Source organism: Stegastes partitus, unplaced genomic scaffold (assembly GCF_000690725.1).
Source record: "Stegastes partitus isolate 25-593 unplaced genomic scaffold, Stegastes_partitus-1.0.2 Scaffold3631, whole genome shotgun sequence".
Taxonomy (NCBI): Eukaryota; Metazoa; Chordata; class Actinopteri; family Pomacentridae; genus Stegastes; species Stegastes partitus.
Window position 1 is genome coordinate 66,485 of NW_007581362.1, and position 144,179 is coordinate 210,663.

General features: G+C 41.1%; 1 protein-coding gene across 2 annotated transcripts; it reads left to right on the forward strand.

The window, feature by feature from the left end:
- Positions 1-39,910: 39,910 nt before the first annotated feature.
- Positions 39,911-107,354, forward strand: fbxw7 (F-box and WD repeat domain containing 7). 2 transcript variants are annotated; one of them, XM_008306217.1, is made up of 11 exons: positions 39,911-40,338; positions 83,444-83,526; positions 85,202-85,343; positions 89,134-89,268; positions 91,676-91,799; positions 91,992-92,128; positions 92,782-92,895; positions 98,445-98,626; positions 100,489-100,714; positions 101,839-102,049; positions 104,924-107,354. In XM_008306217.1, exons 1-11 carry the CDS (start codon positions 40,111-40,113, stop codon positions 105,190-105,192), a joined length of 1,851 nt encoding a protein of 616 aa, XP_008304439.1. In that variant the 5' UTR covers positions 39,911-40,110; the 3' UTR covers positions 105,193-107,354. The 2 variants fall into 2 exon arrangements, with proteins under 2 accessions (XP_008304439.1, XP_008304440.1); XM_008306218.1 differs by lacking the exon at positions 39,911-40,338 and adding an exon at positions 78,570-78,964.
- The last annotated feature ends 36,825 nt before the right edge of the window (positions 107,355-144,179 follow it).

The window sequence follows — 144,179 nt, forward strand, 5'->3', positions numbered from 1 at the left end:
CACTTGTGTGACCTACTAAGATTGCTGTTACATTGTTGTCTTCATTTAGACATGAAGCGGACACATTCGGTTTTCATCAGGTTAAGGGATAAGAGTACAGCTCTTTAAAGGGGCTTAATTCACATGGTTTACAATACAGCCTCAGCTGTGGCTAAAGTAATTATAATTTTACTGCAGTTAGCTGTGGTGTGAAATTGACCAAAGGTCACATTTATAAATCCTTGCAGAGAAGGCCTACTTTTCAATTGTTCACTAGGATCCTTGCTTTTTTTTTTTGTAAACCCGTGTTTGTTAGAAACACTTGCTTGCTGCCTGCTGAATGCTGATGTGAAGCGAATTATATCAACACAAGGTATCCCTTTCATTTTTGTTTTACTACTTTGCTTCTTAGATTAGGAATAAAATACTGTATGTATGTAGTTTTAAAAAAAAAGTATTGTAACATCAAATTAGCATATTTAGGAACCAAACTGATGCATTGTTGATAGCGTTAGATTTTACATTTATTGTATATTTGGGGTTTTAAATTCACTTGCACTGATGTGTTGTGATCCAGCAGAGGACATCTATTAGTAGAACAAGTTGTGAATCCTAACAGAAATAATACAGAGGGAAGGTCAGCTTTACGGTTTGAAAATCTCATCTGAGCCTGGAAGCAAAATGTTGGAAGCAACGTCTACAAAAGCTTGAATTGATTTTCTGTTGCTGGAGAAACATTTATCATCTCCAAACTGACAGTCGCTCCAAACATGCATGATCTTACTCTGTTATTAGTTTTGGCTCCTTTCATTAGTTTCTGTTTTGTGGTGCCTGCATGACTAAAATGTGAATGAAATTGCTGCAGGAAAAGTTGCTGAGACTTTCTGCTGGAAATTGTGTCATGAATGTGATGGTCAGATCTCAGCTGCTTGGTGTAGAAAGCTCCTGGACTTGAAGGAAGAAGCTGTTGAGAAGGTGGGGTCGGAGAGGAAATGAGGCTACATTCCAGCAGTGATTTATGAAGTGTCTTCCATTCTCTTTGTACTGCTGGCTAGTTTGCAGCTGCTCCAGACGTTTCACTGACTTTGGTAGAGCTGGACTCATCTCAGCATATATCCTGAAAGTATGTCATAATCTGACATATGAACATAGTTGATGAATTGTGGCCAAGTGAATGTTGCAAATTTAAAGATTCCCCTGTGGGTCGGGAGATTTTTCCTTCACTGACAATGCCTTCCCCTTTTGCTTTTCACGAATACATCATCTGCGGTTTTCATTCACCGAAAACAGCAGAACTTGGAACCAAATCTAAATGCTGACAAACCGTCGAATGATTCATGTCTTGAGCTCGGGTCCAATGTAACGAGACGAGACCTGTTTTATTAATAATCTGTAAGAGACTCCAGCACTGCTGTGTGAGAACGCGTCAAGCAGACGAGACTCAAAGTTCACACCTGCAACAGGAATTAAAAACATTCTTGTAACACCTGTCAGGGTTGTACGCACCGTATAACGTCTACAATATGCAGTGTCCTCAGCAAATGAAATCAGAATCGCAGGGGACGGGATTTCTTCTATTTTGTGAGCTAAGATTTGACTAGCTTTTCAAAAATATGAAACATTCATCTGACGATCTCTAATTTTAGAAGTTAACAGGCGGTTTAACCATTATTATTATTTCACAATGAAGTCAAAACAAAATGATGGCTGCTGTAACATCAGCTCCTTAATGAGTTGAAGTGCTGTTGGCAAAGTCTCAAACTGTACCATTCTGTTGTCACTTAAGTTCTGTTTCAGACAAGTGTTGCATAATATCGAGTCAGACTTTTAAAAAAAAAAAAAAAAAACAGGTAAAGTTCCAGCAGTTCTGGTATTAACTGCAATTAAGTTTGTGTAACTTAAGTAACCAACAATATTCTGTTGCAACTCCAAGTCATTCTGGTTATGTAACCTTTTGCTGTTTATTTGCTAATTTGTTATGTAATAATAACAAAGTTATGTTTTATGTAAAAGAATGAGGAGGAAAGCAATACTGACTGACTGAAGATGGAATCATGGCATTAGGAAGCTGAAAGAGAGGCTGATTACATCCTACTTTCTTTAACTTTATGCAAACACAAATGCAACTACACGCTGAAATGCTTTCATCCGTCATTATTGTCTTTTGTTCAAAGATAACATTTTTCGAAATAGGACAGTGATTTTGTTCACTTAAAACTGTTGCATAACGCTGTGCCTCTCTCTCATATTTTGACCAGAGTTACTCAAAGTGAACCAGGGCCAGGAAACACGGCAGTTGCATTCCTCCATGTGGACTCATTTTATTTGGCACAACCAGACACAGCTGACCCAGACTGAAGTTGCAAACATCCGTAACCTCTGTGCTTACTTCATTCAGAGGCCTCTGAGAAACATTAAAACTTTTCCTAGAAAGCTCTCTGTTATCCCCCAGACATTGGAGTTCAAAGTTGGCTTATTTTGTTTCTGAACACAGGAGTTAACGAGCAGGCGGCTTGCTGTGTATGCAAAACAAGTGGCAGACCTTTGTGTCTGAATTAAAGAGTTTTATTTTTTTAGAAAGCAAGCTCACCGGTATGGCTGAGCTTTAGCACAAATAAGTGCACCTCTGGCTGAGTGCTAATTCACCTTTTTATGATTATGTTTTTGGCATTTTGCTTCTTATCAGATGGAAACAGAAGAGATACAGATGTGAAACATGCTGAGAGAGAACAGGTTATGAAAACATAAAAAAAAGTTAAATTGGGGATGCTACAGCCACATGGCACACATCCCAACATATCCACACCACGAGGCCTCTGCAGCACCTCGGAGGCAGCATTCAAAGCACTCAAAGCTTCAGTTTTGGTACTTTTTGACGAGCCAGCAGAGCACAGTTGTATTTGTCATGTCTTTATATACCCATGAGCTAGAAACTCTTGGAGATGTATTTTCTCCCTTACTCAAGATTTTATGTCTGACAAATGCAGTGTGTGATGGTGTTGTGTATTGATGTTGCTATAGTTGTTGCTTTCTTCCTGAACTGCTTCTCAGGAGTTGGTATCTGGGCCATATTGGTCATATTTTCATAGATAAATGGATCCATTAAAAATGATTAAAATATGTTTATTTTTTTTTACTGACTTTATTGTGACATCTGAGTCTGCTAGTCTTGCAGAGTTAATCTCCGATCCACTCAAATCGCTTTGTTGAATTTATGAACTTCTTTCTTTTGAGTCAGGGCCTTCAGTATTTCGCTGAAGTAACTTGTGAAAAATACAGTGAGGCAAAGTCAGATTATTTCACTGATTTCCGGTGTTGGACTCTACAGATAACTCCAATTAGCATCAGGGCAGTTCTTTATCGGTACATCCCTAGAACATATTTATTCATGATATGCTTCATAATATACAATATATCATAAGATTGTATGATTATTGTCTACATGTTGTAGTGTTCCTAATTGAATTCCTTTTTTGTTTACATATAGTGTCTGAAATGGCTTTATGTTGAACATTTCAGTTGCTGTGCTGATTTTTGAGTTACAGTTTGCTCTGACTTTTTAAACTCTCTGAAGATGATTTGTCTTCAGCTGTCTCCAGCCTCTCTCAACATCTGGATTCATCCAACAGTAGCTTTATGCAACATCATTTCACAATAAATCAGTTTCGTCTCTGCAACTTCAGCGCTGCACTTTATTACACATAAAGCATATTACAATCCTGAATTGTGAAGCTTGTCCGTCCACTTTATTTCTGTCTCACAGTTATCAAATGTCAAACAGCTGGAAAGCCTGTCTGGGCATCTGTTCATTTCCCAGAACTCAATGTCCATATCCAGTTTTGTTTACATCAGCTATCCCTCTCTCTCTCTACACACGCCAGTTCCTTGGCGCTGCTGGGGAGCCGGGTGGGTCTAATTATGTTTTTCTGTGTATTCTTAGAAAGTGAGAGCTCCGCCTCTCTGATTTAAACACCTTTCTGTGTTTTGAGCTTTTGTCAAGAGATGTTATACGCCAGGGTGCAGAACAATGCTAATCACTATTGGGCAGTTTGCGTGGTGTTGATGGGTGGTGGTGGTTGAGAGTTTCAACAGTTGGACATGTGCAGCGGGTTGGAGTGTTCACAGGGACTCTTAGACACGGGTGCAAGTAGCTCTGCTGGTATAGGCTCCCTCATTCGCTGTCGGAAACTGATCTTATCCAGTGGTGACAGGTGTTAGTCAAGCTTAAAACAACATTTTGCTAAGAAAAAAAATCATTATGTGATGAGTGTATTTTAATGTGCTCTTATTTAGTTCAGATTGTAAACACCAAAAATAGGAAGTCTGATTTATTTTTTTGCATTGGCCTCCTTTTTCTTTTCATTGCTGCATTTTGATTGGTCTGATGTCAAGTGGCTGAAGGTATGACGTTGTTAGACACTGCTTCCATCCCATCTGTGTTTGTAGTACTCCTTATGACGTGGTTCAAATCATGATGTAATGCATTTTACATTTAGATCCCAAGAAAAAAAGAGTTTCTTCTTGCAATGTGACCTTTTTTTTTATTCACTTGGACCCATGAAAGACAGAAATCTAAATGTATCTCGACCCCCAGCTTTGCAGAAGTTTGAATGATCACTGTTTTTCCGCTCTGAGCGCACTGGACACGCTCCTGCACACTCAAATAACAAATAATGCTGTTAGTAAGCTAGTAAGCAAGGCTAACCAGCTTGCAGAGCAGAATGCAAACTGACCTGTGATTCTTATGTTGAATGTTTTTGGTTTAAGACTGCTGATAACCAATGCTATACTGGCTTTTAGGAAAAGAGCGGATAAAGCCCTCCTCTATTGGTTTTTGCAGACTTTAGGGTTATTTTATTGCTGATGTCAGTTGTCAGTACTTCTCTTACAGCTTGTCTACACAGAAGGCGTTTAAGCTGCTTTTTAAAAAATCATCTGTCTCACAAGATTCTGACAGACCAGATATGCTCCTGCTTTAATTAATCCGTCCCGACTACACAGGCTCACATTTTACCAACACTGTATGGAACCTGAGGAATGCTTCTTTAAGTCTGTTTTCTGTCTAGCCATGGTGGTTCCAGGGTGCCAAACTGCAGGTGACCTACACTCAGCACTGTGCCTGAACACAACCTGTATTCATGCAGATGGAGGACTGAAGCAACACTTTGCTAACTTTATCTACACGGTCTGTGCAGACATTGTGAGTAATGCTGGTTCTCAGGTGCCGGTAATAGGAAACACCCAGCCACTTCCCCCTCAAATATGTCCAAAGATGGATTTATCCTGTTTTGAAAAGTGGGAAAAAAAATATGTTATATAGGATCACAACAGTTTCGATTCACTTTCACACAACTGAGGAGAATTATCTTTTCAGTTTGACTCTAAAGTTGCAAAGATATAGCGGCCAGTCTTAGGTTTTGGTTGCCAGCAGCGCCCCCCTGTTCATTTCCCATCAGATGAGACAGAGGAAGAACTGACGCATCTGTGTGACGGTGACTCACTGTTACATGCCGATGCAGGTGTTGTATATTGTGCCAGGTTGTTGAATTGTTCTGTTGTAGTCTTTTTTTTTTTTGGAAACCTTTTGAAGAGTCTACGTGTTTCTGTCCACGGTTTGGAGGACAGACTGTGAAATCCCATCATTCTTATCTCACTGCTCTGGCCCTCCTGCTTTCTCCTCTCGTATTCCAGACAGCCCTATGGTTTGTTAACTCTTTGATAACCCCTGAGATTGTTGTACTGACAGTTCTTTCTCTCCATTGTCCACAGAAAGAATCAACCCTCGGAGTAGGACCTGTGGTGGAGAAGACCAATTGTGGCCTGAACAAAGACAGACAGAGAGAACTGTAAGTAAACACTGCAGTTGTGTGAACTTGTCAGAGGTCAGGGAGGTAGCTCGTGCTCAATGAAGTGCTTATCGCTCAGGCATACACACGAGGATAGTGAGCTTTGGGGTTGTTTTTGAAGGAGTGAGTGTACACATACGCAGTTTGCACATATCAAAGGAACAATCTGTTTTGCTCTCAGTGTATTTGAATCTTGGTTTGCATTTTCTGATCAAAATATACAGCACACGGCTGCAGATGTGCAACAGTTATAATTGGGTTCCTTTCTCTGTTTGTTGCTTTTATTCTTCAGATTGTGCTCTGTGTAGTATCTCTTCTTCCACTGCAATAATTGTGTTGTCAGGCTGTTAAACCTACAAGACAAAAGTGGGCAAAACAAACAAGGATATTATGGAAAGTATGATGCAAATATTTCCTTGGGTAGTGTTTTTGTGCAGATATATACACCATTTTGCAGTTTTACCCACTTGAAAGCACATTCACAAACATTATAAACAGGCTCAAGTTTATGCCATCTTAGTGTTTGTTGTTTGTTGGCGTTGTCAACAGCTGATAGGATGTAAGCTTGAGCTCAGTTGTTTCCTAGCAACACGTTTCCCATGTAAGTGTCTGTTATCAAGTGAATTCATTCCCAGTCCGCCGCGGCATCAGCCCCCATAAATAAGTTCTCAACCTATAGGAAACGCTGTCTGGGTTGAAAATGCAAAGGACGTTCAAGTGCAACATTAGAAACGGGCACATCAAGAATAAGTGTTTTGCACCAGTGTAATGTCACAAAGGCTGTTGTACAATCTTGTTTTTTGTGTGTTAAGAATGACAATGGAGTGCTTTTATCGATGATGATGATCTCTTCTTTTTGTCTCGCCTCTGATGTAGTAAAAGATAATATAATGTATGTTTGTCACAAACTGTAATATACAAGTTATTTTCTTTATCAATTACACGTCAGGTTATTTCCTTGATTCCTCATATGGTTTGCTAAATGTAGAAATGTTGTATTGTGTAGATCTGAAGCTTTTTCTACGAGAGTGAGAAAATTGTCAGAGCCCCAGTTTTCATCTTTAAATTGCTTGTTTTGTCCGACCACCAGTCCACAGTTAAAACATATTCAGTCTGAAGTAATTTAAAACTGGAAAAAGAAAAAGTTGGATTGGCATCAGACTAACTGAATAATTGTTTCAGCTCTACATGCAGCTTCATAAAACCCTGACATCTCAGACTCATTATTGCCTCCCTGTCTCGTCTTCACTTTCTGGTCCCTTTTGTTTTATGACAGAACGTGGAAACTTGCCAGACCAAAAGTAATAGACCTGAGAAAAGACGTACCGTAACAAAAGCCTCGTTTGTGTGACGTCTGTCTGCTCGATCTACTTTAGCTCCATTTTTGAGGTTGTGCAAACTATGCGCTATCTCGTGGAATGAGGAAGAAAAGAAAAACAATGCCACAGACGTGAAGAAGGGCAAGAAAATGATTGTCCTGGTGTGCGTACGGAAGACCCCACCCTGTGTTTCATTGTCAGCATCTCGGGGCAGGATGCAGACCTTTCACACTTGAGCACGAGACACAGTGGAAGTTGTTGGAAGTCGTTATGAACAGACAGGAGGTAAATTCACAAGGTGTGCGTTGGCCATATGGATAAAGGCGTGTGTGAAAGCAGGGAAGCGCAAAGGCATTGTGAATAGGTGTACACTTAGTTATGTGATTTATAGCTTTATGTCGTCGGTTCTGACATTTCTGTGAAGCATTCTAACTTTAGGAAACACTGTATGGTATATTCACAAACTTATCAAATACGTCTTGTTGCATATAAGGCATGCTTATTGATTAGTACTGAAATTTTGGCTCGTTAATCAAAAACATTGTAGCAGAATGCATGCAGCTAATGTGTTTTCTGTATATTCAGTGTTCAGCGCTGTAAGGGGGACTCTTCCTTAAAGCCAAGAGTGTGGTGCAAGTCGTGAATTATTCATCTTAGGCACGCGCCGGTGAATTAAAGGTAAAGTGATAGCACATAGCGGTGCCTTGCTTGGCTCGCTGCTGCATTTTTAAAGTGTGGACTGGCACTCAAATGTCAAAATGTTAACATTGTCTTCCCCCTAAAACTGTTACTCTGGTCTCAGGGACCGGATAAAGGACATTTGATATGGAGTTTGAATAATTCAGGATGCTGGTTTGGGATTGAATTTTCAAATGCAACTTTCCTATTTGTACCCCGGTGCTATCTCCTTTTGTTCCAGACATGAATACTTAAGGCGATGTCTGAGAAAACTGATCATATATGGAGAAGGAAAAGTGGACAAGAAGCACTTATTGCTGTGCTTGCTGTGTAGCTCCGCCACCTGCCTCTCAGTGCATTTCAGAGGACACAAGCCATCATCACTGAAGTTATTACCTCAGTGATGGCTATTATCTGGCTTTTTTGTACAATTATCTGTGTATAGCTGCTATAATCTGGCAAGATATTACCTCTTTGGTGAATTTGTCTGTTAAATGGAGGGTTGTTCAGGAAATAGGACACTGAAATGGCCGTTATTTCTACAGAAGAAGAAACACTGTCCTACGAAAGCAGTTCACTTTGATTCTTGAGTCACTGAATTGCATGTGTTCCAGCTTGTGTCCTTCCTTGGAAGAGAGTTTGCCTTTTAGATTGAATGTATTGAATAAAAGCGAGATAGCTTCCAGCTAAAAGGTGACAGTATATTGCGGATTTCCTGTAGGAAAAAGTGCTCTGCTGCCATTTTCTGAAAAGGTCCTTTAAATTTGAATTTGAAACTGCTTCCTAAGCAGACTGTTGAAAAGGACTGAGATTTAGCTATCCTCTGTGTCACTCCCTAATCAGTCCCACACCTCTCACCCACTCATTCTCTGTAAATAATTCAGAACAGCCTTTTGCCTGCTCCGGAGAAGAGCATACACACAATTGATAATGGAGGACAGCTAGGGACAGTAAAAGTTGCTGCTGGTGCACATTTTTGCAAGTCCAGAAAGTTTAAACAGCTTTGATGGCATTTTAAATCTGGATATATTTTGTTAGCTATTAATTTTATGTTTATCTGTGGGCATTCACACGACTCCAAAATGAAACACAACTCAAATAAAACAAACTGTAGCAGGTGGAAAACTGCAAGTGATTGAGGTGCCATATGTGTTTTCTCAGACTATTCACACTAAAATAAAAAAAAAGTTATTCTCCAAGTCACATGAATGGGTCAGCATTTTAAAATTTGGTGTGGCCTACTGCCAGCAGGTCAGCGGTGACAGCAGTCAGTCTTAATTTCTTCTGGCAACCAAGTCCTGTTTGGTTATGTATGGGACCTGTGTGTTAGTTTTTATTCTCTTTGCATTGTGATGAGGTTGAACCAAAGATTTTTAGTGACACTCATCTGACTTTTCCTTTAAATTATAATACTGCTGTATATGTGATATTGCAATCAAATCAACTCTCTTGTGTTTTTATCCCAAAGCTCTGAGGCTGCCATGTTTTGTGTTGTTAAATTGTGTGTGTAACAAGAACCAGCGGGTGTTGATGCGAGCGTTTGTGTTCACTTTCGCAGGGTGTGGTTAATACTTTCTTAGTCATTCATGCTTTGGAGACCCCGCTGAAAACAGGAAGTCCAACTTTGTCCCTGTGTTGGGGAGACAGGAAGTTGTAACTTTACTGGTCTTGTTTACTTTGGCCTGATGCCCAGAGAGGAGCTCTGATGATGGTCAAATCTATTTTTGATATCAAATTTGTGTTTATTAGGCATGTATCATTGCTCTGTTTAATAGTGTTAAGAGTCACAGCTCATCACGTCCCCGCTTTGCCTAATGAGAGTCAACCTCACTGACAGCATGCTAATACGTACACCAGAATGCTTTCCATAGTCTTAAGCACTGAGAAATAATCCTCAGGTTCTTACTCGGTGGCAGATGTTGTTCTGCTTGAGTTTCCCATCTTTGCCCACTAGAGTGCAGCCTACTCAGAGAAAAAAGGCCCATCTGCATGCTCAGTGGTGTGTTGTGGACATGTTGAGCCTTCTTTTTCAAATGACAAACATTATATAATTATATATTTGTGTAATCACTTTACCTAGAAAATATACATATATATATAACATAAACATTGAGCATCGACATCAAGGTGTGGGCTTTGACTTGATCTGTGTTGTTCCTTTCAGCGTGTCAACATTTGGGTGCTGCAGGATAATTGAGGACATAATTTGCAAACCCACTTAAATGTGTCAACCACTAATTGGTTCGAAAAGATTAACAACATTAGCAACCTGTTAATCATCACATACTTGCCACTTGATTACCCCCTGAAATATTTTGTCAGCATGTCCAAATAAGCTTGCTCTTTCAAAATGCATTTTTTGTCCTTTTTTAAGATTGAAAGTTAACAGATTGGTCAGAGTGGGCTGCTTTCTTTGAGAGCTATTATGATGACATTGATAACGTTAATGATTTTCTTGTTGGTGTTCGGGAAGTTTCTAAGTGCTGACTTTGTCCACTAGACACTGGTCACAATAGTCCACCTTAATGTATCATTAGTGGCTGCACTGGTCCTCAATGAAGAGCATGCTATAGATTTAATGGGCAGACAGCAGTCACAGTAGACTCCACCTTGGCAGTGCTACACGACTTTAAAATGTTATATCAACGATGTAGAAGAAGGTGAGTCATTTTAGTTTTGCTGAAAGGAAAAAGAAAGTAATGGGCTTTTAAGAGACTGAGCATTACATAGCGTGCAGTGTTATTTTGTGACAAAAATGTACTTTTTTTTCCCTTTCAGTTTCAGTCTTTCTGTCTCTATTCTTTCCTTCTTTGAATTAAAGGGGACAAGCACTGATATTGTATCAGCTTATGCCCTGACTAAGTATTATTAAAATCGGAGAGTGGGATTTGTGCTTCCCATGCAGTCTGGGAAGTGGTTCAGGAGTCATTTTCCATGGCCGAGAACCCATAAATGTTATCTTTCACTGATGAAGAATAATGGCATGAGGTTTCTCAGCAGCACAGATAAGGATGAAGCCCATGAGTTGGAGTTTTAGGAAATAGACTTATTATCAGGGTGGTGCTGCAGCGTTTTTATTTAAACTACAACATTTCTGTCAAAGTGGTGGCAGTGTTCACACACAGCCAGCCGACACATTGATGATGAAGGATTTTAATGAATCTACATTTGTCTTGACTGAGGGAAAATACTCAATGTTTTCATGTGGGAATACCAATTATACTGTCAGTTATTTTAAAGCTTTTACAGAAGATAATATGTAGTATAGTCTGTGGATGTGCATTTACCCAAGTGCTGCACTTAAATACAGATTTGAGGGACTTTAAGTTAGATATACTGGAGTATTTGTTGAAGCATGTTTACTCGAGTACATTTCAGAGGGAAGTATTGCACTTTTTACACCGCTCTTGTTAAGTCACTTTACAAATTCAGACTTTTAAGAACAAAACATATAAAAGGCTTAGAACAGACAGTGTTTTGTTAAAGATTAGACAGTCAATACAGTTAATGTATATTTGATTTATGAAAAAACAATTCATGGGCCATTAGACTTTTTATTTTTTTTTACTGCAAATGACAACATTAAGTTACTATTGCAGCAATAAAATCTTAATTTTAATTCAAGATTTTTACACAACATTCTTGTGGTATTCTTGCATGTTTTTACTTAAGTAACATTCCAAAGGTAAATCCTGTCTTGCAGTCGAGTAATATACTTCTACTTAAAACATACAATCAAAGCTAATGATAATGTTAACCACATTGGCGACACAACGGGTTAACTTTAAGGATTTTCCCGTTGCTGTGGTGGCATTTCCATCAATAAGAAAAGTAATTCACTCGGTCTTCAGCTCTTCAGATCCTGGGAAGTCTCTTGTGTTCACAGCAGAACATTTGATGTGCTTTTCTGGTGCCTCAGACATTTTAGAGTTTGCAGAAGCAGCTCTAGAAGTAAACAAACCTGGTGGCCTGCAGGGCAGCTGCTCATTTTGAATGGCTCACCCTGACAAGCGGTGGGCAGTGAGGGGGCAGGATTATACGAAGTCTGAGCTAGACGAATATTGGTTCTTTAGCTGATATGTGGCAGCTCAGTAAAATTTCTCACTGGCTTGTAAAGCTGAGAGGCTATTTAGTTGTGGGAGGTCTTGAGGAAGGGCAGAAGTAAATGTCTTCATATCTTAACAGCTTCTGCTTCCCACCTCCAAGTTTATAACAACCACAAAACACAATAAAAATGGATTTCTCACCGTGTGGGACCTTTTAAGTAAAGGATCTGAGTACCCCCTCCCCTACTGGTGCTGTTGGTTCTGTGTAGCTCTAAGTAAACCATGTTATATATCAAGTCTGCCTGAGGCTTGAGATTACCTTACTTTTCTCACTTTGTACAGGGTTGGCCCTCCATTCTGTCAAATTTTCAGAGACTGTCTGTAGTGCTGCTACCACAGACCTCTGACACAGTGAGACCCATGGTCGTCCCCTGGTTGATCTCTGTAATTGAGGTTCACCGTGGGAGGGAAGCAAACAAATGAAAAAAGAATGATTAAATGCATGAGTCACGTAGTTTTTAGCATTACGGGAAAGTGGTGTATTGATGGCACAATTTTATCCACAGTGGAAGATAAGACAACAGTGACACAGCTTTTTGTGTCCGCATTATGTTGCCATCCACGGGATAGGCAGAGCGGGTTTTTGGTTCTAGTTAAATCTGAAGTGCAGAAGGCTGCAATGGCCTTCAGGCTACTGCTTTGTTTTATACCAGCTAATAAAATGTGTGGCTGATGGATATCACCAAACCTATTTTATGCTCCTATTTATTTATTTTTTAATAATTTTTTTAAAGGTTTTTTGAGGGGATTTTTTCGTCTTTATTATACAGGACAGTAAAGAGAGACGGGGAAACATGGGGAGGAGAGTGGGGGAAGAACATGTAGCAAATGTGCTGCTGGCTGGACTCAAACCGTGGCCGCTGCATTGGGGACTATAGCCCCTGTACATGGGTCGCTGTCGTATCCAGTTGAGCTACCGGGGCACCCTTTTATGCTCCTATTTTTAAGTTGTTTTATTTGTGCATTACAAGACTTTATAGCTGTCAGAAAATCTGTTATTTGTTTAAAATCTGTTTATTAACCAGGAAAGTTCTAATGGCATTAAACTGACCCTTCGTATTTGACCTCTTGTAAACAAATCAACAGATTTTTTTTACAATCTCTGGTTTTTCCACACACATAAAACAAAGAACAGATTGTTGTGGAGCACAGTGTTGATTACTTGAGCTTTCGCTTAGTCAATGCGCTGCTCAACATAATTTGTGTGGGCACACAGCACGGAGTTTATGTGGCAATTAATCTACTCATTTATTCACAGGACAAATAATACAGTGGAATTCGTGCCATGTCATATGCCAAGCTCGCTGGTCTGCTGATGTTTCATTTTGATGCTCCCTATAGCTGCAGCGTGTAAGCCCTGTGTTGTTATGTCTTCCTCTGAGACCCTGTGCTATGGTGCAGTGAGTCTCGGCTTTATGGATCAATACCGAAGCAGTGAGCTGACACAGTGAAAAGCAATATTCATAAATAATGAACAGGGCACCCTTTCACCCTGCCCTGTCTTTCAGTCCCAGGAAAAAAAAAAAAGAAAGAACAGAACTGTGAACATGATGCTGATTTTTTTTTTCTTGTCACATTATGATTTAAAACATTTTATCATGTGCTGCCATAATGGTAGTCACTGCATGTGTTAAGGGATAGAAGGAATGAAAAAAATGTTGTCCTGTCTCCTTGTTCCAGGTCGACGGTGTTATACCTTTCTTTATGGATTTTCTTCTGATGATTGTAGACAGAGCTTTTTGTGTTCGCTGTGTTTCATTCCGCTCCTGATGTGCTGTTTGTTCCGAGTAGAAGGCAACCTAGTGTTACAGGAAATCTCCGTTGCAATTGAATCACAGTGAGCGGCCCCCTTTGGTATCACTCCCATCAACGGCACAAAGATGTGCCAGTGAACGAGCACGGAGAGCAGCTTTAAGTGCTTCATCATTACTCTTTCCACCACCTTTTTATGTTGGGCGCAACTGGCAGTTGGTCGCAGCTGCACACCAAAGCATGACGCACTTCACCCAAATAAATGGATGGAGCATTAACGGTCTGTGTCACTTTTGCAATATTTATCTGTAAAGAGACTAATGGCAGTCGATTGTAGAGTGGAACTCATTGCACCATTAAGTTCAAGTCAGCATGGTGAATACTGAACAGGGCGGGCAGTTCAGGTGCGGACGCTGCATGCACTTTCAGCTGCTACACACTTTGATTTACCTCTTAAAGCTGTATTTAAACAGAAATCTACACTGATTGTAGAAGTGCTGTCGTTTTATTTACAATAAAATTTGTAAATACAAAAAGGTTGAGTGGACATTACCCACAAATTTCCTGTGGGTTACCTAAAAGATAAAGAAGCATCAATACTGAATGAGAGCAACGTCTGTGCTATCGAAAGCGCTGGACTCCTCGAGGACTGGTTCCTACAAATATCGACAAGCCAAGCATATTTTTTGCTGGCTACCTGCACAGTGGTTTCATTACATTCATTGATATAATCAGGATTTATGTTCAATGCAAAATTAAAGAAGCTACAGCAGAATCTGAAGCCAAATTATTTCAATATATTAAGCAGCAGTTCATAAATTCAATTCCAATTACATCTCAAGATATCTTGAGCTGTGCTCTAATTCTCTACTTCTAGTGAATGTTTGCTTTTAATTAGAAAGTTGAAACTACACTCGTGACTTGACATTCTGACCCTTAACAATCCGAAAACTTTGCTATCCGACAGGTTTTTAGGAAAAGCGAATGGAACCCATTAAAAATAGCCTTAACATACCGACTGCCTTGGATTCCAACTCTGACATGACATTTTTTGTCACAAATAACAATACCAGCGTATTATATGACTTAACAATCCGACAGATTTACTTACCTTTGATGTCAACCAACACAAGTGCACTGGTCAATTCGGTGTGAAACCCAGCGATGCAGTGTTCCAACAATACACTAGTGATTATAACAACTACAAACAATGAATATTAACAACAAACGGCCCTTCAAGCATCAAGCCCTCCTTGTATCTCGACCTCCGTCTTGACAATCCGACAGCCTTGCTATCTAACATAAAAGAAGGTTTTACATTTAGTGTTGCATTATCAAGTCACGACTGTATTTTGTAAACCTACTCATCAGACTCCTAACTTTCTACCAGCAAGTGATAGTTTAACATAAACCATATGACCCACCTCTACCGTGCCTCTCTATTGTTTGTTGCTTGGATGAGGTCATGGTTAGACGGTGGTTGGTTCTTTAGGGCTAGACGCACTCCACTCGGACACAGACAACTGAGCACCGAAGCAACACACCCGTCAACGTCCTCAAAAGTCAGTAGAGACTTTCAGCATAGTTTTTGTCTTGTGATTATTGTGGTACAAACATTTACCAGCCAGATTTCGGAGCTTTACTAGTCAAATAGTGTATATGCACCTGCATATGACACTTGGCTGGTGTTAATTTCAGACTTTGCTGCCACATCAAGACACACAACCACACATGTCCAGTTTGTATGTTGCGAGCTACTGCTAATGTTAATACAGTCGGTGCCTTGGCTGTTCATGAACAAAACTGCAATAACCTGCCAGTTGTCACATTTGCATGAGTAAAGAAAGGTGTTGACACTCCTTCAGGCAATAAATCAATGCTTAATTGTTGCTAGAGCTGAGCAAAAAGGCGAACTTATGAATCATCGTTTTTTAAAATCGATTTAATTGATTTGTTCCTGTATTTGGGATCGTCTTGTTGATGAGAGCGGGCATGTCTGAAGGATGATAATGGTCCTGCTGCTCCACATCCAAATGGCAGATACCAGTGGAGAATTAACTTAGAACAGTGCCTGCATTGATACCTTGAAACTAGAGGATTAAAGCTGTTTCTCAGTGTAGTCGAGGCAAATTCAGGAGTTGTCCAATCCACAATATACAGCAGTAAATGAAGAGGATGAAAAAATGAGGCAACCTGTTGCTTTACCTGCCAACTTTCTGCTACATGCTTTTAAGACCAGTTCTGCTTATTTCAAGATGCATAACATAACACTTAAATTTCTGAAGACATCCCTTTTCAAATGTTACTTTATATAGACATAGATTTACTTAATGATTTTATCAACAAACTCCCAACTAGAAAGCACGAAAGCAGTATGAAATTGAAACAGGGCTGCTGCTACCCATTATTTCCTCAATTGATCATTTATTTTTCCTTGAATGAAAATAATAAAGTCACAATAGTTTATGAACGTAAACTGTGCAAACAAATATGTAGTTAATTATTGGGTAAGATGAAGAAAAGCAGAAAATATTCTCATTTTACCTGAAAAAATGACTCAGTTATCAGTGAGCTGTCAGTTCATTTTGTGTCACTTAACTCATTGTTTTAAAACAATCAAAATATTATAGAATTGCTGTGTTTTAAGGACCTGTAGTACATATAGAATTGCCACGACCATTGAAATTCCACTATGCTAGATACTGAAATCAACCCAAAAAAGAAATTATTTAAATGTCTTTTAGCATAAACTGCTGCACACGCAACGTGCTAACACACACGCGTGACGTTAATGTTTTGACAGACTGAATGGTAATGTTGGTCGTTTTCAGCAGCACCCGGCTCACATGATGAGCTACACGAGCCGGAACAAGACAGGCTTCTAGAGCGCAACTTTTGTTTGTTTTTTTTAAAGAGTGTGAGAGTTAAGATTTCTTGTGGTCCCATTTGTGCTAGTGCATGATAATCATAAGGCTAATTGTGCCTGTTTGTCTTACTGGTTCAGCCAGCCTCTCAACAACGATCTGTCATGGTGCTGATGTTGGGGTGTACTCTGCTTGTTGAAAAGTCAGCAAATAGAAAACTCCACTCACACAAAACAGCTCATGTAGATAAAATCACTCTGTTTAAACGTGGACAAATCCGACATGAGAGTGTTTTCGAACAAATTTTTTGTCACACATCTGTCTGAGTGCACTGTAGCTGGCTTGTGTGGACCTTAACCTCCCTGTGAGACATTTAGGGAACATTGACAAGATCATGTGCTGGTGTGAGCAACCAGTAAAGTTAGTAGCACCAGTGCTACGAGTGGAAACGTTAGCTTGGAGCTCTGCAAGATATTGAGGACTGCCTGTTTAGATTCAGATGTCAATCTTTGAGCTATTTAGGTTTTTTGTTGTATATTTTCCACACATAAGGACAGCAGTATTCAAATTACCCAGTACTAGTACAATCTTGGAGCATCTCTGTAACTGTCAACGTTTCCTCCCTTTTTATTGTCTTTTATTGTCTTTTTATTGTCTACACTGAGTTTGAATAATCATTTAGCTTTGTTATGTTTGTGCTATTATTAGCAAGCTGTTGCCGCTCCTTTAACCAAGGGTTGGGGTTAGTCACTTTATTGGCAGCCTATCTTTGTCTTGCCATTATTATCGCCCCTCCCACTCACTGTCTCTCTCTGGCCCCCGCGGCTACATCAGCTCTGGTAACTATTAGCTTCTGTACTGAATAACCCTGTGCATGGATTCCTTAGGTTAAACATATATGACGAAGTGAGCAGGGAATGTGCAGGCTAACAAAAGCTGGGACAGATGTTGACACACTTGGGAGTTAAAAAGGATGCACTTGCATTGCAGTTTTTTTTTTTTAAAACTCGCACTAATCATAGGCTGTGCGCACCGTATAATACTGTGCTCTATCTCGCAGCTCTATTAAAAGCTTAATAACTGTAAATTACTGCGATAGAGTTTAATAACTGCAGATTTCAGAGGGTTTATTTTCCACTTGCCTTTTCAGTTTTTCTTAATCAGTTAGAGAAACTGTCACACTGAGAGGATTTTCAGCGTTTAAAGTGTCCATTTATTTCACTGATTATTACAGTGATCATCAGCTGCGTCTTGACCGCAGTGACAAGTTATTAGCATAATTATCCTGTCTGCTCGGTTATTGTCTCCTAAATGCTTACCCTGGACCCCTCCCCCGCCGCATCCTGACTGTATCCTGCTTATCAGTCCTTCTGGTGCATACAGAGTGGCTTGGATTTCTTCTAATATTCTGTCCACTGCTTCCTCAATTAATGGAGCAACTCGAAGCTCGAATGTCATATGAGAAAAGCACTTTTATCGGCAAGTTGGAGGAGCTCAGTCTGAGTGGTTTACCGCCGCCGCCACTGCTGCTGCTGCTGGTGGTGGTGTTGGTGGTGGTGGTGGGGTGCACAGTGGTGGCAGCAGCGTTGACGGGGATAGCATCCTCATTGCACAGCAGCCGAAGGCAGTGGAGGGAGTGGAAAGAAACGGATGGAAATTGTGGGAGACAGAAGGGAGTAGTGGCAGCCGCTACACTGCATCCTGTGTATTATTTGCAATCAGAAGAAGGTGTCTTGTGGATGGAAGTGAGTTTGGCAAAAGGAGGGGAGGGGGGGGCTATTGCAGGAGGCGTGTGCTGTTTAGCGATAGAAGTACAGCACAGGGAGTGGAGTAAGTGGGAAGCAATCACGAGGGAAATGGACCGACAAACTGTACTTCTCAACTCAAGCACCCTCACGGCAGATTAAGGTGAGCGTCGGCATCCGTATTATGCTCGCTGTAGACAAAACCAGAGTGATCTCGGACGGAGTACCTGTGGATCAGCACCATGTGGAATACATTACAGCAAAGGCATCAGCTGTGAGGACAACAGAAGGAATTCAGTGAAGACCAGGAAGTGGCTGCGGCTTGCAGCGAGTTTTCTCCACGCATCTTCTTAACCCAGGAACAGCCAGGCTACTAATGAGCAAGTCGATGTGTGGCTGTGGCTGCAGCATCATCTCCTCTCTGATGAAGAGACTGGGCCGCACAGCTTGCTGCTCAGATCTCCTCTCCTGCAGCCATACTTCAGAGCAGCTGCAGCGACTGGCCACCGGCTGTCCACCTCAACCAAAGGTAACAGTGCGTCAGCTCCCCCTGACAGACACAACAACGTCCTCGTGTGTCCTGTTCAGCCTGAATTATGCCATTTGTGTACAATGCACAGTACATATAAGGCCTGACAGCATGTTTTAGAAAGCACTGCTTTCGGAGTGTAGCGTCCGTGTTTATCTGCTTTGGTTGTCTAAAATGATTTTTCAGGTATAGGAGCTGGGCAACCAAGGAGAGCAGCGCAGTAATTGATTCTTTAATGGATCCAGGTGATTTAATGGTCGTCTTGCTGCCTTGACAACAGTGGACTTGCTTTCAGTTTGCACAGTCGTTTAAATGGATGCCTTCAGTCTGCCTGCGGTTTACAGTGATTGCTGCTCTTCCTCAATTGGAGAAAAAGCTTTTTCTAATGCAACAAATAAAAGCCAAACAAGATTGTGTGTACGTCTGAGTGCTCGTGTGCCAGTGTGTGAATGAGAGTGCGACTTTGCTCTAACACAGACTTCTGTCGCATGACTGTGGCTCCAAGGGTTCCCTCTGCTTCGTCGCTTGTTGTGCACATGACTGTTTTGGTAGTAAGCTGGCACTGAATGGGATTTTAAGACCATTCTGGCAGTGGGCCACTCTCACAGCAGAGCAGTGGAGATTGATTCTCTTGGTTTCCAAGAAGATTTATGCTCTCATGAGTAATGATAGAAATCCACAAAGGAAAATGTTGTGGTATTATTGAGCTGTTGCATGGCAACAATTCAAATGAAAAAGAGGTAATGACTGACAGCTTTAGAGGAGGCGTAGTTCTTATGGACAAAACCTTAATGCCGTTTATGTTGAGCAGAAGTCATTCTTTTCTTAAGACGGCATTGTTCTAAAATGAAGCACTTGACTGTGTAAATGAATGTGGAAAAAATGTTGTCCCTCTGTCAAGCAGCTCAAGGATTTAAGTTTCACTTTCTTCCTTTGAGACATCACAGGGCACCAGCTCAAAATAGACTCATCGATTGATAGCTTCTGCATCGGACTGAAAGCACAGATGTTTCAGCAAACACTGTGTATTTATAGGATTACAAGACTTTAAAGGAAACCTGGACACTCCTCCCTAATGTTTCATTTTTTAGCTAAAAAAGAAACAACAAAAAACATAATTGCAAAAGTTAAAACTCTTACTTAGAGCTGCTAGCTTTTCTCTCACATGTTGCAGTCACTCAAGAGGCAGAATGTGCCTTTTAGCTTCCAAACACTTCAATAATCTCCCATTGTTAACACTGGTGAATTTAACTGGGGCCGCTATACATCAGCTGCTCGATCTACAGCCACATCTACCCTGTGCTTTATGAACAACCAATATTTCCCCCACTCTCTACAACTGCTCTGTCAAGGTCACTTTGGTGTGATTTATTGCTGCCACTTGGGGTTGTTAAACTCAGTTTTCTAATTTCTGTCCTCATTCTCAACAAGGTTTGTGTGCGAGGTGTATCCTGTAGCGTGGATGTGCCTCCATCTAATTTACAGCTCAAAGTTGTTGCCACATTTGAGCCCTTCAGGATCTTCACAATCTATCATCAAACACAAAACCTGCTCAGTAGTGTATTTATTAGTTTCCTGAATTATTTGATTTACTTTTTTTCTCCAATTGGTATTACACTTTGTTTGATTTTTAGTTCATTACAGTTGTGAAGACTGTGCAATGGCAAAAAGTGCATCTCATGGCAAAAAGTGCCCCTCTCTTTTGCTGCTGTTGATATTTGAATTTCACTCAAAGAGGCATTTTGCAGTTGAAAAGAACAACTTTCCTGATAAATACCCAAAGTGCAGTGATTTGTAATTGGACCTGAAGTGCATCAGGCCTTGTGAGTGATAACGAACAATTAACATGCATTTGTCAACCTGATGCTACATTTTGGCTTGAGAGAAACCATTTTGCGATAACAAATTGCAGCTAATTTCAAATTGCCTTCCTCCGGCTCAAAAACATTGCAGCTATGATTAGATTGTATCACAGGCTGCCTCTGGGTTTAGTTTCAGTCAGTAGTGATTGAGTGCTGTAGCTGTTGTAACACTCCGTTAAATGCAACTGTTGTAACGTCGCCTCACTGACGTGCGTTTTTCGGTTTACTTCTGCAGCAGCGGGGGATAGGTTTGGATGCCAGCTGTGCGGCGGTACGTGCACTTTGGCTGGCTGCTCTGATGCTGTCTGTAGAAAGTTAAGGCATACTTGTTAAACATCCTCCCAGCGTGCAGAGAACTTTGTCCAAATCCATCCAAGGGAAGACGGCGTACTCCTGCTGAAGTGCCCTGTGTTGAGTCTGTGCACAAGGCTCAAGTAATGTCTGTGTGTGTGCCACAGCTGTGTCTTTATCTGTGAAGTGCCAAGTTGGCATCGCTCACTGAAGAACTCCCTGCCCTCCTCCCCACCAGCAGCTATAGCAGGGACTGTCTGGATGTATGTTGCACTGCCAAACTGCTGGGCACACATTGTACGTCTTATTATTCTAACAGAAGGAAAAAATCTTTTTCCCAGTAAGTAGCATTAAAAGTACATGCTTAAGGGCACAATTAAGGAGATGCTGTCTTACTTGGCATGCCATAAACCTGTTGGCACGAATACAGGCAGGATGTGCTTGCATGCCTGTGTTTCAGAGTGGAGTGTGCAGGCTGGAAAAGCAATATAACACTACAGAGCTAGGGATAGATCTTTGTGAATTTTGTTACCGAGAATGACCTTTTCACATTACGCATAATTATTTGTGTCCAAAATATATTTTGGAGCAGCTTTAATGATCATCATTCTTTTACAATAGGTTCGGAGACTTGAGATGATGGCGCTTCATCCCAGGAAAGGTTGTAACTTGTTTGTGAAATACAAAGTTGCAGCATCATTAAAAGCAAAGAAAAAAAGAGATAAAGAAGATAGTGTGTCTGAATCTAAGCCAAGTATGTTTTTGTGCTCATAATGGCATAAGATTTTATTTTGTGTTTGCTCTTGGAGGCTTTCTATCACCTGGCCACCTTTGTCACGTGTTTGCCTCAAGAGACACAAATTCACACCTGCCCTCCCCACTTTCCCAACGCTATTTTTGTCCGCTTCACAGCTCTCGCAAGGACTAAGAATAGAGACTGATGAATGAATGTTGTGTATACTAAAGGCCATGTGGCGAGACTTCGCACACTGCAACTGTTATTGGAATTACAACTTACTACATGTTGGCTGCACCAAAACACCACTTCAAACACTTTGTAAGCTTTAAGTCGAAGAACGATTTGTTTCTGTATAGAAGCTGCTATTCTAAAATAATTTTCTGCTTGCCATTTAAGTTTTTTTTAAAATAAGAAAGCTAAAACCCCAGGCTAATAAGTGAGAACTTTGCTGCATTTCATCAGTGTCACGTTTTTATTCTGTCAGTCTGTGTCACAGTCGGTTTGCACAGCTTCCAACTGTCTAAACAACAACAAACAAATTTCAAGCTGTGCTAAGGACGCTGATTACAGAATCTTGGTCGTTCCGGTAAAAGGCATGGACAACTTCAGCTATTCATAGCCTTCCTTTTCTGAGCTCAAAGCAATGAACTGGCAGTCCCAAGAGGAGCGGGGAGCGGGGGGCGGGCTCCTCTGCAATCTGAGATAGGTCTAATGCTTCCCACCACAGCACCGGGACTATACAGCAAAGAGGAAGAGAAGCCTTTCAAAGAGACCAGTGACTTCTTCCTCAAGGTCAAAGCAATTGCTATGAACCGGAGTAGATAAAGTATGTGAGCCTCCCCCCAAATATTTCTTCATTTCTTGTGTTGTGCATTGAGGAGATTTAGAACTGCAGTCTGCATAGCTGATTCTTAATTTGTCACAGTTAAGATAAGCTAGAGACCTCATGTGGGCATTAAAAAGGCCTATTGGCACCTTTTAAGCCACATTAAGAAAGATTATGTGCCATTTAACAGACAAAAATACATTTTTTTTTTTTAGACAGTAGGCAAGCAATGTCCTCATGTGCCCGTGAGTAAACTGCCACGTGACTGGTAATGGACGCTGAAATAATGATTTATCCATGAAATGTTAGGCTGAAAAGTCTTTATCAATTTTAACTCCTTCATTGTTCAAAATAACTGTTAAGAGGACATGTTTTTATCTTTGTTATAAAACTTGGGTGACACAAAGTAAGTGTGTGTTCAACAATAGTGATGTTTTAACTGTCTTATGCTCGGGCAAGCAGTCTGGACTTCTTTTTTTTTTTTTTTTGTTGCATGAAATGTGTTGTTTATTTGCCGTTACAGACCTTCACTTCCACCGCTAATGTATGCACAGTTGGTGCTGTTGTATAAAGGCACAACACTCTAGTATTTCTTACAACTTGCCTTCCAGCTGCACATTTATTGGTGGAAGTCATTGATGCTAAAACGGCTCGAGGATGGAGCTGTTTTGCATGCTACCTACTCAACCCACCGCTTGGACTGGACAAATCCACGAGTCACACATCCCACTTACCTTTATTTACATAATCCTTTCCTGCCACACAAATCTCAAGTCAGAATAGCATTTGTGCATTGAGTTGGTTTGCTTTCGAGTAGTTTAAGGCATATAGTCTAAGCCTATGTCTTTCAGAATTTTGTTTCAAATTTCACTGATGTCTATGTCACCAAAGAGACTCAGAATAAAAAGAGAACAGTGCCTGTGAAAATGTTTTTAGCCGCCTGGACTCCACTGGATTGAAAGGACTTGACTGGATGGACATTTGACACTAAGATGCAGACATAACGTCCTCTAAAAAGTCAGCCTTTGTCTAGAAAAACACTGAGGGCTTCAATGGAACCAGTGGTGCTTGTAAGTAAGATGTAAGATGCTCCATGTGCGAAACTAATACACTGTATGCACATCTCTACATTGTCCATGAAGTGATGTGTACAGTGGTTACAGCCTCCTGGGACCTTAGGGAACTCAGGGATGAAAACATGGCATCAGTGCATCCACAGCAATGACGGTGTCAGCTTCTCCATTAGCACGTCTCATCTTCAGTCTGTACCTGCGTATCATTCCCTCAGTCTCACCTCCTGGCCACCCTGCCCTGTGTCTGCATCTCTCATTTCCAGTAGCTAGACTACAGCACACAACAGTACTGAGTGCAACCCCTGGTCAAAATCACTAAAATGTTTAAAATTATTAGCAATGTAGGAGGATGTTTGATTGTAGTGATGCTCATATTAAAAAAAACAGCTGCAGCAAAAGTTGGCTTGCTTTACTTAGATTCCATTCTTTATATTTGAAAAAAATAAAAAAAACTTTTCCACTATTATTTTGAATGACAGATTTTACATGGTTGATACTAATCTTGCACAAATCTGTGGAGAGATGTTCTGCCATCTGAGCAGCTCTTTACCGGAGGGGTTTTGTTTCTCTGTCTTCCACTTTCAAATCCTCAAGTTTTCTGTTCAAGTCAGAGGGCATACTCGGTCAGATGATAGTTTCCACTTTTCTTCTTCACTATAAACTTGTGTGTGATTGTTTGGCTCATTATATATTCCTCTCCTGCAAAGTTTCTTGAGACTGGGATTCATCTTTCAATCAGCACTTGGGAAAGCAAACATGCATTCATAGTGCTGTCTGTAAATGTTGTTTCATCTACTTCTGTAGTCCCTATTATTTGCCAGGTCCAATCCAAACATGTTGGACCTAATGTGTTCCAAGCACACTTACTTTCATTTTACTTTGACCATTGTTGGTGCTGTCGTTATTCAACTTTTCAAGTTTAGTCTTGCAGTTTTGTGCTCTTTCATAAGGAGTGGATTTGCTCTCTGAAGAACTTCTGTAGAAGTTGATTTTATGCGATTTCCCTCACACTGTCTGAGTGATCACTGACACATCAGTTTCCACAGAAAATCCTTGGACCTAGTCACAGGCACATACCCGACTGTTTTCAAAGCAACATTGAACAAATACTGAGTTGAGAATTGCTACTGCGCCTTCTGTTATTTGTAGTGTGGCTCTTCCTGCACCCGTTGACCTTTGTTGTGACTGTGTTGATGCTTTATGTTCAGTTGTGCGCCCCTTTTGTGAAGTGTCACGGTCTAGTTTCTTGTTCAGGAAGTTGTTGCATTTGATACAACCCAGGCCAAAACTGAAATAGCTTAAAATGACGTGTGTACTCACTTTAGCTGCATTGAGACAACAGTTTGGAGAACTGTATTCCACAATGTTTCAATTTAATTGCGTATAAAATTGAATACTTTACACTTAAATAATGCATTTAACGCAAGATGAAACTATTGAATCATTCAACATTCTAGTGAAATTCCTCAGGGATGTACTCTGTTGCATACCGTGCAGTAACATCGTATGTGCAGCATTGTCTGTACGTGTGAGGACACATGGATGGAGAGAAACTGATGTTTTGATGGAGGCAGATTAGCACTGCTGAGAGATTGTCTGCATTGCTGTGTCTGTCACTCATTGTTGAAGGAAGAAGCTGCCTCATTGTAGATAAAGCTCTGGTGCCTATTCTTCAATACATACAATTAAAGAAATGTAGCTTATTTAGTAGGTTTGCCAGCATGAACTGGTAAATTTATTTTCAGATTTAGAGGCTAAACAACACACATTTTTATTTTTCTGAACATTGTTGACTGCATAAATCTTAAAAGCAATTGTTGAACAAGCTTCTGGTACATTTAAGCCATGTCTTGCTTTTGTATTTGACAGATTGGACTTTGTTTATTGGCTTTGTTAGAAGTTGGAACACTAGTAGCTCTCAAGGCTATTCTGCCCATCCATCCACATTTGAGGCAGAGCATCCAGTGCTGTGTGATCTGAAGCCAAACACAATCACTCCCACCTTTTTTTTTTTTTCTTTTTTCCTTGGTTGTGATGCTGAGCTGCAAAAATGCGTCTCCAAGAGCAAATGTTTTTAATGTCCATTATTTTGACTCACAGACAACAATAGAACTTGTGTGGAATGATGTCTCTTGAGCTATTGTTCTATTTTTCTCTTACAAACACAATTTAAGTGAGGACAAAAGAAAACAGTTTCTGCTTTTTGTGTGTGTCTTTGCAGAATGCCAAGCCCTTCTCCTCCTCAGACAGCCTAGCGAAGGTCCAGGAGGTAGCAAGCTGGCTTTTGGAAATGAACCAGGATCTGCTGTCGGGGGGCAGCAGCAGCAGGCGGAGTCGGGGGCCTGGGGGTCCGGCAGTGCGAGGTAACGCCTCCTCCACGGCCCGGGCACCCCAGCAGGCGGCAGAAGAGGGCGACGAGGATGAGCACATGAACCGGGTAGTCGAGGAGGAAGAGCAGCTGCAGAGGGTGAGGCCAACTGACGTGCAAAAAATTGATTTTCCATTTCTGTGAAAGCATATGAAACAGAAAATAGGCGATGGGTGTCGGCAAAAATGTGCTGGTGAAATTTTAAGATCAATGAATCATGTTATGAAGTTATGTAAATAACCTCAAAGTTTGCCTTAGATTCACTCTTTGGTAATCAAGCAGGAACTTCTGTGCAAGTTGAAGTGTAACAGATTGAGTTTCTCAAGAGATCATTTCTCAGAGATGTTGCATTATTTTTCTCTGGCTCTTCGCAGCCTGAGGCGTCGCAGGTTGATGGCGAGAGAGAACAACCATGGGCGCCCAGCGAGTCGGGAGCCAGCAACGGCCCTCGGGGAGTCGAGGACGGCGAGGAAGACGAAGAGGGCCCACCCAACGAAGTGAACGGAGGAGAGAAAGGAGCCAGATGGATGTGGGGGGCAGAACAGAGACGGCTTCGAGGCCAGCCACTGGGTGAAGAGGACGAGGAGGAGGAAGAAGAGGAGGAGAACAACAACAGCAGCAGCCACCAAGAGGAGGAGGAGGCTGAGGAGAGGACAGAGGGTGGGGAGGAGCAGGGACGGGAGGAAGAGGAGAGGGAAGAGGGTGAGGAGGAGGAAGAGGAGGATGAGGACGAGGAAGAGATGGACCAAGACAGTGATGACTTTGAACATTCGGCGGAGAGTGGGAGGGAGGAGGAAGAGGAGGAGGAAGGAGAAGGGGAGGAAGGGCTGCGGTCTCCCTCTCTCAGGAACAATGTGTCTGCCCCCAATAATAACCTGGACTCGGGATGTACACACCAAAGCTCTTCCAACAAGAAGGTAAGCACAGATGTTTGTGTTTAACTGTTTTGTTGTTTTTCTTTTTTCTTTTTTAGCTACTTTCTAGTGAACAAATAGTCCCTGTGTGAGCTGCTGTGTGTGGATTATCCAGAAGGATACTGTTTCTGGAAGCGGTTCAAGGAAGGTGAAGGTTATTTTTCAGCGCTGTGAACCTCACTACAGCTATGTGAGAAAACATGTAATTTAGGCAAACTGACCCTAAAGGTTTCTTCTGCAGTAGAGGGAGCAATTGCAAAGAAGTAAGTAACAGCCACTGTTTAGATTATTCCAACATTGCTGTGTCAAACTCTTCACAGAGCCACTAGCAGTATGTACTTTATATTTAATACAGCAGCTCCCTCTTGTGGCATGAATGCTTTATTGCACTGCACACTCATGCAGTAAACTGGCAGCAGATAATCTCCTGACTGGGACTGTATGTTTGACAAGTCACATGTAAACGGAGGGTATATTAGGATTAAAAGGACAAACCGAGACAGACAGAGGGGGACAAATTTCATCTTCTTACAGTAGCCTATAGAACGGGGAGAGAGGGGCTAAGGCTTTACAAGGGTTGCATCAGCAGAGAATGCAGCTGGTATTGGGTATTTTTACATAGACCTGTTCTGATGACTGTTTGAGGAGGTGGAAAGAGTGAAATGTGTCTGTCAAACTGGCTTTAGAAAAAAATGGAAGTTCCACTAAGTGTTCCAGTTATTTCTGGAGCACAGACCTTGTTGCACAGCAGTAAATATAGTTTTGTTTTCATTCAGCCTGGACCTGATTTAGTTAATCACCTTCCCGCCTGGGCATGTGAATTTTTTTTTTGTTGCTGTTTTTCCTGTTGCGTCTTTTATCATTTCCCATCACTTTTCTGCAAATGTTGATAGTTTGCAGGACTTGTATGTAAAATCCTGCTGAGTGCATCATGTCTGGATAGGAACTTTCTCATTTAAAGCCTCCACAGTGGAACATAGATGTATCTGCTTTTGTATATCAGTACAAAGGCATTCTGAAAGTTATTTCTTTATCCTTTCATGACACATTGTTTTCCTGTTGGGAGTGGCCTCTACTTTGGTCCCCACGCACATATCCTGAGGGTTTATTTAATGGTTTCCTAAGTATGAAAATGATGTGAGTCTCAGCTCAGTTGAACACTCATGGGAGATTATACACTGACATGTTTGATAGTACTCCCCTCCACCACCTCAACAATTCTCAAATGAGAGAATATCTCTAGGAGGAATAACTTCTCTTTCTCGCAGCATAATTTCAGTGATCTGTGGAATCGTTTGCCATCTGCTACATGATACAAGTTTCCTAATGCGTATTAGGATGGTAGCTGATGGTTAAGAAACTTTAACGGCCAATTCATTCAGTCCGTGCCTGCGAGGGTACGCCTGGCGTAATTTTGTCATATATTCAAATCCACAAGGGTTCTCCTGGACCGTCCGGGTGCAGACCAGACTTTGTGATGGCCCGGACTGTCCGCACAAGCGCGCCAACTGTGCATGTGCTAGGAAAACAAGTGGTGCTTAAAAATATGTTTGGTATGCGGGAAGAATGTGCGAGAAGATTCTTGGCCAACCACACCTTTGTAACTCATCTTTAAAAGAGTTGTAATTGAAGTAGTCACTGCTGGATTTTGGAGCTTTGATTGATGCATCGACGGAGCTCAAACACAATAACAAGTCCTGATTCTACAGAAATCCTGTTTTATGTCTACCCACTTTAACACACTTCAGGAATAATCACGGGCACAGTGCTACAGTAAAATCTGTACGAAGCTGCGAAAATTGCACCGTGTGTTTCTCTGTGTTTGATATGATGGACAATACGGCATTCTGCTCAGACCGATGTGGTGCTATTCCAGTATGATCCATCACCCTGCACACAGAAAGCATCCTCAGAATTTTACTGTGCAGACAACAAAAAACATCTTTGGACCAGTGACAAGTATTAAACAACGAAAGTTTATTAACTGTTGCTGAGCATTTGTTGCTCAGGGAAACTTTCCATTGTGACTCCAATCAAACGCTAATACACAGAGGCACAGACTGGAGTTGGTAGATTCTTTTCCTGGTAGCAGTTTAAGTTTCCTGCACCGAGACACTTTATATTGACTTTTTTTTTTCTTTTCATTTGTCATCTATCTGTAGTTATTGTGCCAGAATTGATTAGTCTAGAGCACAATGAATCAAAGCAGTGTTATTTACGCAGAAGCTATTGCCACTTGATGTCAGCTGGTTTTCTTACAACATGTTTGTTTCACTGAAAGGAAGAAATAACAGCTGACAAACCGAGTGGAAACATTGTGAATGAAAAGATAGTTTGAAACGCATGTCACTTATATCTCCAGTTTAGTCACATGCTTTATTCTAGGACTATTTCGTCCTGTAGATTGTGATAAACGAGTGACACACACTCACATTTCGCTCATAGATAACGTACTTCACTTCATATGTACAATATGCAGAAGCTGTTTAGGACCTAGTAAAAGCACATTCATGCCTCACTGATTGATGGTTTACGTGATTGGTAATGATTGCAGCTGGAAATGAGGCAACACTTGATGTTCTAAAACGCACTAAAATGCCTCTGATGTAGCACAGCAGCAGGGATTCAGCATTAATGCTGGTGTCTTGTTTCATTGATGGCTGATGACATGAGTGTTTGTTGAGTATGTGTCAGTGGCCTTCACATCGCCTATATTTAAAAGGTGGAAATGGAGCTCACCAAGAAGTTCTTGAGAAGCTAAGGATGGTGATCATATGTTGCAGTTTGGTTTGAATGCACTGACACACGTTTATCAAGAAAACCAATAAATCAGTGAGCTGGCATCCCTCAGTGGTGATGGGTTACTGAGGTCATATAGGTATATATTTAGTCCACAAAAAGGCAACTTCATCCGGACTCTAATAGTTACCTTTTCCACTGCAGGAACTTGGAGTAGGCGTGATGTAGTTTACAGGGAGGGCACCCTAATTGACCCTCGCACCTTTTACTGTTTGGTGTCAGATTCACGGAACTTACGAGCTGACATAATCATTTTGCGACAGCTCTGTTCATGGTGTCAATTCAGAGCATGTCAACAGCAATGTAGGGAACCAAAATGGCTGCTGCTTGCCGTTTTAGCCTGTAAGACAAGTTTGAGGGAATGAGAAGAACATTTCTAAATCTGAAGGACAGAAATGGAGCTTGTTGTTATCTTCAAGTTTAAGCAATCAGCACTGAGTCCTGCCCAGTAGTTTTTCAATGCATTTCAGAAGCACTAATCCAGATGTAGGTACTTTGTTCTCACCTGAAAACAAAACACCCCTGAAAGACGTACATTGGTTCCTGAGGTCATAACACGTTTTCCCGACCCCACAAGTTCAAGTGAAGTAGGAGTAGCAGGATCAGTTCTGCAGCATTTTTTGTTCAACTAAATTATACTACACATCACTTTAAGATTGTGCACATTTGTGTTCCGTATTAAAATCTGTTGCGGGATCAGTCCTTTAATTTGTCTGGTTATGACTTTGACGTATGCTTTCCTTTCGTTTTCCAAAATAATACAAGATGCAAACACTCCTAGTCTGTGCAATTTCACACTACTTCCCTAAACAACGCTTCACACTGTTGTATCACATCGTATATCCTCGTTAATACACCGGCGGCAGCATAGAGGACACCAGAGATAATAGTCTCATCTCAGCAGACTGTAATGACTAAAGCTATGATGGATTTGTCATCAGCAGTGTATGCTCATGACTGTTCTCAACACTCTTCTTACAGTGGCAAGCTACACATTGAAAAAGTTTTATTATTGCTGTTTGAAGAGCGTACGCCTCTTTAACTAGTACATTTGTTCCCCATATTAACTGACATACCTGTGTCGGTATAGTGTGATGTTATGTGTCAGAGCCTTTGATGCAGATATTTCCTCTGCTCATATTGTCCTAAATATAGCAGTTAGTCTGAATTTGCTCCTCTGTGCCTCTCACCATCTGACACAGCTGTCAGATAGGTTTGTCAGGGTCTTAGTCACTGTGGTGGGCCAGCTGGCTTTGATGTTGAATGTACACATTTTGTTCAGCTGTGGATGCTGTATGCTTGGAATTCAAGAGCGCCGTAGAAAGACTGGCTTGACATTTCTTATCATTTTCAGCGATACATGCAGAACTTAGCACTGTGAAACCTCCGTAAATCATTTATCAGGGTCGGTTTTTCATTGTTACTTTTTTTATATTTGACACACAAAACTCCTCAAACCACAAGATTTAAAAGCAAACAAAGTCAGACAAGCATGAAATAACACGCACAATAATGTAAATGGTAGAGAAAAAACAGATGGAAAATTAATAACATTGAGGAGAGCAAAAAAAAAAAATTACATTTCTAAAAAGTCTGGTTGTAAAACTAATCACCTTAATGTGAAAACAGTCAGTCATTCTGATGCAGAGATGGAATTTGTTTCTGTGCTGAAGGACTATTTCTGTTAAAGTAAATTTGTCTTGCACTGTGAGTTCACTTGAGATAACAAAACTTATTTAACAGGCAAGTAATAATATTGTCGTCGCAAAAAATTATATAGACTTGTAGGATCTACATTTAATAATATAATTTTAATACATTTGTGCGTGAATGAAAGGGTCAGTATGTTGGCACTGAAGCATGGATCCTGGTTGCTTCCAACGAGTCGGAGACAAGTTTTCTTGGTGGTCAGATAATTCACTAAGATATGTGCCTTTTGTCAGCTTCAGTATGTGCGTGTCAGCACTCTTGCAGTGGGATATCAGCACCCATGTTTGGAACAAGAATGTGGGGTTGGGTGATGTATAAATGTGTGGTATGTGTGGCTGAAGTGCACAAACCTAAAGATCTGGGTTGATAAAGCCTTAGGTAGAAGCAGCACTGTTAAAAAGATAAAATACGACGATGTTAAGTACTCTGTTCGTGTCTGGCCATGTCTGCGGAGAGGACAGATTGTGTTCCCAGACTCCAGGTGCTGTAGGCTCAGGTCACCAGAATAAGACGCTTCACCTCCTCTTCTTACTTGACACTCATATCTTTTGATCCCGTGCCAATGGGGGTGATATTCCCAGTCGTGCTCATCAGTTAACCTTCTAAATTCATGAAGGGCTTCATGAATCTATATGTAGGCTGTGCATTAACATCTCTGAAGGCCTAAAGTGCAAACATGATCTGGAGTGGGGTCAAAACTTCATTGAGATTTACATTTTAAGCACATGGCCTTCTGTAACGTATGTGCATTAAAAGGGCATGATGTTTTCACATGCTGAATACGAAATATATGGTGTTGTGTTAACATGAGACTTGTAGCCACTGGGCTGGAGTGGGTGTTCATATCTGTACAACGTGCCACATGGATTAGCGTGCAAAGGCATGTGGAATGTTTAAAGTTGTTTAGGTTAAGTGTTGAAGGTTATAAAAACATATAAAAATGCACATGGAAAATCGTAAATGCCATGTCGTCACTTCTTAAATTCTTTCAGAAAATGTTAAAATGGGAGATTTGATTGAGCTATAAATACAAATGCTGTGATTTAAAGTTTGTCAGGTTTGATATTAGTACACTAATAAAGCATTAAAGCAGAAGATCAGTGGAAAAATGAATGTATTGTTACTACTATTAATAACTACTGCTGTAACTGTTTGGATTTGAAACTATTTTGCCGCTCAGCTTCACGGACAAAAAGGACTGGCGAGCTTGAAACTAACATTTCAAGGTTGTTAGACGACAGACATTGGAACACTACTGTACGCTCCATTTTTCTCTTTTCTGTAACTCAGCATGAATGATGCGCCATGAAAAGTGGTGATTGTTAGGATTTTCAAGTAGCACTTTGTCCAAATGTAGAAGACAAATGGACTTCACAATTCTATTTTAACAACCTGATCAATCTAAAATATGAGCAAACGTTTATGACACAGCAGGGCAGTGAGCATTAAGCACATTTGAAAGTGTTTTTTTCCAAACCAAAGTCCTAAAATTGTTTTAGTATGTGATGAGAACAAACAGGAGCATGTTGTTCCCATTTTAAGCTGCCTGTATGTCCACCTTAGAATTCATTTTAATGTCTCACTAATGACTGAGGAACTATATGATATTGCAGGATTAGATGTCTTGGGATGACTCATCACAGAGACCTTTGGTGACAATCTGCAGAGTTATGAAAAGGCAAAGCAGAGAGAGCAGAGTGCGCTGACATCAACAGTGGAAGAATAAAGCACTGAAATGTCTGCAACAAATGAAGATAGAAATATATAGAAACTGTGATGCGGGGGGTCTGATATGTTCGGTGCGTTGTCATAACCAAAGAGCCAACTTCTCTACGTAATCAGCACCGTGATTCTGAATCTACCTCAGAGCATCATGGAGTAAACTTTTTTTTTTTTTTGTTATAGTTCCTCCCTTTTTCGTCATGTGGTGTCAGATTTTCAGAGTTAACCGTGTCTTTCCGAACACCCACATTAAAATGTCTTTCAGTTTGAAAATAATTACGAAAGGACACATGAAGAGCTGCTCCTTCTGTTGGCTGTGGGTTAGTATCCTTGGAGACACAATGACTTCTACCAGGTTGAAATCAGATTTTTTGTCCTTGTGTTTCTGCTTTTTTCGCTACAGAACTAGGAAAAGACTTCCTGAGCAATATGTCTCTGAGCTTTGAGAACATGAACACGCATTTGACTCACTAATGCTACTATACAGCAGTGTGCATTGTACTGCAGTCTTCTCTGTGTGAGAGTAAAGTTTATGTTTTGTTATTTGGAATGGAAGGACCTATAACTTGTTAGCAAACTTGGACAATTTAAGGTACATTCACTGCTCCACTTCTCTTCCTCACACACATTACGGTTCATTGCTACCAATTAAGTGCTGTGTATTTCCAAAGAAAAGGCAGCCTGCTTATTGTAGGTGGCATCTCCCACACACTGGCCTTGTCACACAGGCAGAGATGAGCCACAAAGGACCAGTGTTCTCATCCTCCCACATGAAAGCAACTACTTTGAGTCACTCCTAATATATATTGATGACAGTTTATTTACACAGAAGCTCTCATTATATACTGATACACCTCCACTGGCTCGCTGCATTGTTTACAGCTCAGTAGTCTCTCTTTGCGTGTCCTCTTTTTTTTTTTGGTCTTACTTTTTATAGCTATAGCTACACAAACGACACTAAAATGATTTTTTTTTTTTTTACTCCATCACCAGCTTCTGATTTTTGTCACAATTGTTTAGTCAGTATGTCTTGGATGGCCAAGTTACGTTTGGTTAATTGAGATCATTTCAAGACATTAAATAACACAACAAAAACCTTCAAGGATGACTCAATAGATTGCAAGGCTTTATTCTGATTGTGGCACTGTGGTCCTTTATGTACCGTTCAGACTGAAAGTCACAGTCAGACATTTTTTGTTTGTGGTTCTTCAGACTCGGTGCTCCAGCACAGTGACACTGAAATCAATGGCGAGTATCAGCTTCATTTAGAAAAAGGTTTGCATTGTCATCATAGAAGGAACCTTTTTATTTTAATCACATAATGACCAAAATTCTAAGGTAATTGGACAGATGTACACTAAGTCAAATACAATCATCACATTTAGTAGTTTGTGGAAAAACCTCTTTGAGCTGTAGTAGTCGTCGGCAGATCCTTGTTAGCTTCCCTGGGGATGCTCTCTGTGCTTCATGCAGCAACCTTCATCGCCTTACGATGACCCCATTATGTGCATAACATGCCCCGACCCACCAGAGAGTCACTAGTGCAGCAACAAATATCTCTCACTGGCTTCCCACTAGCTGCTGCTTGGGTTGATGGGTCACCCAATCAAGCTGCAAGAAGTGTGGCTGCTTTTACATTGCCTGCCGGGCTGTGTTTTTTAAAAATCTATCCTTTCGTTTAAAATGCAACTGTTGTGCTAATTAATGTCAAAATCACAAGATTCAAGTAGTGATCTTGGGTAGGCTCAGGAATGAACCTTTAAAAACATCCCAGGTTTCCAGATGAGTGAGGATCTGCAAATGTGGTAAAAGAGAGAACTGTGCTGTTGTTGCATGTGCGTGCATGTGTCTGAACATTTGAAAAACACACAAAAAGGATTTGCATTTCCATAGAACATAGTTACTGCAAACCTACATGCTGTGTGTACAGTGACACTCCCGGTGTGTGCAGTCGTAAACATGTTTAAGAAGCAGAGTTCATACTTTATAAAGAGCCAGTCATGTTGGAAATCCTTATTGCATTTCTTGCATTATGCAGCAATAACTGATTTAAATATTATTTAACAGATATGGGCATGTTATTCATAATGTTTTTAGAAAAGTCACTTAATAAAAAGTATCCAGTGTGTTTGTACCACAATAGATTTTTTTTTTAGATTTCTTGTGTGCTGTGCAGCGCAGTCGTCCCAGGCTTTGACACCAGATGGAGGCAGTGGTCTGAAGGTTCTAAAATAATTCTTGACCCACAGGTTGTGGTTGCTTTTTGAAGCTTGGCATAAACTGCAACACAAGCTTGACCTGGTAATGACCGGTCGCTATCCTCAACCAGCTACGTGAGCATGTTTTTTAAGTGAACCCTGAAAGGAGGCAGCTTCATGGCTGACAGATGTAGAGACAGTGTCGGCGTGAAAAGACTGAGAATGATGTAAAAAAAAAAATCTATTGAAAACCACTATTTTCTTCCGGGAATGTTATTTTCATCTTATCATATTGTCTATGTGGATGCTTCAAGATAATAAAGCCCCCTCTGCTGTACGCCGGGCGCACCACTTTCCCCTACCCTACGTTTTACAGTTATGAAACGTACACCTCGATATTATTATCCCTTCAGTAAATTAAAAGGCTGCTTGCTCTCTGTCATTAGGGTACAATTGGAATATATTTCATTTCTGTTTCATGTGATTGAATCTATAAAAAGATTTTCTATTCACAAAGTCACCTCATGTTCTCCAGAACTGCAGTGATGGAATATGAAAGCAATTTGAAGCATTTAAGAGGGATTTATGCTCTGTCCAAACTGCACGTGGATGGTCTGGTAGCATTGGACTGTCACTGAGGGGCTGCTATGCAGAAAGTACATCTTAGTAGGATCAATTCATTGCCCTTTTGAAAGGTGGTGTTCAAAAAAAAAAAAACCAAGCTGTTATCCTTGAAGAATCCACGTAAGTAGCTATACGAATACTACACACGCAAGGCCTACAGTTTCTCCCCTTCACAGAGCCTACATGTGCATTTATACCCTGTCATCTGAGTTGCACTGAAAAGCTGCGAGTGATTTGAAAGTGTACTGAGTTACGAGAAGCCAAGCATTCTTGACCTCTGACCCCCAGCAGTCTTGGGATTGCGAACCCAGTGACCAAGCAGTAACATGGGGGCACAGCATTAAACGAAAGCAGACAAAATAATTTGCCCCTCTAATAGCTTCGTTAGTAGACTTTATGGGAATATTATGAGCTAGTGCAGTAGTAATTCTGTGACCGTAAAAAGTGTGTGCTGAATTATTAGATAGGTTTATTGTCAGTGGTTTTACGCTTGCCATTGACCCTTTTGGGCAGTTTATGATCACCGTAAAGCTCTGTGGGGCTGTATGTTTCTGTCTCCCTTTGTAAAGCTCCAAAGATACTCGCAACACTTTTTTTTTTTTGCTTTGTCATCTGAAAACATAACTCTAACCCCCTTTTCACAACACAGGGTCAGAAACACTGTGAGAACTCAAGATCTCACCGAACTTTATCCCAGTTTTTCATTAGAGGAATCTCCTCTGGGTGTTTTTTTTTTTTTTTTTGGTCGTGGGAAAGCAAACAGATATGCAGTTAAAGAGCTTTGAAAGTTTTTGGATGATTTGACAGAAAATAGCCTAATAGTAGCTAAAGAAAATGTTCTATCAAACATTGAGGACGAGCATTGCCGAAAGGTAAATACACTTGCATGACTTGCAATTTGACATGTTACTTTGGGGCGATCATGTTGTAGCAGATTGGAATAGTGTCTCTTTCACATAGCTTGATGGCCTAAGATTAGTCTGAAAGCTCAAGTAACCTGGACAAGGCCTGGGACACAAGCAGCCGCTCAATAGTGCCTCACTTGTTATTTCACACCCTGGGGGACTAATGGTAATCATGGTTTGATCATTTTCTCAAAGGAAAATTGAACCAATTATTTTCATTCATTCAAAAAAAGTGAATAAATGAGACGTGTGTCATGTCAGAATGTAGTGCCTGACTGATACTGGATGTCTGATGCCAATACCAATTTTAAGGGAATAAAAATTTAATATTGATGTATTGGCCAGTTCAATTTGTAAATAGAGCTGTATATATATAACACGTGGGCAAAATTGTTGGTACCCCTCGGTTAGTGAAAGGAAAACCCACAATGGTCACAGAAATAACTTGAATCTGACAAAAGTAATGATAAATAAAAATTCTATGAAAATTAACTGTTGTGGGTTTTTCTTTCATTAACTGAGGGGTACCAACAATTTTGTCCACGTGGATGGATAGATGGATGGATGGATATGATAGTGAAGCCGAAAAGGGAAAATGATGGCATAATTGTTCATTCTTTTTTCAGAACTGTATTTCAAATAATAGTTACCAGCTTCTTGTGAAGACACCATTTGACTCAACACCATTATCTGATCAGCTGTTTATGCATGCTCTGCTACATGTGCTGCAGACAGCGCTGACAGTCTTATAAACAATAGAGTTAGAACTGCTCTGCTGGATAAAGTTTTCGGTTAACATATCCATATTACCCCAAGCATCTTTTTCTGCATTTCTGCCACAAAAAGGTTTTAGTATTAGAAAACATACACACTGATACCGATGCATCTATAACCAGCCAGCACCGGCCTCGTGCTTCACCAGACAGATGTATTGTTCAGCCTCTGTTTCACAATAGTTAGCAGACACCTTTTCAGTGCTGAGAAACACTTTCTTTGTTGTATGACTGTATGGAAATACCGTAATTTGTAGCTCAGTCCCTGTTTCGATTTCAGTCTTTGTTGTTGCTTTTTGAAAGATTGTGCTATATATCCTTTGCCTTGAAGGACAGGGGTGCATGAGGGACCTGACAAATAAAGCTAAATGTAAAGACCTCATGCCAGCAAAGACTGAGTGATCAAGCAGCTGATGTTAGCTGTTTATAGCTGATGATAAGCCCATAGCTGGCATGTTTATTTTGCCCATTTTAAATCTCAGTCCTGTTGTATTTCCGTCCTTTGAATATTTGCTTTTTCTCCCATTTACTTGTATTGAAGCTACATGACAGACATTTTCAAGCCTGCATTTGCTGTTTCACTGCAATATTCAGCGAACTCCTGCTGACCTACAGGTCAGAACTTACCTTTATTCAGCTCTGACTGAACAGATGCTAGATTGACCAATTGAAACAAACGTGGCCGTGTCTGTAAATGGAGAAGTTATTTTGTCAGCATGTTTTATTATTTTCAGTGCATTGTCACACTGCCAGGATGAAAAGTATGGGGTTACCGTTACATGCTGTCTACAGCTTCATGATCAATATTTGTTTAGCATCTGTGAGTCGTGACATCGTGTCACCAACTTTAGTTCAGGCAGTTTGTTGAAAAGGAAAGTAATCTTACCTTACCTTTAGAAACTGCAGTGAAATAGGAACAAAATAAACCCCATTTCATCACGTTTTCAGATTATGAATGCTTGAATAATGATATGAGGATTTGTGTAATTAAAATGCTGCACAAGTTTTTCCTTGTTTGACAATAGTGTCGTGCCTACGTGTTTTGCTTATGAAGAGACGGAAGAGAAAATTTTGTTAAAACTTCTTTAAATGGGTTAAATCCCTGACATAGCAGGCCAAATGCCCAATTAGACAGCTCTCCCTCACTGGCTGCCTCCGCTTTTAGTTCAACTTGCTCAGTTGGCTGAACAGCTGTCAATAAGGCACCAACTTGCTCCAATTGTGCTGAACATACTGTAAAATCTATGGGTGTTGGTCTGCCACCGACATTCAATGGCGTCCAACGGCAGACTGTCGGACTGGTGTGTCGGGGCCCTGATAGATGTTCAGGCGCTGTAATCCTCCTCAAACAATGGTGGATGTGAGAATAGAAGAGAGGTTAAGCCCTCTAGGTCTTTTGTTACCATGTGTTTGGAGATTTAAATGCAAAGTTGTGTTTTGCCACTTGCTCAGTCTGTAGATTCATACATATTCAGCACCAATTGTCAGCTGTTTTCTGCTGCATGTTAATTTTCTTACTTTTTCGGGGAATCAGCATAAACAGCATGTGTGGAGTTTTTCCTCAGCAGCCTGCTGGAGTTCCTTCACATCATCATACCTTTAACATCTCAGACATTAATGTGTCATTTTGTAGCAAGGTTTATTTGAAAAGTACCGACATCTCGCTGCTTCTTCTGTCTTTGTAGCTTCATGTGAAAACACCTCAGTCGGCTTAAAAGTCCATTCCTCTTGATGCTCGACTAGTGAATCCTTGCTTAAGTGCATGTGTCACACATGCTAACATTGGACAACTGTGTGATCGTCTCCTGAAATATCCTCAGACTCTTTGCTGACATAGGCAGAGTTATTGGCATTCCTTAACACCTTGGTTCATGGAAGAGTGAGAGAAGGTTAGCAGGCAACAAATCCCGGCTTCAACACTTAAGTTGACAAATGCGATGCAGACGAGAATATAGTAATCTGCTGTTTTGTTGTATGCTGACAGTTTTCATGGGGGGAAACTTAACTGGGCTCAGTGATGATGTCGGCCACTAAGTTGGGAGGACCAGACGGGGGTCAAAGAATGACCACAATGAGGAAGCCCACCGGACACATGTGCTGCGTCGGACGACTCCTGGTACACATTCCAGCGCTGAGGGGTCATGAGAGTAGACCGCACAGTGCCTGTCTGAGGGGGGAGAGGCTGAGTTGGTCCATCCTCTTTCAGGCCCTGACAGCAGCTGCTCCGCCTGGCTTGGGAGCAACAGTGACCTCACACCCCAGAGATATTTTAAAGGGTGCCACTCAGCAGGGAGATGAGTTCTGAGTAGGTAGGAGCTTGGCGAGTGCAGTTTTATTACATCTGCACAATGGTTGGGAGGTCCAAGGAAGGTGCAAGAGTCGTTTAAGAAAACCTTTTCACTTGCGACATCAGCTTGTCAGTTTTAGCAGATCCTTTTGGGACATGATCCATTAGACAACTTTGTTGTTCGTTTGGTTTTTTTTTGCAATGCTGCGGCATTGCCCTATTCCCCGTTTCTCGTCATCTGGTGCTCGGAAAAAGATGCCAAATGTTGCCTGTGGAAAAGAGAAGACTTTGCGTGTCCCTCTGGAAAACCAGGCGCTTAATCTGGCAGACTCGAAGGACGTCGCCGCGGAATCATTACCCCCTCAGAAAGTTCTCAAGATATTTAGCATCAACATCATTGCTCAGGGTTTACCTTTCTGTCGCAGACGGGTAAGTATTGTGCACATTTAGTTCGTGACAAAATTTGGGTTTGGTTTAACTGTAGATCTGGAAATGTCAAAGGTCATTGTACACGCTCGCCCCCTTTCACCTTGGTTGTCGTTGCTTTGTATGCCTGCTCGTTTATTAAAATGGCAAATCAAATCTTGGCATCTTTCCGCGAATTACATTTTCACTTTCACGTGCTTCTTCACATTTGCAACTGAATTTACCATTTTTTGGATCATTATTAGATTTAGTCAAATTATTATTAAAGTGCTACAAAACCTCTTTTTGGTAATAAATGCAGTTAGCGTTGTTTATAGAACAAGTTGAAATGATCTGAATGCCATCGTTTTAACCATAACCTTTAAAAAAAATGTCATTCTTAAATACATTTTTTTTTAGCATTCATGTTTGCCTGAGTTCAAATGGTGCAGTGCAGACAGACAAAGATAGGGAACGAGAGCAGAAGAGTGACATGCAGCAAAAGTCTGGCTGTTCAGCAATTGAATCGGGGACTCTGACGGCATTTGCGCCCATGTGGTATGTGCTTTAACCTCTCGGCTATTGGATCACCCAATGACTGGTTTTGAATTGCAATACTTGATAGAGTTTTTTTAATTTTCCATTGCTTAAATAGCAGTGATGTGAATAGACCTGAATAAATTAGGATTCTTATGAGACGGCAGGTTCGTCCTTTTGTCTGTTGTTTCCATGCGCTCATGGACAAAGTTCGTGTGCCACGGCTCCACCCATGGCAGACGACGGACACCAACATACAACCTTAAAAAGGCCGTAACCAATGAAGCCTATTTTTAGGTTAAGTTTTTCGATAAAGATATACATGTATTAATTGGACAGGACATAGGATGGAAACACTTCAGTGGGCGTTGCTTGATTTTGGGTTTTGACTGTTTGAATCATGTCGGGTTGTGATACAGCTCACGTTATTTGTTTATGAATGCTTCAACAAATGTTTACTTGGCAGTTCTGCGTTATTAATTGGGAAATATAATTTGCATTAGAATTTGCAGTTCTTTTTGTTCGGTCAGGGAAGTTGAAGGTTGAAGCCGTTCCTAAACATCAGCGCTCTCCGAGTTCGACATTCGTTAAACAAATGCAGGAGCTGTAACGGCAACACTGCTTGCATTGAAAGTCTGCTTTGACTTTCTTGTTGAATTAAATCAGCATAATGTGCTATGTGGCTTAAAGTGAATGGAGTAAGACTACCATATCAAGTAAGCTGCTTCTCAAATGAATCCAGGGCAGTTTTTAAAAGATGTAAGCCTGTGAATGTGTTGTCACTGACTGCACGCACTAACATAAGGAGATTAACGCACCTTCACATGTCGCTTCAACCTTGACATTTTTGTTAGGAAAAAATACTTCTCAGTAAATTGCTAAGCTGAACTGAAAATACAGCTTGATTAATTAGATAAATCAGGTTACTGTACATTTATTTTACACACTACAAAGACTGTAGTCCACATACTCGACAGTCGCTGCAGCCGATTCTAGTTGCAAGAGAACAGAACTATTTTTAGCCTTCTTATCCCCTGCATTTATTTGCTTTTCCATTAGATGTTACAATACATATCCAACACATTTTGGACTAAAGTCCTGAACAACTCTGAGACCTTCAGAGTTGCAACATTACACTTAGACTGCTGTTTCCATTTTAAGACCTCAGGTTGTCTATTCAGTGTTAGAGTACGCATCCGATCGCTCTCTCTGAAGCGTTTCACTTGCATGTATTTCATCGGTCCAACATAGCTTTTAGTAAAGACTGTGCATTTATTATGGCCAACCAAAATTTGACAAGTGCTCAAAATGAAATCTGACAAGTTAATTTAAACATTACACCCAGGCGATGGGACGGCAACTGTTCCAGTGTCACTCTATCAGTTATAGTGCTGCTGACAGTGTTTCCTTAATGTCATCAGACATTTGAAAGACAGGCAGTCAAAAATATCCCCTCCAGTTGTCATACAAAAATGTGGAAATTGCACAATGAGGGGAAAGGTTACAAAATGCTGGACAGGGGAGCGTCGACTAGTCCTTTTCCTCTTCTTGCTTTTTGTTTTGTTATTTTGTTTAAATTTTAATTTTTGCTTGATTTACAGTAGGTTGAAAGGATAAGATGGGGAAGATGACAGAAGAGTTCTTTAATTTACTCAGCAACAGCCTTGAAAATGGTGAAAAGTCATATTGTATCTTAAAAAAAATACAAATGTCTGTGCAGCCTTGCCTTGCAACTAACAGTGAGGGCGTTTTCTACACCTCTGTTCACTGTAAGATGTTATATCATCTGTAACTATCATGTCTGCATGTAGCCTGTAGTTTTATATGTTGCCTTTTTTTTTTTTTAAGCATCAACCATTTTGTCTTCATTCCAGGATTTGTGCTTTCCTATTTGAGGCAGGCATTATGGAAGGCGCTGCCAGTCAGTCAGTCTGTCGGAAGGCTCAGCGTTTAGATGAATTTCATGATTCTGAGATGATTTCCTCTAATGACTTTGGTGAGCTGCTGATTTCTGTAAGGATAACAAGATTATTCCTCTCTGGCAAGATGAAAATTGCTTCCAGCAAGAAAGAGTGGCAGCGCTGCTTGAAGTGGGCTTAGATAGTGTCAATAATATGCACTTTAGTTTGCACCGATAGACAAAGTCATCTGTGCAGGCGCTCGGGCAAACTTTTATTTGACTATGTGTTTAAATGGCGAGAGAGTTGGAAAACATTAGACTGAGGAAAAGAATCTTAGGTTTTGATGCTGTTTACCAAGTCTGTTTTGCTGGGCGGACGAAATAGAAGATCCTACAAGGCCACTTCATGGAGTTGTTGCTCCTGCAGAGCAAAAGCCACGTGGGCTGTGCTGCGCATGTGGCAGCTGTCAGTGAATGGAATAGCTGGAATTTCTCAGGGTCTCTGTGGTGTAGTTCAACTTAAGTTGTCTGAAAGTATGTCTTCAAGGGAAACAAGTTATACAAATGAAACGCGTTTTTCTGCTTTAACCTTCTACCTTCGATTGCTTTTTCTTAGAATTCTTACAGGGGATTTACTGGCTGCTTTATCAGTCCCCTGTTATTTCCTGTTATTTCCACATACTCTGGTTCTAATTAAATGCTCAAAACGAACAAGGGAGCACTCTGCGAGGTTGTTTCTTGTATCTGCAAGTCTTCAGAGAAACTTAAAATGAGATCCTAAAACTTTTCATACTGCGCTGATAAAAATAGTCCTGGTTAAATTTCCAATTAAAAGGTGACCAGGAGAATCTACACTGTATTTCCGGCAGCCAAAATAGGCATCCAGCTGTTACAAGAGATGGCAATCATGATATAGAACATTAACAGCAGGACATTTTAGTTGGGGGTATTACTTTTCTCACCCACCACACCCTGCCCTGCAGGCCTGTTGAGTAAGGCAATCTTGACTTGCCCATAGCAGCTATGTCTGCATCAACAGCTATCAGCAAGATGCATTTGCTGTTTGAGCAGGTGCTGTGGGTGTGTTCAAACTTTCTTTAGCAAGTTCCCTATAGCCTCAGGGTTTCCTGTATGTTGTCCATGGACACACACAGAGGCGCACAACAACTTGAAATGTATTTTTGTTCTCTGCTCTGTCAGCATTTTGTTTGCTTTATTTGTGTCCTTATGCTGTTAGTTTAGTGCTGTGAGCTGAAGTTCTCTGCTAGTTGTCCTGTCCACATGGAGACATTTGTCGTTTTTTTTTTCCTGATTCTCCCACATTTTTTTTATTGCGCTTCTGTGGCAATCATTACTGTAAGGCAGATGGATCTTAAAACAAATGTGAGAACAATTAGAATGTAATTAATTTACTAAATTTTTATGTTCATATTTCTAATGAAATGTGATTTATCCTCCCTAACTGTCGAAAAGCATCAAGAAGCCCTCCGTTTGAAAGAACACTTTTTAACTGTCTATTTCTACGAGCATATGCCCGGATACACTGAGGACATTCACACTCACTTTTGATTCGAGTTGTGTGTCCCTGACTGGTACGTGACAACTAGGGTGACATGATACCTCACCGGATCCTGCTCCTTGGAGGTCAGATGATCTGATAGGGACTCAAGTGTTATTTGTCTTTACTATTCATATTACAAAACTAACATTTTTGCGATACCCAGAACCTTGATCACTAACTTCAGTGTTTTGACCGTGCTTTTAGCAACACAATCACGACGTGTTTGCTGATGGTTTGTCATATTTCATCGTGTATTTATTTATAAGACATGAGCACCCCTGAAAACATGATTTGTGAAACGTCGGGGCGTCTCTACAGTATTGACAGTATGCTATTTTTTGCCGTGCATCATCATGTATCGTGTGTCAGATTAGACTATTATTGATGTATGATTCATATATTGGGATGATTCATCACTAATTCACTTTAATAAAGGTACCAGCATGCTTTCTGTTCTTGCCATCACCATCAAAGCGCAATATCATAAACTTCACTCACTTTGATTCAAAAGACCAGTAAAATAACACACAAACAAAATGTTCTTGATGCCAGCTGATGTAAAGAAGAACAGAAAATCTAACATAATCCATTGTGGTTCTGAAAGCAGCAGCAACTCCTTTTTTTTTTTTGCCTGTTTTCTTATTTGTATTATTAGTGTTATTAGGAATAATGATAAAGAAAAGCTAAATCAAGTGCTTTATTGATGCTGTGTGTATCATATCCAACGACGAAAAAAGTGAAAAAAGTGAAGCCATGATGTAATCCATGAGTTACAAGAGATCATGTTCGCACTCTGAAAATGGGTAACAATATTAAGTAGATAAACAACAAGCGTAAAAAAAAAATGAACTGCTTATAATGAAAAATGGCCACAGCAGGAGCACAAACGGCAAACACCACAGGACGACTAGATATGTACAACAAGCACCTGATTAAAGTACAAAGTCTCTTAACAACACCAGCATAGTGGAAGTGTCTGTGCTCATTATTGTGCACTCTTAAATTTAAGTAACCTGAATTAATCTTTTCAGAGTGTTCGGTATGTGCGCAGTAATTTTATTTTAAACTTTAATATACTACATAAAAGTTGCTACCTGACTTCTTCGCTGTTCAGCTGCTGTCTGTGTCTCACTTTAGATAAGCTGGCTGCCCTGGAGGAGCAGCTGCCTCGACTAATGTTGGTCTCTGTAGATCAGCGCTGTAAAGAAACTAAAGCTCCCCTGACGGCATCCCACAGCTCTACAAACAGCATCAATCGGGCCTTTTACCCGTTTTTCTCCTGTTTGCGGACAGCCAAATGCAGAATATTGTGTTTGACAGGATAAGAAACTAATTAATCTTTTGAAGTTTTTTTATTCTTTACTTTTTCTTTTTCCATTACTGATGCAATGTATTGTAACACGTTGGCAAGTTGGCATGAAGTTGAAGAGAGATCCGTCCCTTAGGTTGGTGTTGCTATTGAAGTGCTTGGCAAAATGTACGCAGATGTGTGCTGTATTTGAGGAATTTCAGAGTTTTCTGTTTGCATCTTCCGGTGCCATCCCTGAAAAACAAAAAAGAAATTATACTGTGCTCATTTCTCTTAACAAGGCGCGTTGTAGAGGCTCTAACAATGATGAGAATTTGATAAATATAAGTCAAGTCATCAGCTTTATGATCAATGAAGTGACTTTTTAAATCAAAAAGCAGATCATTGTCAAGTTCCAGCTTCTCAGTTCAGTTTATTTTTTTGTCTTATGTAACAGTAATCTAAATATATTGGAAAAACAAGACACTTGAAGAGGTCACCTTCTAGAAATTCTGTTTGTTTGAAATTGTGATTTTTCATTATGTTGTGACATTTTAGAGACCAGTGAATATGGATTGAGAAAAATGTGGGAACATGAATCGACAATGAAAAAAGTAATTAGTTTCAGCCTGCGCTGCACATAAAGATGCTGCATGTATGTACTCACTGTGCATTCATGTCATCTCCTGTGAGTTGCGAAGTTCCATGTTCAGTGCGTTTATAGGAAAACAACACAACTGCTACGAAGAAGATGAGTCGTATTTTATTGTTCAGAAGATTTAACTAATGGTTGTGACCTACTGCAGCATTTTCAATTCATCTTGGAAAGAAAGTGATAAACAATATGTGAATTTGCACCATCAATCAAAAGTTTCTTACCAGGAACCAAACAATTACTTTTGCCCTCCATGTTTCTGTGTATATGACATCAACTACTTGGCGAGACATTTCTGCAGACTTTCCAAGAAGTTTTTGCAGCTTGAAGTTATTTAGATTATTTCGACACCACATGAACACCCTCTCTGCTCATTTTTTTAGGTTGTAAAACTTTAGTAGCTTGTTCTACACAGTCTCTGAATGAATCCAAACTCATTGTTTTAAACAAAGACCTCGCATGATTGAAAAACAGCTGATCTTGTCCTCCCAACTCCAAGCCCCTGTGTGTTTCCTGAAGTAAGGACCACACCACCGTGAACTGCAGGACGGTGGATTCCATTGCCCTTGGGCTCCAAATAACACAGAGGGAAGGCATCTGCCATTGGCTATTCTGAGAAGCAGTCCCATTCCAGGGAGCATACAGATCCAGTCGGCTAGCTACCCAGCACTCAGATCAGCCAAACACTTCTGTTTACCCTCGATTTAAAAGCAGTCCCATAACTACGGCAGATAAACAGCTTGTATAGTTTCCCCGACAAAAGCGACTCCACTGTGACTTGATTACATCTGCGTGGGCCTTTTTTAAATGTTAGCTTGTGAAAATGGCATTGATTCAGAAAGTTTTTGCAGCAACCTTCTGCATATCCTGATATTACACATCACATGCTGCTCATGCATATTTTCTGTCATTAATGACTGCGTCGTCACATGTTCGGCGAACTTAAGCCTGATCTAAATACCTCTTGAGTTCAAGCGAGTGGTGTATGGTGTTATACCGTTGTGGCGCTTTACATACAGCACATACTGGATAGCGATGTGCTCCCACCTGCCACAGGGCTGCCTGAAGGCACTGACATTTCCCACGCTGTTCGACAAGAGCCGAGAAAAGATAAACTCTTCTTTTAAAAAAAAAGTGTCACAGCTCCTAAACATTGTCTTTTTAACTGAAGGCGTGAAGTAAAATAAAACCTCCCCAACACTTTCACACAAACAAACACCCACATCTCTTTTTCCAGTTAAATAATTCATCCCAGTTGTGCTGTATGGAGCATATTCTTCTTTCATAATTCAGCATTATTGGACGCTCAAAAGGCTTGAATCTGAATAAGCCACGTGGGTAACCATCTCTGAGGTTCATCTGCGGTGCTTTGTTAGTGTGCTGTTGTAAAACCTGTTTGTCTTTTTTTTAAACTCGTGCACCACATCTCAGCTGCTCCTCTTACAAATTAAGCATTTTAAAATATTTGTGCTCTGAGAATTAAGCTCTCTGTCTTTTCCCCACTGAACAAAAGTCATAATTCAAGGAGTTGGTTCATTGTTCTCACACACTCATTATTAAGTCTGAAAATCTCAGTAGTTTTTGGGGGGATCAAAGGTTTTGAGAAAAGGTCTAAATCAAGAGAATTTAATCATTTTTTGTAAACACGGATTCAAAGTTGTGATCATCATCCTGGCTTTGCTTGTTGCAAAACATTCACAATAGGTTATAAGTGTCTGGATGCTCATGAGAAATTTGATTTGCCTGCTTTGAAACCGTTGAATGCAGCTGAAACAATTTATCGATTAGTCAGTCAACAGAAAAAAACAGTTTCTATTCTCTGTTTTTATCTTTTTCAATGTCAGATTTGCTCATTTTCTCAGTTATATCATTGCAAGCCGAATGTCTTTGGACTGGTAAACAATGAAAACTGCTTGAGGACATGCTCTTAGGGCTCTGGAAAATTGGCTTTGGCATCTTTTGAGCAATTTTAGACAAGGATCTTGTTCAGAAATTATCTGTGAAGTTGCTGATAATGAAAATGATGATTTGGTGTGTCTGTAGTTGTATACAAATTGATTCTCGCATTGAGCGTTTGGTTGTGTGGGCTTTGTGCTTTTATTAGGAGTCTACTAGCTAATGCACACACACAAAATAATGGCAAATGCTATTTCAAAGAAAGCATTCACTGTTTCTCTGCCGTGGAATTGGTATGACATTCTTCTTTTGAAAAGAACCTGTCAAGGTCATTCAGGTTATTCACTTGTACACACACACTCTGTCGAAGCTCTACATCATACTACCTACGTAGAAAAATTCATGCACGTATGTTGGGTGACCTTAGTCGGCAAAGTTTCAACATAAACCCCATACTGATCAATGTGGTCGATGGCTGTAACCATGGTGACCGTGTTTGTTTTGGTGCTCTTTACAATGAGCCCCTCCACCAGATTCAGCTGCGAGTTCGCCACCAGAAATGTAAGCTGTCTGGTTCTCTTTCCCGCTGTCTGAGTATCAGCGTTTCTCATCACTGACCTTCAACAAGCCGCCCCTGTGCCTTTCACAGTGTCCTGCTCGCCGTAATCTGGTCATCAGCGAAGACAGCCTGTGAATGGATACCTGACCGGCTGTAACTGATGCAACCGTCTGCGTGGTTTGTCTAATCTGTGTATGAAGCCTGCTGTCTGAGTCGGTGTGTGGTCTTCCTGATCCGATGTGCTGCGGCGCTGCCTGGACACATGCTGCAGTCCCTGACGTCTTTACACTTCTTTCAAATCGCAGCAAAATGTCGTTGGCTAATTTCAAATTTATGAGCTTTTGGTTTTTTTTCTCATTTTTTGTTAATGCAGGGTAAAAGGTCTCGGGAATGTGAACACTGTTTACCAGTTCATGACATTTGCTTTGTCAGTGAGGCAGTTTCATAAAACCACCAAAACACAGGGATAATGCAACAATGTATTAATTAAAAAAAGACATTAAGTCAAAGCACACTCCAAGGCAGGCCTCGGCTGATGGCAGCTTTGCTCTGCTGAAACACCCTGTACACCCTAAAGCTCTTCACATCGTCTATTTGTATAGACAAAAAACCTTGAGCTTACCTCCTCTCACTATCCGCCTGTAGTTGATGAAGTATCAAGTGCCTCTTTATTAGTTTAGCGACAGGAAGACAGGGTTTTGTAGGTGAGCGTGTGCGTGCGCATACCTTACAAGGTGCCACAGAGGTCTTTTGTTGGGAGGTTTAGAAAAAATTAGAATACTTGCTCAGCAACAAGGGGATTACACCCTCTGACGAACGCATGGCCTCTGACGGGGCAAGACAAACAGACAGCGAAAAAGAGAAGGAATGCAACTTATGATGGGGGCGGGGGGAGCTGTTTTGCTGAAGTCATTTTCTCATGAATAACTACCCAAATTATCTGGTTACATTTTCTCTAAAGTCATTACTTGTGCCAAATTTGTGTGTCGAATATATCTGGAATTGGACTCTTAATCCTTCATTCAATTCAATGTAGCCAAATTTGGAGGTTGGGTGGTTTCGTTGGACAGCAACACTATGTAGCCCTCTATAGAAATGTTCTATGGTCATTGTAACAGCAGAATTCTAACCACTGAAAAGCCAGATGATGAGAAAGTTAATATATCCTCTCAGATGTACAGCAACTCCTTTTGCAGCTATCGGCTAAGGGACCATATTCTGTCCATGTGACCCGATTTATCGTCTGACATTGATTAGCAGCATGTACAGTGTGAGAGATGATGGATGTCTGCCAGGTTTAGGCCCTGACATCCGTATTTATAATTTGCTCGGTATATAAATGACCTTGACTGTGGTGTATTGTACCTCCAGGTATGACAAGTAAGGCCGCGCTCCGACCAAAAATAGCAATCTGTTAAAAACCGCAAGGGGCCATGTTGCTACAGGTACCGGTGAGAAAATGAAACATGATCCAAGGGGTTTAGTTTGATCAGTGCATCAATGAGTTTGAAGGCTTATCACATCCCCAAACACTGCTCAGCAGTTTATAATACTGAGAGGAAGGATTCTACAACTCTTCATGGCGGCAGTCATTTGATCTTGGGTCACTGTGTTCCCGGGGTAAACAGTAGAATTAACACTGTTGACGTTCCAAAGCGATCCGACAGGAATATGCACTTGCGCATATTTGATTGACCAACACAGCTCTCAGTAGCAGAGGAAGTAAATGAAAATGTTGCATTTTTTTGTTTTTCACTCGGTGCTGTTGTTGATCTTGATTTAAGAAGCTTTTTGCTGTGGCAGTCATGCTTTATTAATTCAAGACTTTAATCTTCATCTATTGAAAAGCAGAAAAATACAAATTCTTCATGCCTATGCAGGAACACTGCTCCTCCTTCAAGGACTCTGCTTAATTTCATTAAGAGTACAGAGAAATGGAAATTCAAGCTCCCTTTCAGGTTGCCCTCTGTGGGCACAGAACAGAAGGAGGAAGGCTGTATTCGTGTCAGAATATTGACTCATTGTTCATAAAACATCAACTCTTGCTCGGCCTACCTTCTATCAGTTTCACAATTCTCTCGCTGCAGTCTGTTCTTTCTTTCTTTCATTCAGTTTTTCCTTTCACCGGGGAAGGTGATTCCTGGCCTTATCTCTGAGCAGCAGAACCCACACCGTCACTCCTCACACTAGATGGGCCGCTTATTGCCCCAAATAAATTGAGTCATTCAGTCTTCGTACAGATGGCTTCCCGTGAGAGAGCATTTCTCTAACGCCGATGATTGATTTTGAAACTTCTCGAAAAGGTGTCACTGCAATAAATCTATTTAAAGTTTCTTAAGGGTGGCAGACGAACGCAAGAACTTCACGATTCTTGGTAGCTGCCACGTTGAGTTTTTAAAATGTTGTCAAACATGCTTTAATGCAGCTGTTTAGGTAACATATATATAGCTTTAGTATTTGATTGCAGTATTCAAGTTTGATATACTGTATAGCTGATGGCTACCTTGTACTTCTGGGAGGTTTTGTGCATGGAGGTTCACGGTCATGGTTTACTGCAGGGGTGTCCAATCCTGGTCCTCAAGGGCCACAATCCTGCATGTTTTAGATGTTTCCATCTTCCAACACACCTGATTCAAGTGATCAGGATCGTGATCAGGCTTCTGCAGAGCTTGATGATGAGCTGATCACACCCCTGCTCTAATGTTTCCTCTACATTCATTTAGCAGCGGCGCCCGCCATTCCTAAATTGTGGCTGCCGCTCCTTCAAATTTCTTTTTCTTTTCTTTTAAAAATATATTTTTTTTATTGTTGCAAATACACCACCGCCGCATGTCTCCACCTTCACAGCAGAGTTCTGCACTGGGTCGGTACTCGCGAGTAATAAGCTAAACTACAAATAGCGGTCTGGCTCGGTCCCTGCTCTTTGGCAGGTTAATACGACGTTAATTAGTCGCGAGAGCGCGGAGGGTGACGTCACGTCCAGCACCAGGCTCCAGGTCAGAGTCAGAGGAGGGTCATCTTGGAGAAAAAGGCAGCGACTTACCGGAGGAAAGGTAGATTTATTAGCTTAAGATAACTCAGAATAGATTATACAAATTAAATAGACATTCGCAAAAAATATCGAAACCAGCTAGCGTTATGTAACATACCGATAGTTTAAGTTAATTGAGCCCGGGGCCAACTCAGTGTCACTAACGTGAGTAAAATAACTGGTAGCATTAAGCTAACATGTAGAGCAATGATCAATAATGCCACTTTACTCTGTCCTGATGGGAATGTTCTGAATCAGGCTGTAGGGGATCAGCTTGCATCATGTATGCTGCTGAGCCTTTAATTTCCCTACAACAGAGCCTCAGAGCTCTTCTATAAAAAACAAACAAACAAACAAACAAAAAAATCAGAAAAATTCATTGTTCTGAGCCTGGGTGCAAACTTTGCTACTGATTCTACAGCCCCATCAAGAAATTGTTGTTTATTATTATTATTTTTTTTTTCATTTTGTTTTTTTATTTATTTTGTTTTTACATTCAGCCTTTAAAAAGCCACTTTCAACTGGCCATTTAATAAATAGGTTGCAAACGTAAAATCTGCAGTTAAATGCCATTTGTTTACGTGGCCACGGCTCCGGACAGCCTTCCCCCCACTGCTGAAAAAAAATCCTAGAGGAAACACTGCACTCAATGGAAGTGAGCCATCAATAATTCCACCTGTGCTTTTCCTACTGTGACAAGTCAAAATGTCTGCTGTGGAAAAAGGGTTTTGGCTGAAGAAAGGTCTGTGGTCTAAAGCAAACAGCTCACACACAGCTCCTGTCAGTGCTTCACTGTCATGACATGCAGGATCTGTTTTTGCCACACCGGGTTGCATCTCTGAAGCATGAAATTAACTTGTGATGCATATAAATGCCTGCATTTGATGACAGCTGACCTGAAATTCAAATTAATTATGCATTTCTGGTGGAATTGATTCAGGCTTTTTGTGCATGTATCAAACCCAGGTTGCCTTGTTTTGAACTTTTTCAAAGTTTGTGAAACAGGAGAAAGGGATGTTAGGGTTTTCATCGGCTTATGTGTACTGAATGTTAATATTCACTGTATAGAAAACACAGCAGAAAAACACAAGACGACCTGCTCCACAAGGTATCTGTTTACACAACAGCCATAAAGGAGCAGCAAACTTGTCTTCAATATGCTTGTTAAACATGAAATATATCAACAAAATAAGTCCAAACAGTATTAGAAATGTTGCCTTTGCTTGGAAATGTTCTGCTTCTGAAATGCTTTCGGTGGACGTCTCAGATCGAGATCGAGTCATGGTGCAACCTGAATGCGGCTGTATCTAAGTGACATCAAAAGTAATCCTGGAGTTGCTGATGCTGTGCAGCCATTGAACAAAACTGTGAATAATTTGGCGGCTCAGATTAAGTAGTTTGTTTTTGTAAAGCAGAGCAATAAGCTAAAAAAAAGCAGCGAATCCCTCCTATAAATTCAAATCAGAAGGGCTGAGACGGGCAGCTCAACAGAACTGCCCATCTCAGGCCTGATTTGAATTTATAGTATGTTTGCAATTCTGATATTAATGTCTTAACTTGAGTGTTTCCAGTGCATAGGAATATAAAATGAATTAGCAGAAAGTAAGTAGTAAAATACACAAAAGTAAAGTGAGGAAAAAATGAAAATAATTTCAGTTTCATTTTTGTAGCTGGATGCTGTCTTCTCGCAGCATGTGGACCTCTGTGACTCCTGCGTGGGAGTTGTAGTTTTCACGTTTCGCTTTCAGACTACTCCACAATATCACCGTTCTTGATTGTTTCAGCTCGGGTTTGTTCCTTTTAAGCCAAACACAGAAATTGCTTTTACCTTTCAGCTGTTTGTGAAGTAAAGGCTTTGGTGCTCAGACCATTTCTGTTGATGCTGGTCTCTACAATTGGTGGAGAAACTAGGAAACCAAAATCGATTTCTGCGAACCAGAAGAGAATTGCTTCATCACCTACACAACATTACATCAGACACCCACAACAAACACCTTCATTACAGAACTGTGAATCCCACCCTTTTGTAGTATTTGCAATTCGGCCTCACAAAAAGGCCAAACAGTCCCTTCTTTTTATCAAGCAAACATTTAGGCAGGTTCACAACAACGTTCCATTTTTTATCTCGCGCAAGTTGTTGCAATCAAGCTCTCTGTGGTGCTTGCATAGTTCAGTTTACAGGATAAATCGTCAGGTTTTTAGAGCTAGCTGTCTGAATCCCACTGACTTCACCTGTTTGTGTTGTAGTTCAGCAGCATTGGTTAGTCCTTTGACAATATTATGGAAAGGTTAGTTGTAGAGCCTGACTGATTGCTGACTTTTGGGGCTGATACAAATTTCTTTGATAGTAAAACCTTCATATATAAAATGTTGCAGTTGGAGTCACCGGTGATACCTACTCTGCTACATGTGCTGCTGTGATGTAAACAGTAGAGTCTGAGCATGCTCTGCTGGACAGACTGTGTGCTGACACCATTTCTAAAGTGCTCCAGACAGTCTTGCTGCGTTATGTTCCGTATGAAATACAATACCTGCACATTTTGGATAACATATATGTCGACACAGCCAACCTTTATATATTTGTTGGGCTCTAGTCAGGTAACCCACGCTACACACAAACACACACAGAAACAAATTTCCTCTGTCGTCTACTGGCGGCGTTATCTTGTCATGTAAATACATTTGGCGTCTCTGGTGGTGAAGTTGAGATATCTGTCTCTGAAACCGCAGGCCTCAAAAAAAAATCAGTTGAGTTGAATTGATTTCCGATCCTTGCTGCTCCAAATACTGAAAATGAGTGTCTGAAAGATTCGACTGAAGTGTTTGTTTGCAGAAACGGTAGTCCACGGATCTTATTGTGAACAATTGATAGTGCAAAGCAGTTCCACCGAAGAAATGTTCATAGCAAGATCTTTCGGTAATGACTCGCTAAAGACTGTTTCATTCACTACTGCTGCTTAGACTTTCATGTATCTGCCCAAACATTTTCTTAACAAGAACAGCTTATATTAAATGAAGGGGCTGCACTCAGGGCAAGTCGCCTGTCCACCACAGAGCTGTATCGAATTTAATAAAAACCACCCTGCTGTTTTAGTTAAATGTGACTGTAGCAGTTAGTAACTCATTGAACCCAATTATATTGAAAATCTCATTTTTTTCCCCCCTCCTGTGGCTTCACAATCTGTACAGAATACAGCACTGTCTCTCCCTGAGTGCCTTCTGTAATGTAGTGATGCTGTATACCTGTAAAAAAGAGCCTTTCACTAACTGAACTTTTCTCTCTCTCTCTCTCTCATGTGCCCATCTTCCCTGTTATGGCGTTGCTGTGAACACACAGGTAAGAAATAAATTACTTTTATCACTGTTTCCATATCTTGCTGGTTTCTTAGTTCCATCATTTTCATCATGTACAACAGAAGAGACGATGCACAGTCCCATGGTGCTCGTCACAGTTGCTCTATCCATTTGGTCTGCAACAAGTCAAAATGCTGCCTTGTCACCTCTAGGGGGCAGCATGAACTAAAAGTTAAGGCATATGAGAGCTCAGTGTCATGCTGGACCTTCCCCATGTCAAAACACTGCTAAGAGGTTTCATGCAGCACAGCTACACCTTTATTAGCATCCACTGTATTTCATTTGTCTCGCTTGAGTGCTGATATTAGGTGCACGTTGTGTGTCGTGGTCTGTTGTTGCTGCAGTGTGTAGTGTATCAGCATTGGTCTCAGGGTTCTCTGTGGTGGCTTTAGTTGTGAAAATCAAGAACACATGCCAATCACTTCTCATTTCTAAAGACTGTGTGACTGGCTTTGTCTTCCGCCTCCATCTCTGCATTTTACAGGAATTAATATGCATAAGCAGTTCACGTGTGTCACGCACACACACACACATCCGCTGTCTTTCAAGCACCAACTCTCTCCTCTTCACTCATTTTCCACATGCAGCCACTCCTGGCTAAGAGCTTCAATAAATGCTCAGGTTGTTATGATGACAATGAGTGCACCACTCAATGCTACATTAAGAGTCTAAGGAAGCTCTTACGGTGTTGCACATCTCTGCAGATTTATTGCAATGGTAATTGTGCAAAAAATCCTTGGGAAACATTTGCCCTACAAGGTCAGTGCTAAAGGATAAATTGCTTTTGTTCAACTTTTGGTTTGACTAACAGCTTAAATATTTTATCGCAAAATAAAGTAGGAAATGTCAGCAATCGGTTTAAATATATTGTTCAATTAATACGCTTAAGACCATTTTAAAACCAAAGTTGTTTAATAGCATTCTTGGGGAAAAAACAGAATAAGTTTTTCAAGAGTACGGTAATTATAGAAGTTGTTTCATCAAGCTATAGCAGGTAAAGTTGTTATAACCTGCCATGACTGGCTCATCCAAACACACAGGTGCCATTGGCTGTGCCTTTATTGGACTGCAATGATTTGCAATCCTAATTTCCCTACAGTGGCGTTATTTTCTTTGATTAATGAAATGTTGCTTCACTGTTGTGCTCTCAGACACATAGCTGAGATCTGGGAAATGAAACTGCTCAGCTCTCAGTCTTGGGTGTGCTAGAGTTTGGTGAGGTGCGAGTCACAAGATGCAAAGTGGCTGTCAGTGTTGCAACTGGGCACGGCATGAAGTGGTGCAGGGATAATTGAGGACTTTGTGCAGCATCAGCGGACCCCGACTCTTCCAGTGAAGGGTCAAAAGCTGCATCTCTCTCTCTCTCTCTCTTTTTTTTTTTTTAGGCCTCCAGTCCACTACGTGCCATTAAAAAGGTTGCCAGTAGGTCTTGTCTTTTGTACATGTCCATTCTATTACACAGTGATAAAAGAGCATCTTGTTTTATACTTAAATCAGCATTAAAGACACCCATTTTAATTTCTTTCTCAGATAAGATTCTTTTGCAAACTCAAACGATGTCCCAATGCTAAATCGACATAGAAATACAATCTGTTCATTTAAAAAGTTTCATGACTTTTAGTTTGTCTCGTGATAGGGACCTTAACTGCCAACGTTTCATGCATTTTAGTAAGGGCTCATGATTTGCATTTGTTTATAATCCAGGGGATTTTTAGAGTTTAAATAATAATTTCGATTTAACAAAGTTTTAATGTAATATTCAAAAAGACATTGAAATTCATGACACAAATCTCAGGATCAAATCAGATAGAAATCCAGTTCATGTAGCAAATGCAGAAGCTCACTATTTGGATAAGAAATGGGAGATTTAGTTTTAAAACCAAGAGTTAAGCTTTGGAAATACCCTCCTGCTAAATTTAATGGCCTCTAAAACTTAAGTAAATAAACATTGTGGCTTCTGCTGCACTTCACAGTTTGTCTTTGCACAAAGCTGCCAGCAGAAGCCACGCTGCTCTTGTCTTTTGCCATATCTTGAAGCTTTTTTTTGCCTTTAGCTTTTATATTGAAGTCTCCAGTATACTTAATGTTACCTGCTGCACCCTACAGTATTTATTCCAACAAATTGGACAGCGTTACAATTACAGATAATGTTTTTTTTAGTGCCGCTTTGTGAGAGTGTTGACATTTTTCAGTTCAGTCAGGTGCCTACAAGCATTAATAACATGTTACTGGGCAGCACATCCGTATTCATGTTGAGGTCACATCAGGAAACACGGAAAACACAAACACGAAATGTCCCTGTTGATCTCCCATCTGTTTCTGTCTCACTGTGCATTGGAAGGAAAAAAAAAAAAAAAACAAGCTCCTAATCCAGGTTGACAGTTTTTATCTCCATATGTATTCTTGCTGCTCAGGACAGGTTTGACCTCGCGTTGAATAAAAGCATTGTCACTCGTAGGAAAGAATAAGAATCTCATTTCGGCTTCTCACATTGATTCTTACATTCACCCGACTGCCTGAGTGCATATGTCAAAGTATACACACTTTATCTCGGCGTGAAGGGAAATTATTTTGGTGCTGAGGGATAATAACAGTGGAGCACCATTTGGAAAGAGGCTTCTAGTACTTCAAACCCTCCAGTGTTCTCGAGTGTTATCACCATCTCATATTGCTCAGACATTAGCCAGGAAGCTGGCATTAAGTGCCGGACCAGACAAAAGTGTGCCACCACTCATTTTTTGTGCAAGACATTCAATTTTTGTAATCTGTCTTTGAAATGTTCACCCCGAGTTTCATTGCCTGTAGCATGTATTGGGTTTGTACTGATACCATCACAACACTCCTATCTATGCACTGTGTTATAAACAAGTGAGAAAAGACAAAACACAAGCACTTATGTCGATCAGCAGGTAGCTGTCTGTGTTTTATTTACCTTACAAATTACAGTATTACCAGACCTTTGAGCCTTTGAAGTTTTATTCACCTGCATAGTTTTAAACAATCAATTAATCCTTTTAAACTCGCTTTTAAGCAAAAATACCAAATAGTCGCTTGTTTTCTATTTTCTATTGTGAGGACTGGCTGCCTTCTGTTGTCTCATATTGATAAACTAAATATACTCAGGTTTAAATCGATGGTCCAACAAAATGAGCAATTAAATGACGCTCTGTCGGCTTGTAGAGAATTTTTATGGGCATTTTTCATGTTTTTCTGTTTTTATGGCATGAAAACATAGTCACTGTAGAAAATAGCAGATCATAGTCATTATTTGCAGCTGTAGTTTGAAGCTCTGGGCATTTTATGTAAAAAAAAAAATGTTTTTGGCGAAGATCAAACAGGTTGTGCTTTAGTTTTTATAACCTCAGAAAGTTTTCTCTTCCTTTCAAAGTTTATGTTATGTCTTTGAAGAAACCCTTTGCCATTCCTAGGCTTTTCAAATTAATGAAAACAAATTATACAAGGTCACAACTTGTGACTCTGCCGCGTTTTCTCCCAGTCCCCCAACAGTTTAGCACTGTTTGTTTTGCATGGCCAGGAATTGAATATTTACCCTGATGCAGTTCCCTGCAGAATGTGGATTTTGATTAGCAATTCATGGCCTCCTTAAGGCAGTATAACAAAGCAATCAATATCCTCTCCTCTGATGAGAATAGGGGGGGCACGTTGTAGGGATTAATTTACTAATACAAAATGGAAAATCAATGTTTGGCTCCTCACATAAATACGCACACACAAAAAGATGCAGACATACATGAGCGCAGGCCAGCTGGATCTTCACTGTGTTAGTTGTCTGCTATACTGCGGTGATGGATGACAATGAAGGGGATTCCATGGCTACATTAGATTTTCCAGCCACGTCTAACTGGGCAGCAACATCCGAGGCCTTTCATTTAAACAGAGCTCTGATGTAATTAGCGCAGCCTCATCACTCTGCTTGTTACCCCTCCCACTTGTTTACCATTAGCCCAGTGGAAAAACACTGCCATATTCGGGTAAAGCTCAAGTTCAGCCAAATTAAAATTACTCCTGAATTACAGTAAAGTTAACTTTCAGAGACAGGCATTTCCCACATATTTCTTTCCTGAAATGCTGTCTCTACTTATTTGCTGACTCCTTCCTCTCTAATGGAACATCATGTCATAAAATGTAATGAATCATTACTGCCAGTAAAAATACAGCTCCAGAATGTTTGAAACATATAGCAGCAGCTGCTAACACAACCAAGTCTCTGGCCAAACTGTGTGCTGTACATTGCATTGTGGGTAGTGTAGGTACTCCGTTTTGACCAGCAAGAAGATTGTGTGTAAAGGAAAAGGTTTGCGGTTCTGCAGGATTACCACTGATCCATTTTTGGAACTGTCCTTTGTGGAGTCTGACAATGTTTTAGAAGCGCAGTGCGGAAGTCTGGGAGTACTCTTTTAAAGGTGCCTTGTCCGATTTTGTTGCAACATGCTAAATGCGTTTCCTCCCTTATAAAATATTTGCAAAGGAAGATTTAAAAAAACAAAAACAAAACCTGCATTATTTATGATCATGTTTACTTGCTAGCATTCTTCTCTTTTATTCCTCCTCCTCTTCCTTCCTTGTTAGCAGGGATCTATCTTTAAAATACTGCAGGAATGTTCTATCACTATTTATGTGTACAACTTTAGACATTGCATATATGGAGTCTTTGTGTTGTATATTTACTAATTGGTCTTTCTGTTACCAATGTGTGAATGGCTTGTAGGGTAGCTTAAAAATCTAGATCTTGACCTAATTTCTCGATTGCTTTTAACAGCTTGTACACTGAATTCCAGGTAAAGGAATCAAGATGAATTTTTCAGGAAAATCCAGAAGATGTGACATTTATGTTTGTTCTCATGGTCCTCCCATAGTGACTTTTTCTGTTCTGCTTCAGTTCCAACAGTGTGCCACACTAAACTGATGTTAGCTTCAAAATGGAGCTCGTTACCAGCAGCAAATGCTCAGCTTCCTGCACAACATGCAATCCAGCATAAAGCAATTTGTCTAGCGAGGCCCGTCTAGTCAAATGGGAGCCATCTCCAGATCCATCTCCACACTTTGTTTTAGATCTGTGCCAGTGCTGTAAAATCAAATATAGTTTATAGTCAGGCAACCTCATGTATCAACATGATACCAAGTAATCAGTCTCATGTATGTCACCTCACTGTTTTGGGAGATGTCCAAGATGTTTAGCTTGGGTCTACCTTCTGAAGTCTGAGCCTGAACAGCAAGGTGCTGGCTGCAGTTCACTTAGTGACCACTGGTGCCATTAATAAGAAGGGCTTTCTGAATATTACACTGAGAACTTCTACTTACTCAAGTAATAGTCAGAATTGGCTGAGTGTCCCCTCTAATTTCCATCTACTATCTAGAAGTGTTTGTTCATTAAAATGAACAAAAATTTGGACTCCACGAGTCTATAGATGTGGTCTCTCACACCATCTGCAGCCGAGCATCTCAACACCTGTGACAAAATCCCTATGTCAGAAACATCCAAAAATGGTATTTATAATGAGTTTGCAGCTCGGCCCATCAACCTTACAAGATGGGATCCTGCAAATCCAAGAGAATCTAAAGAAAATCCACCCATACACAATATAGTCCAGTTGCGGAGCTTTTTTGAACATTAGAGCAATGCAAAAAGTCAGATTTGAATTCTTCAACCACAAAAATCTACATTATGAAATCTGCAGGGTAGTCATGCATATGAAACTGAACAAAGTCAGTGAAGATGAAGTTGGATGGGGTTGCTTAAGGCTCACAGTACCCACATGTGCACTTCATGCTTCATCTCCCCCGATCTTCTCAGTGCCTCTCTTACACCTTTGCATGCTACAGTGGATAAGAGAAAGTGCTGATTTGGTCCGACTGGCCTCTTTAATTTGTGATGAGCGTGGGAGAGTGGGACCCCACGGGGCCGCCACAGAGCCTTGTGGCCAGGTTGAACTGCTGCTCCATCTCCCTAGCCAGCTGTAGATCCACCTGCCAAGTCAGCACCAGCTACCAAGTTCACTTTCTACATCTCACCACTACTAAGAGCAGCAGAATTTGCAAGCTTAGAACTGACCCCCCCCCCTTTTTTTTTAATGTCCACAGAAGGGTATGGACATGTCACTTTTTCTTTAGGTACTGTCGATGTTGTCATTTTTGTAAACCAGGGCATATAAATTGATCTTTATTTGAGCTTGAGCTATACTAACACCTTTTGCCAACACACAAATTCAAGTTTTAAAATGTAAGATTTTACTACCCTTAGAGTTGCCAGGCTTTTATCGCATTTTATATAATTTATGGACCCTTAACAAACTGTAAAACAGGAAGCTGTGTCGTAAAACCATTTTTTCAAGGTAAGCACACAAGACATTCAATTTCACAGTATGTGTTTTTATATAGTAGCTGTTACAAAGTAGAATGAATATGATTACCTTCAATATTTATTAAAGAAAAACATCTTGGAAAAAGTGACAGTGTAAGCCCAACACCAATACTGTGCAGAATCAATACCGCCGGTTGCTTTTGTTGTATATCACTGGTGTTCGGATGGAGACAGCAAATCTAGCAGACAAGTTAAAGTGCACAAGAGTCCAGACGGCTATAAATCAGTGGTTTCATTCTGTACTGTGACGAGAACTCGGTTGGGGCCGACACTGCAGAGACTTGAGGGCATATTGAATAATCAAAGGCACTCCTAACCCCAGAAACTTGAATAATCTCAGTCGTATAGGAGGGGATAAAAGACACATAATCAGAATACAAGTATCAGTGAAAACGTACTTGCCAAGATGTAGATGCACACATGGGTGCTGCTGCCCTGTGGCAAATGTCTGCAGCCATCGTATTTTTTAATGTATCTATATTTATTCTATTTATGCAAATGAGGGAACAGCTCTGTCTATTTCCTTAGGGCTGCTTTAGCATAAAAAGTTACTTATAACCCAAATATTGCTATAATATTAAATGTAGACATAATGAAAGCAGGAAAGAAGTCATTTAGGATAGTTTCTTTCACTTAGCACCCATGTGAACTGTGAAACAGTTTGTGCTTGCAGTGATCATTCCTCCTGTTCGTGCTGGAGGTCCTAAACAGATTGTTTCCTACAGCAAGTCTTGTCCTCTTTCTGTGCAAAAATGCTTTCCAAAGTTTATCTGGAGTTAATTTGCACTTTCAGCCGGCTGAGTTAGACAAATTAAGTGAATATCTTCCAAAGTTGCAATCTGTCCTATTACAAATTTCCCCTCTTTGTTACTGTTAATTAAGGACAAATTACACACTTTTAGACAAGGTAAATACAACTATAACTAACTACTATATAAAATAATATAAAATGAATGTAGAAAAAAGTGATTTGAGACACTGAAGGACTCTAGGGTGAGGTTTGGTGCACGAATGTATTAACTGGTAGGGCTCATTTATCTCTGTTTTTAACTCTCATCTTCAAATGTGCTTTGGAAAAGTTGGGCTTTTGGGAAAACTGTTTGACTTTCACCAATTCACTTACTTTCACTTATGATAAAAAAGTGTATTTTGTTGGCAGGTAGAGCGCCGCCTGTATGTTCAGGCTGATGTGACTCTGCAAGCCTGAAAATTTAAACTCGTCAGCTTTCTGTCTCATAGCCACAATGAAGAGGCTGTCCTCACTGGTGCTCCTGACCACATCCTCTTCTCCCTCATCCTCCACAAGCTTTTATCTTCCACTCAGTATTTTTAAAAAAAAATCCATTTTACGATCTTATGATGCATTCCCCCCGTTGTAACGTGATGCACATTTTCTGTCTGTAAGCACAACACAGGAACGAACAGAGATGATCATGGCTATTTCTGAGAGCGGCTGAACGCTTGGTAACAATCCATTTATTGTAAGCACATCCCCCTTGCATAACAATTAAGCAACATCGTCACTGCCTGCATCAGAGACATATGGCACGGCCAATAAAGGAAGTGAAAAGGGAAACTCTGGAGGTTTGGCTGTTTCCTTTAAAGATGATTGTTTCCAGCCTGTGGCCCGATGTTGACGGCATTGTTAGCTGTTAGTCATGCTGCACATGACAAGAAATTGCTGCTACATACTGAGTCCTCTTTTCTGATTTTGTGTCACCTTTGAGGTAAAAATTGACCTTATTCTTTAGAAGTGCAAGCCTTCATTAGCAACCTCTGCTGAATCCAATAATGAATAGCAAGCCCTGCATCCATTGCCAGAATTGGTTGACTCTAATAGAAAACAAGAGCCTTATCCCTGGACGAGGCCAGAGGCAGCACACTGCAGCCTGGAGGCCAGCGAGAGCGAATCCTGTTGCCAGGCAACAGTTAACAGATAGAGGGGGGGCTTGTAGTGGGGTCCTCCACGGCTGCCCACACCCCTGCCTGTCTTTCGTCATCGTCGCGTCAGAATTGGCTCTGCAACTCTCCTGGACTTGAATTGATTTGATTTTTTTCCCCAACCATCAATGTTTTACTGTGCCAGAGTTTACCTGAGATATCTGACTGCAGCTCCCACTGCTCGGCTGTCTGCTCCATCTTCAGTGGGAGTAGAGAAGAATATAATTCCTCTTGATTTTAGCCAAAAAACCCAGATGATCTTGATTCAGAATTTTCTTTTACTATATAAGGACTCTTGAGAATAGAGGAATGTACTCGATGTTGTCTATCTGAATTACTGCGTGCATTTAAATTCCAAAAGAGACTAAGCCACGAGGCGGCAGAAAGACTTCTTTAGTCTCATCTCTCCAACAGTTTAGGGTTTTTTTTTTTCTTCCCTTTTCCTTTTTGTCTTTTTTTTAAGGCCGTCTCTGCAGTCTTGTGTGTTTGGTTGTTGTTGTTGATTCGGGCTGCCTGTCTGTGATGGAGCCTTATTTGTTTCCTGAATGTCTAATCTGCCAAGTTCATGCCTTTGGCTACCCACTGAGAAGGGGTTCCTTGTTCTGTGTCTGCCTGGCAATCCCAGTGACTGCTGCTGTCCCCGGCCTCTTGTGCACATTAACATACAGCTGTCCCACAGGATGTAGTGAGACAGACACCCATGAGCTTCAGAGGGAAGCTGGGCACTCCCTCTCCTCCTCTCCCAGATTCAACTCACAGCCAGCAGCCACAGCAGATGGGCTGTAGAGATTAAACCACGAGGCACATGGCAGCTATTGTGGGCTGCCTATTGTGAAATTTAAAGGTCATCTGTAGGGTCACGGCTGAATTGGTGCGATGAGCCCTGCCTCCCATAAATGAACTATGTTGGTGAAGGTTTTGCTAATGATGGCTTTCTGGCTTGTCAGGGATATTAATCAATAGAGGGCATGCTAAGGGGAAGCAAGAGTCAGCAAACCAGTTACAAGCAGAAGCACTGGGTTAAATGGTCTGCTGCATATACCATATTTTTATTCTCGTTCAATAACATGATAACTAAATGCTGTATTTCACTCACTGCCAGCAGGAGTTCAAAAGCAGAAGGGTGAGCCACACATCTGCAATGAGGGGACACGTCTTCATCATGATAAACACTGGCGCTAAACTTTGCATTACTTATGACACAGTAAATACAGCAAATGCACCAAATCTGCAGCTGTTTGAGCTGCTTTTTACTATTCTGTACCCAACTGTTTTAGAAAATTACTGTGCCTTCTGAAAAAATGGAATCTTAAAGATTTACATCTTTGGAAAAAAAAATATGGGCTTAGTGCCAAAGCAAGATAGGGTAAGTCAGAAATTATTAAGAAATTAGTTTTTTAAAGTAAGAAAAATGAAGAAAAACTATTCTAGTTTTTTCTTTTTTTTTTAAGCCAAATGATGGCCTTATTTTAATTAATGGGACACAAAGCTGAAATAAAATAAAGACGGAAACTAGACACTTCTTAGGAACCAGTTATAAGCAGCTCCGTGACTCGCCTGACATTTGGAATCTTGAATTTCAGGTTGAATTTGACTTAAAGGTCACAAAACATGGAAGAGAAAATAGAAAGTGACTCAAAGTAATGATGCCCTTTGACTTAAACATCCTCTGCTGAGGGTGTTCAGTGTAGCTGAGGGTTCATGATCGGCCAGCGCTAAACACAGCGCCTAATCATTTTTAAATTCCATCAAACATGCATTTCGAGTACTGTGAATACATTAAGTTAAATAATTTTGTCAGCACCCACTCAGATGTCTGTTCTTATGTAGATTTCAAGACTGTGTAAATGGAGAGCTTTGGATAACCAACTCTGGAAGCTGTGCCGGTTGAGTAAACTCCATTTCTCTCTCTTTTTCTCTGCGGTATTGACCCCCAAGTTGTGTGCCACTATATTTGAAATGCGGGCCAACATCCCCTAAAGAAGACGGTGTGGTTTGTTAGCAGAAAACATTAAAGCCACCCATGCTATTTGCGGTGTGAGAGTATGACAGTGTGTGTGGAGGGAAGTCTATTTTTGGGAAGTTGTTCCAACTCTTTCCACTCTTGTGCTCATTTCATTGACTGGGCACTTGGCTAGGTCGGTTCTTTGTTTGGAAAAGTAAAGGAAAAGAAGTGACAGCATGACATGTCAGATGGCTCTATATAATAGAAGAAGTGACAACCATCTAACCACCCCGAGCAGTGGAAGACTGTGTGATGGACTGAGTTGTAATGGCTCGTAAATGTTTAAAGACATGAAAGCTCTCTGATTGTTTCACTAAAACACATTTTAACTCATATTACAGTCAACTGCTGCTCATTCTGATAAACTATACAAGCTTTGGGTTGTGTTTTAACAGCGTGAATAACAAAAATTGAAAAAGTGGATGTTTTAAACATTGGGTATTCATTGAGTGCTTACTGGTTAGCTCCAGGAGTGTGTGTACCATTTAAATAGGAAGACATGTTTTGCTTTTCTCATGCCATCTGCTGCCTCTGTGCCTGCAGTAGCTCTACAGATGCCGGTTAGCTCGCCCTCAGGCTAAATGTTGTTCCAAGGTAGACAGCTCATCAAGATGAATGACACATTTTTGAGAATGAAGTGGAACAATTGACAGCTTGAACCAACAATACACTTCCTGCCACAAGGTTAAAATTTGCATCCTAAAGCGTGTTACAGCTTGACCTCTGTGTTAAACGGACAGATATTTTCAGGTTAATACAACACCCCTGAACTCAAACTGAAAATAATGACAGGATGATTGCTCATTGTTATTTCAGGCAATCTGTAGCCCAGTATGAGCAATTGGCTGAGGGAAATGGTAGGCATATATTTTCAGCCCATTTATTCCTCCCAGAAACAGAACACAATGGTCAAAATAGTAATCAAATTGCGTGTATTGTCAATATTAAAACCAAAATCGCTTTTACAAAATACATGGCTGTTAACGCCAAAAAAACATTTATGTAATGGGATATTCAATTCATGCACTCAATGAATTCTGTCATAGTTAAAAGTTCGACAGCCAATTTCCAGTGTGTGAAAATCAACTCATGCTCAGGACGTGCACTGTACCGCCTGGTGTACGAGTGTATGACTATGCATTACGCTTTCCTGTTGTAGGGCTCATTGGGAATTCATGGTGTATTCATTATGCATGGCATGAAACGCTACACGTGAGCAAACAAATCAACAAACACACAAGCACTACGGCTCCGAGAGGTGCTTCTCGAAATGCTATAATACGCTGTACTCTCCCTATCCATTCTGTGCAAGATATGAAGTAGAAGAGTGGTGTTGTTTGTGTAGTTATAGTGTGTAGGAGGGCTCTAGGAGAATGTGTCAGAAGCTGTATGAGTTGGAGGCAGGGAGGAGGAAAAGACTGCAGCAAAGGCTGAACTGAATCAATGACTTCACCACAGCTTCCAGTGTCTGCGCTCTTTTCTTTTTTTTTTTTTGTGAGGGTTAAGCCACCAGCAACTTTGAAATTCTGACGAAAGCCCCGACTCTAACGCGAGGTTAAAATTTTGGCCTTTGTTGAGTTTTGATGAACACAAAGTATGCCACACTTTTCCCTTTTCCACATGAAATGCATGCTTCATCCATTCAAAATTTTCTTTTTTGGCAGCAGCTCGGCTCTTCCTCCGTCCTCTGTCTGTCTTTATGTTGCCCAGCGTGTGATGTAACTCTTCAGAGGCTCCGCGCTGCCTACCCTCACAGCCAGACACATTTCCACCTCAGGATTTAATGGACATATGGCAAACACCTGCAACATCAGCCTTACCGGCTATTACTGTGAACCTAGTTAGGACATCTATTATACTTAAACAGCTCTGTGCTTCTCCCCCAATAGGTTTAATTAAGTTCAGACATTTCTTTTGTAATAAATCTCTGATTCTTTTTAGTATTCATCTCTAAGGTTTAGTAGGTTTTATTTATATTATAATTTTCTCTGGTTGAATTTAATGTTTTGCTGCTTTCATTAGAGTTGACTAATAATTCTATCTCGTATAAAGCGATTATTTGTGCTGAAGAGGACAGCCACATGCACGTTCTCCCACTCATCAGTAAATAAGTGCAGTGTATTTCCTCTGCAGCAATATCAAGTGTTTTGTGTGTGTTTGTGAGGTGGGAAACAAACATGCTTGCAAGCTATCAACGGTTCACTGCTCCTTTGCCCTTCCTGAAATGAAGCATTTATGACCCTTGACCTTTGTCATTCCATGTAACCTTTGAAATCCAGGGAGACACATCTCTCTCAGCATCGGTATCATAGCTCGAGTCCGCCTGTCTACTAAAAATCCGTCCTTCAGTATTATACCTCTGCTGTATTGTATCCTGACCGGGTCTTGTCCAGAACAGCGGGGTCTAGTCTTTCACTCAAAATGTAAAATAAACTGAACCAAGATTCCCTTTTTTACTAACTTGCATTGCTTCAGCCTCCCCTTGATCCTCAGCCCTCCCTGTACGGCAGATTAAACACGGTGAATATGATCTCATGGCTCTGTATGCTTCGTGCACTAAATTACTGCTTTACTTATTATAATCTTCTCATGCATTCTCCATCCACCAGCAATTTTGACAATGATTCAGGCTGTTTTGTTAAATAATAGCCACATGTTCCTTGTGTTCAGCTCACACCATTTGTCTGTCTTTGTTCATGTGAATGACACAGGAAACATTTCACTGCCATTTCTGAGTGTCTGTACACCCTTGACAGAAACAATAGCAGGCTAATACAGAAGAACACATCCTTCTTAAAGTCAAAACTCGTCATCCCACTGGTATGTTGGTGTTAATTCTCCTATTGTGTATTTTCAAGTATAATGCAATGGGACAGTGAATAGTCCTTTTCTTTGGAACTTCAGATTTATTTTTTTTTTTACCTTGATATTTGCTCTGCATTTGAACACTATGAAGGCTACATTTAATCAAGCTTTGAAAGTAATTAAATTGCCTGTAAATGTGCCAATTACTTAATCTCCCTCAGTATTCTGACTTTTAATTTGAGCAAATTAATTAGGTCTTAAAGTGATTCTTTGAATTTATCTTTTAACACATTCATGGATCGGTTTCTTGCCCCCTTACACACACGCTTTGATTCACTTTCATTCATATGCAGTTCATGTAGATTTGTTACTTGCACTCTTTAATACGCACTACCTTTTGGAATGTTAAAAAATGCGTGTACAACATTATGACGGTCACGGCAGCCCGTGGTTCGGCTTTGGTCATTTCGTTTAGTTACCGTACGTTTGAGTGAAATGCGGCCATGTCGACTCCGTAAGCCCGCGTGCAAGTTCCATTGCTGTTATGTTACATCATTCATCTTCACCAACAACCGCCCAAATACGAAGATGTATATACTTTCATGTGCTGCCTTTTTGATCTCTCTTTCAAAAAATATAGCCATTATTTGAATCTCACTTTGTGCCATCAGACATGGCAGTTGATAGCAGTCAAGTCGGGCACTAAAAAGGTTGCTATCACCCACTCTGCTGGTGGTCCATCAGAGATAACAGTAATCCCAAACAGACACTTCAGACAGAAGCCTTGGCTTTCACAGCATGGCCAGTGGACACATCTAAGCAAGATCAAATGTGCCCTTCACTTAGCAGAAATTGTATTGTGTATCGGAATGGGAGGCACGTATTTCACTCCTATCAAGTGTTTGTTGTTTCTTTCTTGGTCGCTGTCCATTTGTGCCACTTCTCTGCTTAACTTGGCAATCTAAAATAAGACTGACAAAATAAGTGCTGTGCTTTCAACTTTTAGTAGAACAAATTCAGAAGATGTTTCACCTGCATTTTTCCAAGATTACCTCATCAGTCAGACTCACCTGCCAGAAGGAATCACCTTGGTTGGATTTTTAGAGAAGGCAGAGGCAACAGCTACGGTACCTCAACCTCGAGACCAAATTGCTTCCCGAGCCTTCTCTAATCATCTTCATCCTGTCTTCCTCTTTCTTGAACTTCATCACTCTACAAGTTGTTAAAGTATCGCCCCATTTATCTTACCAGTGCAGGAGTACTGCCCTGCACTCTATATGCTCTCGTTCCTATTTGTTGCATTGAGGAAGATGCTACAGTTTGTTCTCTAATGATATTTACGGTCTTGCTGACTTTTCGAGGAACCGTCTTTAGGAACATTACTGAGGTGATGGCACCATTCTCCTCCACCGCTCTCTTGCTTCTCTGCTTCCTCATTCGGTTCCAGGGGAGGCTCAATGAGAGTGCTTATTAGCATTATTAGTAGTGCCACTGGCATATAACTTTGAACTATTTTTATACGCAGAGCTCATTTTCCATCATGACATGCTGTGTCTTTGAGTGTGTGTTGTGCTTGCACTGGTCTGGCAAGCTTAAAATTTTAATATGTCAATTTCATAACTGGTTGAACACTTATCAAAAGTGGTTAATGTTAGCATTTTTAATTACACAGAATATGTGAAGTTGCATGTATTATACATGATTGAAGATTTAAATTTTATGAGAAACGGCATGCAGAGTCTACAGTGATGCAGTGGCTCTGGTTAGACATAATAGTGGTGTGAAATAAATGTTAGCGTATGCGTGCGCATATTCGCACAGTAACTATGCTAATGTTGTCACTATATTTCTCATCAGTTGAGCCTGGTAGGAATGTCATTAGGTTTGCAGGTGTTTAGTCATTGAAATTTTGACATGATGGTGACGCTACATGCAAACTTGGGAGATCACCGGTTCATCCTGATAGGGACATAAATGTGTTCGTTACATTTCTTGGCAATCGCTTCAATTGTTGTTGAGACATTTTACTGAACACCACAAATGTGAAACTTGTGATGACTCAACGGAGAAGTAAACAAACAAAAAGTTATGATGTGCCAACTTAGAGTAAGCTTATTCTTATAGACCTCATCGAGCCATCATGAGTTAGGTTGCGTTGTTACAGAATGTCTGAGTGTTAAAAAAAAAATCATTTTGGCCCCTTTGGTAATTGTTGACTTTACTGAATATGTGAATATTTTGACCTGTTGGTGCTGCTAAAAGAAAACTTTAGCCTCTGGGGAATATGTCTGTACATAATGTCATGGCGATGAATCCATATTTTGTTAAAATCAACGTTTGCCATATATAGAGCCATGCTGCTAGCTCAACTGTTAAAAACTGACTTTTATGCCCTTAAGAAGGATGAATGATCAATATATTTGCTTATTTCACTGCTTATACCAGACTGTGTTAAATAGTGTCCTCTGATCCACTTAGATAAAGGTCAAATCGCCGTTCAGAGGTTTCTCATGCATATTTCATTTTGAAAGCCTTTATTTGGAACAGCAAACATGCAAATTGCTACTTTGTTGGAGAGATAAAGGGTAGTACGGGTAGATTGTGTTCCAGATGAGATCAGTATCAGAAGAGGGGAAAATACTGGAGGAAGCATGATGAGCGAGTTTTTGTACCGAGCTCAGGTCAAGGCAAGCCACCAAGTCACTGTCAGAATGTCCCCACACGGTTTCCCACCACCTTCTCAAGCATATTTAGGGATTTACAGATGACAGGCAACACCCAGCAGGCACAAACTGGCTCGCTCTCTTCATCTGGGATGCAGAGTGGTAATTCTGGATGATTAAAGAGGTTTATTCGTTTCTGTGTAAATGTTGATGCCAACCCGGGCCAAGTTTCACCTGGCTCATCACACACATTTCCATAACCCTCTTTCATTTCTGAATGAGATATGACAGCTCCGGCTGCATCCAAATGCAAAACCAGATAGGCCTGTCATTGGGAAAGACTTAGAAATGGAGGAATACAGTAGCAACACTACACCGACCTCCTTCTTGTACAGCTTCCCATTAGAGGGTATATCTATGTGACCTCTTGCTGATGTACTGAGTGTGTAGTGTATTAGAAAATTATTGGCAGAAGAATTTGACCACTTTTCCCCCAGAGGGCCAAAAGCTGCTCAAAAACTTGTAGACAGCTCTGACTAAATATTAACTTTTGTCCATGTTCAAATTTCATTACATTCTATCTGTACGGCTGTTATCCGCACTCTACAATAGAGATGCTAATTTTAAGCAATTTCTTTAACCGAAAGTCAAACACCTTAACAATCAATAGTTGATTCATCTTTAAATTTAGGGTCTGTTTCTTCACAGGCCGATAAAACCGTTTTAAACCGCCGACACTTAATGTTTGCTGCAACAATCTGAAGAACACAAAGCAAACAACATGTTGCTGAATTTAAAATTGCAGTCTGATTATTATTAAATAATAGTATTAAACAAGCTGCAGTCTTCCACAGTAAATAACCTGTAATGCATTATTATCTTTACAGCAGTTTTATATCAAAAATAATCTTCATACCTACATGATAAAGTGACGAGTTCACTGTACTGTAGTGTTTTATAAACTTCTAGTGTAGCATTGCCACAAGTCTCAGGTAGCAAGCTAAACCAGACAGCCACCAGACACCTTTTTGACAACTTTATGGTCCTGAGTTCATCACATAACTGCCACAGTTAGCAGTTAGACACTAGACAGGTGCGTTCATTTTTTGCTACCTTTATGGGTAGTCAGCAAACACACCTCTAAATCCATCTCATTAAACAGTAAGCGTCTCCACTTTGTTTAGCAACTGGATCAAATCTAGAGTGCATTTTCTGACAGTTCAACTGCACATCTTTCATTTTCTCTCTTATTGGTCAATATGATCTTGATCAGTTTAAATAGACATCTGCATTTAATCAATTAGCACGTAGTTATTAACATCCCTATTGTACTTACAGCACATAATGTAGGCTCTTCCCTCCAACTGTAAAAGACAGATACTTCCCAGTTTCTTCCTGTTTTTTTCTTCTTCAGCATCAAGCACTTCAGGACAGAGGTTGTCACATATTGTACAGATTTCCAAGTCTTTCGCGACACCCTTGTGATTTTGAGCTTTATAAATAGACTTGACTTTGGATCGGCCTTTCAAATGAAAAGGGTGATGCGGGTTAGAAAGGTCACTCGCTGAATCAGAACTCTCCAAAAATGCTGTCCAACTTTTGCTGCTGCGTTGTAGGTCAGATGCTGAGAGGTTAAGAGCGAGCGGAGCTGTGAATTGGAAACGGTCACAAAATTCTCTTTGAAGCTTTTTCCTACACTTTCCAGAAAGCTGCTGGCACCGAGCTGATGTTTGCTTTTGGCACTTTGACGATGGCCTCGGGGTTTGGATATGACGCTTGTGATTGAGCAACATAATGACTGAAAGCAAGTGCAAAATGGCAAAAAATGCGGTCACTGATTACTTGGACTTCATAACTTCTGCTGCTCGAAAAAATGAACACATGGAGGAACACTGTGATGCAGTGCCCATCTTTATCCCCAGCTCTACAGGTTGTTCCCAGCAGGGCTTCAAGGACACCTGGATGATATCCCGGTGTCCTCGTAGCCCTGCTGGGAACAACTGTGGTTTGCTGGAATGTTATTCTCCTCAGGCGACATTACGTGTACAATTGCTTAAAAAGTGAACAAGTTCCATCATAGCCTGAAGCCGCTGTCTTTGTTTGAACGTTAGTGGGACAGGCACAGCTGTACTTTGGATGCAGAACTTTCCTGCTTTTCTTTTTTTTCAAGAAAACATTTAATGGTTAGTCTGTTGCTAAAATTGCACATATACCGGTTGAAGCCCTGAAAGATTTTTGAGGTTAAAAGGTTAAATTGGGGATTTAGAAATCAATCAGAAGGCCGCATGTGTAGACATATTGGTAAACTGCCAATCAGAAATCATCAGTCTACAGATGTACTTTTTTCCAAGGAGAAGTCAGCTCTATCTTCAGTACCTTTACTGAGGTTTCTGTGGTCACAGTACTACATAACTGGACATTATGGCTGTTATTCCCATTAATATTGTTTGTTGACAAGAGACAGAGCAGAGATGTTGTCTCAATACAGGTTCATCTTTGTTCAAGCTTTCCTGTTGCTTCATTGCTAGAGCAGAACTGCATAATCGGAAGGCATAATTTCAAGTTCAAGAAAGTTACCATGTTTTAAAAGGGATGCGTTCAGATGTATTCTTTACGATAATTGAAGTCTGCTTTGCAAACGTTAAGGAGTCTGTCCATCACAGAGGAAGGATCCAGTCAAATGCAGTAGAAGAGGCTTTGTTACAACCATAATTATGTTAGGGGACCATAAAGAAGCCCGGAGTTTTCTGTGCAGCAAATAAAATGTGCAGTTATGTTTCAAAGAAATTACACATTTTTTCCTACATTGCATCATTGTCAGTCTTTTTTTGGTCTTCTCTTCTGTTTGTTATTGTTATTGCCACAGAAAATAGATTGTTTTGTATTTCTGACAAGCCTTGATGGCAAACTTACAATGAAATGTTTAATGTATTTTGTTAACTACATTATTTATTACGTGTGTTAGAGCTTACTGTCTTTTCACAGGGCAAAGGAGTAGTATAACCAAGCTGCACTGCTTTGCTTTTATGATGTTGTGATCTGCTGTGACCTTCACCATTACCAAATGTGAATAGGAAAAATCCCATTTAGATGCTGTTAAGTGATAAGCAACAAATAACAGCAGCGTTATTTTTGGCTAGTGTTTTCTGACACGCTGCCTCTGATGTCTCCAGCCTTTATTTGCATACATGTTTGCCTGTGAGGGGCAACAACACTGGACGCTGGCTCTTTGAATTTTTAACGTTCTCTGCTTAGTGTTGAAGCTGTCGCACATTCATCTTCATTTTCATTGTGGGAGACCATTACCTATTTTCTCAAGGCCCCTCCACTTATACATTTTAAAATGCCGCATCTGCTTGCAAGTCCAATTTCTAAATAATTGCCAATAATTGCAAATACTGACCTCTGTTCTCCATTTGTTTTCAATGAACACCATTGTTGTCACCAGGGAGATACCTCAGCCTCTTCCTTTAATTTCTTTTTTTTTGACCTGACCCCTTCAAACTTGAATGTTCCAGTCGCGTGGGTGGCTGTAGGATATGTTAATTCAACTCCACGCAGATGATGCTATTATTATCCGTTGCAGAATGCCATGATCCATGGTTTCCTTATTCATCAAACCTCCCCCACACGCATTGCATCTGTCCGGCCTGGAATGGGGATCACACTTCACTGTTTTAGAAAAATCTATTGAGAGCAGACCCCCTAGTTCTCATTTTTTTTTCACCACAGAGAGGACAATCGCACAATGACATGGCCCCATTTAGTGATGCATCACTGCCCAAGAAGTATTTGCCTCCTTCAAGTTCGCCACCTCACATTAAACATTTGCTCAAGAAAGGCTCTTTCTCCCCTTAGTGTAGCTTTTTTTCCCACCAACATCTGTTGATTGGAAATAGTTCCAGTCACATCCCTCCAATCCTGCTTGACAGCTGTTAGACCTATAATTCACTTATTACTTAGTGCTGAAAGGATTATTCCATTAGTCGCTCGACAGAAATTAATGTGACAGATTTGATAATCAGTTAAGCATTATGTTCATTTTCTGTTAATCTGCAGATTATTTTCTTGGTTAATTGATAGTTTTGTCTATAAAGGATCATTTGCCATTTCTCAAAGCCCAAGTCGACATTTAAATAGCTTGTTTTGTGCAACAGAAAGCCTTAGAGCCAAAGATATTCAGTTTACTGTCAAAGAAGACTAATAAACCTGCAAATCTTCACATTTGAGAAGCCACAGCCGATGATTTTTGTAATTTTTCTGGCTAATAGATTGTCGCTGGTTGTCGATTAATTCTGTGCTTTCAGTTAAATCAATTCATTGCTTAAGTCATTTGTTAAGTCAAAACCCTTTTAAACTCCTGCTTCAAAAATGTGAGATTGTTCTTACTTTTTTAAACACCTTTGCATTTGTTGATTGAATTTAGTTTACCGCTGTCTTGTGCTGGACATTTACATTTTTTTTGTGATTTATGGATTCAGTTTATTAATCCCAGAATCATCAATATATAGAATGAAGGAAATGTTCTCAGGATTCGTAGCCATAATGTCCCGATGCTTTCTTGTACCTGCAAACATCCAAGAACACTCAAATTATCTGCGGGCTCGCGCTGTATCTGTCGAGTCAGTCTGCTGAAACTTTGGCATTGATGTTGTCTGTTATTTGTGCAGTCAAATGAGACAACATTTGCATTTCCCCCACAAGCGATCTACTGCGCAGCGATGTAATGAGTGTATTTTTATACATCCTCCGCTGTACAAATATTGCAGCAAAAGCAGCTAGGGTCTGATGAGAGCGCTGTTACCTGGAAGTGTTTGTTGATTATAAGGAACAAGATGTCTTTAAAAAAAAAAAAAAAGAAAAGAATTTGCTTTGAAAGCGAAGACACCTGCCTCGTGCAGCTTTACGTCTCGCCGGCGGGATTTTTGGTTTTGATAAGCGGGAGGTCAGTATCGGGGAGGTTGGGGGGGGTGGAGGCCTGTTAATGCTTCACCAACTGGCAGAAGGAGAGCGACAAAGGAGGCCACGGCCTATTCAAAGGCCACAGTGCAACCCCTCTCGCATGCCGAGCATTCCAATGTGCTGTGTAAAGGTTGGGCCGGCAGAGAGCATCAAGAGGGCCTTTCTCATGAGAGCCACCTTAAACACACACAGACAAAGCTCAAACAGCTCTGTCTAGTGCACATCGACGTCCACTGATTCGAATGCCTTTGTGCGTGTTTTACTCCGGTAAGAAAGTGTGACTAAAATGCAAAGATTAGCCAAGTACCTCTACACCTGTTGTATCCTCTCAGATGGTCATGATTTATACTTTTATACCATGAAATCCCTATTCTTACCGTAGATAATTAGCTTTTTCTTACTGTAGATAAATTACCATGAAAAAAAAAAACAAGCCTGAGGGTTTGTGAAGCCTTCGGTGTCTACTGCTTTTTTTTTTTTTTCTTTTTCGTCCCGTCCAAAACCCAACTACAGTCTGTCAAATGGTGGCAGATTGTACCAGACCTCTCTTCCCTGCCAGCCCTAAAATTCCCCCCTGTGCTTGGTCTCTCAGTAATTACAGGTGTAAGCCGGGAGTGTCTGAAAGGCTGCCAGCTCTCGAAGCTCCATCACCTGTGAATGGAGCCCTTCCCATGACCCTTCATTGTGTCTCCTATTTCTATGGTCTAGTGCCGATGTCTTGTGAGGTCGAGGGTAGCAGATCCCGACTATCTTTAGAAACTAATGGTGCGGTTCAAACTGCGATACGCTGGATAGCTAAAACATTTTTTTTTTTTAGTAGAGAATAATATTGTGGCATGCCCAGAAGCCAGCAGAGTTTAATTTGCATGAATACCACATTCATAAACATAAACGGCAACTGATCAGTTTAATGGAGAAATGTGTTTCTCTTCTTGCGCTCAGTTTCTCCAAATTAATCAAACAAATGGCTTCCAGCGTGTTTGTCTTTGACGGCTAAACAAAGCAAAGAACAACAGCATCATCGGTTTGTCCGCTCGATGGGTGACGTTCCCTTGAAAAGACATTTACAGTCGCGACAGTTTACGTTCACATGCGCCGAGACCTCACGTATTTTTAAACTGAAGCTGCCATCTTGAGGCTGTTGCTGCTTCCACTAGCTGCAATGGGAGTTGTGACGCTATCAGCAGTGCAAACTGGTGGTAACTGGCCAGGTGCAATCAGCCATTACCCTGCCATTCCTGAAATGCAAATATTAGCCTGCAAATAGGCAGGTGCAGCAGAGGTGGAACCATTCACGTCGCCTGATAGAACAGCCGACTGATTTCTGTCATGTGATCTGTTTACCGGGGTGTTGACAGTGAGCAATGCAGCTATCCAGCGCAGTGTTTTCTACGATGAATGGATGCATTGGTGGAAAAAGTATTGAGATCGTTTACTTTATGTAGGTAAAGGTAACAACACCAAACTGCACAAATACTCCATTACAAGTGCAAGTAGGGAAATATTGGCTGCTAAATTGAGTGTGTAAACTCATGCCATCAGTGTTATGTTATTAGATCAGTGGATCAATTATAGATCGACTGTCACTGTTCAATACTTAGTTAATTTGAACTGCTTTTATATACCTAGCGATAATCGATTAATTGATTGAAAAGACATTTTCCAAGCAGGAACTGCAAAACATTCTCTGGTTCCAGCTTGTCAAATTTTTGGATTTGCTTTTTTTCATTTTCTTAATTTGATATAATGTGTGTTTTCTGCCATTTTACAGACAAAACAATATATTTGCCTAATTTTTTTTAAACCCCACCCTTAGACATTAAGATAATTTTCTCTAGAAGAACCAAAAAACAAAAGAGTAAATCATCAAATTTAAGAAGCCACAACCAGTATTTTTTATTACATTTTTCTGACTGATAGTTAATTAATTCTTCTTGAAAATTAATGCATTGCTTGTTTTGTTAAATCAGCATTATACCCTTACTTTTTAAAATTGCTTTGCATATGGAATTTAGTTTTCTGCTGTTCTGCTCTTCATCTTTTGGACATTTTTTGGATCCAGTTAGTTATAATATTCTGTAATATTTTCACACAGACCTTTTATTTTACATTTTGTCTATAAAAATATAATCAGTGACTGTAAGACTCAATGTAGGGGAGTTGAAACTGCAATGTTTCCCTCTGTGATGTGGTGAAGTAGAAGAATCCTTGAGTAGATGTACTCAGTTACTTTCCACTACTGCATTTTTAATCTATTTGACGCAGAGCATTTTAGAAGTGAAGGTTTCTGCTTTGTAAAATGAAAAAAAAGAAAAGAAAAGAAAACGAGTGCAGACTTAGTATTTCCTGGCTGATTTGCTTTGGTCTCGCAACAAGTGTGGGTCCACCTTTTGATGCGAAAGACGTGCCGAGTGCGCACCCCGCCCGGTCTCTGTGCGCAGCCTCGTCTGCTGCGCATATGTCCCCCTGGTACCCTGCTCGCAGAGGATGCGCTGCGCACAGTGTTGAACGTTGGACTGCACCATTCCTGCCGTCTCCGCCGGGGAGGCTGTAATCCGATCCTGTACGGGAGGGGAGCCGTCGTGCAGCCTGTGAAGAGGAAGAGGGCACTGCTCTGCGCTCTGACGCTCTTCCCCTGCACTCCTCCCCTTTTCTGCCGAGTGTCACCCTCTTCCTCCCTCATCTGTTCACTCCCTTGCTCGGTGTGAGGCTGGTTCGGCGGCGCACACAAGCCTCCGGGATCGTCGCATCGCATTGTTTCACCCATCGACCTAGCCCCCCCGTGTTTTTTTTTATTTTTTATTATTATTTTCGTCTTCTCAGTGATCCGCCGGAGCTCTTTCCAATCCCCATCCCTCCGGTTTTCTGATGCCTTCACCGGGGGAATCTACCGCATGCACGCCAGTCCGGTGACGTGCCCGAGCATGTTCACATCAGAGACGGCGTCGGATTTACCTGAGAGTACACTGCCCTCACACTGTCACTGCGATCTGCCCGCCGCGCACACACGCTCGGACTCCACCGATTGTCACTGAAGAGGAAAAAAAAGGGGAAACACACCGGATTACAAGGATGGGGTTCTACGGCACTTTAAAGATGATTTTCTACAAAGTGAGTAGGATTCGCGCTGGCGTCCGCCGCCGTGTCACCTCCAAAGCACATCCTCATCCTGCTATGATTTAATGTTTGACTCGCTCTGTCGCCCACATTATCTTTGACGCGCCTCTCTCGACAGATTGTGCGGCCACTGCGGAGGATGAACAGCAGTGTAGCAGACCCCCAGAGACGCCTCTTTAATTGCCTGGGCCTTAATGTTATGTTAGCGCTGCGTTAAATGTTGTAATACCACGACGCGATTTGGCATCCTTTCCCTTCGTAGTGCAACTTCAGCTGTGTAAATAGACGCCACTGCTGTGATTTCAGGATGCTCTTTCTGTGCGTAAAACGCCACTTTCGTTCCGCAATGCTAGATTAGAATATATTCCCTCCTTATACACTCCCGTTTCTGGATGGCATTAAAACCTCCCCGTTTCGCCCGTGTTGGTTGGATGCCTGCACCTGTACATCAACTGTGGTCCTCCCTTTCACATAACCTGCTTTAGCTTCAACATACATTCTGCATATGCATGGCTTATATCACCTCCATCCATGCTTCACTGCATGCTGACTTTAACTGCTAGTAATGTCAGTTTGCAGCACATAAACAGACCACTTCCTCCCCCCCCCCTCCCTCACCCCCCTCCCTTCCCTGCAGTCCTCCCCAGTTTGCAGGGTTATTATGCTCCTACATTATGCAGCAGTGGTTATCTTGCAGTGACCAAAGTAACTGCTTGAGATGCATGTGATCGGTCCGCCCGTGCCTGTTGGAGTAGCCTATTCCCTGACATTGTGCACTCGCCTCAGGCTCCAACCACAGATAATGGGTCACTGTGTCAGACTGCGTGAGGTAGAATATCCTCAAGGATGTTGGGTGTATTATGCTGGACGGCAGCCATAAAACGATGCTCCCTTTCGCTGGAAATGCAGAGTACAAACAACAGGAAAAAAAAAAAACAACATGAAAGGGAATCTGTAATTCAGAGAGTGTAATGTAAACAAATTTGTTAATCAGGTATAGTTTGAATTCTGATGCAGAGACTCCCTTGTGGTGGAAGATTGTGCTCGGTTAATCCTAATAATTAGGTGGGAATGTCATTCTCAATCAGCGGGGTAGCAGTTTGTAGATTTGAATGTTGGCTCATTTGTATTCTCCATCCATTTTGTGGATGTACTCATTGGAAGATATCAGGGTTTTGAAGTCGCTGTGTAGGGCTCCAATGTTTTAACGCCGCGCTCGGCTCGCAGTGGCAAAACCGAAACGACAAGATTGGTGTTTTAAGGACAAGTTGAAACCCATCTTTCCGGCTTGATTGCGGTTGTGATCCTTAAGAAGGCGACAACTTGCCACTTCTTTTCAAAATGGCTAGTTCAGAGATTGCAAGTGTTTCTAACAACGCTGATTGACAAGGGGGGGAAAAGTCTTTCATGGCTGCTTGAAACACTGTTTGAAAAATGAGAAAAGATTTTTCAAGTGACTGATGCTCGCGGGATGTCGTCTCTATTGAAATGAATCAACACATTATGTAAGAGTGATTGCTATCTTTAAAATATCATTAACTCTCTGCGTATCCATCTGTCGTGCTTTTGGCCAGATAGGGAAGGGGGAAGCCAGGGGAAGGAGGGACGACTTATTGGTAGTGATTTACAAACACTGCGCTCTCTGGTTACCTTTTCCCAGGCTGAAACACAAGAAGAGGCTGGTTACACGCTGGGCTTTTTTTCTCTTTTTTTTCTCTCATGCCCGCATTTAGTTTGAGGTTTTCTCACATGTGCACACACAGAGTCGGACATACTCAAAGCCAGCCAGCGCTCCCCCTTTTTCTCTCTCTCTCTCCGTCTCTCTCTCATACTCGGAAACACACACACAAAACATACGCACACACACCCACTGCATGCATACACACACCCAGGCTCTCCTTGGCTACTGAACTGCCATTGCAGTGAGATCACCGCTTTAAGAACAAGGGTTTAAGAGCCGCGTCGTAACAACCGTGAATATCTTAAAAACAATCAAACAAGCTTTAAATGTCGGCAAGTGTAACGTAAGCTGAGTACCAGTCTAGCTTTGAAAACATTTGGACCATATTTACATCTTCTTTTCTACATTTTCCTTATGAAATACTTTTTTATGGCCCTTCCCTTGAACCTCTCAGCAGCTTTACACATGAGCTGCATTGTGGGGGAAAAAGATCACAAATCACTGGTCAGATCACAGTCTTGTGTCCCACAGGGCACCTAACCTGCAGTGCATATTGGTGTGCTAATCATGTACACAAGCTTGTCTAAGCGCAGGCTTTGGTTGACTGTCAGTTATTTCCGTGCACTGCACTAAATACTCAGGTAGGAATGCTGTACTGATCACTAATTCATTCATCTAACTGCTGATAACCTGCTCGTTATTCAGCATTCTTGAGGTTCCAGACAATACGTGTTTGTTTGCATTTTTTTTTTTTTTGCACTCTTTTCTCTTTGGTCATCGCCGGCTGTGCTCGACGCTCCTGTGCGCCCCTGAGGCTGAAAACACACAGGACAAACAGACAGACACACTTAACACACACCCTCACCAAATTATAGTGATAAACAAAAAAAAAACACACATCTTGAGAAGAGACGTGCAATCATGCCGCTGTAGAGCCAGACAGTATGGAGTCAAATGTCCAGCGCTGTTTTCCTGTGTAGGAAACAATACTACAATACCAAAACCAACAACTGCATCAAAAGAGCTTTGTTTGCCTCAAAGGGGGGAAAAGAAGTTAAATTTAAATTTGGTTTCTGGTTTCTACAAGCTATTATCAGATTATACAACGGCAGAAGGACAGAAGGAACAAATTTTCCAGTACAGGTTGTGTCTTGCAGCACAGCAGGCCGGACTGTAACTGTAGACAAACTGTTGCTAAATACTTTTGACCCTAAATTGCCGAGTGCTGTAATCTTGTGAAAAACATGCCATGTGCTACAGCTGAAGAATAAATCATTCATGCTACAGCTGCGAACATTAGTTGATTAATCTGTCATTATAGTAACTGAATAATTGTTTGTCATTGTAAAATAAAATGCCACACGTTCTCTAGTTGCTGCTTATCATTTGCTGCTTTTATTTATCTAATGAGATGCCTAATTAATTTTTTGGAAATGTTTTTGATGGCTGATCAAACCAAACAGACAATCCTATGACATTACTGTACATTTTAGGAAGCTGACATTTTACTGTTTTATATTTTTTGGTGTTTTATAGACCAGTTAATTGAGAAAATAACTGATTTATTAATTGTTAGTTTGCGGTTCTACTTCATGCACATAATTACACGTGTTTCAATTCTTACAATACACTGCTTTTCTTATAATGTAGCTCATTTGTAGTCTAGATTAGTGTCCTTGTAGAATCTGCAGCTTCATTTTTAAATCTAGCAAAGCTTTCACTTAAACATGGACGTATTTATTTAATGAAAGAACAAGGCCAGGCTGTCACATTGTATATCTTATTTTGGCCAGACACTCGAAAAAAGAAAAAAAAAAAAATCAGTGTTCACTTATTCAGCTAGCTTGTTTATTCATGAGGGACTGGTGATGAGATGGTGATCACTTGCATGTGTGTTGAGAAGCCTTGCCAGAGAGAGTGGCAGGCATGGGATGAAGAAAATTGGCTTGCCCAGGCCTTTACACAGGCTCCTTTGTTTGCGCAGTAGGGTAGGTGGTAACAGGGTTGGGTGGTGTGCGCACATGCAGGTGATAGAGAATAATAAAGAACCGACTTGCTGTGTTTTTTTTCCTCAAGTATCAGTATGAAGCACATTTCAGTGTCAGAGACTGCACCCAATACCCTTCCTGGGAAAGTTCTGTGGTGATTTTTGTGTGCACGGACATGCTGTACTCTCAGAGTTTGGGTGTGAATGTGTTTGCCTCTGGATATTATTGGGTGTCTGGTTGCCCAGGGATCACTGTTGGCTTGTTATGTGCCTTCAGCACGGAACACAATCAAAACTACACACAGCGTTGTAAAAACAAACACCTGCTTTGTATGCCGCTATCTTACAGCGTTAAGATGCTTCATCCACAGATAGGTTATATCTTTGTGCTTTGTTATGGTTCATGTAATAAATTGAATCTCTAGCCTATACATTAAAGTTTAATTTCTCATTTGCATAAAGCTGTTGCAAGACTGTGGTGTCTGTATTTTAATGTGCTGGATTTCAGACGAAATGTTAACAAAGTCTGTAACTTGTAAAAGCAATTTTCTGCCTCCACTACTGTTTTTAAAAACCTGCCTGAGCCATGCCCTTTCTTTAAGGTGCTTTTCTTAAGAGATAGCTTAAGAAGATTACTTACAAATAAAGGGACTTAGTCTCTGTTTCCAAGAGAAAGTTTTTAAAGAGGAATTAACGGGTTATGCCAAAAAAAAGTTTTTTATGTGTTTGTTTGAAAATACAGACTCTTTTATGCTGTTCTGGTTTCTGATATTTTCTTTCTCTCTCTTTCTTTTTTCTTTCTCAGATGAAGAGAAAGTTGGACCATGGCCCCGAGGTCCGATCTTTCCCTTCAGGAAAAAAGCCCTGCAAAGGCCCAGAGTATCCGAGGTAAGAGAACCTGCATTTCACCCAAAAGGCGTCCCAGCTGTCCAAAAGCGGTGCACCGTCTCGCAATTTTCTTTGTACTGCAGTGTCCTGCCTTTGTTCCCACCTCGGGGTCAGAATGATTTTAATAAAAATGATTTTATAAGTAGCCCTATCTCAATAATTTCATGCTTTGCACAAAATAATTGAGCCTACCATGAAGAGAAATACAGAGCTATGAGCAAAGGCGCTATATGTATCTTCAAACAGAAGGATGCTGCATGTTCCATTGTATCTGCAGCATCCAGTCAGCAGTCCCAGATGTTTCTCTTCCCCTGAATATTTAATGCACGTGTTCACATGTAGCTACATTAAAATTCAAACCGAACACAGCCACTTAACTGTAAATGTTGCTATGTAACTGGCTCCGTCTCAGCTTCCTCTCCCATTAAAAATGAATCAATAATGAAATCGACCCCCAGCTTCCCATTTTGCTGTCAGCAAGCAGAATGTGAGGCATCGAGGGTGCCCACTGGATGGTTTCTCCTGCTGCCCTTACATTACGAGGGTACATGGGTGCTCTTTGAAGTCCTGCACTGCTTTTCACATCCAGGCACAACAGGAGAGTCTGGGCCTGAACAGAAATCTGTGGGACTGTGTGCACACTTTGAAGTCTCTGAGTCAGAAACATACCCTCGCTTGCCATTTTATTAGGTATACATAGCTGAAAAGAATCCAGTCCTGTAATAAATCCAGTCTTCGTGAAGGTTTTATAGATCAGTTTTTGTTTTAAAGAGCTGTCGATTCAGCATAATAAACATTTTGGAGGCTGAAGGTTTTTTTTTGTTGTTGAATTGTATTGTATTACTCAGAGAGGTGTTTCTGTCATGTAGCCTGCTCTCATTTATATAAAGTCGGTGGGCAAAACAGAAACACAATAGTTTGGAATACTTTCAAGGAAGTCTTTACCGAGTTTTTGTGGCTATGACATATTGCATTTGATTTCATTTTCTGAAGCTGCAAAACATACGATAAGACATAAAAATATCCTCGGTATCATGTTTGTGAAACTACAGTGATTTAGTAGTCTGAAGTTTTGTGACTGTATAAATGTCTTTCAAGTATGTAAGAATATTACGATTTCTGTTGAGCCTCAAGACAATAAATGACCTGTTCATAGAGTAAATACAAGACATTTTACCTTTCATTATAACAATATATCTCTTAATTTGGTCCTAACTGGCCCATAGGAAAAAAGAATAGAGTTCATTAAGGAGAGTGCCATACGGTGAAAAGACAATGTAGATTTTATTTAAATTTGCCAGCAGAATAGAAGCTGGGCCTTAATTGCTAAATCAAATTAGTGATAGACAAAACTGCTTTTAGTTTAAAATGCGGCTTTAAATATTTAATTCTCTTTCTTCTTTATGTTTTCTTAATCAAAATAATTTGCCCTGTAACTATTTTCTCAACTTCCATTAAGGCTGAGACCCTAAATATCCTCGTAATGCTTTTCTTCTTGTTGTCATTAAGTGTATCCTGAATGTGTCCGTAATGGTAACATGATGTTCTTTCTTGTTGAAAGCAATGTTTTCACATCCTCCCTCTGATGTCTGCAGCCGGTCCTTTGCCCCTCAAGGTCTCGTATCAGTATTGATTTTTATGAGTTTGTTTGTTTTTTTTTTCTTTTAAATTGCAGCCCGACGGGAATTGTCCCATGTCCGGCCACACCCACCACATTTGGCCACATCAGAACAGCCAATAGTCAGGGGCAACAGAGGCGACGCATCACCTCAATCCAGCCACCCACGGGTCTGCAAGAATGGCTCCGAACATTTCAGGTGAGCACACCGGAGTTTTATTCTTTCTTTTCTTTTTCTTTTTTTTCCCTTGGGCGAACCCTCGAGCAAAAGCTCATCAAAAAGCAGATGTTGTGCCCAATCAATGTTCACTTAGTCTCAGAGATAATTGCAGCCTTGTTGTTGTGGCCCACCACATTACCATAGGCACTGTAGCGTGGAATTGGGATTAGCCGTACCTGTTCAGACTAAAAAGCAGAGTTATAAGATCACACAAGTCTAAAGTAGACTTATGGTCTGTATTAAACACCATCCTCTCTGATCCTCTGAAATACAGAAGTTACTGCAGTGTGAATGTACATGATGAGCAAAGACATGAACGTTTATTATTTTAATCTTATTCTCAGCTGCTTCACTGATTACTGTCGGTAAGTGTGGGGACCACGGACTGATAGAAACATGAAATCATATTATAGTTTCTATTCTATCTATATAGTTTCTATTATTATTCCTTGAATATCATTCTCTGTCCAGATGCATCGTAATAGAGCCATTTCTTTTATGTTGGACTTAAGCGCTAATGACTTCAGACCTCAAGGAAATAAGATGTCATTTAAACATATTAGCCTTCATGGGGGTCCCTCTGATTTTCCATATAATGGGTTGCCATAGGTTTCATTACCTAAGAGAGTTTAAACTTATTATCCTGGAATAGACGAGTGAACCTGTGACACCTCAGTGTTTATTTTACGTATATTAGTCCTCAGGCACAACCTGCCACAGTCTGCTGTCTTTAATCTCACAGCTCTGGCTACAGGCAGCTCAACCTCAAAACTACATTCTGTACATTCCCCAGTCCAGTCCTGGCCTGTATGTAGCTGCTGTTAGAGGGTGAAGCACAACTATAAAACAGCATACGTAGAGGAAACTAAATGTTTATATGCTTGCCCTCTGAAAGTTAAGGAAAAGAACACTTAACTGTGGAAACATCACATATTACACTAGGAGTAGGTGGAGATTTTGAGAAAATTCGAGAAGAGTAATGCCACTCTCTAGATAAAATAGGAGGATACTTCTTAGCATAAGGAGTGTTCAAAGGTAACATAATCCACATCCACCAACACGTCTAAAGCTCACAAATGAACATCTCTCATTGGTATATTTTGTACAAAAGCAGTTTAAAGACAATGTGTTTAATATTTCAAATGTCATATATTTGTTACATATATTGTTAAAATTAACTGTAATGACAATTTCTAGGGAACTTTTATCTGAACAACATTATGGCTGGCGTAAAAGATCAAATAATTGCCTCTTTAGTGTCTTAATAGCTCATAGTAATCCTATTTAACGTAATCTGTGTTTTGGTAGCAGTCCTGTTGAGAGTGTAAGAATCCCGACTTTTTGAAATTAAGTGGCAGTTTTTCAGCACATACTTCAGTGTTTCTCTGAATGACTTGAACTGAAGGATTTTGTCGGCAGCCCATCTTAATGATTAGCTGATCAAAAGAGTCGCACATGTGCATCAGTGAGCCAGCCTGAATTCTCCTCATGTTTAAGTGGTGGCACTGAGATCGCAGATGGTAGCTCCAGGTTTGTGTCGAAGGTTAAGAGAGCGATGACTGAAGCAGAAGTACGCCGGAAATTTTGAAAGTACAAAATTGTTGAGCGAAAAGGAAAAACTGAAATTAAGCACTAGAGATTCTAGAGAACCCCTGCATAGAAATTTGTGAGAAGGACTTGCCTTTTAAAATATATTTGACTGTTTCTTAGCTATTTGACAAAATAGTCACAACTATTTAAATAGTTTCAAATTAAAGCAAAAATATTTTAACAAGCATAATGATGAGCACCTCCATTTCCAATTAAACATACCAGGTACAGTATACATTGCCCCTAAAAGCATGTTAACATTAGAGGGAAACTGATGTTTCTGGAAAATTAGACAGCTTAATATTGGGATCAAAACATAATAATAAAAAGTAGAAACTGGCTTCACTTTTTATTTCCACTATCGGCCCACAGCAGAAAAATACAAAATATCTAAATGTCCAAAAGTGTTTTCACAGTACTTGAATGAAATGCCATTTTACAGTTTGCATAGTTTTAAAGGTATCACAAACTGCAGGCTTTAGGCTTCACTAGACAGAATGTTCTCATCTCAGTTGGATAGTCGTGAACCTGCGGTGTTCAGGTTTCTGTTTGAACTTAAAGTACAAATAATCAATGGCAGAAAATTGCTGCAACACATAAGTAGCTGTTGCGTGGTCCTCCCTCTGTTAGGGAGGAGGTCTCTGCACCCCCTGATTACCTTCAGAAGCAGCACCCCTGGCTAAAGCTTTTAGCTGCCAAATTACAGGTGGTTTGCGTGTGCCAGATTTTCCACCCTGCCTCGCAGCCTGTAATCATTGTTAGAATTCAGCGCTCCGCAGAGGAAAACAACTGCGGCTGTTGGGTCCAACATACAGTTACAGTGCTATTCAGCAGCAACTGTTAAACAACCGAATGTTCAAGCAGAAGAAATAAGCCCACAGAGCTCTGATAATGGTTTTGATGGAGTCTGGTTCCTGATGTTCAAATTTTCCACTGATGTGTTGGCTGCTGGAAAATATGCAGGTGCCTCAAGCAACTCTGTGCTGCTGCCGCTGCTGTGGAAGGCACGTAGGGAACATTAACGCGTTACAGGCGCACTGCACAGGGCAGGATGTTTCCAAGGCGCTCCAATCAAAATATCAAACTTGGAAGGGAAAAAAAGAAGCTTACACAAGCACATTTAGGCATCGAGCTTAATGGCAGTAAACTGGGACATTCATCCTTTAACGCCCCGGTGCTGTGTTTCTGATTCATCCTCCGTTCACAGCTGTGTTGGGTGTGGCAATCCAGATGTGGATGTATGATAAATATTGTGCTGACATTCTTCACTTAGTGCATTGCCACCTGTAATAGCCAAATATGTTTGACCCTTTTGAGAGTCTGTAGAGAAGAAGCACAAAGAGAATACAGACTGCAGTGAAAGAAAACAGAAATGGGGACAAGGAGGGAGCGCTACTGTACAAATCAATGCATGTTGTAATGGTACAGTGTGAGAAACACGGGGTCACTTCAGTAGCAGAGATGTTGTTACATGGTTTGGTAAATAAAAGCAAAGTTGGACAAAATCATTGAGTTGAATGCAATACAGAGTCAAAGAGAAGTGACTTTGCGTAATAGTTCAGTTCCTTCGGCTAATCCATAACTTGCCCTGTGGAGTTTGACCATTAGTGCTGCAGAGCTTTGTTTTTACAACTGGGTCACTGTTGTTCTCACTGGCTCACGTGGTACACATTCCTTTATTTAAAGAAATGTTAAAAAAAAAAAAAGAAGCTTTGCACCTCTTTTATGAGGAAACAATTGCCTTCAAAACATTTATTCAACCTCAGGGAAAGAAGATATAACTTTTGTTTGTTACCAGAAACCTCCCCAGTGTACCTCTTAATGTCACTGCAAAGCCATTAAATCCCACCTGCCTCTTTGTAAACAATGTTATACTTGTTTTTAAAATGATTAGGGTGCTTTACATTTTTCCCTATGATAACACATAACTACTGGAGGTCAATGGTGAACTGTAAACTTTAGTGATATGCAATCATATTTAGCTGTGATAAAGGTGCACATTTGTTATATGTGACTGACAACCAGTGCAGCTCAGGATTTTCTCAGAAATTAGCTCCAACCCTTTTTGCCCATTGACCCAAGCTGCCACTTTACAGCAACCACTGTTTCATGCTGCCACCATCAAACTAGAGCACTTAAGTCATTTTCAGCCATTTTCTCGGTGCTGTGTGTGTTCCAGAGCTGGACAGGCCCAGAGAAGCTGCTGGCGCTGGATGAGCTGATTGACAGCTGTGAGCCCACACAAGTCAAGCATATGATGCAGGTGATCGAGCCGCAGTTTCAGCGAGACTTCATCTCCCTGCTGCCCAAAGAGGTGAGTTCTTCTCCCATCCTTATCCTCCTGCCTCCGCTTCCGCTTTCTCCCGGCCCGAAGTCCCGCAGGAATCCCCTGTGATTATTGTGGAACGAACACACCTGACAGAGAGCCGAGTCATCCTCTCAGCCGTAATCCTGTCGCAGTCTTCCCTCACATCGTTATAAGGCGTCCATAGTGGGTGTCTTGTTTTTGCTCTGTATCATAACTGACAATACAAACAATCTCAAGTGCCACGCTGATAATAAGATCACATAAGGGATTCTTACAAAACGGCCTCAATCCACCTTATCTTGTGTAGCAGATCAAATACTTAACACCTCGTCTGGCAGGTGTGAGGATGAGGAGGGGAGGTGGTGCGAGCATAGAGAGTGAGGCAATAGGGTGCAAGATTTCAAGGTGTCAGCACCACTTGCTCCAAAGCCAAATATACAAACAGTGTCATGTGTGTTCACACTGGGACAAGAGCCCCTTCCTTTCATTATTTTTTTTCCCCCCCCTTTGCTGTTTCTCCTTTCTTTTATATCCCGTTCGCTTTGACATCTTTTGATAATCCCATTTCTCCTCTCCGGTACAGCTGCTGGAAATACATTGGGTGGGGCTGTCAAGTAATTTAAACAGGACAATCCCTGTGGTTGCACCATAGACACAGTTGGAATTGAATCTATGAACAGATTCTACAGAAGGCCGCTCGTCGGCTTTAAAAGCAATCACGGGCTCAAGGTCCATTTATAAAACTTTTGAAATATCCTCAAGGCCGGTAATGACTGCTGGCTTAGACAGGCTTTTAGGTGATGGAGGTATGTCAAGGACTGGTGATAGGTCTTTTCAGGGCCAAGTGCCTAAAAGTAAACGTAAATGCTAAACTGTAACATGTGAAGACCTTCAGGAGGTAGACAAAACAACGACGTCTGAAATGTTGAACACTAGACAAGCAAAAATTTGCAATAAAAAAGCGTGCACAAAACCTGTTGTTCACTATCTCAGATATCCAAAAAAAAAATGTAGCTGTTTCTAGCCTTCTGGAAAAATGTAACAGCAACAAGGACATTTCCCTGGAAAAAAAATCAGCAAATCCTGTACAAATAATAAATAAACAAAGTTGGAACAAAAAAATCTGTGAGAGTTCATCCTATTTCATAGTCATGAGAAGCATTTATGACAGGCTCAAGGTAGTTCAGGTGCTTCTAAAAACCCTTTCCCTTGTAATTACTTCATCCAAACCCCAAATTATGAGTCATCTTTTCCTCTGTTTTGTCACTCGGTGCAACTGGTCAGCAGGTGTGCTTGTTAACAAGAATGCATGACTGAACCTGAAGGTTGTGTAGCAGACTTTTTAGTCACTTGTTATAGTTTTGTGAAAATGTTTTCGCTTGCACCCAACCTGAGCTGCTGCAGTTAGACAACCAAATGAACAAAGAGCAACTATTTTGATACTTGATTCATAATTTTTCAAGCTAAAGTAATGTCCAAGTTCCAACTTCTCTCTATATATAAAAAAATACACATTATTTGATGCAGTTTCTATCATACACGATATTAAAATGAATATCATTGGATGCAAGCTAAATAAAAACATCACCTCAAGTTATCAGCAATTACTTTAGCCATTTTTCTCAAACATTGAAAATAAGCAGCAGATTACTGGGTAACAAAAATAATTGTTAGTTGCGCACCTACATACTGGCATTAAAGAGCAAAATATCAGACAGTCATTCGACTCCACCTTGATGATCACGACACCACTCCTGAATGTGTCGGTGTGTTGTGGAGCAGCATCATCTCAGATTATTGTAGTAATGTAATGGAAGAACAATATTTGCACTTCAGGTTACACCTCATCCTGTCAAATGAACCCATAATCCCTTTTATGATGCAAAGCAATCACTTGAGCCATGGCATTGTTTTATAATTGGGGCAGACATTGTGTGTTGTGAGCTTTGTTCAAATATATACATATATTTGAAATATGTCAGTGGTAAAAAAGCAGGGGATTGTGTTTGTTCCATAGCTCATGAGTCCAGATTTATGCTCATTATACCAGGTTTTGTGTCTTTATTTGCTGGCTTTGGCTTAAATAACCATAAACCTGGCTTTATTATTCTGCTGTGTGAAGCTCCTATTGTACATTTTTGTCAGGCTTTCACAGCATCGTTTGATTCAGTTCAATGGTAATGGTGCTCTCTACACTTGACAGTTAGATTCATGCTGTTAATATTGTTCACATAGTTTGTTCAGCAACTGTGTTTTCCTGGCTGTTTCTCTTTGTTATTGTGATTTAGTTAACTTAAAGTCCTTTTTCATCGGCTGTACTGTTGTATGCGCTCGCTGTCGAGAATAATGGCTCCTTTTTGTGTCTCCTTTCCCATTTACACCTCTCACATTCCTCGTCCGTGTCTTTCAACAGCTGGCTTTGTATGTGCTGTCATTCCTGGAACCGAAGGACCTCCTCCAAGCAGCACAGACGTGTCGCTACTGGCGCATCCTTGCAGAAGACAACCTGCTGTGGAGAGAGAAATGCAGGGAAGAGGGTGAGTTTTAAGTCTTGGCTACAGATGCAGGTGGACAGACACCATGCAGTCGCCCAGCGGGAGCAGCCGGGAGCTGCTGCCGTGGTCAACACTGTGCTTAAAGTTGTGGTTACACCTGCTTGGAAAATAAACTTTTACAGGGAAAAGCAAGAGCATAGTAGTGCAATCAGCTTCTTCTCTCTCTTCAAACAGGTATTGATGAGCCTCTGCCCCTGAAAAAGAGGAAAATTGTCAAGCCCGGCTTCACTCACAGCCCCTGGAAGAGTGCCTACATCAGGCAGCACAGAATAGACACTAACTGGAGGAGAGGGGACCTCAAATCACCCAAGGTAGTTTTTCTTCTAAACTTTAATTCCCCACAGGTTAGCAGATCTTATAGATCTGATATCAAATAGCTTTGAGTCACAGAAAGATGGTTCAATAAGGGCCTGAAGTGTGGAGTTGATGGAAAGTTAGTGATGGGTCAAGTCCGTGCTCCGCAGTGTTGGTGTGGAATAATAATTGCGCTCGACCACAGGATGATCTTATTCTCCTTCACTCTAAAGACTCCATTTATCTTTGACCTGTTCAGAAGTTTCCCATAAAGCATGACCAGCATGCTAAAGCTGATCCTTAATGGACCTTGTGCGCTTTGGCTGTTTTTGAAGCAGCCACAGGTCGTTTAAGGCCACCACAGGCATAAATTTCGTCTCCTGTGCTCTTCGCACTCGTTTGCATATGAAGTGTGCTCTGTGATTTGCTGAGCCAGCAGTCCTGTGACCCAGTAGCAGAGACTCCACACATGCACACAAGAACACAGCACTGCTTAAAGAGCTGTGTACACCTGCAGCACTTGATGACATTTTCCTCTTATCTCATTTTCACTTTGATGTGCAAAGCTCCAGAGACGTGTCACCGTCAGTATCGGTTCTATCATTTGCGTTGTCATTCCACATTCGCCCTCCCTGCACGACCTTCTTATTGCATTTCTCTTTAACCGAAGGTGCTCAAAGGCCACGACGACCACGTGATCACCTGCCTCCAGTTCTGTGGCAACCGCATCGTCAGCGGCTCTGATGACAACACGCTCAAAGTGTGGTCGGCTATCACAGGAAAGGTAAGGGTTAACTAGTTTTCGATTTCTCGACTTCAGCACCGTCTTTTTCTTCTGCACTGTTTCATAGTCAGGCCTAAACGGGCTGCAGGCACAACGTTAAATAATTTTCATGCATTTTTTAAACTTATTGATTTGAAAGTGAAGGGAACAGAGTTGTGTTGAGTATTGATTAAAAGCTGTAAAGACTTTCTGTCATCATATGCAGCACGCTGTGCATTTAGATATACATAAAACATAAACAATTGTTGCCTTCTGAGCATCGAGCCGCCTCCGTGCAGCTCCCACTAATGTGATAGTTGGTCATTAGAAACGTTTGCTCCACCACATAAAATCTTCCTGGCAAGACTCCACTCTATCTCAGTCTATCCTCTCGTCTTACATTTATCCATTTTGCAGACTTGTTACACAGCACATGTCCGCATGCAGTGTTAGTATTCATAGCCGAAGCTGGTGCAGCCACACAGGCCTTGTGCTGCAGCTTTACGCTCTGTATTAAAAAGAAAGGCAGTGGTTGTACTGTGGTTTTGGAAAAAGGTTTACAGATTGTTGTAAATCACAGCGCATTTTTACCTCAGCGTTGGACACCATTTTCCAGAGAGCTTTTTACTTAAAAAAAGAAAAAAAAAAGTCCTCTGTACACCTTTATTGCATATTCCTCTTCCCCCTCTGTTCCTTTCACTTTTACTAAAATAAATGAGATAAGCTTGGGCTGTGAACTTGCTATTTCATTTCACAAAATAAAAACATTCAAAGAGAAGCCCGTAGAGAAATTGATATTCTACATGATCACACTGCAGTGGGTTTCTCTTTCCTCTTGACACAATAGACCACAGAGTTTGCTTTTCATTGCTGCAAAGTCTCGGCCGAACACATAAAGTAAAGTTGGCTCGCAGCCCACTGGTGATTACACGCATATCAGTCACAGCATTTGCTGATCTGAACAGATCTGGCCAAGGTCATCCGATAGGCATGGAGCACAGTTTGGCTCTCCTTCTCCCAAACACTAATATCTGGATGACAGGCTGTTGAGTTACAGCCGCAGTGGCTCCATATTGGTAGTCGAAGCCTGCGATGAGTCACATCACCACCAACAGGCTCGACTGCTTTTTCTGAAACCACCCTGCATTTACGCTGACGTCACGCACGCACAGCGAACGTGGTTTCTACACTGTTAAGCTGTCTCAGAATTGTTTGTTTACATTAGTCATGAAGAAGAGATGAGCCTAAATCCCTTTCTGTTTGGGTGCTGTATTCAGAGCACACATCCCCTCGGTGGATTTCATCTCTTTGCTTCCTTAGCTCTCAACATCAGAGAGAGAATCCCTCACTGGAGAGGAATGGCCAATTAAGCCGAGTCGACGATTTCAGTGAAGTGGCTGTCGATGCCAGTAAAACTGTAAAGTAACAATACGATGAGATTACCAACACCTGCATTAGTTTTTCCTCTCTGCTGTCAACATTCTTTATAGTCTTTGCAGCGTATTTGAGGACTTGATTGCTGCGTTTTCCTCTGATAGTTCGTCCCTGCGTGATGCAGGCCTATAACAGGACTATAACAGGACTCTCAGTGTTACACAGTCTGTGATGGACCTTGGATGAAATCCTTTTGTGCTCCGGATGCACATCCAGTAGCATTCCCTTTCTCCTTTATATTGCAAGTAGCCTAGATTGTAGCCAGTACATCTACTCTGTAATTTTCTTTTTACTAGTGATTTGTTTGACCTTGGTGCGCCTTTTACCTTTCAAACAAATCCTCCAGCTTCAGCAAGAGCTTAGTCTCCCTCTCCACAGCCCCTCTGCTAACACCAAAACTTGGGTCTTACTCAGAATTGGATCAATAAGAGATGGCAACATGATGATCAGCAGAGTTTGTGATTCCAGTCTTTAAACTTTCTCCTTTTTGAAGTTTGATGCCATCAGATTGAAAATGTAGCTTTTTCTTCTTTGTTCCATCACCTCCAAGCTCTTGAAAGAATCGTATGTTTGATTTTTGGGTCCAAAGCAGTCCCTCGAGGCAGTAAAGAGTTTGGGGAATGATTCTAGATTACAAGGGTAAATTGGCTCATACTCTCAGAGATCAGCAGTTACCTGTGTGCTTTTCTTCAGAGGAGATCTGAAATGCTGCCCCGGTATCCAGCACTGTAGATGGAGGATTTAAATTGATAGGATGGGGAAAGAAATTGGTCACAGCGTAGACAAATTGTGCCAGAGGTAAGGCAGTGTTAACACATCTTCTAGGCTTCCTGTGCTCCTTTTCCTCACAAACCTTCAATTTGGATCAACCAGAAAGATTCTCCTGTGATGGGACAGCACAAGGGTGACACAAGTGGTGTTACATCATTCAAAGAGTGTCCCCAACTCTTAATACTGCATCAAATATGATGCCAACAAGCTCATAACAGATGTTTTTGTCGTTTAATGAATCCTGTCCAATCTAGTTTTTTTTTTCCCTCAAAGATGCGTTTGTGTATTTTTCAAACTCACTGGGTGTTTTCAGCACAGAAAGCAAAATGTTGTATCATATTAACAGGCTTATTTGCATGGACGTGGCCTAAATGTTTAAATGTTGTACAAATATTCATCAGATACCCTTACTCCAGTGTAGACAAGGCTTCAACAAACACCCAGACAGATAATGTTTCATCTGTGCTGCTAGTTTTGTCCTGCCCTTGATTTATCTTGTTATTCGAAACAGAGAGAATTGAACACATGCTGTGAAGCAATCTGGGAATTAGTATATGAGCACATCTCATGTAAATGCATCCACACCTCTGAGAAAACTGGGCCGTTGCTTAGTGATCAGGTACCACAATGGGGGTTTGTGGTGTAGATATTGCACTGAACAAACACGGGAGTTTGAAATTAAAATTACATAAGAGTATCTGTTCAAGCTTGCACATGCAGTTCAGATCTGTGGTCTGGAGGACTTTCAAAAGACTTGTTTTCCCGCGATGGAAGCCGTTGCTTAGACAGAACTTGAAGGCTCTGTCTTTAGTGGATGGACCTTTGTCTTTGCACGTCTCCAGCTTCATCCAGACATGTCAATCCTGCTTTCTAAGCACACAAACAGCCGCACACTTCTCACTACTTCAGAGGTGGCTGCCTGCTGCCTAACAGAGCAGCACATGTCCTTGGTGGTGCCTGTCGGCGGCAGCCTCAGCTGTCAGGCAGATTTAAGATGGCAGACCTGTGGACTGCTGTCGCATCCAGGGAGAGGTGTCCTCTGCCAGATGCTTTAGCTGCATGTCTACGCATTTTTACCTTCTTTTCTTTTTAACTAAGAATACAGGATTGGGGTAGCCTTAGAAATCTAAACAGAAGGATTAGACAGCATGAGAAATGAACACTTTTATTTGTTGCATTAAAGTAATGTTCCTTTTTGTCGCATGTAAATGCACTTGTATCAAGATGCTAGCTCGTTGGTGTCTGTGATATTGTGCTTCCATAGTGATGTGTTTTTCTGTGGAGGACAGCAGAATGCAGCAGCATGTACTTATGCGACATGGACTGTATGTATCAGGCTGTCAGTATCTGGAGTCGAACCGTGAATCACACCCATGTCATCAAAACAGCAGCACAAGAAATGGAAAATGGCAAGCATGTTGGCAAAGCTCTCAGAATACCATCAGACTTGATTTCATATGTCTGCTCTATTCACCTGCAGTTTTCTCTTAAACAAGGTGAAATAAAGTAGGAGGCAGCAGCAGTAGCAGCAGAGATTTTTCCTCAGCCAAGATATTTACTGTCTATCAGGACAGCATTTTGCATATTTCAAAATCCTGTAAGAAAATATACTATGATAAATATATTTGTCACTATTTTTTTTTTTTACATTTAAGCTCATAATGTGGTGCGCATCAATTGTTGAGCCGCTTGTTATTTTATCAGCCGGAATGTTTTCTATAGACTTTGATGACACATTTGTAACCTATTTTACCTGTTTTTCCTGTATTGTCAATTATCCAGATGAGCGTATCGCCATAGTAATGTTTAATCATGTGCTGTTAGTCTATAATTATCTGATGACTTTACCTGAGGCAGTTTGGTTTAACCTTTGCGAGGCATTAGCTCAATGCACATTGAGCACCATTGACCCTTATTTTCTGATGCTGAGGTCAAGAGAGGGATATTTTTCATTACAAAAGTAAATCTCCTGCATATAATGTCTTTTATAGTTTCCAGCTCCGTGGATGCTAAACTGAATACTCTCTTTTTTTTTTTTTTTTTAACGAAAAGAAGATTTAATGCAAATGTAAAGCATTGTATGAAACCCCTCGTGTGTTCAAAAAAAAAAAGGGGGGGGGCCTTCACAGGTTCATTAAACGAGTGCTAATCTTCTTTCATTCTCGGGGATGGGCTTATTTTATGTTTGTTTCACGGACAGATAAAGATGCCTAAGCCCTTCATTTCAGATATTCTCTCTTCCCACGCAGTGTTTGAGGAGGCTTTAATCACACTGTGATTCTTGTTCTTGGAGCTTCAACCACTGGCTTTGATTCGCTAGAAAATCTTGCATCCTTGTATCCCCAGTATGATTACAACAAACTGCAGGCCTGCAGTTGAATGTTGCACTGCAGCAGTACTTATTCAAAACTGGATTGAGATATGTGTTCAACAATGAGCAAGTTGTAAATAATCCTGATAATACCCGATGATATTCCACAAATTTGTAATATTCTCTTGTTCACTGTTTTCCGTATGAAAAAAGGGCTACAGGGATGAAACAAGGGAGACTTTTAACATTGAAGGGAGGTTGATTGTTAGGTCATGCCACACTGGCCCTTAGTTAATGAAGTGATTCTTTTTATCACAGGACAGAGAGGAGGAAAGACGGGCTGCAGTGTCGTCTTCCTCTTTAACTCTATAATAAAACCCTCCGCCCTGCACCGCCATTCACTCTTCAGTGGCTCATCAGCTGCAGTCAGGGGTCACGTGTTGTACACTGGAGCAACACACTCCACTCTGAACCTGACACAACCACAGTTTGCTCCTCTCCCCCCGGGAATTTTAATTTAATACATTTAGGATAATTAAATCCAGGCGCAAATGGGACAAACTGTGGAGACGCAAATTCAATTGATCAGCAAGATTTCCATAACTGCTGTAATCAATAGCTAATCTACCGTCCCTAATGAGGATGAATGGACGCATTTTATTGAGGACAGTTGTCAACCCTTTCTACAAAGAAAATGAATTGGCCGCTTTTCCAACAGATAAGTAAAAGCAATTATAAAAAGCTTGTAGGGCTCAGAGAGAAATTTTGTTCCGGTACAGCAGCAGCAGGTGTGGACTCACTGAGCTCTTCCCTCCCATAAAAGGTCACATAAATTTCATTTTACTTTTTTTTTTTTTTTCTTCGCGAAGGCAACAGGAGGTCAGATAGAATGAAAATCCTAAATGACATTTTATGACTTCTTAAAGTGAGTTTTGATGTGTGTGAATGTAATCACCCTGAACGTCTTTCAAACTAACTTTTCTAACATCCAGAGTCTTGGGTAGCAGTGAGCAACATACTGATCAGGACCTTTCTTCTTCTGTGGTGTTTTCAGTGTCTGCGGACGTTGGTGGGCCACACAGGGGGCGTGTGGTCATCCCAGATGCGAGACAACATCATTATCAGCGGCTCCACTGATCGCACACTCAAGGTCTGGAACGCAGAGACGGGAGAATGTATCCACACCCTCTATGGGCATACCTCAACAGTGCGCTGCATGCACCTACATGAGAAAAGGTATGGGGAAATCTCGCTGTTGAGATTTCTTAAGACTGTGTAGAAGATTAACGACAGCATTCTGTAGTGTACTTTGGCCCTGCTGCGCTTTTAGCGTGATGAGAGATTAATCTCATGACTCTAGAGCCGAAACTAGTAGACAACTGTAACAATAGATACGCTTTAAGTCATTGTTTAAACAAAAAATACCAAACACCACCTAAGTCCACCATGTTGACTTTTGCTGCTTTTGTCTCATTTGATGTTAAACTTGATGCCTTTTGGTTTTAAACAAATCAAGCGATTTCCTGATATCCAAGGGAAAAGACAATAAAAATTATAATCAAATTAGTAAATAATGAAAATGCTTGTCACTTGTTGAGAGTGAAGCTGTTTTCTCATATAAACTTGACCACACCTCACTTTCAGGATATTGTACAAAGCTGCCCTTTCACACATGCACACAACCGGAGATTATTCATGTCAGAGGAATTCTCACTATTTGAAAAACTACATTCAGTTCAGGCAGAGGGCGGCACCTGGGTAGAGAGATGTACGCAGGAGTAATCACAGCACGCAGGCAGCTTGTAATTTAGCCACAAACAAGCAAGCCTCCTCCCGTTCCTTAAATTTGTGTCATGATTTTGGCATCTGCACTTACCAGCAGAAGTTCCCGAGTCTAATTGTCTTTCCTGTCAGACATTTTCTTTGCCATCTTCTCGTAAACGACCCATTGTCTTCACCCTCGGATGTTTGCGTTCTGATGGAAACTTCATCAACACGCTCAAGTTTTAAGACAGCTCAGCCTCATCACGGTACTCTCAGGCAGAAAGAATAAAAGGTGAAATATTCTTTTTAACGTTCCTTATGATTCGCAACACCCGACTTAACAGCCATCCCATCAAGCAAAAAAAAAGAGCAGCTCTGCAGCACTAAAAGGGGACAGTATGCATGAAAGTGAGCATGTGGTTTCATAGTGATTAAATAGACCCTGTGAGCCGTCTTAAGTGAACTGCTGCTCACTCATTCACTCAGTATCACACTCTGGAGACTCAAAGTGCTCTTTTCGCCTTAGGGCCCACCAAGGTTTTTGTGTAGCATTTGATTACTCACTCAGTGGAAACGCTGTGAGCTGCAGGCAGACAGTGAACACTATGTTGGTGATTTCCATCTATGTAGCGCTATGAGGCATTTAATAAATAAAGAGTATGGGCTGTGTGTATCTTCAGCATGTTTTTTTTGCCCCCCCTATCCAAATAGTCTGTGAAAGAAATAATGTGGAGAAATGTCTGCCTCAGTCTTTATTGAAGTGTCTGGAAATAAAGGAAAGCACTCTCAGTCAGTGACCACATTCAAAACACTTTTGCTCTTATGCTACAAAAGAAAATCCTCAGAACAAACTGTTTATGCAGTGATAATCTAAAAAAATGTAAAACTTGAGTAACATCTGCTCCTTCGGGGAGTTTCCTTTTCTGTAACCTTTAATATGTCTTTCTGTTGCGGGTGAAGACATTGCTCCGGGGGGCTGTTTGAGCTGAAGAGGTGTTTTTCTACATTCAAGTATGAACATGAATGTGACGCTGTAGGTTACTCATTGTCAGAGGAGTGAAAGGAAATGTTCATACCTGCCTCATTATTCTGTCAGTGCAGGTGCCACAGCATGAATGGGGAGTTGTGCAGACTGTTGAATTTAATCCTACAGACTAGATAACTTGAGATAGATGTTGCTTCCGTGGGAAAGTGCAACTCAGCATAAAGACAAATTCACTTTGGTTTGAATTGTTTGTGCTGCGCCCGTTCTCTCACATTCATCTCCGACTGTTGCTTAAAGCTTTAATGTCCAGCTACGTATTCCTGAGTCGCTGTGTCTGGTTTCTTCTCAGGGTGGTCAGTGGCTCTCGCGACGCCACGCTGCGCGTCTGGGACATCGAGACAGGTCAGTGTTTACACGTCCTCATGGGCCACGTGGCGGCGGTGCGCTGCGTCCAGTACGACGGTCGACGGGTGGTCAGCGGTGCCTACGACTTCATGGTCAAAGTGTGGGACCCCGAGACGGAGACCTGCCTCCACACGCTGCAGGGCCACACCAACAGAGTGTACTCATTACAGGTGACACAGTCCTCCCATACGATCAGAGTTAAGGCCTCACACGCTGTCCACAGTTAGCAGAGTAGTTCATACATTTTATTTTGCAAGTGAGCAAAATGTTTTCAGTCTGTGTTAAGCTAAATAATGCTCTGTTTTATTTGTGCACATTTTCACACAGTTGACAACATGTGTGTGTAAGAGTTGGTACAATTCATCAATGACAGCTGTTTAGTCTGTTTCATGAATTTTAAAAACCTCTTTCATTTGCTACTTTATGAAACAGCATGTTGATAAAGCGTCGCTCATATATTACAGTGTTTATACTCCAGTCTGAACATGTGCAGAACCCTGCTGTTAGTTTGGTCAGTTTATTTAGCTCCGCAGCTGTTCAGGCAGTTACTGGGCTTAAATATTTAGTAACAGCTAATCACTATTGATGCTTTTGTGGTGCAACTAACCTTAATTTAGCTATTTTCACTTAGTTAGCACTTGCGTTCTTTCAAGTTTTAACTCAGGAACAGCTGGTGAACTGCATTTTCTGTCAACTGTCTTAGGAGTTATTGATGTGTGCGTCTCTCCTTTAAGCATGTACACATCATGAATACTTATGAACTGAAATGGTGCGCGGGCCAGTTTAGAAGTAAACAGATGCATCTCATGTGATTGCATGAATGTTTTTATGTTCATTTTACTTCTATTTATTTGTAGTCTTGTAATTTTTTAATGCGCTCTTTCCAAACACGCATGTGGTGCTGTTTAGTTATTTGATGAAAAAAGTTCATTCCTTTGTGTCCTCCAAGTGTCCTCTCATCCACTCTGTGTGATGACAGAGCACTTTAGCTGGTGCCATAACCTCAGAGAGGAGCTGTTTACTGCACTGATAGATTGGTGTTTGTTAGACTTTTAAAGTGTTGGTGCTCTCCTATTGGATGTGTGGGGGGGGAGAGAAAAAAAGAAGAGCCTTCACAGATCAATAAAATTCATCCATTTCAATGGGTTTAATCTTAGGTTTGCTAATAGAAACAAAGTATGCTGTGTTGGTAAGATGTTTTGGCCATCAGCTAGACATTAAGGTGACGGCTGCAGTTCTCTTGAAGTGGCAACTTCATTTTCAGCCGGTTAAAACTCGTCCTGTCTTTCTGCAGTTCGATGGGATCCATGTGGTGAGCGGCTCATTGGATACGTCTATAAGGGTCTGGGATGTCGAGACGGGCAACTGCATCCACACGCTAACGGGGCATCAGTCCCTCACCAGCGGCATGGAGCTCAAAGACAACATCCTGGTCTCAGGCAACGCAGACTCCACTGTCAAGATCTGGGACATCAAGACGGGCCAGTGCCTGCAAACACTGCAAGGTGGGTCTACGGGAGTTTGACTGTCATGTTTGCAAAGTGCACATTTGTAAAAACATGTATTGAACAAATTACATACAGCAGAGTTAAGTTCTAGCTTTTATTCATGGAAATTCATTACCAGTGACATTTAGTCTGAAAATGATGCACAGTTAAAAGGATTTGGATGCTGCATTCATTTGATATGGGAATTTCTGCTGTTCAGTTGTCTACTTGAACATAATGCAAAGGTTTTCTAGATATGTTTTTATTATTTATGGCCATAAACTGTATGTGTGATCTCATTGGAATGAAACACAAGTACAACAGAAATCACTGATGGGTAATGTTTGAGTTATTAATGAGCATTCCTAAAATCATGTTCGCTTGTTCACATGATATCAAACATCAGTGATTCTTATGCCAGGGACACTTATAGAGAAAACAGGAAGTTATGTTTAGATTTTTATACAAATCCACATATTAACTCAGCTGTAACACTTATCTAAGTAGTATTGACTGTTGGTGACTAATGAATAGTTTTGAAGCAGGTAGCAAGAAGTGATAAACAGCCGAACCTTCAACGTCTGTCTCTTCACATTTGACCAAACCAACTTGACAGTTTAAAAGAACGTCTGCAGCAGTAGCTGTGTGCTTGCGTAATTAAAAGTGTGAAGTACCATCTAGTTTAAAATCTGACTCAAAGGGAAGGTTTTGAACTTGACAGGAAGTGTTGATGAAGGGGCACTTGAACTCATCTGACAGGGCTGTGGTCGCACATCAAAGAAAGTTTGGAAACCACTGTCATACATTAAATATTCTTTTTCTGGTCTTTTAATTTCCATCACTAGTCAGTAGCGACTGTCTGCCTTGTATTTCTTAGATGCTGCGCTACAGTAAGTGAAACGTCGAGTTCCGCTGTAATTACAGTCAACTTAGTTAAAAGCCAGTCAAAGTAGAGACGGTGCGACCTATACAAAGTGGTAAATTTATGCCACGGGCTGCAAGAACCACTCAGATATGTGAATATATATCTATAAATATGTCACTAAGTGTAGCAAAATGGCAGCACCAGCCTTGACCAACAACAAAGAGCGCATAATATTGCATTTAGGTGCATACTGACAGCCCAGTTAAAAGCCAAACTAAATATGTGTGTGGGAGGACTGAGCCAACACCTTGCGAGCCTGTTGGTCCTGATTACAGTCTCATTCCCTTTGTGTCTCTTTGAATAGTTCTTACTCCATTAGCAGCGCCGGTGCCTCACAGGAAGTTTGAAATCCTTTGCTGAATAGCAGCGGCAAAGCACCGGTGCCCCACCCCTAAATGCCCTCATTAACAAACTACAGCCCTGTATGCTGGTCCTGCAAACACCAACACACAGCAGCTGAACAAAAGGATGCCCCAGTGAGAGCCTGAAGAGAGAGGGAGGGACCAGAAACCGGGGGGGGGGGGAGGATGTGTGTCTGTCGCGTGAAGAGAGGTTGACTACAGTAAAGGACTGAGGGCCGGGGAACTTTGTAGGTCATATAATTAGGTCAGCGGACAATTTCTGCTATTCATTAGAGTGTTTTGATAAGACAATAGGCCAACAACAAGGCCATCCCTGTCAGCTGAAGAGAGCATAGGTAATGATGGAGCCGGCTGCTTTGTTGTGGTAATGGGTGGGGAGAGCGGAGGGAGGAGAGGAGGAAGGCATGTTGGGGGTTGGTGCAGAGCAGTATTGTGTACTCGGGTAAATAACAGCCTTTGAACTAACCAGAGACAAAAATGGAAAAGATGTGAAAGCTTGTTCACGGTGAGATTTCAACAAATGCTTTCCGCAAATGGATTGTGAAAGCAGAAATAAATTAGATGCATCTGAAAGAAACGGCTGCTATAGTAACCTCAGCAAAAAGCGGGTTCATTTGCCGGCACTCGATTCTGCTCTTGTCCGTCTTTTGTGTCGGCCTAATTGATTTAATTAAGATATCATTTTCAGGCCCTTAAATCTTAAGTCACTGCACACGTACAGTCGGAAATAAAGTCACCTCAGCGACGGCGGTTGCAGGCGCCATCTTCACTTCTGCCCCGGCCTCCTGCCTCCTGCCAGCTGCCAGGTGTAGCTGAAGCTGTTTAGCCCTCCGTGACAGTGACAGGCCTGAGCCCCGGCATCGCACTGCAGCTCGTCCTCCAACCTGCCTGCAGGAGGAACTCAGCCTTTCACTGCACTGTCACAACAGCTTCAGGAAGAGCAGTTTTTCCTTCACCTCACAGGCTGATGGGGGATTTCGTTTTCAGTGCTTCATACTGTGTCTGAGTTATTTGCCACAATCATCCTATTCAGTTTTTGACTCCGTTTGTTAAACGGTTGCAGGAACAGGACAGTGTTTCCTCACTGATCCTCACACATCTGGTCTCTTGTGCAGCTGATGGCGGCCTGAAATGCACCTGAATGTTAATGATATTAATCGGTTGAATCGGTTTATATGATGTCAGCGATGGTAATCTTTGTTTCAGGTGAGGTGGCCGACCTCTTCCATAAAACCATGCAGGAACTAAATCAGTAGCTAAAAGTCCCTCTTGCACAGTACAGTTTACTTTTCTGTCACAAGTGAAGAACTGTACAGATCAACTACGCTGAGAAATAAACTGATTTGCTTTTGCTTTTTTCACAATAGCCGTAGCAGCCTAGAGGCCTGTGTTTGGGTGAGTCAGTGTTTTCCAGCACTGCTAACACTGCCCTTACTATTTACTGGAATGTGGCCGAGCGACGTAATATAGATCGTAGGTCCTTTGGTTGAAGAGCAGAAAAAGTTTTAGAGGTCTTAAAAAGGTTCTTGGAAAAGTTGCTAATGATCGCCCTTTTCTTCACCTCGCGCTGCATCGCTCTGACCGCCCGTTTGTTTGTGTGTTCAGGTCCCCACAAGCACCAGAGCGCCGTGACGTGCCTCCAGTTCAACAAGAACTTTGTCATCACCAGCTCGGACGATGGCACAGTGAAGCTGTGGGACCTGAAGACGGGCGAGTTCATCCGCAACCTGGTGACCCTGGAGAGCGGCGGCAGCGGCGGCGTGGTCTGGCGCATCCGGGCCTCTAACACCAAGCTGGTGTGCGCGGTGGGCAGCCGCAACGGCACAGAGGAGACCAAGCTGCTGGTGCTGGACTTTGACGTGGACATGAAGTGAGAGGGGACATGGTAGGGAAGGACGAAGAGAGTGAACCACAGAGAGGAAGGAATAGAGAGGGAAGGGGAGACGAGGTGCCTGAAAACTGGAGGGCCAACACCCAGAACTCTTCACCCAAACTCGCAACATCTACAACCACCACCACCACCAGTGGGCTGTCCTATCCTCTACCATTATCTTCCCACATCCCCCCTTTTGGGCAAATGTTACTGACAAAGACACAGACCCTCACGTGTTCAGCCCCTGCTTTTGACCCCCTGCCACCAGTACAAGGTGGAGTTAAAGGGGGATTGGGCTGGAAACGGGGCGGGGGGGGGGGCGCGACTAGTCTGTCCTGTGATTGGCTGGGAGAAAGAAGAAGAAAGGATCGACTGATGATGACTGAACTCTTTTGAAGTGACTCTCCACCCTTTCGGTTCGGGGTCTGCTTCGCACAGAGACTTGGTTTCGCTCAAGCCTGACAGATTTTGAGATGTACAGAGATATATTATTTTTTAAAAGTCCCCCACACACCCCCTCCCATCAGCGTGCGCCCACAAACACACACACATACACTCAACCGGCCAACCGGAAAGTGGGAAACATTGACCGTAGGTAAAGATTGAGGAAGGAGGGAGACATTAAAGGTGAATTTCCACACACAGTTACACCTAAAGAGCTGCTTGATGTCGTGGAGAGAAAGCGATTGGAGGGTTCAGCCTGTAATCAGGCTCGTTTCTTGTCACTCCATTTCCGTTCTTGTTGTTCTCCACTCGGTTTCTATGGTTTGATTTCTTTACAATATCGCACACAAACACAACTGTGAATTTCAATACCTTTTTGGTTTATCATATGAAAGGGGTTTTCTTTATTCTTTTCCTCCTTTCCTCGCTGTTGCCAACAGCAACAAATCCCAGTATTAGAAACCTGCCCTGTTTAGGTTTGCTGTCATTATGTCACAAGGTTTTTCTTTTGTTGTTTTTTTTTTTTTCTCTTTTTACTTGAGTTGTTTGTTCTTCCTTTTTTTGTTTTCTACACACCTGGGTTGGGAGCTCCGTCTCCACATAAACATCAATGCTGTCCAGATTTTTTCAGAGTCTAGCTGGGGTGGTTTCCTCAGTGCCAGTGCTGTGATGAGAGGAGGCGAAGGTTTTTAGCTCGAAGCGCTGTGGATTAATGCCCCTGCACCCCTCAGCCCCTTCCCCTCTACCGTTTTCCCCCAGTGGCCAAACTGTATTTATGCTGCTAGATGAATGGTAAAAAGAGAGATGGAACTTTTACTTGCTGTGACGTTTTAGTCCCAGGCGAAATTCCAAATTGAACTCTATATGTTTGGACTTAAAGAAACAAAAGATAACATCCAACTTTTTTTTTTCTTTTTTCCTTTTTTTAATTTTTAGGTTTTTTTTGTTTTGTTTTTGCCACTGAAACTTGAGCCAAACGTGCCTCTACGAGGCTGAGAGGAGGGAGCGTGTCCGACAGATACTGACGGGATCGCCTGCAGAGAGGAAACAAGGGGATGTACACTGTTGGCGTGCGTGCGTGTGAGTGCATGAGTGCGTGTGTTAGCGTGTTAATGGGCAACTTGTAAACACATTCCTTGGGACAAAGCTCTTTCAGCCTGTTCTTTGGGGAAATGTACAAATGCTGTGTGGACTGGCATAAAAAAAAAAAGAGAAAAAAAAAAATTCAAACTAGCAGATGTATCGATTTTAACACGTGAATGAAAGAACTGTCCGTATCCGTGTGTGATTGTTGTTCCATTCAAAGATGTCTGAAGCAACAGAGGAGACCATCACAAGCATCAACTGACAGACAGGTCGAGCTGCCGGGAGACTTAGTGTTACATGTGTTGCAGTTTAAAAACCACCGGGGCGGCTGCAGCCTCGTGGATCGTCAGTGGAAAAAATAAAAACACAAAAAGGCAACAAACGTGAACAGAAACATTGTAGCCAAACGAAAAATCGTCTCAATCTCCAAGAGTCACAACTCAAGCTGAACTGTGAAAGTGGTATAACACTGTATATTAAAAAAGAAAAAAAAAGAAAACAATCTTGCTCTATCTCCTCTTGTTGTTTTATCCCTCTGTTTTAATTTATGATCTGGTTTGAGAAATCAGATTTGTTGCAGGTTTTTTTTTTTTTTTTTTTCCTTTTTTTTTTCAGTTCATGTAAACTGCCTGGCAAAAAAGAAAACAGACAGAAAAAACCTTAAAGGGATTGTGTATTTGTTTGATTCACTTAGAATTTTATTTTCTTATAACTTAAGTGCAATAAAATGTGGGTTTTTCTTTTTTCATTTCAAGCATATCAGTTGTCTGTTTTTGTTACCTGTGTGAAGGCATCTTATATGTTCAATAAAGCAAATTATTTGGTTAATTACATCCACAAGGGAATAATTTTAGCATCGATCGCAGTGCAGGTTTACTCGGCCAAACTGATCACAGCCATCCTTTAACAGACCTTCATGTTGGGTTTTATTATTTATAGCTGACAGGTTATGTGTTTACCATTGTAGCACTTCTACTGGATTTAGTGATTCTAGTTTTTCATCTCCACTGTCAGTCTGTTTTCTTTCCTGTTTGTTTCTCAGGTGACATTTATTTAATGTCCCTCTACGGTTGTTGATTTAACCCCTAAAAACTCATCTTGTGTCTCAAAGGTCTGTTTTTTTTTTCCCACGAAAATAATCACTTCATTCCTCAAACTAGCTTTCATTTAAATACGAACTGATTTGAATCTGGCTTCCTGCAGAATGTGCAGATCTTTGAAGTCCTCGTCTCCATCCATCCCATCTCTGCCCCTTGTAGCTCAAGCACACCAGCTCACCTCTGTCTCTGCTCAAACACTATAACATCACTCCACACATTACTTGGGGAAAAAAAAATGTTAAAGTCGAGCTTCAACTCACTGTGATAGATTTAAAATGTGCCGGAGCGGTTCCTCATGAGAAGCCGTCAAAAAACCCGACTGCCCCACAAGGAGGGCAGCATGAATCAGTAAAACCATCAACGGGACAGTTTAAAATCAGACGTGCTGCGTGATGTATGTCTTAAATTGCAGCCTTCAAACTGGCATTTGGACTTGAAATCTAATAATTGTTCAGTCCTCAAACCTAACCTGAAGAAGATCAGTACAGAAAGCGTCACCCTCCAAGTTGTCCGGATTGGTTCCTCAACATTTGTTACATATGAAACCCTGGAAGTCTGAACTGTGAGGCTGTTAATGGTTCTCTGCAGTTTCAAGGTGGAAATGCTCAGCCATAATGTCGACCGCTTATCTCCCTCGTGATGCATCTTCCTGCATATAAATAAACCGGCCATATGGACATATTAACAAGGTAAACAAACAAAACAAAAAGGTACGAGAGGGAGTCTTTCTGGAAAAAGGCAACAAATATTTTAAGAGTTTTCCTTTCGGCAGCCAATTCTATAAAATGATCAATCAAAAATGTAAAAGTCACGAATAGCAAGTGGAAATTAATGTGAAAGGGAAGAACATTTAGCCAGTTAATTGCAGCATACATGAAGCATGTGATTAAAACACGCATTGAAGCGTCCACTCAGCTGCAGAGATGAAAAAAAACTGATGAAACATCAGCTCCAATTTGTGTGGAGGCTGTAACGTTCCTCTAATTAATACATGAAATGAGCTTAAATGCCACATTTCCATCATGTTTCCACGCCGTTTCTATTTGCTCGTTTAACTGGCTCATCTCATATCTTCTTCATTAGTGTAAAATTTGTACAGCCTTAACATTGCTTTCTTGCAGAAGAGGATCATTTTTTTAATATGAATAGCTCACAAACATGTTTTTAGATTTTTAAGAAAGTCTTCGTAATTTCCCACAGACAGCTTGAAACTCTCCTAAAACAGAAACAAACGGTGCATTTGTTGGCGGTTATTTTTAGCTGTACTGCATATTTATGGCAGCGAGAGCTTGTATGAGGGTTTGACTCAAAAGTACAGCGCTTATATTCATTGTAATGAAAAAACATGGCAGCCGGGGCGACAAACTGGCTCTTGTTATGTTTTTAATAGTTTTTGGAAGTAAACGCGCTCTTGTGGGGCAGAGGAAGGAGAGTTATGGCTTTGGATCAGTTTTTGTCAGGGGGATTTGTTGACGAAGAATTAGAAAGACTATAACCAGTTCTGTTCTTCCAGTAATGCGATGTGACACAAGAACACAATGATGGCTATTTCCAATCCAGGAGAGACTTTAAGGAAGTTTGGTGGTCAGCTGAAAGAAACAGGCGTCATCTTTGGATCTTCAACTTGTGACATTTTTTATACACCAGAGGCTCAGTAAATAATCTGATAATTGAATGTAAATTCAGTTGCAGATTCAACATTTCTGAACATTTTATTTAACAACACAATTAATAGAGTGAGCATCCTTGGTGGAGGTAATCTCTGCTCCCTCTAACTACTTTCTTGTTTTGTTATTATGCTGATTTTGTAGCTGTTATGAGCCTTTTAAACAGTGTGACGCTAAAAACAAACAAACAAAAAAAAAAGAATCCAGCTCGAAAAGGCAGACAAAACACTTATTCGCACCGAGAATCATTTTTTAATCTGAGTGTAATTTTATCAAAAGCGTTGTGTGACAACTAGAGAATGATAATGCGTTGGGTTTTTTTTTCCTCCCATTTAGTCCTTAATTTAATTCTTGTTTTTCCAACCAGTGAAGATAATTTATGCGGTTTTGAGCCTCGCTGCAGCAAACATATTGCATTCACTCTGCGCTCGGCTGTATTTAAAGCACCGTGAAGGTGGCAGGGGAACAATTTGAATGTGACCCTCTGTTTTTTTTTGTTTTTGTTTTTTTCCTTTCCCAGACCGTTATCTGTCATGAGGCTGTACAGCTCGAGCGGCAGCAGTAACAGAGTCTGCGCTGTGCTGCGGATTCCCTCCTGCCTGTTGCCTAGCGATAGCTCGTCTCTGGCCCGGCCTCTGAGCTCGGTGTCCGCTCGCAGTATAAACGGTATTGTGAGGAAGCAGTGAAGGCTGTACATCCTCACATGAATGGACGCGTGGGGGAGTTTCCACTTTGGTTGGCAAGGTTACTCCATGTTCCCAGGATCCATCGTGTGTTGTGCAAGCTGCCGCTCTGCTGCATTCACTGCTCGCTGAGGATAGTAATCGACTTTGTGTTTCCGTAGCCGCAACAGATGAATGCTTAAATTGTGGATACGCACAGGAACCTGCAACAAGTCAGTGATTTAGAGCTGATCAACAACTATTTTGTTCATCTAGTCAGTGTCAGTCTGTCGCCTCTTTGGTCCTGGTTACAATATCGGAGCTATTAGATGGATTGCCAGGAAATTCGGTTCAGACATTAATGTCCTATTCAGGATGAATATCAATGATGTTGTTGATCATCTGACTTCTCGTCTAATTTCCTCAAACACCAGCATGTTAACACAACACTCTGAGACAGAGGACATAGTAAAGGGAACACAGGCTTCATGGGTGTTAATGCCCCAAGCAGTGAGTCCCCAGTTTGAATTCTGGTGATCGGACCATTTGCTGCAGGTCATTCCCTGCTGTCTTCTTCCTTATTCTTTCACCACTTAAGACTGTAAGACACAAAAAAGCTCCAAAACTAATAAACAACAGCTTGAATCTCAGGTATTGTCTTGTTTGGTCCGACTAGAAGCTCAAACTTGTTCAGTTTGTAAATAAAAAGTCCAAAGATGTGCAGCAAGTCCATTTAAGAAGCTGAAACCTGAGAATGTATGGACTTTTTTTTTTTAATCTTTCATAGCTAGAAAAACTCCTGTAGCTTATTTCAGACTACACAGTGTCAACATGATAATAGCCCAACATGAAAGACCCTGAGTGTCGGGCACGACTACAGGGTTGTTTGATCTCATATGGTATCATAGTTTTTGATGACAGCCAATGCATCATCCTGGACAGCTCATAGCACCTCGACAAAAAGACTAGCATGTTAATGAGCATCTCTTCCACAGAGTGTCGGAGGCTGATCAGCCAACCAATAGGAGAACGTCCTCCATGTACAGTATGGTGAAGGGAGAGGCAGTCGAAGACAGATAAAGCCTACTGTCCTCTTCCTGTTACACATGAACATATCTGCTGTTCCTTTCTTTTTGGAGACTTCTTAAAACGCAACATAGCTTGTATCATACACACCACTTCAGATGCCAGTGTTCATCAGGCTACGCAATGATCATCAGTATCATAATCAGTATTGGTTAATAAAGGCTTTAAAATCAACCCAAAATGAACACTGAAAGGCAGGTAACATCTGTCAGGCTAAAGGTTTGTTTGAAAAAGACACAAATAATATATATGACATGGCTTAGATATAAGATTAAGAAGTTTTCTCTCTTTTTTTTTCCACTGAATGTGTACATTTGGGGAAAAAAGTGTTTTATGTCTGCCACTGTCATCATGGTAGGAGTAGATATAATAACACATTATTTCCACTGCAAGAGTAAACAGATGTTCTCTGCTGTTACATAGAAAAAACATGTGCATATATCAACAAACATCCAAAATGAGTGGGGGAAATATTGGCATGTTGGGTCCTGGCAAAATGTAATACCGTACATCCCTAATTGTTACCTTCCTGTTTCTGGAAGTCAGTCCCTGGAACCTCCATCCAAGTGGCATCGCACACAAACTGTGATTGGTCAGAAACCACCATGTAGTCTGTCATGTCTCAGCCAAGGCACAGAGGTCCTGCATGTAGCTTGTACTAAAGTCAAAGAATTGCTCCTTTTGGGGGCCCAGAATGATCTGCCACACTTCTTAAACATGCCCAAAAGAATATTTTTCAGATATGAAGCCACCTGGAAATATGCCTCTGATGGCCATGGCAGCCATATTTGAAGCTGCCGTCTCTGCACATGCAGCTATTTCAGCGTCCAGCACCTACCAGCTCTGTGATCCTCAACAGGCTGATCCCTCCTGGGAAAAGAAACCAGCCCCCACTGATTGGACACTATGTGTATTCTGTCAGTCGCCAACTCCAGAGGTGCTCCAGTCTCCAGCTGAGTTAAAACGACATGACGTTGGAAGGGAGCACTTTACTGTCTCAGCAAACCTGCTGCGTTTCCACGAGTTGCAAGATCATTCCTATAGGCATGAGCTGCCGGATGAAGGCATTGAAGCTGCCGCGGTGGAACGCTGTGCTGAGTGGCGTAAGTGTTGCAACAGGTTTAACAGCTCCAAGCTACAGCAGATACAAAACAGATCATCAGTGGAACCAGCTGACACTGTCCAACCAGCAAAGAAATGCACTCGTCAGCAACACAAAAAACCCCCAACAGTGATGGTATGTGTTTTGTTTTTTTTTGGCGAGCAAGAGACAACTGATCCCCAACAAGAAGCTAAACACCTTTCAGCTAAACAGTAGGGTGAGTGTAAGAAGGCGAGAGACTATTTGTAAAGCTGGACTCTGGGGACATGATAGTTCAAGAGGTCAAATATCAGCCAAATGTCTTCTGTCACTTTACTGGAAAGCTTTTGTCGCAGAAGTCACCAACGGGGGTGACAATGACGGTGACGGGCCTAGCCTCAGTAGAGTCACACACATAGAGGCGAGGCAAGAACTGACGAAGACTTCAAGCTGGCAGATCTATCAAAGATGTACAATAATCGGCTTGAGCATCTTGGAGTAAAGCAGGATCATCGAACTAACAGCAGCAAACTAAAAAAAATCACATCTTTGCACACTTCCCTCACAGCTCACAAGGTCACAGTGTTCTCCTTGCCTTCAATGAGGACCTGGCTGGTGCTTTACGCAAGATTTAAAACAAAGACTATGATGATGACACCATCTGAAATAACTGGCAGTTGGTTGACTAGTTGATTCATCATTTCAGCTCTAGTTAGCAGCCTGATGTTAGCGTTTAGCTCAAAGGAGCAGTAAAACGGCTGCAGACTGATGTTCAAGCAAACGCGTTTATTGTCACAGCTTCACTCATGTCCCACTTTGATTAGCAGCAGACTGAAATATCTTTGTGTTTTTAACTTTCTCCTTTAGGACATCACCCTCTGACATTTCATTGGCTGGAGGATTAATTGATGAATTGAAAAACAGAAGTGGAAGTTCTCAGATAATAGGGAGGGAAAGATGACCAAAGTTCTGCCACAAGTTTATGTTAATCTGTCTTACATTTCTCTCATTTTGAAAGAAATAATTGATCATTTTATCTCCTTGGACCTTGGGCAGCTATTTAAATCCGAGAAAGAGAAGCGATATCTCTTTGATGGAACTGCAATCAAACGTGACAAGGTCAAGACAAGGCCAAGCTTATTAAATGTTCTCTTTCGTGGCACTCGTTTCTATATTTCACTAAGATACATCACCTCACGTAGTGGGAGAGGTGAGCGTATCGCACGGTGACACATCGAAACAAGTGCTCCTCAGAAAACCAGCCCGAAGTTATTTCATGTATAATCTCAATTTAAAAAGTAACCCATAGCTGTAGCTGTCAGAGGAATGTAGTGCTGCAAGAAGTTCAACGATCTCCTCTGAAATGTGGTGAAGAAGCATGAAGAAATAAAATTGAATTAATTAAGCTAATGAATGAATTTAGAAAAAACAGACAAGAGGCGGGGTTCACATATCATAGAAAACTGGTAGAAACAGTGGAAGAAGACAAAACAACTAAAATCATGCAAAGGATAAATAGTCAATAAAATAGAAAATAAAACCTCTGGTAGTTTGGACAAGATTTTATAAATAATACTCATTCATTAAAAGCAGTAGAAAAAAGAACTGCCTTCAGCTTACTTTTAAAAATGGCTGCACTTGGTAAGTTCTGGGGGGAGCTGATTCCGTCTAAACTCTAAAATACAAGACTTGAGTGAATGTTCTTAGGTATTTCCCACCATATCGAGAAATTCTTAGCAAATTCGTTAAACTTTCATAATATGAATTATATTCTTTTGTGTTTGTAAAATGTGTATTTTTTTGGCTTTACGGTTCATATCCTGTAACAAACAAGATGGTCTTGAGCAGAAGACACTGATATATCTCCACAGGCAGTCCTTTAATGAACTTAATTTTAGGAAGTGATGAATCATCTCATTCCTTGAGGTTATTAGCCATTTATCTGCTTTACACTTACTGCCTCGATTGCACTGCACTTCCTCTTGATGAATGAATGTCCCTCTCTGTGCTCTCGCCGCTCAAACCAAGCACGTCTGCCGTTGCCCTCTGCGCTAACTCATCCGGTTGACAAACAACACGCCACCGACATGAGAGATGGAAACAAGTGAGGGATGCTCTCCCGCCGAGCGGAATTTGATGCTATGGGAAGCGTTTAAGGGTTTGGATGTCAAGATAAAAGAGGTGGAGGGGGGCTCTCACACCTCGTTCCATATCCCTCCATCTCTTTGTGTTCAGTAATCCTGGCCCGCAGCAACGTAGCTCCTCTCATTGCCAGCACATCTCAAAGGGCCGTAGCATTAGCAGTGGTAGCGTTCCACATCTACGCTTAATCCTATTTTGGACCTTTGTTGTAGCCCGAGAACTGATAAAGCAGCACTTAATCGCCAGAACCTACTGTCAATGGAAGATGCTGAGTGGCGGTACAGTAGTGCAGCTCACGGTGGATCCATGCGCACATAGGTAGATCTGAAATGTTTTTCTTTCCTCTGGGACATCAGCCCATGTTGATGCCTGCCATTAATCTTGACTCTTGCCCTCTGGACACTTTTAAGTCTGGGAGGTCAGCCAGCTCGCTCAGCCACTCTCACAAAGTGTGTGTTTGTTTGTGTGAGTTTGACATTTCTGACCTTTTTCTCCTTTAGACTCGTCTTGCATCCACAAAGCAACGCAACGGTTTTTGACAAGCCTATTGAAATGCCAGGTTTGTCATTGGCAAAATTGGCAATTTGAATGGATTCCTGCATTTGATCACAGCTCAGCAGCGCACCAAATCACATCGTGTGTCTCATAATGAGATGTGTCAGAGCCATTCTTGAGTACAAAAATCTTGTTTGAGAGAGCTGGAAGCAGAACTATTCATTCACTTTCTCTTTTTAAATCAGGCACGGTTTATAACACCCAGGTGAATACGAGGCCGATCAGCTGAAGCTCTTTGATTGCCCTGATGGGATTCATGCCTGACTGCCTTTTCTTCCATATCAAGAACCTGACAGCGGGAGGTAAAACTGCAGGGGTCATTCATTCATATTGTTGTCAGCTCCACCGACACAACGCGTGACATTTATATTTCAAACCACGGACGAGATCTGTGTCTCAATAAACTACAAACCTGTCACTGTGAAATATAGAGAAACATCAGATTATGTAGGCCTATAATTTTCTGTTTGATGTGATGATGCAGTCGCCCAAATATGCTACCTAGGGTTTTAATATTTTACCCAGAGTACACAGGAAATGGCAGCGCTTCAGTGTCTGCAGGGATTTCATCAAAGGCAGCTGAAATGGATGTTTTATTCTTAAAGATATGTCAACACTAATCCAAAAGGCTTTGTTTCCTCTGATTAGTGTGGAGTCCCAAACACTTTTACCCTTTTACTAGTTCACATATTGATGTCACCTGAGGGTGGAAAGTAAGTACATTTGCTGAAGTATTGAACAACTGTGAGCAACTTGTACATTGCTCGAGTATTTCTGTTTCGGTGTTAGGAAATTTTGTGCTTTTGGCTCCATAGCTCCATAGATAAACACCTACATTTTTATTTTAAATACTAATCAAATAACCAACTTGTATCATGTGGTTTATTATTATAGTTAAAAGGCTCTTTGTACCCAAATGGGTGTTTACAACCACTACAGCTGGTGAGACCTGCTCATGTAATGTCTCCAAAGCCTATGTACCATTAAGAGAGAAAGTTTCCTCCAACAAAGATAACACACATCAAGCTTCACTCTAACCAAGTCCAGTCTATGCAAGCTCACAGTCTGGAGAAAAGGTCAAATCTGGCAAAATTAGTTTTAAAAAAAAACAAAAAACAAAAAAGTTGAGGGGATAGCCAATGGGTGCTTTCACTTAAAAAAAACAAAATTTGAGTTCTTGTTCAAACATTAAATGTCCTTTTATAAATTAATAAAAGTCTCACACTTCCCTAGGATGTATCTTTAATTTCTTCAGCTCAAAATACTGCAAAGATGATTAATTTAACCACAGCTGTATAACCCCTGTCCTGTTTTAAATGGGCTGTTTGAGTGTCTGTAGCTTTAGACCTGGTCTCCTTCAGGAAGAAGACTTTTTCTGACAACAGAAACAAAAAAATATGTACATGAGAACAGCTTTATTGGGAATTTGGTTGTAGTAAAATGCAATGTATGCAAGCAGAGCAGGAGAGACACAACACGATATAAAAACTTAGGCTGCACTGAAGCACAACAGAGACATGAAAACACAGTGACCCACCAAGTCCTTCTTTATTGGCTTTAAGTCTTTGTTAAAGTTTTCATCTTCTTTGATTGTCCCTTAGCTTTACAATTTCTACCAAACTCTCACAAATGGGCATTCAATCAGAGATCACTGCTAACATTAGCCATGTTAGCCACATGACATGCTAACATTAAGATTTTTCCTATTGTTGGGGGAATATTGCCATCAAAAAAAACAAAAAACAAAACATAACCCACTGGGTCTTCAGTTCCTCAGATTCTGGCAGTGCATGAAAACTCTTGTGTTCACTCTTGCAGCCAGCAGCAGAACATTTGATGTGCGTTTCTTGTGGCTCAGACATTTTTGGGTTAGCAGAAGCAGCTCTAGAAGTAAATAAACCTGGTGGACTGAGAGGCAGCTGCTCGTTCTGAATAACTCACCTGTGAGCAGTGAGGAGGGCAGGATTATACAATTTAGACAACGATTTAGGTGGTTCTTGAGTTCCTACTTGCCCGTGGGACAAAATTCCAACTGGTTCAAAAGCTGGGAGGTCAGCGCATTGAGAGGCTGGAGGAACAGCGTTGTCACTTTCCCACAGTTTGTACTTTACATCAGTTTTTAGGACATAGAACACACAATAAATATTGATCATCACCATATGGGACCTTTAAAATGCTGCTTACATTTGAACACAGTATTAGCTATCCCGTTGTGTAATATACTGATCATATGGAAAGGGTCCGTCTGTGTTGGTGTATATTTTTACTTTTGCTGATGATTATTAGACATTCTTAATCATGCAAAATTTTGAATGTAAAACTTTTACTGTTCACAGAGGATGTGGTTTTATATGACGGTATTTATCTGTTTCCCTAAGGAAAGATGTCTGAACACTGATTCCATCAATGCCTGAGGGTCATCGAGGTCATATGTAAGTCGTGAGTTCACATGGCAGTCATGGGTCTTCAGAGCCGCATGACTCATTGTTTGAATTGGTAGGAAACTGCCCTGGGGGTGTAGGAGGGATGTCAGGATGGCATTACATTATCAGTGATTCCACCGAAGAAATCCTGTGACCTGGAGGACTTAAGCCTCCCTAACACACAGCAATTCCAAGATATCCCCTTGGGGTGCCCTGGTGATCTGGGGGTCTGGAGGCACCAACCATGAACCAAATCTTCCTTCATCTCTGGCAGGGGATTTTTTCAACACATTGTTTCTCATCTCTATGCAGCCCTGTCTTTGTTATCTAAAAAGCATGTTAAAATAAAGTTTAAGAGAAGAAAGTTTTGTTTTTAACTATAAAACTGTCGTCCTGGATCACACTGTGAGACACACAAGTTAAAGGTACACAAAACAACCGACGTGAATATGTCGTGAAACTGTGCAGCATGCATCATAAAACAGAACAAAGAGCAGCATTATATCTTAAAGAACACAATATCTTATATAAATATCTTATAGCAGTGGTTCTCAAACTTCTTGAGCCACGACCCCCGAGATAACAGAAGTTTGTGTTCGTGACCCCCAATTTGAATTTTTAATATGTCGTGAGTAATAACTTTGTTGTTTGTGCATTAATGCGTAAAAATTAATGTGTTACGTCCACATATTAATCTCTTTACATTAACACGTTAATTGTCTTTTGAATGATTGAATGAATTTAATTTATTTCACATGAAAGGGGAAAAAAAATATAAAAACAAAAGAAAATAGTTTTAAAAAGAACAATAATAATGTCACATAATCAAATCATAAGATTAACAAGTTTGAAAAAGGAGTGGGAAGAAGTATACACTTTCAATTTTGACAGCCCTAATACACATTTATTTGATAAATGTAGGCTTTATTATTATTATTATTATTTTTTTTACAATGATGTGGCGACCCCCTGAAATTATCTTGGGACCCCCATGGGGGTCCCGACCCCCAGTTTGAGAACCACTGTCTTATAGAATAGAACCGAACTGCATTATATCTTTTTTTGGTGCATTTTTCAAACACAAACCAGAACAGACTGATGTTGTTCTCACTTACATCTAAACATAATTTGTCACACAATCTGACATATCTCAAAAAAGAAACTTTACAGTTTGACGAAGCTTGTGAGCAAGATTCACACACTGACATGAAAGATGCTTCAGTGCAACACAGCATATAAGAATAGTTATAGACATAACATGAAGAGTTCATCCAAATTACAGAATATACATAATTTCACACACTCTGGCAGTTTCTCGCACCACAGATGGTTTCGGTTTTATTTGCTGAGATTTTAATTTAAATTAAACCAACACTGTCTGCACAGCTACATATTAATTGAGACAAGTGTGAAACATTTTAGGGAATTTGTGTGAAGTGCTGTTGTCACAACCTGCAAAGAAGATTGAACCAATAAAGCTTTTGAAAAGGATTTTTAATCTGAATATTTTGTATAACCCGCCTGTGTTATGGTCTTATAATAAATAGTGCCCATTTGTTTACATTGAGATTATGCAGACCAATTGATCAATTGCTCACTGTAGAATGATGCTTTTAGACAATGAAGGGCTGTGACTAATGATTACTGCCATCAAATGCTAAACTATTGATTATATTTCACATTTATCTTTCAGAAAATGATAGAAAAAAATGTCTGCCTCAATTTCCAAGAGCCTTGAGGTCTTATCTCCAAATTGTTTTTGTTTGACAAACTGCCTAAATCCCAAATATATTCAATAAATGATAGACAAAAGCTGCAACTCCTCTCATTCAAGAGGTTGCAAATGTTTCCTTGATAGCTCACCAATTGCCAAAATCACTCAGAAGTTTCTGTTCATTATCGATTTGGTTAATTGACCAGTAACTTCCACTGTGTTTCTCTGTGTTAGCGACCTCCCCCTATCTTTGACCTTGACTTTGTGGGATTTAAGAGGCGTGAAAGTGAAAGTGTGCTTTCCCATCGTGGAGGACTGTAAAGGAGCATTCGGCTTCACGCTACACCAGAGCCCATCTGCAACACTCGTGTGCGTAGGCGGCCAAAGTATGGCAGGGGAGGATGCCAACACATACTGCTATGGAGAGGGCACACACGCTGACTATCTAGCACCACCTGTCTCACTCGGGTAACTGATGAGCACAAGGTGTGCAATGGTGTGTGCTCTCATTTATCTGCAGAGGAGATGAGTAAGCAAAATCTCCGCAAGTGCTAATTATATGGTCAATTTTCTGCAACAGAGGACAGCGTGCGTGAGCATATCAGTGACAGATTTATTATGTTTGCATGAATATGGAACAGGACTTTCAAGGATTTAACTGACTCCATGTCAGACAAATGCAGTTGTATTTGCGCTTTTTCTGGTGTACGCAGTGTTGTGCTCCCGTTGGTGCGTGTGGAGGTTGTAGCTGGTGCTTTCATGCGCCTGCCTCTGCCTGCTGTGGCTTGGCAGGGAGACGCTGCTGCTGACAGCTTCTGAGCCGGAGCGTGCCGCAGGCGGAGCTCGGCCATGACAAACCCTTCTGGAGCATGCTTATGACTCAACAGGGCTGGGACACAAAAAAATCCTTGAATCCCTGATGCCCTGACCTCCTGCATAACTCTGAAAATATGTGTCCCATGCTGAAAACATTTTTAACCATTTATAGGTTCATTCCAGTTCATTACAACTTGGATCTCGTAATTTAGGCCATCAGTTTTATCAGGCACGACAACGTTGCGCCCACTGAAGTGTGTCAACGACCCTTTTTATTTCACCACTGTAGCTGTGTTGGATTTTGTGAGTGGGTGGATTCAGGTGTATGAGGCTCCCTACACCAGCAAGAGAGGGAGAGGTGAACAGGTGGGGGTGGTTTCCCACTTGAAAGGAGCATCCTCTCCTGCTAAAAATAAACTGCTAGGCTGCTAGTCCCGACCAGTTAGAAATGCCCTGCTTGCTGGAGGATCCGGGCCATTCTGTCGCCACAAAGAAAGCAGAGCGACAGGTTCCTGCAGAGCTGGACCACAGAGGTAAGCCTGTTTCCTTTTAACAATTCAGCCGGTAATGCCAACAGTTGACTTTCATGTTCAGCCGGAGGCTCTGAAGTCCCAGAGGCTAATCAACTGGCCTGTTATTCATCACTCAGGATGTTGTCGTGTCACTGCAGCAAAGTCACTCAGGTCAATAGTGGTTGGACGGGTTCTAAATAAGCCTTCAGTTTAGTTAGATCATCCAAAACTACTTCATTTGAAGGAGAAACCCAAAGTGAGCTCCTGAAACATTCCCTCATTATACAGGATGCTATATGTGTGCACATCTGCAACAAGAACGCAGGTCAAGAACAGAAAGTCAGTCTGTAAACTTTTGGTGATGATATTGTGGTTCACTCCTGTTTTACTCTTTTAAATACATGTTCAAGTTCCCCTCAAGTAAAAAACACTTTTTTTTTTTTTTTTTTTACCTTATTAAAAAATCCATATGCCATTTTTTAAATATACTAGAGACACATCATGAGTGAAACAAGCAGTTAATGCCATGACCGAGCATTTCCAACTTAAAACTTCAGTGTACTAGTACATATGACAGTCTCAAAAATAGAGATTAAGATTTCCAGAGTTTCATACAAAACAAACTTAAGGAGCCAATCCTGCTAGCTTGGAGAGTGGGGCTTTCTGTATAATATTTTCCTTTTAAAATCTGATGTAGGGCTGAGCTGGTTAAAACATTCCAATATTATATCAAACATTGTTCAATGCAGAGTAGTTTTACAGTATTTTAACAGAGTTGTAGGGGAGCTGGTGTGCTCAAGCTGCAGCAAACAAGGAGGGAGGACTTCACTGATCCGCACATTTCAAGTCCAATCTAAGTCATTTTAAGGCATAAAGGGTTCATTTTAAATATGTAACTTTGATACACAGATATGAGCTTTTAAAGGTTTAATTAATGACCAGAGATGGACTTCAAAGCCTAAACAATCTGTGACTGAACTAGGACAGTCCTCGCTACTACAGAGCCCTGACACCTCATGACAACATGTCACTTTTACTGTCACATTGTGTAGTGAAGCTGGTGCGTACAAGTCTCAGAGTAAAAATGCAATAAACTGTAACAGATAAAAAACAAAACAGTGACACATGCAGATTGCAGAAGCAGACACTTTCAATGGATTGCTTACTAGTGCCTCCATCTGCTTAATGTTAAACTTATATTGAAAAGAGAAACTGCTGACAGATGATTGGATTGTCCAACATTCCAGCAGTTGAGTTGGAGCAGCAAACAGCTGTGCAGCCGTTACCCACGATGCTCAACAACCAGCACAGCTTGGTGTCTCCAGGTTGTTAAGAGGAAATTAGCTAAACTTTTTTTCAACTTCTCCACGTTGTATTGTTGGATGACGTTTGAGGACTGAATGGAGAAGAGCAGGTCGGTATGTGGCGAGTCCTGCAGCTTCTTGCACCTCCAGTGTTTGGGTCTGAACAGGGGGTCGGACCAACTTGTTAGCAGAACATAGCTGCATATTTTACACACAGCTGGCACAGTACAGACACACTCATTACTTATTTTACATCTACCAACAGCACTGGGACAGTAATTGACCTTGTCTCTAATGAGGTGGTGCAAAAGATTCCAAGTGTATGAAGTGAAACTTTGTGGCCCTTTATTTATTCTAGTTAAAACGGTTGTCTTGCTGCTGCTGCTCCTTCTTGCCGTATCCAGCTTCTTTTTAGAGATATTATATAACTTGGTGATCACATCACTGAAATGATGGCTAAAAGTATGTACGCAAGACACAGTTTGCAATAAACCCTGAAATTATCCTCTCAATTGACAGGGTGAAAGTGTAAAGTTTCACCTTAGCCTGAGCACAATTCTCAAACCATTCAAGTGTAAGTGAAATAATTGAAAAAAAGCTTCACTTTATCTAGGTTAAATATTACCCAGAGACAGAGGGAGCAGTCAGGAAGCAATGGTGCAATTACTGGAAGTGCCTTTAATACTAGGATACTAATTATATCACCATCTGCAAAATACTGCGCAGCAGTGATTCCCAAGACTGCCATGTTGTTAGGCTTTCATCATGATCACACTTTTCCCCAGGAGGAAACGCTTCAATCCAACTTGGGACCAGTACAAGACTGCAAATGGCTTCTGTTAAGTGTTGCAGAGTAACAGTTTGATTATTATGCTGTTAGAGGTCACAGCAGAATCAAATTAGTTTTGTACACACACTTGAGTTAATTTGACAAATGCAATCATACAGGAAAACATTTCAAAAGTTCTTTACAGGGTGATAGAACAATAAAGAAAGGTTAAAACATAGACACAGAGGGACAGCTTATATACACGAACCCAAAAGCACGGAAAAATGCTAATTAGATGAAGATAGTGTTTGTGCAAACCTCAAATGAGCAGCCAGGCTGTTCGGAGCTTTAGGTGCACAAACACTGATCTCTATCGCCAGATTTAGAAGGAGCGCTGGGAGTTTGAAGGAGACATCTGTCTAGTGACCTGAGAAAGCTGGTGGGTTGATAAATTGGAAGCATGTCAGATATGTAATCTGGTTCCAGGCAATTAAGAGTTTCATAGACCAGGAGCAGGATCCTTAAGTCACTTCTGTATTGAACAGGTAGCAACTGGATCTGTCAGATATTCCTCTATTCTCCTGCCACAGTTAGGATGGGGGTGGCTGCATTTTGAACGAGCTGTGCAGATGAGAAAAAAAAGACACTGCAGTAATGTAGCCTGCTGATTACAAAGACATGGAAGAGTGTTCATTTGGGTTTGGAAGAAGGGGGAGCTGTTGGCCAATGAGGTGGATGAGTTGGGGTATCGATGTAGTTTCCACACACCACACTGTCGGCCGTTTCCATAGAGACTATTTCTTTTAGTAGAAAGCAGTTCCACTGAAAAGCGTAGAGTTTGGGTGTTTCTGGACAGAGATGTTGTTTCTTAACATCGTTTTGTAAATACTGTATAGCTGCCATTCACCTCTATTTGTAATACTGATATTTCAAGCACAACATTTTCACTTCATTTTATTTGTTTATCTGTTTATTGGCAATTCCTCTGTGTGGACATGATGATAAAATTGAAGCTACATTCCAAAAGACAATAATGTAACATCCAAAATATACATAATAACACCCCACCGCACTTCCAGTCAGATGTATTTATTTATTCATGTGCATTGACTTTATGGTCACAAAATGGTGAAATTCAAGTCTATGTGTAAAAATAAATATTATTTTGCTCTTAGGCAAGAACAGAATGTAAAGCAACGTACAGGATTAGTTTAGTAAATTGTGTTTTTATTCTACTATCTGTTGCCTTATTTTTATCAGCTGTAGTTCTTTGCTTTCAGTAATCCCTCCACAGAGAATATTGCTGCATTCAACCGACGAAACTGAAAACCTCCTGTTTTACTGTGATTTTAGCAAAGGCTTCAATGGCACTAGACTGCCTCTGAGTGCAGCCGCTTTGCTCCCAATGATATCACTGCATCAACTCAGAGTTTGTGTGCAGCAGCCCACCTGAACGCAGAAATGCATCTAGTCAAGTCACTGATGTTTATATAGTACATTTAAAACAACAAAAGTTGACTCAAAATGCTTTCTGTTTGAGATTACAAATTAGGTTAATTAGACGGCCGTTAGATACCAAGGACACGTCAGGAGGTTCCAGCAATTAATGAATTTCCCAGCGCCGTGCCACATGCATATATTGTGCACAGCCCCTCTCTCAGTTTGAAGATGCATGTATCACTCCTGCTGCTACGTGACAGCTACAGCTGTTTAATAAAGTCAAAGGAATGGAGAAAACTTTCTGCATTTGTTTGGTCAGCGTGAGACAATGTCTGAAATCGAATTTTTCAAGCCAACAGTGAGAGTGCTGGTATTGCTGCGATGCTAAAGAGGATGGACCACAGCTCCTGCGGGGCGTGATTTGGATGTCGGGAGTCGAGGCTCATCTCTGAAGGGCTCCGAGCCGGTTTAACCCCTGCTGTTAATCCCCTGCATCGAGTATAAATCCAGGTTTAGGTCACAAGAAGCTTGTATCTGCTGTTAGGGACTGAAAATGTGGTGAAAAGCTCCAGCTCCTGTAGTAATTGAAATTAAGACTGTTTGTTCTGGGTCAAAAATGAACCTTGAAGCTCACCAGTTTGTTATTATGACTTTATGGCCACCAGAAGGACAATAAATTATCTCTATCCCGACGTGACCTCGCTGTAACCCGCAGTCAGTGCACTTGTGGGCTCTGCTACATTAGTCCTGCTTCCAAATGGCTTTCTGTCAGTCGGCAGGATGTGATGTATTTCTCCGGCAGTATTATAAATGTTCCAAGGCTGATTTACCCCGAAACGTTGTGTAATCACTATCGATTCTCATTGTTCTTGTTTTGTCTAATCACCTTAATTGCTAAAATACTATTTTAGAGAGCAGATAATCACAACCATAATAAGTCTGGTGCTTTTGCTAATCCTTCTCCAAAGCTACTGTATTTTCTGTCTTTCTTCTTTTTTTTTTTTTTTTTGGTAAATCTCAATTAATTAGTGTTACATCAAAGGAGCAGTCTCAGTCTATAAGCAGGAAATGTAATTAGGCACTAATGAAGAAGAAGACCGTGCTGCTTTCATTCCTCCACAGTGACACTACAGGCTTGCGTCACATCAATATCTCACTTTTTACCCCCCCTGGGGCGCTGATCAGCCGGTCGCTGGGTGAGGCTTTAAACCCCCCTGGGTGAGATGAGACATGCAGGGGAGAGGGAGAGGAGTGTTGCTCCTAATGACAAGTGTAGGAGAGCTCGCACTGTCGAGAAAACCCGACATCAAAGGGGTGAAGGAGAGGAGAGAGAGACGGCAAACACGGGCAGGCATAACGTGTCAGAACAGAGAGCAGGCTGAGGGCGTCTGAAGGAGCAGAACATAAAGGTTTGGGATTTAAACCAAAGCTGAATGCCCTGAAACACTGTCAAGGAGTGAGGGCACAGTGAGTGTACAGTACACTGTCCAAACACTCACTCTCACCTTTTGAAGCCTGCAGGACTTTGTTTGTGATGTATAATTAAAGCTGCAGCTGGCTGTTGGTGCGTTGCATTGCTCTGGACTGTATTTTGATTGATAATAATGATGGTAGCCTCTGGCTGTGTGGAACGACTTGCATGATGATGTGCAGCACACAAAACTGATCAAAGCCCGAAAATATGAAATGTGATGATTAATGTTTGAAATGAGAGCGAGAGACGTAAAGAAAGAGAGAGACCGCGGAAGAGAAGTGGCTGGTTTTCACCGCAGAAACAGCAAATGAGCAAATGAATGCATATCAGACGTTTTACAGAAATAGATTCTTCTCTCTCTCAAAGGAGGACTCTTTCAAACCACCGGTGAAATAAGGCGTCCACAAGGGTGTCCCCAGTGGACTGTGATGTATGTGATCGGTTTGCTCAACACATGATAAAGATGCTCTGGGCCCATTCAGAGCAGATTCAGGGGACGTTTGCTGTGCAGCTGGTGACTGCCAGAGCCTTGGGATAATGAGGCCCGGGATAAGACGACTGTGAAGAGGGATTGGAGGAATCTGCTGCAGACTGTTGGCAGGCTTGTGTTGTCTGAGCCGGGCTCTTACACCAACTGCACCGGAGGACGACTCTTTCAGATGAAGGGAGGGCAGGAGGGAAGCAGAGGAGGCCCATTTGTGTGAAAGAACAAAAATAAAAAAAAAAACACCCACATGTAATGGCAAGACATTCGTCCTTAAAGCGTGTTAGATTTCCCCGCGTAGCCTGTCGCTACCAGAGACAGGAAGCGGTATAGAGGGATGTCAGTCAGACGGTGAGTGGGATGAGACGATCTGCCAGCACACGAGATGAGTTGACATCACCAAACATACTGTATCTTGTCTGTATCACAGAAGCAGCAGAACGGTGTCCTGATTTCAGCTGTTTTGCTGTTTCTCAAAGTGCATGCAAATCCAAGTCACATCTCTTGTCAGGGACTGAACTCGGCAGGTGCATATTTAAAAACTTTCGGATGCAGAGGCCAGACTGTTGTCACTTTGTGTGACTTGGTGGAGACGTTGTGTCACTTTGCATCTCTTTGTGGTAATTTTGTCCACGTTGGTCGAAGTGGTTGTTTGACTTTCCAACAACAAATGGTCACAGAGGTTTAGAATCCAACAAGCACCTCTCATGGCGCAGTCTGACCGAATCCCACTCCCTGTTTATTTCCATGTGAAATGGGACCCAAAGAGGGCATGAGTCAGTTTCACAGAAGGGATGGAAATGACCTGTCATTTAAAATCAACTCCAGTTGTTGTTTAAACCCCAAAAGACTCCCTTCTGTGTATCAAAGTTACGTATTTTGAAGTCTTCAAATAATTTATATGTAGCTTTTCACTATTGCTTCCTCCCCTAGAATGGGCCGAATATACCAAGTCCCCGCCTCTTATCTCCACTCACTCCTCCCCACTTGCTGCAGCTCAAGCACACCAGCTCACCTACAACTCTGTTAACACACGACAAAACTACTCTACGCTACACAAGTTGTAACATTTGTGTATTTCAGTCAATCTGAAATGGATTTTGAAGAGCAATAATGATACAGAGAGCTCCATCCTGCGAGTTAACAGGATTGATTCCTCAATTCAGTTCAATTCAAATAACTTTATTTATCCCCTAGGGGTAATTCAAATAGTTTGAAGTGCCAGTTTGTTGCATATGAAACCCCCAAAGTCTCTATCTGTGTTTTTCAATACACTGCAGTTTCAATGTTAGAATGCTCAGCAATGGCACTGACTGCTTATTTTGCTCATCATTTTTCTTCCAGCATATAAAGATAAACACCATATGGATGTGTTAGCAAGGTAGAAAACTTGCAGAGTTCTTAGAGTAATATTGTTTGTTTATATCTTTGTTTTATAACTGCATGATGAAATAATACAAGCAGCAGACAGAAGGGAGGCTGTCTGGCTGTAGTGAGGGGAACAGTAACAGTGGCAGCGACTAATGATAGTAAAATGTTTGATAAAACACAGACTTATTTACATAGTTCATGGTTTTAGGCTGCTAGCCATGTCAGCTCCTGTAGTTTGTGCTTACATTCCAGTCCATGTCACTTCTTACTACCTCCTGCTTGTGACCACATTACTCAAGTAAATCTGGCCCAATACTCTGATGTGGGGGGGGCACCAGGGGTAACCAATCAGATTAGAGCCTGTGCCACCCCTGGCCTCCCCTCTGGATCCCTCCATCAAATTATTTTAACAGAGGCAGGCGGCAGAGCAGATGGAAGCAGGAGAATAGATAGATGCTGGCGCCGCCGCTGCCGCTGCTGCTGCTGCTGGTGTCTCCCAAATGAATAAAAAGCAGGATGTTTCATCACATTTTCAGATACGAACAGGAAGAGTGATTTTTTTTATGTGCATGTAAATGACAATGTTCCATTTTCTGTTGCTTCAAACCAGAGCAATTTCTATTTATCAAAAACATTAACTTCTCCAACAAAAAGACAATTCAGCGCCCCCCATTTTCCGTTTGGCACTCCAGCTCACAGGGCCATTCATTACCCTCTCTCATTCATAGCTTCCCCTTGAACCAAAGGGAATGACTAAAAAGGCCCCGATTGGTTGGAGAGTTTCTGATTCTGTAGTCACCCCAGACTTCAATCAGCCTCTAATTGAAAAGTTATAATGAGGTTCAACCGAGCTCAGCTAAAGCACTCCAGCTTGACTCCGGTTCCACATTGAGCTCGTCTCTCGGAACAAAGCGAAGACGCAGCCGTTTGAATTTCCACACAAACAACCCCCGTGGAAACAGATTTTCGCGAGAGGCTTTTAGTTTGATTTTTTATCAAGCTTAAAATGAAGTGACACTAAAGCCTGATTTATTGCAAATTGAATGCACGAAAGCAAAAGTATTTTTCATTTTGCTGTGTGTGTAATTAGTTCGAGTCCATTCAGTCACAGAGGAAACGGAGGAAAAACAATGCATGCATATTGCATTAGGGAGCAGACGGCCGGGGAGGAGCATCATTAATCAAAGATCCAAAAAACATGGCTCTTAATGTTAATCCAGCACTTATTTTCAAAGCTGTGGACACTTGTAATGAGCAATCTATTTTTAAGCAGTGTTTCTACACAGGGGCGCCTGCAGAAATTTCGGGGTGGCGAGATGGGGGCCGCTGAAAATGTTGGATTGGTACACAGAAATCCAACATTACAGGAATTCTATTAAGCTGTTGTTGTATAGAGGCAAGGTTAAAAGTATGCAAATTTGAGAGTAAAGATATAGTTTGTTGAAGGTTGCTAATCATCTAATGTGAATACAGTTTATATTTTAGTTATTACCATTCAAAGTAGATCAAGAAAAGAGATGCTTCAGAGTATTTGAAGGGAAAAAACTGTACCGGCTGCAGGCAAAACATCCACTTTATTCAGGATTTCAATACTGAAAATCCTGTTCTTGTAAGATTTATTTATCACAATTTATTAAACTACAGCTAATTGTAGTACAATAAAATGTGTGTTTCATTGGTGCTGTATTTGGTTACTGTAACGGTTACACATGTCGTTCTGCAATCTGACAATATTGTCCATACCAATGTTATTGCTACTGTTGGAAATGTCCTGCTGTGAAATGGAAAAATCTGCCTCGTTAAAAAGTGTTTAGACTTTAGTACATGGATCTAACTTTTACAGTAAAATAATATCCAGCTGTGATGTAATGGAGCTCAGGAAGAAAGGATGTCAGCTATAATTGAAAAACCGTGACTCTGTGTGTGACAGGCCACTTATCTGAGGTGAAGAAAATAACACAGGGGGACTCGCTGTCAGGCTCTGACCGATCCTGTCTCCACGTCAGGGATAATTTATAACAATAAGTAATTCATGAAGTCACTGCTGTGTTGTATGCACTAAATACACACCGCTCTCTGTCTTTGGAGACATTCATATTCATCCTGCAGCTGTCTGGTGCAGCTGGTTTTTTAATAAACTCAGAGGAAAGACTCTCACAAACAGCTGGAAGCAACAAACTGAACTTCAGCTGCTGGCAACACTATGATGTTTGTGTGTGCGCCTCCGTCAAGTAAACACAAGCTGTCTTTAGATCTGGGATAGTCAAGGTGGTGCCCGATGAGATTTAAGGGGTCATCTTGACTCCCTCTGACACCCCTTCGGAGGCACGTCTGTTTCTACAAAGTGCAGAATGACCAGATACATGTTCAGTTTTCCATCAGTATGAATAGCAGAGCTCCTACCTTTTCTATTTGCCATTTCTTCCATCCTGAAACATTAAATATGAGCCGTACAATCCTTGATGTAATGAGAGTAGTGTAGTACATCAGCTTGTACACTTTTATTTTCACCTTGGGCCCCAGTGAGACTCTGTTGGTATTCCTCATATGTCTCGTCTTGCTGCTTTAGCTTTGAGGTATATATATATATATATATATGCATGTGGATGTGTGTTTTTTTTTTATTGTAGAGGTGCTTCAGATGATTCTAGCTGCCTTCCTGTGGGCATCACAGCAACACAGGAGGCAGACAATCAATTGCCACTCGCCTGTATCGCCTCAAATTAATTTCCCCATGATTACCTCCAGGTATGTGCCGCTGCTGTTATTTCTCCGCAGATCTATAGAGTAAACACAGCAGCAGAGGCTGCACATGTGTACGTGTGGGTTTGTTTTTTTTTTTTTCTCTATGTGATGCACAAGCCAGCTGCAGCAAACTGAAGCTTGTTGAAAAATGATCACCCCTGGGCGCTGAGGGAGGGAAAGCACAAGAAGATGGGGAAGAAACTGAAATACAAAGGAGGAGGTGAGTGTGTGCTTGTTTGTGTCTATTTTTCTTGGACGAAAGGAGGTGTAGATTTAAATGTTAAAGGTCTAACGAGAGGCACCAATCAATCTGGAGAAAGTGCTGCGAGTGACTCTGCTCCACTGATCAATATGCTCAGTATCCTCTTCTGTGTGTATGATCTTAACTGTGCACACAGCTTAGATGTATAACTACAATATTATTCCGTGCTTCAGCACACAGGAGCTGGACTTGTTTTTCGTATAAAACCAGGGAGACAGATCCTGAACACAGGCAATATGGATTCATAATGTTTTCTTGTACATCTTCCAAATCACGATGAGTCATTGCTTGTCTTTTGCTGATTTTCAGAACAACTCATCTCCAATATCCTGTTGGCATCCTGCCAGAGAGGATGAAAAAGAGACGAAAAAAAAGACTAAGAACACTCAGAAGCAGCAAGCTCAAACTATCATAAGTCCAAATGAATCTATTACCATAATTCTTACAGCTATTCAGTTTTTTTTTTTCAGATCTCTGTGCTTGGGGGCGACGTTTGGAGCCTTCCCTACCCATCTCCATTACGCTTAGCTTGTCAGCCAGCAAGTCGAGCAGAACAAGGAAGGAGGAACAGTGGTCATAATGAGATAGACGATAACAAAGCAGAGGATGGAGGGATGGCAGTGACGGAGTGAGAAGATCTAAACAGCCAGAATGGCCCTAAATGAAGCGCCGTCGCTTCTCCCCAGCGCGGGCTTCGACGAGAAAATCGATAAGTTTAAACAAAGAAACGGACAATTAGCGGGATTTTCATCATTTCAAGTTGGCTGCCCGTGTTCAGAGCAATTTCGAGCACTGCCCTCTACATCATTTAAGGCAAGCTATGAATTAAACATGGCCGCTAACTACACTGGTGGAGATGTGATGAAATTCAAAAACATTACTGACACTTATTTTTACATGTTATTTGCTTAAAATAGTGGCCACAAGTCCGGCGGATTTTGAAGTGATGAGTGATTAACTGGGAGGTGAAGGGAACCTCACTGTTGCTAATTTCCTCCAGAGTGTTATTGCCTTTGGCTATTGTAACGCTGGTATGAAATTATTCATTTTCAGCACAGAAATAAAATGAATCAATTCTTATGCTTCCAGCCTTCCTCTTTCAGTAGCCGAGTTCCTCTCATTTTGTGACTGCTCTTTTGGGATCAGTCTGATCTGTGTGTGGTACCACTAAACCTTTCAGTCTGTTTTGCCTGCAGCTTCAGCAGGTGCATCCACAGTCCGTCACAGGTCACTGGTCCTCAGTCCGTCCACCTGCTCCCTGTCTGCCCTCCTTCAAAATTGCAAAGCTGTTCTTTCCGCCAAAATAACAGGTCAAAGAGCAAAATGCTGCTCTCTTCTCTTGGCGTGGAAGTAGCTCCAGTGTCCACTCTGAGCCTGAAGCACCGGCTGAACCTTCGCAGACCTTCACATGGCATTCATGATCAGTGGCTGAGTGAAAGGTCGTTGTTAAAAACATTAGAGTGCTGTGAATCGACATGAAGAACATGAAAGCCTGCAGGATTGCACACTTACTAAAAGTGTGGCGAAATGACTCTGAAAAAAAAAAAAAAGAATCAAGCAGCGAGCCTTCGAGCACTTGCAGATTTTACAGTAGGGAACCTCTGAGCCCTTGCAGACTAAAATTGGGTTCAGGCCGATATTAGCACTGCGCAAAAAGAGCAGTCTTCTTATCCATTTAAGTGAGCTACCTGCATTGGCCCAGCAAACTCTGAAAAAAACGTTTGCCCCAATGCAATGCAACAACCTGCATTGGCAAATCAAACTCATCCAAGATCCAATTCCCAGCAGATCTCCCTCCACAGTACACCGCATGACAAAACTTTTTCCTAATAGACGTCTTTGTAGAATCAGTATTTCCACTGTTAACATTGCAATCACATTTCCTTGTCCTGTCACATTTTTACTCACTGTGGGCTTATTTTCACTGCAATATAAAATCCTGCACCTCCATGGAAACAGCACAACTATTGCTAGAAGTACAGAGAGCTCAAAAATATCTTCTGTGCAGCATTACACAGCTACGCCATAAATCATTTTTTAAAAAAAAGTCAGAACAAAATTAAAATGTCTTTGATTTATTATTTTAGGAAAAAATTTGAAAACCTGGAATCAATATTTTTTAAACATTTTTCCAAGTGCCCACAGGTGTTAATAACCCTGTTCAGGACTTTCATGTTGCCATACGTAGAAGGTCTTTCGGGGTCCACTGGAAACTAAGAAAGAATTTGTGCAAAATATTTGTTGGTATTCATTTTAGACTTTTATACTATTTTAAATACATTTTCTAATAAGTTGATGTATTTTTGGTTCCAAATGCATGACAAATGTCCCTCTTGTTATATTTAAAAATAAAATTTTCAAAAATAAAAAAAACAATACCTGTCACCTAAACCAAATGGCCCGGGGTCCAAAAGAGCCCAAAAGTCCTGAATGGGGTTAATACGGAATTTTATTTTATTTTATTGCATCTTACCATCCATCCATCCATCTTCTCCCGCTTATCCGGAGTCGGGTCGTGGAGGCAGCAGGCTTAGCAAAGCCGCCCAGACTTCCCGATCTTCACATTAATTTGTTTCCTTCATCCTTCACTTGCCTCCTATCTGCTCTGTATAAACACAGCCTGCACTTCAACCGAAAAGTCACAACAAATTTTGTCACTCGACTGTTGGTCACAGCGAGTCACTAATCGCTCCTGCTGTCAGCAAAGACTTTTTGGTCTTTTACAGAATTTTGTCAGGGCAAATGGTATATTTTGGGCCAAATTTTAGATACGATGGTAGATTTTAATGGAATATCCGCTTAGATTTAGTTTCACAGATCAGTAGTTCAAGGTAAACTTTGATGATTTATCCTTTTTTTTTTTTTTTTACAACCACTTGATCTGATAAATGGTGTAATTTTGGCATTTAAAACAAAAATATTATGCCTTTCAAACCCACCAACAGATATTGCGATTTAGAGACTCAAGGAGACCATCAACGTCATTAATTTCAGAGTAATAAAATTCTTCCCCATAGTAATTTAAATTTCTGTCCAGTGTTTTGGCATCTGCTAAATCTTCAGTCTCTTGGATCTATTACTTTTCCTGGATTCATCTTCGCACAGTGCAGGAAAACAGTACGCAAGGACCAACGCATCTCCTTGTGTTTATTTTAACACAGTTTTTGAGGGTCGCCATCTTCCTGCTTCATAAAACTTGTATGATGCGAGAAAGAAGTGGTTCGTTTTCTGACTTGTACCCAAAGTAAACACATCCCAAAATTCCACCATCGGTATTTCAAGCATGAAAGTTCTGTTTGTATCAAGTTAACACTCTTGTGTTCACCGACACATTGACACTGACTTTCACTATTCACAGCCACGAAAGCCTTGATTTAAGAAAAAAGAAAAAGATGCTGGAGACGGCTTCCATCTTCGACACAAGCAACACAAACTCAGCGACAGTGCCTGAAAAGTCAAAGTTGATGCGCAGTCGGGATCAACACTCCAGGAACTATTGCAATATTGATGGTGAGGCCTAAATAATGAATCCAACAGAAGAACAGAATGTGGAGCTGCAAAAAAAAATGCTGTCTTTTCTGGCAATACAGTACAAAGAAAAACACAATGTGATCAATTAACCACCGATATGCATTCATCACGCCTTCGAGTATTTCCAAAATAATCTTGTGCTAATGGCAAATCATTATTTCAAGACACAGCCTAGTTTTTAGTCTTTGTTCCGAATTCCCTTTTTCCTTTATTTTCCTTTCTAATCATCTGCTCGACAGCAGGCAGCACTGCTATATCCCTTGCAGTTTGTCTTATACAATAGCGAGCGTACAGTATCAGAGCCCCAAAATGGAACACAATGGTGTCCCAAGATAAAAGCCCGGAAATCGGCATCTATAGATGAGGAACAAGGGTGTGTGTTTCAAGCCCGACAGTCTCCGTTTCCCTCTGCTGCTCTGACGGCTGTGTCTGTTTCACAGGCCTCATTATGAGCCTCTCTGTGTCTTCCTCATTCTTTTTCTTTTCTCTTTCTATCCCGATGGCTGGGCCTGATCTTTGACTGCCACTCTTTCTTCTTTGCAGGTCCATCCACTGCCCTGATTGGCAGGTAATTACCAGCCAGGTGACAGCAGCCCATTCCAAGAGTTGAGAGGTCATCAAGGTGTTTTTTTGGAGCACAGAGTTTTCCTGGACCTACTGAAGTTCTCACAGACGTTCCTTCCCTCGTGAGACGGCCGCGGGTGGAGAGTTCAGTCAGCCTTTACGTGCGCGGTGTTGTCAGAGCTGCTCTCATCCACGTCTTCTCGAGCCATCTTTGATCCTCTGACTGAAAGGCAGGTAGGGGAAAGGGCTTGTTGTCTGTCTTAACTGTTGTTGTTACAGTGGGACAGGCGGGTAATTGCTCTGATACGAGTGCATGTGAGGTTATGTAGAAAAATGCCGTAAGTGGGAGATGAAAAAGGAAACGCAACGCGAGAGGAAAACAAAGCCTGAAGACAAAGTGTGTCAACAATAAGAGAGTGGATTAAAGTGACAGTTTAAAGTCACAGAGAAATGCTGTTTTGATGGAGTCTTTCTTGTTAGTACAAGGAGGGAGCTCAAAAGTAGGGATGTCGGACTGTAACAGACAGTAAGAAACTTCACCGGGGAAGGTTTTTGTGACAAAGAGATTTCAGGGATTCTGTGAGATCTGTGATGGTCCTAAATTCTCCTAAAATGCTCCAATGAAGTGCTAATTTAATCATTTTGGGCCACTTGGGGGCAGTTTAAAAAGTTGTACTACAACTAAACAACTAAACTTAGTGGACTCTTAACCTGATGCTCCTTGTCCAGTTTTGGAAACTGCAGCTTTTCCTCTGTGAAATTGCTGCTTCATCTCTCGATGGTAGCTGCAGACCCACCTCTCATCACCAGTGACGATCCTCAACATGAAGGTTGGTTTGTCTTGGCTGCTGAGTGACCCAACATGTCTTCTTTTCTCCAGTTTTTACTCAGTCAGAAATGAAAAATGTGCACCTTAAACACACATAACACATGTAATGATGGTGATAGCGTAGCATCATCCTGACTCATGACAGTCACTGCTCACACATAATGCTGTGATGCAGTCTGTGAAAGCACACCAGGAACAGTCTACAGTATTGGCCAACAATTACACACCTCCTGCTGCAAATCTCAGCTTCAAAATCACTTTATTCTACATGTCTCATTTAAAAGCCTAACAAACACATTTTTTTGCAACAGAACTAAAAATCCGTCACTCTTCGGTACAACTGAGAAACTGACCAACAGTCACGTGACCAAAATTTAAGGACTTTTTGGCTGAACTGTAAGAGACAAGTAGGAAAACTACATTAAAAATAAATGCAAGTAGCAACATATCTATGGCATGTAGAGCATTTTCTCCAGTGTTGGGTAACGCTTGTGGGCACCTGGGAAAATGTTGCACATGTCGATCCCAGGATTTTACATTTTTGCAAAATGAATAATCAAATAATTGCTTACTACGCTCCACTACTCCCAACCACGAACCAGCGGTGTCCAGAAACCAAAAAGACACAAGAATGCAGTGAAAATTGAGCCAACAGTGAGTAAAAATGCGACAGGAGCAAAAAAAACCTTAGAAACTGCTCAAAGTTTAAAAGGCTAATTTAACACATTAAAGGAACACGAGTTATATATTGTACAATTCAATAAATATTCACTGAAATGTTTTAAACCTAAAGGAATAAGAGTAATATAAGGAAAATATGTTGCAGTATCTTTGAACATCCCAGCATAATGTCTGTCCCCGAGGCCCCATGTCTCATTAAACGTACATATCCATAATGTAACGGCTGCAGTCAGCATGTTTCTCCTCACTTCATGCTTCCTGGCCTTTAGTCTTGCTAAGTGGTGTAATTGTTGTCTGTGTGATCTGGTCAGGTTCCTGCTCGCCGCAACCCCTCATTTATCTCATTCACTGAATTAACACATTAAAACAGCATCCTGCAGCTACGTTTGTTGTTCAAAGAGCGATTAGCCGCTCACTTAGCATTAGCTTCCCAGCAGTAACAGTGACACTGATGCTAACTAATAAAGGAAACAGGACAGAGGAGCAATTTAGCCTTTTAATGCTCTGTGCTCCCTAGTTAATGAGTTCCTCAGGATTTATTCAACGACGGCCACAGTAGCCAGTTCACCTTAAAACTTTCACTATGCGTGTTGAACTTTAGTAAATGTATTTTTGGACAGGATGTGAATAATTATCCCGCATCTAAGTGAAGCCGCAGCGCCTGTCAGTGTGACGCCCTTGTCATATTTTCAGAGCAACATGTACAAATCGTGTCTCTTCTTTCTACTCAGCAAACTTGGACCTTGGTTACATAAGAGCCAGTAGCCTTTATTTAGCCCAAGAAGGCTCTCATTTGAGGTGCAGCATAAATGATGCAGGGCTCCGAATGACGCACGTAGACACAAAAGCAGTGGAAAAGGTTTCCCACCGCGGCCGCCACTTTGGGCATAAACAGTCGCCACCATGCTGACAACATGGCTGAGTCACAGGCTGGACCGCATGCATGACATCCGCGAGTACACCGAAGTGCGCTCTCATATTCGAGTGCATTATTCAAGAATCAGACATTCAAGCATGAAAGCAGAGGCTCAGAGAAATGTGCTTTTGCAAAAAAACAGCCGCTCTTTGCGTTAAACATTGATGCTCCTCGAATAAAAAAAAAAAAAAAAAAACAGCCGCTCTTTGCGTTAAACATTGATGCTCCTCGAATGCTGAAGAGACAAACAGTCGTGCAGCGGCAGAGACGTCCGTGAGGGTGTGGTGGGAGTCGAGGCATCCACTTCCACAGACCAACCACCACAGAAACATTCTGGAAAGTGCTGACTGTTCCCGGCCGCAACCCCGCCGCCATGCACAACCATCATTTACCAACAAGACGGTGCCTTTTTCACCAGCTAACCCTAATAGTTACTCCCACACATGCTGACAGCGACATTATCATCTAAAATTACAGTGCCCTTCCTGCCTTTCAACTGGCAACAGCAGCCTCTGGATCCTCTCTGTTCGGCCTGTGATGCATCCGCACATATCAGGACGTGGTGTTCATCAGAAAGCAACCCCGTGTCCTGATTGATATGCACCAACTGTCCTCATATAGGCTGCTAGTACTACTGCTGCTGCACTGGAAGAAGAAGAAGAAGGGGGGGAAAAAAGGCAGGCACAGAGCTACAGCACAGAGACACAGATGAAAAGCCCAGAGCTTACTCTATGATCCAGCTTCTGTGTTGAGCCCTAGGAAAACAGAGCAGAGCCGCTCTCTAAGCTAAACAGACCTGTGGATGTGAAATCGTTAATCTCATGTAAACCGGTCTAATTGATACTTCGCCGCTGCTCGAGATGCAAGGCCGTCCTTGATTTATACCTCCTTGTAATATGAGATTTGAAAGGTTAAAAACGATCACCTCTGGATGTGACTGTATTTGACGGGAGTCTTTGATCTGTGGCACAAGAATAAGAATTCATCCCGAGAGATGCAAAGGAAAGAGAAATACAGTCATCATGGTGTTTCTGTGCAGGCTTTTGTTTGGTTGTCTCTTACTAAAGGTCAGAGCGTTCCTGCTGAGTGGGGTGAAAAAAAAAGAAGAGAAAAAAAAAAAAGTGGAGACATACGCCACAGTGAGCAGACATCACAGGGTTTCTCAGATGTTTACAAAATTAATGGCCTGTTCCACTTGTTGTGAAGCAGCGTGACAGTAAATTATCTCCTTTGTCCTCATCTTCATATTGATTTCATCTGGCATTTCTAACACACACACACACACATATAGGAACTGTTGCTGCTGGATTAAACAGACCCTCGTGCTGCATTACCTGCAGTATGGCAGCCCCAACCATGACTTAGCTCATTAAATGGAGACAAAAGAGGACTTGACAGTTTACATAAACCACAGCAGATATGTGCCCTGTAGGCCTAATCAACAACACCAAAACATCTCTTTAATTAAAAATCATTAACTTGATGCATCCACTATTAACAGCACCAATTAATTACATACAGAGCTAATGTCTCATAAATAATGGAGAGAAGGGTGGAAGGATGAAAGGGTAGATGGATGCGCTCGCTGTAGCGCAAGAGGGGAAGAACAGATGGATGTTCTTTTCGCTCGTTTTGCTGCGTCAGTTCACGTTCACTCTCCCGCCCAGACCACTAAACTACACTAATAGGAATCTGGTGTCAGCGGTCTGGCAGCTGACGGCGACAACTTTGTTTGGGCGAACAAATGAATCTGTCTGAACCGCTGCATGAGCCATCTGTTGAAGCCCACTTCCACCAGGATGACCGGTGCAGGGACACGAGGCCCCGGCACGAGGGCCAGCGTCGCTAATTTCCTTAAGTATGTAAGAGGCCACAAGTGTCTGCACGCACACTCTCACATCTGTAGGTTGTTGTTTTTTTCAGGAAGAAGTGTTTCTGTGCGGTAGCAGCAGATGGTCAAAGCTTTGCCCCACTTTGTGCCCCTCATGTATTATCATTACATTGGAGACAGAGCTAAGCATCCGTGTTTCCAAGAAATAAACACCTGGCAGTCTTTGAAAAACCCAGAAGGTCATTACACAAAATACATCCTGTTGTGAAGTTATCACCAAATTCCTCGACCATCTGGGTGAGAAAACATTCCAGCCACTGCACAAAAAATATTTTTAACTTGCATGTTCGGATTAATCCTGGTCCCCTGACTGTTTGTCTGGCATCAACGTGAAGTTTTACATTCCTGGTTTTGTTTAAATATGTTCACAACGGCTAAATGGATTCCACCGAAAGTTGACTTTTTCTCTAGCGCCACCAGCAGGTCAAAGTTTTCACATATTCTGTTAAATGTCTCAGCATATTGGATAGATAACCACAATGTTTTGCGCAGTCATTTGTGATTCACTGACTTGTGTATCACAATGACTTTGTTGATTTTTGAAAATTATTATTTTAATTATTCACACTCACTTTCCCTTCAGGATTAATTATAATCATTTTCATCCATTAAACCTCTGAACCCCAGCTTTCAAAATATTTGCCAAAAGTACTCAATTTATCAGAGCAAGAAACTGCGAAAACAGAAACAATAATCAATTAAAAAAACAATAATTTCCAGTGGTCCTTGAAGCACTCATGTGACGTGCTGTTCTGATAGAAAACTTTACTCCAAGCTTGGAATTGTAATATTTTTTCTTCTGTCTCCTTTAAAAAAAAAAGCCAAAATTAAACTGTTTGCACCAAACCTCGTAAAAAAACACAACAATTCTGTGCTCCTTGGTGCAGCCATGAAGTCATTACCTACTCAGTGATGACCCACAGTCCTGTGATGAACTGCAGGTAGTGTGAATACACAGCAGACAGGAAACAATCATGAAAACCAATCAAAAATGAAAGTCGTAAAATATCCTCACTATTTAGTGATTTACAAACTTAAAACTGGGTCATACTGTGCCACACTGCGCCGATTATATTTTTGAGTTCTCTCTGCTTCTAGCCAGTGTTGTGCTGTTTCCATACAGGTGCAGGACTTGAGATTGCAGAGAAAAATGATCCCACAGTGAATATGAATTATGTTAACCTTTAACCTACAACCATTGCAAAAATAGCATCATCCTCATTTTTCTCAGCTGTTATATTGGTTTAGTCGTAATAACCAACTGTTAGCACGTTTACATGATGAAGTAAGATGTTGAGTGTAATTGACGTTGTTTCCTCTAATCAGCAGCGTTCTGATGTTCACTTTTAGCTGAAAGCACCACTTTATCTAAGAGCAGCTTGACAGAAGCACTAGACCTGCCTGGTTGTAGATTATTAGTCTTGTTAACACTTGCTCCAATTTTATTTGATCCAAATAAAGACAATAACCAGAAATAGGTACCTTAGTTTAGCAACCATTTATATTTTTGTCTGTGCTCAGTTTGTGCAGCACAGAGTTGTTTATACTGATGCCATATTGTATTTTTTGATAATTTTCTTGTGTCATATGAAAAAAGGACAGGAAAATGCATTTAGATAAGATCATCATCACTCGTGAAACACGTAGAAAATCTTGTTTATCGCGCTGCCAACTTTATATTTGTTAATCCAGATGATTAGAAGAGTCTTCAGGGATTCTGGAAATACATTCAGTACGGCGGTACATGCTATTTAAACAGTCTGTTCGAACACCGCTGATTATTAATTGTCGGCTCTGCGAGTTAAACGTAACGGCGGCACACGTGTGCACCAAGCTGAGGCAAGTCGAAGCTAAACAGTCACCATCAGAGTGAGCAGCAGAAAAATCTGTGCTACAAATCATAAAAGGCGGCCATGTCTAATAGTGATCTGTTTTTTTTAATGAGCTCCCTCCTCCTTTCTATTCTCACACACAGCAGATGTATTTTTCTTCACTGTCCCCGATTCCCTTCTTTGTTTTTTTATTTTTTATTTTCCTCCTCTCGCTCATTTTCACTTCCTCTGTGTCGCAGCAAAACTGAAAAATGCCACGACTTTATATCTTTGAGCATATCTTTAAAAAAAAAAAAAAAACACGCCTCCCAAGGCTCCCTTCCAAGTTGAAAGCAATTCTTTTAATATACTGCAGAACAATTTCATGCCCAATTCATTTATTCCCTCGGTACTTTAATTGTGAACTACTTCCAGATCCACTGTAAATTTCCTATCTAATATCGTTAGAGTGGTGCTACCAATTCTTTTCAAAGTTTAGTGTCTGAAACTTCATGCTCTGGGAGTATTTTATTACATATCCTTAATCACAGTCATTCAATTTACACTTTTTCTTACTGAGCAAGCGCTGAACATATATAACATTTATATTTTGGAAAACATTGATCCCACATGAGCTAATGCGCCCAGACTTATGCTCATGTCTTTTTCTTTTTTTATACAAATTAATAAAAAATAAATAAATCCTGCTTTCAGTGTTCTGATAATATTTTGTTTACAAGACAGACTTTTGGTTTTCAGACTTGAAAATAAAAACAAACACCACGGTCAGTTTTCAGTCATCCAAAAATTGGAGCCCTGATCCGTTACATCCTCCTCTCTCATCCTAACCCCATAACTGCCAGTTTAGCCCCACACTAAACTTGTTATCCCATGATCCATCAGTGGAAGTCACAGGCTACGGCTTGTCCACCGCAAACCACATCCGCCTCCACAACAGAGCAGCAATAAAACAAAGTCAGCCTCTATCTGCGGCGCTGGCTTCGACGCAAAGCAGGGCTGAATGCAAATATAAAGCAAACTTTGTTTTTTATTGGCTTTGAAGTAGGATTTAGCTGTTTTGTAAGAAAAAAAACACAGAGCTGAGAATGATGCCACAAGACCAAAGCGCACAGCACTTCTCTCAGATGTTGTGAAATCACCTCGGGCTGGGCGGTCAAAACGTAGTGTGCTCTGAAAAAGCAGTTTGCAAGGCATGGAGGAGAGTAAAATTGAATTTTTTTTTGTTATTTTCATAATTTAAATTTAAAAAAGGAAGGTTTTTTTTTCTCTCTCTCTCTTACACCTTCAAATCCATAAACTCCGATGAGGTGTTCCAGAACAGGACACATTGATTGCAACCTCTTCAGGGTGCAAACTGTCTTATTTAAACCTTTGACATCTGGCTCAGGTGTTCTCTTTGCTATTGAGCTGTGTGGTGTCCTCATGCCAAGATCCTAAGAGTTCTCTAAGGCCTTCAAAAAAAAGGGGCTTGTAGATGTCTATGAGTCTGGCAAGGGATTTAAAAAGATCTCCAAATTATCTGAAATAAATCATTCCACTGTGAGGAAAATCATCTACAAGGGCTAATGATTCCTAGTGACTGCCAAAGGACTGTCCACTCCGGCTAATTCAGCCCAAGAGCAGATCGTTTGATGGAAAAAAAAAACAAGTCCCCAAGTTTCATCTCAGTGTCTGAAGATAATGCTGCGACTGTGAGTGTCAGAGCTTCTGCAATTTGAAAGAAATTGCACAAATTTATCCTGCATGGGAGAAAAAAAAAAAGCATTTTCTGTCCACAACGAGCATAACAGCAAAACTACAGCTCGCCAATGAGGCCAATACTAGACCTTTTTGAATAATGTGCTCTGGACAGACAAATCAAAGATGCAGCTTCTTGGCCGCAGCAACAGTAAACATGTTTGGTGCAGACCAAAGGAAGCTTTATAGGAGAAGAACCTCATACCAGCCGTGAAGCATGATGGTGGAAATGTTCTGGTTTGGGGTTATTTCACTGCCTCGGGGGCTGCAAAACACCCCATCAAATCCACCAAGGAATGGCTCCAAAAGAAGAAATGGATCATTATGGAAGGGCCTAACCCAGATCTGAACGCTTGTGAGACGAGTATTGCATCTGTTGATAATAAAGCTAATTGAAAAATGTTTATGTCACCGTTATCTGTCAGCACTGTTTGAAAGAGGATCAGATATTTGCTTGTTCAACTACAAGTCAATATTTGGACTGTTGGATCAGTATGATGGGGTAGGTTTATATCTATACATGACATTTTAATGAATAAAGACAACAAAGAAATCCGCAAAATCACAACATACTTGTAAAAAAAAAAAAAAAGAGGACTTAATCCATCTTGCAGCTCCTAAAATCAACCAGCGCTTCATAATTTTAGTTGACTGAGTTGTTTCCATGTTTTCAGGTATACAATCAAATCAGCCTTTTCATATTTTGCAAAATAAGTGATTAGGTGATCAAAGGATGCAGCCTTGTTTCCCATTTTCAGAGAGGTACAGCATTTATTAGGATGTTGGCATTGTGTACATGCATCGCTGATGGACTCGCTTGCCAAAACGAAACACAAAGAAAATATTGTGTCTAAACACTGAGCGTGTGCAAACACATCCAGCGTCCATGCAGACACAGAGCCGCTCAACTCAGAAAAGCCTGTTAAATCCATGCTTTGCAGAATTTGTTCCATAATAGGACTCCTCTTATCCCCGATAAACAAGGACACGCAGGTTCAGTAATCGAAGCACATATGTACTGCATGTGTGATATTAATGTAGTGAGCTATCTATCAGGTTTTAATTAAAAGATAAACAGAGCAGGGCTTTAACAAGAGGCTTAATTTTACTAACAGATTAATGTACACCTGCTCCTTCAGGATGCTGGGGGACGGATTAGTCTTTGATTAGATTCTATAGCTGATCGGGCAAAGCGAAGAGGGTCATTACCACAAGCTGCTTGAACTACAAACCTCAGTGGCTCCACAGGGGCCCGGCATTTACGTCTTAATACTCTGCGGTAGCTTAAACAACAGGTGGGGGTCTCAGAAACACTTGAGGTGCAGCTCGACTGCCAAAACCAGCGCCTTGTGTCCAAAATCTGATTTAAATGCAATCAATCTGATATCTAATAACTGTGCTTCTGATGCCAAAACGCATCATACAGTTCAGCAGAAAGGCGGCGTGTGATCCTGGAAGAGAAGCTGCATCTCAGCTGCATGCTAATTGTTATAGTCAAACAGTGGAAAAAATAAAAGTGCAAGCACTGAACTGAACAGATTAATTGGCAGCGGTGTTGATATTCATTAATACTTAATGCAATTATACAAATTAGAGCCGTCAAATCTTCATAAGTCACATTTTACTGCTTTTCTTTGTTTTATGTATAGGCTCATCGTAGACTGTAGATACAGTATATGAATTATACACAATTGGTTGTATATCATGGAAAATTTAATATCTCTTCTTTTTAATGCTGGTTTGACAAAAACATAATTTAACAGCTGTTCTTGTTAAATGAGCAGAATTGTGATGAACACTTTTCTGACATTTTTCAGACTCAATGTTCCAACGATTGATAACAAAAATAATTAAAGCCGCAAGCGGCGAT

Excerpts from the sequence above, each read along its gene's own strand:
- fbxw7 (XM_008306217.1), top strand. The coding sequence starts at position 40,111 with ATGCTGCGGCATTGCCCTATTCCCCGTTTCTCGTCATCTGGTGCTCGG. Across the intron at positions 89,269-91,675 it reads TCTCCCTGCTGCCCAAAGAG|CTGGCTTTGTATGTGCTGTC; the intron begins GTGAGTTCTTCT and ends GTCTTTCAACAG. Across the intron at positions 92,896-98,444 it reads GGTCGGCTATCACAGGAAAG|TGTCTGCGGACGTTGGTGGG; the intron begins GTAAGGGTTAAC and ends TGGTGTTTTCAG.